The sequence below is a fragment of the Pithys albifrons genome, chromosome 1, assembly GCF_047495875.1.
Source record: "Pithys albifrons albifrons isolate INPA30051 chromosome 1, PitAlb_v1, whole genome shotgun sequence".
NCBI lineage: Eukaryota > Metazoa > Chordata > Aves > Passeriformes > Thamnophilidae > Pithys > Pithys albifrons.
In genome coordinates, this window is record NC_092458.1 from 81,727,206 (window position 1) to 81,871,384 (window position 144,179).

The following is a 144,179-nucleotide window of genomic DNA, read 5'->3' on the forward strand; positions in this document are numbered from 1 at the left end:
AGTTGACCCTGTTTTTCCCAGATTGGGTCCAGAGATGAGGAGGCAGCTGGACCCAGATGTTAACAGAACATTGATGTTGTCTTGGTATGTAGATTCTTAAGGTTGACTCTAAATGCTGTCTGCTGTTTTGTTTGGGAATTGGTCTCCAAAAGACATGATGCCCTCATGTGTACTCTTGACATGATACAACACTGTAAGCAAAAGAAAGATGAGGCCCTAGCATTCCTGTCTCTAAAACCAGAGAGAACACAGTCAATCAATATAATATAAAGACAATATGAAGACAGGCAAAGTGTTTGTTAGAATATGATCTCTGAGCAGTAGTTTTGGAGTGACATTCTTAACTATGGAGAGTCTAGAGGCAGTAGGTTGGCATATATGAATATTTGAGGGTAGTTCTTCAAGACAGAATTACTACTTCTAGCTGGGGCCCTATGACTGTAGTAATGTCTGGAGTTACTTTTACCTCCTGTGAACAGAACTTGTACCATGGTGTTAATATAATTGAACCCCAGAAATCCAAGGTTCAGTCTGTTGCAGTGGTGAGACAGAAGTGGGTCCATGGGAGTGATACAGCTGAGGTTGAAGACTGGGTGATCACACTCTGGCCTTTTGTACTTAATACCAGCTCTGACCTGGTCCCAAAGAATGAATACCAGTCAGTGGTTTGAACACATTGTTCATGTTCCTGGAGCAATCAATTTGGTTTTGCTCTCAACAGAAACAGATCCCATTCATGTTCTTGAAGACTGAGAAGCTAAGCATGGTTTGGTGGGGACAGGCAGGAGTGTTGCTTCAAAAGTGCACTCCTTGTCCCAGTCAAGCATGTCCAAGACACTTTCTGTGCCTCAGGTGCCACTCTATAAAAGGGAGATGAGGCCTTTTCTGCTTTATGGCAATGGAAATGGGATAAGGCATTCCTAAGGAAGAGGGGAAATAAAAGGAATAAAATGAGGGATGAACACAACTATGCAGAATGGGTGTCTTCTCTTCAACTTGACTTACTCTGTTGAGAATCCCTAGTGGGGCCATCCCACAATCACTGGTGAGACTGCACGAAGGTTCTTAATGTGTTATATGCCCTGTCTTGTGTCCCTTACTCAGGTGAATAAGAAGTTGTCCCACCTGTAAGGACCAAATTCACCTGCCTGTATGAAAAAAGTTAGTATTTCTAATTCAAGGACAGCATTTCTTTGCCAATGGACTGCATACTGCATTGGATTTACAGTATTTAACACTACAAACTGAAAATGATGTTATCCTCATCTTAGAATTATGCATCATGAAAATTCTTCTTCTTTGATTAATCTACTATTGGCATTTAGACATCATGATCTCCCTTTAGGAACTTGTGATGTTTTAGGCTATTTCATACTGTTCAATTTACATTTATTTTTTATCAGCAGGAAGAAAACTGACTTTTTTCTACACAAAATTCCAAAGAAACTATCAGTACCTGTCTACACTTATGATAGATGATCTTTCTATTTTCATTATACTTTTATGAGATGAGCTTATTAAAGTGTAAAAATAAAGCCAAGCAAATCCACCCTATCAAACACAATGCACCAATGCATTTTTACTATTGACACAGAAAAGTTTTTTCTCCATCAGGCTACCATGCTTTTCAAATTAAATGTCAAGTATTGTGTCTCCCCCAGAGGTCTGAGCTACAGAGCAAAGTTTAGATTCGTCAACTGCAGAATTATATTTACCTTTACGCTTCTTACATATCAAATTACTGTCCTGTAACATGAATAAATATAGGATTTTGAAGTTACTCCTTTTAGAGTTTTGCTGAAAGAAATTTGACTGCTTTAGTGCAACTATGTGGCAGGCCAAAATGTCATGTATTGTAGGGGGATACTCAGCAAAATATATAGCTGTCCTCAAAGGCAACAGTACTTCTGTTTAGTCCATTTGTTGTTGAGGTGTTGCTTTTCCACTTACAGCACTGTTACAAGGTAAATAGGAGCTGGATTCCTTGTTTTACCAAAGAAGTTGTGGCAAAAGGGCAAGTGATCACAGTAACAACCTGAAGTACCTCATGGACACAGGAGGCTGCTCTGCTCGTGCCCAGAATGAGTGCGCCTGAACCCCTGTGTTTGTCTCATACATTCAAGGTATGGCCTTTGGGGAAAAGCCATGTGTTGCAGAGCAATTTGTGAGTGTCCCACACACTGAGGATCGGGCAACCTTGGTCCAGAGCTAGCCACTGTCTGGGGTAGAGGTGGCCCCACTATGGGCATGGAATCAAGAATTATGAATAGACATCATAATCTAGACCCCACAAGCTTTGTCACCTCTTTTTTTGACAAAACTCTATTGTATCTCTGCTGCTTATTCACAAACTTCTGCTTAATTATCAGAAAATCTTCACTGATTTAGCTTTGATGCGCAGTTCCCTCTTCATTCGTAGACCTGTCCTGTGAAATGTTGACATATAGGTCAGATTTCATCCTAAACTCAGTACTCTTCTATTTTTGTATGGTATGTGGGCAATGTAGTAAAAATTAGTTTTGCTACTTTTCCAAATACCTTCTAGTCCACAGCCTGGTTTGATTAAGGTCTTCAGCAATCCAAAGTAGATGTGATTACAGAACGAGACAGTGTTATTTGTCAAAGGTCATGTAGAACTGGGAGTAAGCTGGTATTTGCCAGCGGCTCAGATTTTCAAATCCTGGTCAGCTGTTTCAGGCTTTCTGAGCCATTTTCATTGGTACAATCTCTTTCAGGGTGAGGATCTCATAGGGCTTAAACTGGCCTTGGTTGATTAACTTCTGATTTATATAAAACGACCTCTAAATTTGCATCTGAGAAAGACTGGTTTAATCCTGTTACCTAATGTTAAATTTTAAAACTTCAGGTCAAGGGGTCATGGCTGTTTGGTAATATTGCCTTGATAAAAATAGTATGACATTATTCCAATAATATTAATATTAATGAGATGTGCAGTCTTATCATGTGCATATCAAGGACATTGTATTTATACATTAAATTTATTATGCCAGTTAATGCAATTAGTGTAGTGTTGCTAATGTAATTAAAAGTTTTATCAGGAATCATATAATCTCCAATAGGACAAGTATAAAGGGTTATTAATGTGGTAATTTATTATTAACAAGTAGAGAACCAGAAGAGCAATAAGCTTTGCCTTGCTGCTGTAGCGCCTTCATATGTCATCACATTTTGGTTTTCATAGCATGACTGTCATTCCTTATATTGACTACTGGCTGCTGCTGGATTCTGTCTAATATCATATAAAAAGGACTTGGCTCTCTTTTGAAGATCCCACTGTCCCTCAGTCAGTTTTGTGGTGCATAATTTTCCTTTCACTTTTTCTCTTTCCTTTTGACAGCTTGCAGCCTGTCTGACTCTTATCTGAACAGGATTCCTGTCTGAGAAAATAATCTTTAAATGCCTGCAGTTCAAGGACACTGTAGAATGTCTCTTTCAACTAAGATACCAAAATAGTGAAATTTAATGAGATAGAACACCAAATTGATTGTCTCAGAAAGAGTACCTGAGAGGGTAGTTAAGATGATGTGTCAATCACTTTGTCTTAACAGCTTGTTCTGCCATCATATGACATTTCTACAGAATGGCACGAACTGCTTGGTGTCAAAGGACTCATATTTGCACCTGTGATTTAACTAGCAGAGAAAAATCATTAAAGGGCATAGACTGCTTTGCTTGGTTGAAAGGATTCAGCTTGTGTGGCTTTAAAGAATTTAAAAACTATTGATACACTAGGTTTAGGACAACTTCTGGTAGTCTTTAGTTTCTTTTTTTTTTTTTTTTTTTTTTCCATCACAAGTCCTAGAATTTTTGAGGACAGTCTGAAGAGGTTTTATTTCTGCTGGGTCATTTGATGCCTGGGAGACATACAATTATTCATAGAATAGTTTTTAGGAGGCAGTAAGTTGAAGTTCACTCATGTTTCATGATCCAGCATGAGCCATGATCCAGGTAAAAATCTAATTATGTGAGGTGTATCTTCAGATTTTTCATCAAACTGGTGAAACAGTTTCTTCCAGAAACAATGACACGGTTGCCCATGGGCTGTCCTGCTGATTACTGGGAGGTGATCTGATAACTGTGGCTACACAGCAGCTTCATGACACAAGAGCACAATAAACCAGCCCAGTGGCACCAGTGAATCTGCACCAGCAACTATGAACCTGGATTTGGAACCTTTGCCTGAATAAGAATTATAGATGAGATTACTGCTGCTTCTGTGGGAAGGGAAACAAAACTAGCTGGTTTTCTGCTCTCCTGATTTTCCCCTGTTCATATCTGTGTTTTGATCCAATGCAGGAAGTGCAATGCATGTATCAGGTCCATAAGGCTATCTTATGTATTCCTGCTATCACAGACAATTTGATCCTTGTGTGTCCCTTCCAACTCAACATGTTCTGTGGTTTTGTAACTTCTGCTTCAAACAAGGATTCTGGCAAGCAATTCTTAGGAAGGAGTTTTAAACCTTGGACCTTTTTTACTCCTTAGCCATTCAGAATCCACATTTGGTGCAAAATCTAATGTAAAAGCAACTTTTGGGTTCTCCTTGTGGAGACAACAATCTGTAAGGGAAGAAAAAGGGATTAGAAGGAGAGGAGTTACTTTACACACTACTGCATTGGGTACTATTATGTGGATTAAGAAGAAACTCCCAACATTTAGGGATAGCATGCAAAGAGATATAACTATGAATACAGAAACACCTGTGGAAGGAGCTTGTCTGGAGCAGTGGAAAGAAGACTAAAATTAGCAAACTGCATAAAAGTGGAATGAGAATAAATATGGTTTTTAGGAGTGGGGAGGTTCTTAAATGACATGTAATTTAGGGCTTGTTGACTTTAACATGAACTTTGTGGTATTTTATGTAACAGGTCATATCTGCTTTCTTGGAGTTGGTAAGCCAGTTGGAACCCAGTCCTATCTTTTTAAAAGCTTTGAATAATAATTTAACAACAATAATGCCTAGGAGAGTCCTAGGGATCAGGACAAAAGTGCTGAATTTTATACAGAGCTGTATACAATCCGTTCTTAGGAGGATATAAATTTTACAATATGCTGGTTATTTAATATCGTGATGTTGCTGAAAATTTGTCAAATATCAGTTTGGGCACTTTCTATGCTAAATAATAATGGCAGAAATGTAAGACTGAGTTACTTTAGAGCTCTCCATTCAGAAAGATCCCAAAGCATCTATACATTGATGTGCCTAATGAGAAACACAGGCTTGTCAGCCCTTCCAGTGAAACAGAGCTGTCAGATTCTCAGATGTAACCAAAGAGAGAGGAAGAGAGAGCAAGAGCTATCCAATGACATTTAAAATTCCTTTCAAGTAGCACACATAGTAAAATGCCAGAAATGGGGTTAGACAAGTTCATAACAAACCTCACAAATGGATTACTCTAAATGAGAATGTAGAGGTCTCAATAATAAAACCCACACACCTGCTTTCTCAAAATTGAACCTTTTAATTGAATTTTCTGCTCATACTGGTTCCTCTTTGAATCTCTTTCCCCATCTCTGAGTTGTAGGTGTGCCCCCAATCTCAATCTGAGCCATCTGTTCCACTTCTAATGTTAACATCATCTATCATATAGAGTACTACACCCAGAAAAAAGAAAAAAAAAGAAAAAAAGAATACAGAAGATGACTTTCTCCTGGGAGCAAACCTTATATTTCACAAAAGGTTCAGCTGTCACTTTAAAAAAACACCTTCTCACACACAAATATGCACCTGCCACATTAGAATATTATTAATAATGAAGTCTTCATGGGTTTGACAATCCAAACAAAATTAACCAAAAAATGTGAAAAGGTCTAAGAAAGGTGAGAGCAAGTCAACATTTCTTTTCAAAATGACAGCACCCAAACTGATGCACAATAGAAAGTAATTACATTTTCAATGAACTATTCTAACTCAGTTTAACTCCTTGCATACATTGCTAGTTACTATTCTTTTCCAATTGCACAGGTATCTTTTTAAGCCCAGCGAAGTTTGCGGAGTTGTGTTGGTTTTTCCTAATCCCAATCTAGAACTACTAATCCCTCTTCTTTCCCTTCTGTGTTGTTACAGTCTTTCACCAGCCAATAGTCTCTATGCAACCTTTGCCATTCTTAGTGCAGTCCAAGATTCACAGGAGATGTGTGGGTTGAAGGGAGGGAACAGTGCTACTGCTCAATTTTGCCTGTAACTGCAGTTTCAAACTGAGCTAGAGAGTTGGTATCCCAGTGAAAACAGAATGGTGATGGACAGAAAGGAATAGACTCGAGGTTCAGGGTTGATCCTAGTAAGTTAAGGAAGTAAGTTGTAACAGGAAAGTCTTAAAATGTGATGAAAACTTGAAAATTGACCTGGGAGATTTAGGCTGGGATGACAAGAAAGAACCTAGAAAGAAATCAAGTAGTATCAGGAAGGAGTTCTGAAAGACGAAGTGAGAAGTCAGGTTTGTTTGAAAGAATCGGGGAACCTGTAATGAAACACAAAGTGTGATCCTGACTGGGGCAATTTAAGTGAAGAGATATTATGTGACCTAGGAAGTGAATTTTGTATATTTGTATTTGCATATATATGCATATGCACAAGTGACCACATTCAGGTTAAAAAGGACATCTTAATTTTGACTGCTGTTAGATTCTGAGTTCCTAACTTTATGAAAAATTAATGCTTTTTATGATATTTCGCATGTAAGAGGAATAAGTAGTATTGAGTTAGTCACAAGGTACACGTCTCTTGTATCCTTTATTCTTCTCTTAATCTGATGGTTTGGTTTTAGTGTTATCCTTTTCATGACTCGCTTCACCTTTTGTGAGTTCTGCTCAGAAACACTAAGAATAATGAGATTAAGGGAAAACACTGGTATTACCAGAGAAATGTCAAAGAATCACATTTGCAGATCCGATCCAGAGAAGTTTTTTTCGTGCAGAGAGATTTCAGCATTAGATAGCTTGCACTGTATAATGAAAGTCTGGGAGTTCTGGTGGATCTGATTCAAAATGCCTCACTTGGTTTTGTCTATCCTGATTAGTCTTTCTGCCTAGTGTAGCTACTCTCAGTTTATGCCCTCAGAACACAGGTGTTTCTGTAATCCTTCAAGTATAATCCAGAACATCATAGTGACTCAGGCATTGAATTTCAATCTACAAACAAGGATTTGGACATCTAAGTTTCGTGGAGACTAAGAACATAGAGGCACATAAAGGTTAAAGCTTTGAATGTAGCCCAGAATAGCTGTTCTGCACTAGTGCTTCTTGTGGACTGTCTGGTTTTGGTTTAAACTAAGCTGAAAAAAACCTACATTCATGTCCAGCTTGTCACTGAAGTCATGACCAGGGTTGCAGAGCTCCCTGCATGTTCAATGCTAAGACATAGACAGCAGATAGTTTAGCCAAGCTCAATCTCCCTCTGAAGTCTCTCTTCTATTGATTAGAGAAGAGCTGGGGTTGAGTGTCAATAGTTAAATAGAAATAATCTTATCTGTAGGCTGGAAAAATGCCATTGGCATTGGGGAATGACACTGGGCAATTTACTAATTTAAGTCCATCTAGGCAACAGGAATGTTAAATGCAGAAAAACATTGCTTTACATTCTTAGCCTGGTTCACTTCACAATGACTTTGTGTTTGAAGACGGTCTAGATGATGTTTGGGCTTAGGTTTTAAAGACACACAAATATTTTGGAAGCCTGAAACCTAAATCTAAGCTGTATCTGGGTTTCAGTATCTTTTCACTGATCCTGCCTCACTGTGTGGAAAACACGGCATGCTGCCTGAAGTAAAATGAGATATATGTGGCATAATTTAAATACATGATTTTAAATGTTTCTTACTGGAACACAGAGATTCATCTGTGAGCTACAAAGTTACATGAACAATCTTTGTGTGGGAAAGTAGTTAGTTATGCAGAGGGTAAAATGTCTCTGGTTATTGCATGTACCCTGTGGCTTCATCTACCATACAAACTCATCTAGGATTGAATAACTATCTATTTGACCAGCAGTTTGAGACAATGGAAGCAGATGTATGTCTGGATTGTGCAGTCATTCTAGCAACTAGTTAAATATTATGTATATAGAAGAAAGGAATATAATTATCAACCAAAGTTGAAAAAAGAGATGGAGGATATTTTCACTACTAATTCCTACTCCACAAAGGTTTAAAGTGTCTGCAAGGCTCTGAAAATCTGGTGTTACAATTAGCTAAATGAAGTTAAAAGTAATTTTATGATCCAACCCAGTAAGACTTTAGTAGAAAATTTTGTGTGTCAAAAGAAAGTCTCTCTGGAGTGTAAAAATAACCTGGTAATAATTGAACAGAATTGCCAGATTGGTAACAATATTTTAAAGAAAGAATTTTTAAAAGCCACTTGTCTCTTCTAGGGATGCTGCTGCAGTCATCTCACTTTATAGCTTTTTATCTTCAGACCCTCCCAAAGGATGGGCTCAGGCATGAGAAATTCATGTCACATGGGTGGCCATGAATCATGTTCTATGGTAAGAATTAAAAAACAAAGCAAAAACCCCCAAAACAAACCAACAATGCCCCCAAACAACGAAGCTAATGAGACATAGGACCACACAAGTCTGATTAATATAGAAAACGGTAGTAAGAAAATGTGGAAGGTTTACTGGGTATCATGATATATTCCTGAAGATCATGTCTAGTAATGTCCTATTCCAAATAGGTTTTTATTATCAGGCATGTTTTTATTGCAATCGTGTCTTAAGATAACATGTTCATGTTCTCACTATGTGTTTGCTTAACCACTGAATATGTTATAGAATGACTTCTACAGGTATTAAACTTCAACTTTGGATGACTGGTTACAGATACTCGGTATATCAGAGATACAGACAGTAGGTAACAATACGTTATAGCCATTTGATCTTTTTTTCTTTTTAGGAAATGTTATTGTTAGAACATACAGAAATGTTTTCCTGCAAATTACTGCTTATAAAAAGAATCAATCTATCGGCTAACACAAAAGATCCACATTTTGTACCAAAATGTATCTTAGAGCAAAACAATGTCTTAATACTAAATAAATAGTATCCCTTTATATAAAGAGAAGATAACTAGTATTTGTGTACACATGATTTCTTTTCTTAAGTGGAATAGGTATGTTGATTGAGGACATGAGTTAACTTCAGAGTAAAAGTGCAATCCCACTGGGCTGGACCAACAGACCATCTAATCTAGGATTCTGTTTCCCACAGGGGCTGGTACCAGATGTTTAGAGAAGAATTTAAGACCTAAGCAGTATACAAAGGGATACCTCCCACCTTCCAGATATATTGTTTATGGACTTCCTGAGCTGGTGACTATTTTCAGACCATCTGCTTGCTGCACCCACTCTCCATGAATTAGTCTAGGGCTTTTAAATACATTAGTGCCTTTCGTCTGTGCCTCCACAGCATCCTGTGGTAATGAGTTTCACAGTTTTATTATGCATGATGTGAAAAAGTACTGTTGATGGAAAAAGGTATTTCCAGAGGGTGATTCATCCTTCCTGACTTAGCAGAGGATTAATTACCCTTTGAAGAATATAATCTTTCTGCATTGACACCAGAGCTTTAGTTGATTTCTTTGCAGTAGACACCTACATTTTGGATAACTACAGATAGGGGAGGCTTATCCCAATTTTAGGGTCAGTTTAATTAAATGCAATAACCTCTTTCAGTTAAACACCCTCAGCATAACATTTTTTTTCTGTAGATTTTAATGATAGGAAATATCATAAAGTTTTCCACAAAAATGAACTTGAATGAAAAATTGCTACTTACCTTTGTAAGCCTGATGGCAAGGCTTTTCCTCTGCCAGTTTAAAGTAATTAACTTTGTGTGTAGATGAAGCCTAAAGGCTCATTATAAGAAGAGGAACATTAGGTTTTATTATTTATATTTTTATTTTATTTTTTTATTGAAGGGCTTTGGCTAGTACATGTGGATGGTTAAATTATATGAACTGTGCTCTGAAACGGATGAACAAATTCTTGTTGTTCTATCAGTCAGTGGTTACTAAACAAATAAATTTATAGAGGGAGAGATCCTCAGTAGATTTTGGGAAATGAGCCATATATATCAACTCTATTAACAAAGGGGATGTTTTCCACATCCTAAAGATAAAGGTTTGTACTTTGGGAGATGACAATGCACACAACACTGATCATGTAGATATAAGGTTTTTAAACAAAGTAAGATTTAATGGTTTCTATTCACCTATTACCTCAAAAGAGTAATTAAATCATGTAAAACTTATTTTTAATAGCCCATGGCATAGACTGAAGAAATTATATTATAATGAATGCTTATTTTAAACTCTTGGGATGAGAAATCTAAATAAAATATGCATTTACACAATATTCTGAAACCTTTATAGCTCTGAAATAGTTCTTATTTGGCAAAAGCACAGACAAATACTTGGCATTAACTAACTAACTTAGCCCCTGTAATTGTAATCAAGGGAAATCACCACTCTGGTACTGAGTTTCTAGCAATAAGCTTCATAAGGCTTGTTAATGAAACTCACCATTTAAATCTTGTTTTTTGGAGAAGAGTTCTTTTCCCAAAGAAGTAATAAAGTTGTAGGAAAAAAACTCAAATCAAATCATACACCCTTTTCACTTAAACTTGACTCACTCCCTTAGCTTTCTGAAGAGGTGTCTTTAGAAACACTGGCATTTTGCAGCTAGACCTGCAGCAGAATGAATAAATGGTTAATTCTTCAGTGCAAGTCCTGTGAGACTTGAATTTCTTGCTCAGTGGCAGATTTCTAGTGTCCTTGTGCAATGGAATGGTGGATGGTACAGTACAGAACAGAGATGCTTAAGTTATCCCTCAAGTGGGATGGCCACTGGAAGCAGTAGGGCTGTCCTAGCAATATGCCACAGCATAGGTTACTGGTGGAACAGACAGGTCCAGTAATAGTTTTGCATGACCTCTGGAGGAGGGTAAAACTGCACCCACAGGTTAGTGTCTGGATGAATGCTTGTGGCAACCTTTTCCATGTGAGAGGAGCAGGACAGTAAGAGTGTGTTTTAAAGTGAATTTTGGCTTTCTGAAGATGTTGTTAGACTGTTCAAGGGTTTGTACCTAAAAGTGTCTGAGAAAGTTTGGATGGAAGACAGGTGTAGAGCTACCAAGCCATACCAAGAAGGAGCCATTTTAAAGAAGAAATTTGATGGAAATTTATCTAGTAGAAACCCCACTTGTTTATACCGTAGGGAGTTTCCAAAATTACACAGCAACTAAAGTGTGTTTAATTTCAGTTTCAGTCATGTGCCCAAGTTTCTCTGAGCTTTATCATGGGACAGTGGTAGTTCCTTGACTCACAATGATGCTTAGAATAAAAAAATGTCATTTTTACAAATACTGTGAAAATGACAGGCATTTTTGTAAAGCCAAATATGTAGAGCTCATTCAGAAATGGCCTCAATATTTGCTTATATACTGTCTAAGTATTGTGATTTCCTTTTTCCTTTTCCAGTTGGCAAAGTTAAATTTTTTTGTAAAGACTGGACTTTCTGTGTGCAAATGCACAAAAATTTGGCATTCACAGTACTGACCTGCCTTACGGGAGTCAAGTAACAGTGTATCAAGAGTCTACAGTGAAGGGCATTCCATGCTCTTGAACAATTCTGCTCATACAACTATGCTTCTGAGGGCAGCAATGTAAATCAGAATGCCATTGTGTAAATAAAGTATTTACCAATTAAAACAATATGTTATTCAGGAAGTTGCTTCTATAAGGTATGATTTCTAGCACATCTGGATAAACTATTCTATAGGAAGATATTTGTTGAATTTCCATCTCTTTTATGCTTTTAGTGAGTACAGTACCTTTCATACATTTGCAGGCATTTCAGTTTGTGGAGGGTGTTTGCCAACTACTTATTCCATGTTGCTTAATTATTTTTAATTGTAATTTAAAATTCTAGCTGTGTATATGGAGAGTGTGACAGATGGGGAATTCATATTTGACAAACAGAGTATGCTTGGATTTGTTGCCTCTCTCATTTTTTCTTTTGAAACGAGAGTCAGCAGCACCCTCAGTTGTATCAGCAGGTAAATAGTCAGATCAAGGAAAGTGATCATCACTCAGCACTCATTAGAGCACACATGGAGTTTTGGGTCCAGTTTTAGGTCTATCTGTTCAAGAAAGATGTTGATGAACTTGCATGATGGTCACCAACATGGTGAGGGACTGCCCTGTGAGGAAGTGGGTCTTGTTCTGCCTAGTGAAGGGATGGCTTTGGAGGAACCTAACAGCAGCCTGGTCATACCTGGAGAAGGCAATGCATTGAGGATGGAAATGAACAGACAGTTGGTGGGATGACAGGGGAAGAAGTGAATGTCAAATCATGTTCTTAGTCTCAGAGGACTGGGAAACAGGAGACAGGCTATGGATCTTTACAGACTGAACCCCGTGTAAACAGTGTTGTAGTTCCTGAGTCAGTGACTGTCATGCTCTGGGGTGAACATTCATAAGGCAAAGCTTCAGAAAGCTTTGGTGAGTGTCCTACAGTGCTAATGTGTGACTGAATGTGCCAAACGCTGCCCAGACAAATTATCTTCTGGAAGAAATTCCACCAAAGCCAATGAAGTTAGAACAGCAGATGGTTTGGTATATAACGTGTGCTTGGTTGCTAGATTGTTTGTGGAAAGAAAATCAAAAGAGCTGAAGCAGCTAAGACTCATTTGCAGTGCTTGGACACGCTCTGTGGTGTATGGTGAAGCTTTGGGAAGCAGTAAGTGCCTTGTGCCAGGCCCAAAAATCAGAGGATCTCATTGACTTCTGAATATATTGCCTGAATTTGAAGTGATGTATGTGCATGCCAGGTGTTTGTGCATGCCACACAGTTTATGTGCCTTGCTCTATCAGTATGCTGCTGATTATCCTCCATCTCCATTAATGTCAATACATTCAGCTATTGACAAGCGGATCTAAGCAGCCCGTGGGGACTGTATGTCTCCCTGACCTGCGGGGTGGGTGTCATGGTTTGAGACTGAAATGACAGCAGACTAAAGGGGCTTGAATACTCAAAACACTTTTAGTCACAGATGGAACACCTGTCCTGTGGAGAAAGCCTGGAGAAAGGAAGGCTACAGGGTGATCTTACTGTAGTCTTCCAATATTTAAAAGGGGCTTAAAAGAAAGATGGGAACAGACATTTTAGCGGGGCCTATTGTGATAGGATAAGGGGTACTGGTTTTATATTAAAAAAGAGTAGATTCAGATCAAATAGAAGGAAGACAATTTTTACAATAAGGGTAGTAAAACACTGAAAAAAGTTGCCCAGAGATGTGGCTATCTCATCCCTGGAAATATTCAAGGCAGGTTGAATGGGGCTCTGAGCAACCTGCTATAGTGGAAAATCCGTGGCAAGGGTGTTGAACTAGATGAGTTTAAAGGACCCTTTCCAACCCAAATTATTCTATTATTCTTTGATATATTTGGTGTTAGTATGTGACATGGCATCCCCATCCCACGGCAGGACACTGTAACCCAGTACCAGACTGTGGGGTAGGCAGGTGCCCTCTCCAGGAGCCTTCAGTCTACCTCTCAGGGGATCTCTGCCCACTTCTGTCAGTTGTGGGAGTGAGAGTGGCCTTTAGGCTGAGCTCTTCAAGAGGACCAAAGGTATTTCTGCTTTCTTTTCTGCATATCCATCTGTCATTTTCCCCCAAGTCTGTCCTCCTTTCTCTGTGCCAAGCTGCTTTGGATAATTTGTCCCAATTAATTAGATCCCAGAGCTGTTTTCAAAGGGCTCTATCATTCAATCCCCATGCTGTTTGCTACCTATTAAGTGACATAATTTAAGCTCCTATAAGGCAGATCAAGCATTTAGCTTACTTTTTGTCTACACCCATAGCACACCAAAGAGCTGCTATTTACATGGAAGCCATCTGAAATGCTAATGAAAATAATTAACTCCAGCCTGCAAACTCTTTCAAATTGCTCAGTGAACCCCACACCAACTCAAGAAATGAAACTGGAAGCTCTTTCTTTAAAATTAATCTTTTCTTAGTACTGATTAAATCTGTGATTTAATCTTTTGTCTGTACCTTCCTTAATTTGAAGTATAATTAAAGGAGGTCTGTAATTGCCAATCCTTTTCTATAACTCCAAACTTTTTAGCTGTTTTGTTCCATAATTCTTTCAGGAGACTATATAACTTTAAACAAGGCTCCCCAACCTCCTTTTTATGCCCCATAACACCAGCTGCCTTCTCATGTCTCTAATGAATTCATCTTCCTCATCTCACTCCACCACCTCATCACTTCCATTGTGTTCCCCTTCTTTGAAAGGTGGTCTTGTGGGTATAACGACATCATTAAATAGCTTTAAAGCTGCTAGTAAGAAAATAGTTATCAAGTGAATCAGAATACCTTCACTGCTGTAGCTGAATGAACAACTTACAGTGTTTGCTAAATTTAACTGTTTCTCCTCTGCTTGATCTCATCTATCAGGTTCATAGGTCAGGATACATTTTTATGTTCTATATAAAGACCTTTAGGACCACCTGAAATATTTGGGGCTGCCCTTACCCACAAAACCCCACACCCCAATCAGGGGTAACAGAAAGTCTCCAGGAATTCACATCTTGGATAAAGACATTTAGGGCCTGGATAATACCTTGGAGCACCTACAGTAGCATAATGAGCCTATTCTCAGGCAACTGAGTTCATCCCCTTGACTAATACAAGACAACGGCTAGAAAGGTGAAGTCTTTCTTTTTATACAATCAAAAGAAATATGCCTTGAGACACGTAAAAGAAAAAAAAATTATTTGAGAAGAACCAATGCTCCAATGCTCTAAAACTAGTGGCCAGACACAATTAATTCCTGTCAATTTTTTTCTGATATTTGTTATTACCACAAGGAAAGCTGCTTATTGTCAAGGAGTGAGAGTGAAAACCCAGGTCATAATTCAGTTATCTATCAGGGATTCAGGAGAAAGACGAGAAAAAAATGAAGCCACATCTAAAGTAAATGAATATCAGTACTGACTAAGTAATTTATTTCTTTACAGATCTGAAGCACACTTGCCTAAAGCCAGGAATTCTCTTGGACTACTTTTTTTCAGTGTGCAGCTTTAGTTTTGGAAAAGAAAGTGAATCTCAAGATGTTTGGTTAAAGGAAAGGTCAGGAGTACTTAAAAATGGAATGCTATTTAAACGCGTTCTGTTTAATTGAAAATTGTTAGTGGTACTGAATAGAGTGCATAAAGCAGGCAGTGATTTGGGAGCTCTATTAGGGAAAAAATCCCTGATGCAACATATCCAGTGAGTCTTGTTTAAGATGAGCCCTAGCACTCAAAGAAGAGACAGAACAAACCTTTTGCACTAATTTGAAAGCCTGATTGACTGCTCTTAAAATGATTGTGACCTGAAAGCCAAGTCCAAGTATGCAGAGGGCACAGTCCCATCCTCTTCTCCCATTACCTAATGGCAGAAGTGCTGCTCTCATCTCTGGGTAGGTGAGGAAATGTCAGTTTAGGAGTCACCATAGGAAAAGAAAAAAATCCTGCACAACTGATCCCTGGGTGAAGACTGGCCTGCTTAGATTAGAGTTTTGTTCAATTTGTAGTCAAGAAGCAGCAGAAGGGTTGCTGACATCCTGAGGTTTGGCTGTGGATGTTACTGCTGGGCATCATCCACCAGTGGCTGTTGAATAATGTTTGACATTTCCATTTTGCAGTTCACAGAACTATGACACCTCATGTCAATGCAAATAAACCTGTCCAGTCTGATGCTGTATTTGAGGCAGTAGATTTAAAATTGATTGTGTGACTTATCAGAATATAAATTGCATATTTATTTACCCCAAACCATAGACTTGCAATTAGTCAATACATATTCATAAAATAAGGGTTAGGTAAATTAACACTTGCCTATTGTAAATTACAACTGAGAATAATTTGTAGTGGCCAAGAAGTCGAAAATGCAGTTCATTTTAAAATGAATTTGATGCATTGCATTATTTAACCATTCCCTGAATAATTTCAAGCCATGAATTTAGATACAACACGAAGTATTGCTGACATACTGAAGAAATTTGCTTAGAAAAATAGCCTTTCTCTTCCATATATTGATGCTCTTTTGCATAAATGTTTTAATTGACCAGTTAAAAAAAAATTATTCAGTTTTGGCCCATCCAATTGGCCTTACATTTTTGTTACAGAGAGATCTATATCCTCCATAAATTTCTGCTTTCTTTGTGCATGCTGCATGGCTTCTTCCCTTATGAGTTAAAGTATAATGTATCATGTATAATCTAAGTTAATGTTGGCTTGCATTTCTGCCACCAGGATAAGTTGTAGTACTTTCCCATCCTGGTGAAATAATAGTTCTGCAATGTATGGAAAGGGTGGCTTCTGGGAGAAAGGAGTTCATACTTTGGCTAAAGACTGCATGGAAGATATTTGTAGCCCTGCTCTGCCTGCTTTAAATCAGTACCTTAACCTAATTATTTTGCCTCTTAGCTGAATACCTTGTACCTGGACTACTGGGCATAAATGTGGCCAGTTTGTGAGCTACAAAATTGGTCAATACCTATTACCAGTGTAGGAGGGTAGAAGCTGTTCCTATTCAGAGAGATCTCTATTCAGCTCATGTCTAAGTTTTCAGTAATTGGTACAACCAAACCATAGAATTGCAAAGTTTCCTGTGGTGAACATTAATGGCTATGTGATACAGTTTTGTCCTTCTGGGAACGTAGAAATGTAGAATTTTAAAGCAGGTTATTGCCAAGCAGGAATTTTCCATTTTCTGGGCATACATGGAGCAAATGGTGCCCAATGTAGAGGGAATTATTTTCTCTTTTCTTCACAGAATGAAATGCTTTAACATAAAGGGGGAAAAAGTAAAATTTTTTTGTGATTATATGTGTCTCAACCACATAATAGTTTTTCTATGGAAAGCCTGAAGAATGTGGAATTACTTTTTGCTCAGAGGGTACAATGTCTATCTTGTCTCTTAGGTCATGTGGAAAGTTTCTGGTGGATAATGAGGATTCCTCTGTCTGTAATAACAAATAAAGGAATGTAAGGGGATTTACCTCTGGTATTCTTGAGTTTTGGTGTCTTCAGCAGTAGTTTCTCCCCTGTTTGAAGGATATTTAAATATTTAAACATTCACTCACTTTAGAAAGAAACCTAAAAGGTGAGTGACTTCCTTTGTGTACCTGAGGACACACACACACACTTTTTTTTTTTGTCATCTTCATGCCTTTTGCCATGGTGTGTAGAAGGTTAGACCTGCTTTCATTTGGACAGTATGGGACTGTTTCCTTTGAGACTGAGATAATAAAGGTACTCAGTAGAGGCAGCTGAACTTACCAAACCAAAGAGGGATGCTTCTGTCATGTGATTCATTGCCTCAGCGGTCACTGCTCTCTGGATGTTTTCTCTCTGTTCCTCCTTTCCTGGATGTCTGCAGAACAGAGCAGATAATGTTTCTGAAGAGTTCATTCTTGCTTTTCCTTAGTAACTATACTGTTAAGTCCAGGTTGGCATCAAGAAGCAGTAGTGTGACAAAAAGACAGGCTGGAAACCTGGAATCACTGTGGGAACTTTGGTGTGGAGGCATCACTCACTTCCATACTGTAGAAACCTCTCCACCAATAACTTTCTTTTGCTCAAAATAAAATACACCACATGCTGGTAGTTGCACTGTTGTATTTAATTTTATTCTTCTAATTGACATCAACTTTTGAAATAAAATTAACTTGAAACAAAATGTCATAAGGTTACATTTATGAATTGGGAAACTACATTTTAAACCAGGAAATCACATTGTTTTTAAAAGCATTACAGAAATAACTTTCATACTGTCTAGAGGTTTTGGAATTGTTTTTTGCCTAGGAAATTGAGTTTTAAAAAATGAATTTACTGTTTTTTGAAAAGTACTGACAGGAGAACTCTGTTTCAGTGAAGTGGGAAGAATGCTGCTCGTGCTCCAGGTAAGCTGTGTTCTGCTTACTGAAAATACTGATATTTTCCTCAGCTTGTAAATCACACCACATAAAATGGGAAGAACATTCCTAATTAGCAGAATAATCTAAGGGCGTGTGCATCTGTAGAGGGCAGTACAAATTGGGGGATTGACATTTTAGTTGTCAAACACAGAATAATTTCTGCTCACCTCCCTCCTTTCTCTCTCATTGTATTTGAAGAGCAAAATGTCTGGTCTTCCTCTTTCCAACTTATAATATAAGACATGGGTTTTTAGCTCCTCTCCCAGAGGGCCAAGATTTCAAAGGCTTTTATGTTTTGCATCTCTCTGGCAGAGGTTCAGCTTAAAACACAAAGAAAGCACAGGTCAGCCACCAATGAGACAGCTATAGCTGTAGCTCCAGAGTGTATTTTTTCTTCAAGATCCATCTATGTTAGTAGTTGAGCTTATGTCAGGAGGGAGCTTTTGAAGAAAACCATCAGTGCATCCTCCTTCCTGTACTTTTATTCACACAGCAGAGTAGTCTTGAAGTGCACAAATTGGGTTTCTTTGGCATGAAAATGACAGCAAGATGTGCTGCAGGATTGCCCCAAATATACTCGAACTATTAATGGATCTTTGGTTCACAGTGGCAAACAGAGCTAGGATGGGATAAATCTCACTGACAATGTGTGTGAGTGATGGTCCTTACCAACAGTTGTTTCTCTCTTGATATCTATCCTTGGGTCACTCACTAATGTAGACACGGTTTTTTTTCCTGTGCAGAAGGCGGGAATGGATTCACTAATAGGTTACTCTGCTATTCACTTTTCCATATGGGCTTAGTGATCTGGCAGTCTCAAATTTATAATTTTACCAGGCAAATAGACAAAGGAACTGTGACCAGATCAGATTGGGGCATAGCTGAGAATGAGTAGCTAATGCTCAACTCATGGATGATGGCATGGAGAGACACACACCTGGTTCCCTGCTGAAAAGGGTCCAACTGCATCTCCCTTTGCAGGAAGCTCAAAGGCTTATCCAGTCTCATACCTGATTTTTGTTTTTACCTGAGAATGGATAAATGCTTAGGGGTTAGGAGGAGAACAAAGCATCTGCAGATGACCCTAAGTTTTATTCACCACTAAAGCTTCATATCTTGTTGGTGGGGTGGGCTGGCTTCTTTGGGGCTTGCTTTGGATCCTGCTCACAGGTGAGTGCAGAATTTCCCTGACTATGCAAAATCTCCACAATAACCCTACTATAGTTTCCCAGAGCTTTATATTGCAATACCTGCTATTTCTGCTTCTGACAGTAGTACTCTGAGATGATGTTGATCTATATAGCCAGCACGGTGGATGTCGTAGGCCGCCCTGTGGAAAGACACATATCTCCACAAGTACCTGCACTGGAGGCTGCTTTTCCTGAAATTCATGGAGCATCAGGCAGGTATGTTCTCCACAGAATCCTTAGGTCCTGAATTTGTTTCTTTCACTCATCCTGCAGATCCAGATTATCCTCTGGAGTATGCAATAGAATGACAGCTTTTCTGGGTTAGTTTACAAGGTGAATGATCACAATATGACAAAACAGAAATAAAAATTCACTCACCGCTGCCCCTAATCATGCTCTTATGGGCATGTTTAGAGATAAATGTTAGCAGAAAACAAACCTGTAGCTCTCTAATAATGTTCGATTGATGACTTCTGAAGTATCTTTGAGCTTAAGAAGAATTTTATGCTTCAAAGAAGCAATTTGGAAGAGTGAAAGAACAAGTATAAGTTTCTTCTCTGACCTATAAAAGAAAGTAACCTACTGGTAATTTCAAAAGAATTACCTAGGAAAACAGCAATGAAAATGTAGGAATTTCCATTTTCTTGAGTAGTTATATTTTTCCATCAATGGTAAAAGAGGTGGATTTTCTGTTAATGCTGAATGAGATGATATGTTCAGCAAAAAGTCATACGAGAAGAAGGGTGATTTCAGGCAATCATAAACACATTGTCACACATCCCGGGGTAAATTGTTGGGAGAATTTATGAGAAATTTATTTAGGAGTCAAAGCCTTTACTTTATGTCACAGCTTGATCCCTTCAACACCAGTTTCAGGTAGCACAGGAGGGGTCCTGCCCTTAAACATTACTGCAAATTGAATGACAGAGGTAATACAAAAGAACATATTTAGCAGTTTGGTTGGTCAGAAAGATGGTGAAATTGTATACTTTACATATTTAACTTTGTTTTATATGCCTTGGAAAAACTTGAAATCATTGTGTTGTTCATTTTATTCAGTAAGAAATATATTTACTTATCATTTTGTGAGACCTGTACTTTTGAAAATTCTTTCTAACCCCTTCAGATTCATAAACTTGTGGTAGGAAAACTCATTTTACTCTTCTGCAAAAAGCCCTTGGTTTAATTTCTGCTCCTTGCTTAACAGTCTCCTGAGTACTTCTTTCACTTGTGACCTGTGAGATAATGAATCACAGAATCTCTGCAGTTGCAAGTGACCTCTGGACATGTCTAGACTAACCACTCTGCTCAAAGCAGGGTCAGCTAGTGCAGGATGGTGACTCCACAATCATTCTGAGTAATTCATTCGAGGATTTGAATACCTTTACAGTGAAATCTGTTGCTTATGTTTGAGTGGAATTTTCTGTATTTCACATGATGCACATTACTTCTCACACTATTACTGGGCACCACTGAGAAAAGTCTGTCAAAGGTCAACGTGTGCACTGCAGGGGCTGTTGAGTGCAGAGAAAGAAAGTCTTTCTAACCGGGGCTATCATGCTCTTCTCTCCTTAGTTCTTCCCCTTCCCACAAGGCAGCCCAGCAAGGGTCTCTCTCACTGCTCTGGTACCACTTCTTTCACTTTTCCCTTGTTTTAGTAGTAACTTGTGGATTTGGTTCCTTCTATTTGGAGGTGCCAAAAGTCAGACAGAAGCCTTGGCAGGACGCTTATGATCAGTGTTCAGTTTATTTTTCTTCAACATACCTAAACTGCTCATTTTCTTATTCCTCCTTCCCAATGTCCATTAAAATAGTGACATATGATGGTAAAAAAATAATGATGTTTCTATTCATACTGTGTGTTTAATGTATGTTATAACATATACTGTTTTTTCTTATAGTTGCTGTAAGCGTAGAAGAAGACTCTGAACCAAAATGTATCTGTAGAATAGGTTTGGAAGGGACCAAAGCTTCAAATGTCTGTTGCTACTCTTGACCTGTGATGCACTTCTGCAGCAAGTCTATAAAGATGTCATATTCCCTCCAGAGGGTGTTTCCCAGGTCCTAAGTCAGGGAATGCAGAGTAGCTCCCAAACACTCTTTATGACAGATTTTTGAAGAGAGGATTGGTTGTATCTCCAGTGCATGTTACTTGATCCAAGTCTGCTCCAAGTCCAAAGTAGCAACTGTGTGGCTGTAAGAAATAGTTATTGGAAATGAATTCATTTTTTTCAGCTCAGAGTCTGAAATGCATTGATGCCTCTTTCACAGCCTCAAAGCTTGTCATTTAGTGAAGTTGTGCCCCAGAGCATGAATTGAGAGGCTGTGCAGACACCTCAGGGAGCAAGGCTTCCTGGGAGAATTGCACTAAGATGTGGATCAACATAAATTGTTTAGTTCTATTCTATACATGTGAATTTGCTAGACTCAGCAGTAATCAGAATTATATCCAGACTTCATCTGGGAAACACCTTGCATGTTACTTTTGAAAGGGTCTAGGAACAGGTCAGGACATGTGAGTTGGATTTGAAAAGTCAGAAAAGCTGGAGCTAAACTGACAGTATAGCACTACCCAATAAATGTTCCAAGTTTTGTCATCACCAGCAGAATTACAGATGAACATGTAATTTGTGTGGTCCGTTAAATTTAAAAAAAATTCTTGGGGATATAGTGACCCCATATCCTCCTCCTTCTCCATCAACTAGTCTGACAGATACAATTATGTATAATTTATATTGAAATCTGATGGGATGGCCAGGTTTCTAAGTGAAAACTTCAAATGTACAGCATATTCAGCTGCAGTTTCCATCCAATTTTCTATTAGAACATGTCTATTCAATCTTGTCTTTGCAGCTACTGAAATATTCCCCAATATTTCACGATCTTTTCAGGTATTAAAATCCTTTTTCTCCAAAGTTTGTGTCTGGAAGAAGTTAATTGTGCCACCCATGAACAATTCCACCTGTCACCTCCACTCTGTTCTCTTGAGAACTTTTATTTCTGTCGTTGTGTTGTTTCCTGCTTGCTTCTCCCCAACAGCTCCCTTTGATTCTAATCCATGTATTTTTGTAGAGTACTACCTGAGAGCTGAATGTGGCTGAAAGTTGCTTGTACACCATGGTGCCCAGACACCTATGCAGGCACCATTATTGATCCTGCAGGGAAATGTCATGTCACTGAAACCCCAGCAGAGATCAATGTGTGAGCAGAACTGCAAAGAGCAGTGAGATGTGCCAGCTACAGCAGCTTAATTTGTGTCTTCACGGTGTTTTGAATGCAGCTGGATGGTTTACTGTGAACAAGATAAATCATATAAACTTTTTGAATTGCCTTTAATTGCTGAGCTTGTCGTAGAAAATTTCTTCACCAGCAAGAACATGATATGTAATAATCTGAATGGCAACTTTTCTGTTTTAACTTACCAGTGCATTACAGGCAGAAGAGTTGCATTTGAGTGCTTTTTAATTTTTTTATACCGTTACAATCTGCTTCTGAAGGCAAGGATCACTGAAGTTCTTGTCAATATATCCCTCGGGGTGAAATAACACTGAATGACTGGTGTGTATTTATTTATGCATATTTTAGGACAATTTGGTTGCAATGGAAAGGAGATATGTAGCCATTTTGTTTATTATTATCTACAGCAATATAACAATATAAAAGTATAAATTTACCACTTAAGAAAATATATAAAGAAAAGAAAGAAAGAGAAATAAAGCATAAGACTAGATAGTGGAGAGGAAAGATATCACCATCTATGGATCCAGCAGCAAGACGTGATTGTTGTAATTTAGATGCCCATTGGTCAAAATGATGGTCACAGGCTTGACCTGTAGAGGGCTGAGAAACCTACAAACTGAAGAATTCAACAGGTTAATATATGTTCAGGTTCAGGGGCGAATGCCCAGGTACCTCTCCTGGGTGGGGAGTTTTAACACTGTTTACAGTTGCATCAGGTTGTGTTTTTTATGTATTTTTGAAACTGTAAGTATAGGAACAAACAAGAAAATGGAAGAAAAAAAAAACCAGCAAAAATATTCTGTAGCTGCTTGCATTCCAGCCCAGTCCCTTCTTTCAAGGGGCATAATCACAATTAAATTGACAATTTTGCAGCATGGACATGAATGTGGGTCACAACACTTGACTGGCTGTACTTGTCCCATTGACACCCTGTGCAGCAGCATATGGGAATCCATTAGACCTGGATACCTGGTCAGTTAATGCTAACTGCTAGGCAGGAGGGGAATGAGTGGTGGATGTTAGCTGTGGTCAGCATCTGTTCTCTCTGCACTATTTAAGTAGAACAGACAGGATTAATAATGAACTAACCTGAATTACATTTTCAGAATAATTATATATTATATAATAAGAGAGGTTATAAAATGAAAAATCAAACAAATAGATATAGTTTAGGCATTCATTGAGAGGGGAAAATAAAATAACTATGATAAAAAAAAAAACTTCTCTTTTTTCCTCCTGAGTTTTATATTCTCAAGCCTGGCCATGTTTGGGCAGTCACATATCTCAGGGGTTCATCTGTGTGCAATTGACTTCTTTTTCTGGCAGTCAAAAAAAAAGAAAGTGAGGTACAATGATACAACTTGTAAGGCACAACCAGACGTGGGGAAAGTAAGTCATGTAATTCTCTTAGCATTTGTGAGCTTGCACTGGGAGTGAATACTGAATAGAGTTCCATATTTTAAAGAGATATTTTCAGAGATTACTAAGCTTTATAATGAGCAGATCAACACATTTTTTACTTTGGAAACTTTCAGTTTTACTTTTCGATCAAAGACTAAAAACTTTTAAGCATGTGCTATTGAGATTATTTTAGTGAAGCTTTCCTAATGATGGAGGAAAAATGGGTATTACTTTTTGTATGTATTGTCCAAACCCAATGTAAAGACATGTATCGTGGTTAGAAAGTTTCTTTTTGGTGACATTCTAGTTTCTACTATCTTTAGATTAACAAAAAAAGTACTTTTCCTCATTAAATGTAACCTACTTGTACAATTCACTCATACTGTGATATATAATATACTTTACTGACGGAGAATGTGCACACAAAACTTCCAGAAAAGAAAGCAATTTTAGTCCAAACTCCTATGTAAAGAGAAAGGACAGACATTCATTTGCTTTATCTAACATAGTTTTCCTTGCATTTATTCTCTTTCCATAATGAGGAAATCAAGAGAACTTCTTTATCTGTAAATTCTTTTCATTTTTTTCAGGGATGTGCCTGTGGTGAGTTGACTGTGAATACCTGTGGGAAAATTTGTGAAAGGATCAAATTCTGCAGTCTTGGAGTTTATGGCACCTGCCTACATAAGCCCTGGAGTCACCTTGACTGACTTTGGTGCAACAGCTCAATTGAGGCAAAATATATTGTTTAGCAACAAAAGAGTCTGTAACAAGCAACATCTAAGCAACTTTTACTTGGAACATTGAATTAGATTATAAAATGATTAGAAATTAGTGGGATATATTTAGAAGTCAGGCAAGGTTGTCAAATCACAACAATGATTTTCAGGAGAAGGTGAAAGAGAGTTTTGGCCTGTGTTTACAGATATTTGTAGGTATATTTAACCTATACTATTCATAGAAAGTTGATCCTACTCTACAGCTAATTAAAGGTGGAATGCTATATAAAGGATACTACTTTTTTGAGGCAAGTATATAAAATAAGCAGTAATACAAACTCCAATGGTTTCTTTCAACCTAAATTATGCTGTGATTTTTAATGTATTTCCTGCTGTACAAAAAGTGTTTTTAAGGAGTCTTAAGTTTGTGTGTCAGTTCCAGCTAGAAAAATGAGTGCTTCATTGTAAGTATTGCTGTAGTATTTTAAAATGGAGTTCCAAACAGTGGATCATTTTCTTCTCTGTGATTACTAAGGTTCTGCCTGAGCCAGCTCCCATGAGGCCTTCACAAGTTCTCTCTTCAGATGTTGATGTTCTTGATGCAAAGTCTGTCTCTGGAAGGTCTTGTCATTCTGAATGTTTTGCTGATGGGTGGTTTATAAGCTTTTTGTGCTAAAGTATCAACCACAATATTAGTTTGCTTCAACAAGTTTTTAAACAGTCTTAACATTTTTTCTTTACTGAAGCAGTTGACTTAATTTAGTTCTTCACCAACAAGAAATATGATAATCAACCTGCTTAGATCAGTCATTATATTTGATAGGAAGTTAGTTTAAACAGAACATAATTTCTCTTCACTTTGAAAGTGGACTTCACTTTTGTTCCCATTTACCAAACCGATATCTGATTTATACCAGACTAACTTTTATTATTTCACTGGAGTTTTTCCTGGCTAATATTGATGTAAATGAGAGCAGGGCTCTCTTCTAAAATCAAGGACTGAACACAACCATCATTAATTGCTGTTTCATCAGGCAACTGATAACATATCCTTCAGCTAAGAATAGCTATGACTCTTTGAACTACTTCTAATGCAATTATGAAAGGAAGAAGAGCTTTAAAAGTGGGTTTAAATACTTTTAAAAGTGGTGAGTTTCTTTGAGTAGTACACATGAACAAGACATGAATTATTAGATTTTGGAAACTCACAATGTTAAGGCTTCTCAACGGTGAATACAGGATTGTAAGAAGTACATGTTGTGTTTTTTTTCTGCTATCCTGTCAGAGAAAAAGATTATACTTACAACAATGTTTTTACGGGTCTGTGTTAAAGAACACCAATCACCTATAAAAATATCACTTCTGTTTGAAGCTTTTTATTTTAACATGAAAGTTGTTTTATAGTGAAAGTTTTAAGTAAGGAGATTGAATGTAAGACAATGTTTTAGCTTTTTAAAAATTTTTAAATGTTCCGACCTGATAATGCACTGGGGTTAGGTCATTCTACTTTATTTTTTGTTGAGTGCACTTCCAGTTCCACTCATGTGGGTCATATGTGGGTCACCCAACCATAAGGGAGAAGAAGAAAAAAGTAGACTAAAAAAGGAAGAAACAACTCTACGGATTTAAAAATTTGTAGAGAAATACATATAAGGTCAAACATGGAACTATTTTGATATCATTTATACAAACTGATTCAACTTCATGCTGGCAGTATAACTTTAAAAATGAACTGTTTTTTCAATCTCATGAAATTAATTTTGATTTGAGCCAGGTATTCTCCTAAAATCAGTAGTTCAGATCTATCACTTACTATAGCTTGAGAATGGTCTTCAGTATGACAGAAGAATCCATATTCAAAATAGTCCTATGATTCACCTTCCTTGAAGAAGGTATTTTATTGTTTAAGAATTTGTTGACCTCTTGCGTTGAAATCAACACAGGTTTCTCTAGGGAGTTTCATAAGCACATCATCAATATGGCATTAAACAGTTCTGTTCTATAAGGCTTGCATTTAGATATTGTCACCAGTGTTAGTCTAGCAACTTTATTAATTGCCTTCACAGTGCCATGTTGATCTGCAGGATGTGTGGATGCTTGAAATCACACAGGAATATGAGCTTCTGCTAGTGTGCAGAAAGCCTCATGTTTTACTTACTTTTGTCTAGTAACACAACCCCACCTTTTCCCAAGTCCTTCAGTTAATTTCCTCTGTCAATGAATGAAATACTTGGATCAATCTGGAATGTTTTGGGGTTGTTCTGGCAATCTGTAGAAAATTCAAAGTATTAAAGTAAATCTGGAATTTGAACTTATTTGATTGTATCTTATTTTTCTTTTGTCACTTAATTGGAAAAATCAGTTATTCACTTCATTCTAGTTTCAGTGACAATCGAAGTACTGGGCTAATTAAACTGGTCAGTGGACACTAAATCAAGTTACTGTGTTTATTGTGGCATTTCTTGTAAGTACAGTGAGATTTGCATCAGCTAATGATGCAAAAAAACCCATTAAATTGAAATAAATTTAAAGGAAATTTAAATGAAGAGTCTAAAAAATAGAATAGGCTATTAAATGTGACAAGGTGTTTTCTATAGCCCAAAGAGAATAGGAGGCTGCAGAGGGTACATTATCCCTTTAGGCAGGAAGGATGAATCAGCATCTGGAAGCACCTGTTTCTGCAGACTATGAAGAGAGGGAAAAATCAGCAGAGAGTGGGTGCCTAACTTTCACTGTCACTTCAGGCAGTGTGAATTCATCTTTAGATCTTAGGAGGCATCTTTTGTCTTAGGAGAATTCATACTGAGTGTTTTGAGCAACACACCAATTATTTAATGATATTGAAACAAACTATTTAAAAGTTTTCACTGTTATTTTTTGCTTTCTGGATTTGAATGTGTGTACTTTAGGTTATCATTCCACTCAGATTGTAATCCTGACCTTTGTATTGCTAAAAGCCATGACAGAATGATGTATTCCATCCAAATAAAGATTTTAAAATGCTCCCTGTTTAAAAATTTAAATATTTTTTCTATTTGAATCTTGTTTCATATTTTAATAATGACTTGAATAATTTAACAGCATTTTGGCTAAATAAAAACCTCTATGACATACTTTTTCCTTTGTCATTTGAGACACTACCATGCAAAATAATGTCTGTGTGGATGAACAGAGGTCTCCCCTGTGACCTGTGGTGTGTATAATTTTAATCATAGCACATTTGCTTATGCAGGCACCTTAATGGCTGAGGACAGAAATTGCTATGAAGGCTTGTCTTAGTAGGACTGATACTCTGTACAATTGTGCTAAGACTGTTCATTTGTCCTTGTTATACTGCTACAGAAATCCTGCACCAGAGTGGGGGAAAGGGAGGATGTAGAGCATTTCCCAACTGGATTGTAGATATGCTCCTATGAAGGGGGCAATGTGTCTGACATTTTTCTCATGCTGAGCTTTAGAAAGGGTTTACAAGATCTGATCAAGCAGGTATAGCTCAAGAAGACTGACAGGCAGTTGTTTTAGACTCTCTGGGTTATTTATTTTGCCAAAACCCCCCATCAGCTCATAGATCTCTACAGAGGACATTTAGGATTGCTTAGACTTGGGTCTGCAATACATTTTTACCAGGAAATGCCAATAAAAGCTATGTTCCCCTCATGAATGTGAAAATAACAAATGATCCACGTGCTGGAAGGCCCTTGTCTGCTGTGAGCTGGTGTGTCTCAGGGGACAGTTGTAGAGCTGTGTGTGTTGGCCAGGTCCTATGCTACCCTAAGACTCGTCTACTTCTACAGAAGTAGAAATATTAATCTCTATTAAATCTCTATATGCTATTAAAGTATCGAATTGAAGCAAGCAAACAGTTATTCTGTTTTTTTTACTTGAGAAAACATCTACTTTCTTATTTTCCATAAAGAGATGAAGCTGAAGCATTAAATATATGATGATATTTAGAAAATATCCGCAAAACTGTTTTTGCGATAATACTTTGTAATTGCATTCCTAGAATATAAGTGATATCAATCACTTTAGAGAGGTGTGGACTCATTTTCTTTCTACTTACCATTACCACTGTTACATTTCTTCAGCCAAGCTGAGCCCATTTCCAGGCTCTGTCCCCTTGAAAGCCAACAGCTGCAAGGCAGTTCTGAGCTTCCTCTCCTGACACTGATAGATGAACAACTGTACTTGGAAAAAAGAAGGGTGCATCTTGCCATCTTTACCCAAGTTTAAATTTATGAGATGATGAAGGGGAACAAGCAGATAACAGGAGAAGATATACACAGTGTATCTACTCTTAAGATCACTCACCTGCATTGGCAAAACAGAGTCAGCTCAGGGAAATGAATGTATTACCCACCAAATAGTAAATTTTGTTTTGTTTGCATTCTGATGGCTAATTGTATGTTAAATGTGCCATGCTGTAAAGTAATTATTTCATCTCATATTCTACTGGTCACTATAGACCTGAATATAGGCTTAATTGCTGACTAGTGTGGCTATCTCTTCAAGGGACCATGTATTCAGAAGAGACACACTCATAGCAGAGCTATGGTGCTTCAGACACTGCTAGGTAGGTTAGGGTTAGGGTTAGGGTTAGGGTTAGGCTTGTGTAGAATTCAAATTCCCAAACTCATACACAACATTAATGTTGCTTGAACGACCTGAGGCCCCTCGTCACTGGACTAGGACTAATGCCTTAGGACTTAGTTGAAAAGGGTGTTGACACAGTCTGTAGCAGTGTGAAGCTGACACTGTACTGAACCATGACTATTGGTTCAAAGGCTGCACAACCATCTCTGTCTGTGTGATGAGGATCTTAGGCATGCTCAGCTGAGGCTAGAGTAAAAGATCCACACATTGAATTCTGGTTTTCAGACTTAACCCTTCCTGTTAAAAAACACCCAAAGAAATCTTTATTTGTAAGAAGGGGGATCTCTGAACAAATAGACAAATCTTTAACTGTCTGATCCTTGTGCTGTGTCTTGGAAGTCATTAGATAGAAATTAATATTTTGATTCTAGTTTGATTTAGATTATGCACATATATCTTAATTAAAGTTGGTCATCTTAATTTGTTTCTGAATCTCTGAGATCAGAATCTCATCTGCTAGGAGTACCCTATCTGGATGCAGTATCTCATTTCCACACACAGTAAACTCAGGCATAAATATTAATCTTCTCCTCATTATTATTCTTGATAAGATTGCTAATATTTCACTTCAGTGCAGATGTGGCATCACTTTGAGCTTCTTCTATTTAGATAATTTTTTAAAAAGCAGAATGAGATTGTTTTTGTGTGCCCTCTGCAAGTGTCTGCTTGCAAGGCTGAGATAGCAAATCTAAGGCGAAGGAGCTGACTCAACAAAGCCAGTTACATTTGTCAGGGCTTATCATTGCAATTTCTGTAGGATGCTTGGCTCAAAAACTTCTATACACACACACATGAAGATGTACATAAATAGAAAAATAGGCACAACAAAGATCAGAAATGCCTATAAATAACTTTCATTATTCACTTTTTGTAGTATATCAAAATTAAAAAGCAAAAGAGAGTCATTGAAATGGTTCCTTTACAACACAGATTCTCTTTTTTTGTCAGGCTTCATCATTGCATATTCAGATTTCCTTCTTTCACCTCTACTATCTGTCATGATTTATGATTGTCTTAATCACATTTAAATGGCTATTTGACATGTCCCTATTTAGGTTATGATTAGAGAGATAGCTTTTCAGCTCTCTAGCAGCTGTCAGTTGTAGTGTGCTAGTTGTGCAACATTTGCAAATGACATGAGGGGCAGTAGAAAGACAACATTAGATTACAGACAGATCATTTATAATATTTCAGTATCTCCTCATATGTGATATTTGTAATGACAACTGTTTTTTAAGGTCATCTGGTTAATAGCTGTTCAGCATTTAAGACAAGGTACAGGAAAAATCATAATTAAACACACAGATACATACATTGTAACATGGATAACAGACTCACCAACAAAGACCAGTCACTGGTCATTGGGCAACTGATGAAGCCACTCAAGTGCACCCTTGGAGAGATTAAACCTAGAATTCTGTATCTGGTAAGAAGAGAAACAAAATTATTCTGATTGTTGCAATCTGTCCAATAGAGGCTGGATAAACAGCACCTGGGGTTTGTGCATAGATTCTAGATGGATTTACAGTCTGGTCTAAGATTTGAGGGGGCCTATAAACCTGAGAAAAGACTGAAAATAGAGCTCCCAAAGGAATTACAACTTAAGCTCCAATGTAAGCATTTAAATCCTATTAAATCAAAACATACTTTCTCTCTGCAGATAATTATCCTTGAAGATGACTGAAGTTTGTATCTCATTTTTCTGGGTTACATTTCAGGTGTGACAGGGTTGGATATCTCAGAATTCCATCACATCCTGAAATATTACTGAGATCTGAAGTATAGGCCATCTCCTGTGTGTGTCTTTCGGAGAGGTCAAACCAAATAATATGTACAGGTATTGCTTTAATGAATCAGGATGCTCACAAAAGTCACTAATACTTTTGTTTCAGAATATTGTGCTGTCACGGAAAGCCAGGAGGGCAGCCCTAGACTACACTGTAATGTCATGAGCTCTGCATAATGGTCTTTGACAGTTACAGATGTCAAAAGCAGGAAAGGACTCCTATAATGGAGAAAGTGAGCTTTGTCACTTCCTTGGTGCTGCTTCTTTTTTCCCTGGAGCAGCTTCCAGCATAGGAATGAGTGGGATTGCCTTTAGAGACGCTGCTTTTCTTTGGTTGTGCATACACCAGTATGGTGGCACCAGCAGAATTGCAAAGATTTCCCTCTGTCATTGGTAATTGGATTCTAAGTAGTAAAAATATATCATGCACAGCATTGCACTTCAAGCAGATAAGCAGCTAAACCATGAAGGATATTTAGTTTTCTGGTCCTGCTAGATGAAGACAGTGACGCACAAATCACAGCAATGTGATCTTGTTCAGCTGCCATGTACTTGCTCTATGAGAGGAAATACTGGGCTGCATTCTCAAGTTTAATTATGCATCCCAAGCTAGCTGGGGAGTGTTCAGCAGAGACAACCCTTGCCTTGCCTTGCCTTGCCTTGCCTTGCCTTGCCCTGCCTTGCTTTGTCTTGCCTTCCTTGCCCTGCCCTCCCCCTCCCACTCCCCCTCTCCCTTCTCCTCTTCCCCTTTCCTTGTCCTTCCCCTTCCTCTTGCCCTTCCATCAGTGGAGTTCTTCATTTAGCAAAATATTTAGCTTTCTAAGTCTTCTGTTAATGCCGGCCACTTGAAAAAGAGCTCTTGGTTTCAAGGGGTCTGTAGACCTCCCACCCATAACACTCAGGACAGTGTGCAGGTTGTACTAGGTAGTGACACTTTTGGTTTTTTTCAGTCAACTATTTCAAAATTTTTATTTACATTCATTTTCTTTCTATTCGTTTTTACTCAATAGCTTAACTTTCAGTAAAGAGAATAAACTGCTTTACTGCCTTCTGATCTGTTTTCATCCCTTTTAATTGTCAACGCTAATAAATGATAGAACTAATCTAGGAAATGTTGGCGGAAACCGAATCCATGTGGGATACCAGAGTCTTAGAGCAGGATCTCTCTCTCCTACCACAAAGAAGTCTTTATGTTTCTATCCAAGCTAGCTACTCTGGGCTTTGATACAGTGAAGGAAATAGGTTTTTTTAAGATTCTTTGTCAGCTTTAGGAAGAAACTCATTCCTATATGCATCTATTCATGTGAAATGGTGTTGTATTAACTATAAAATAGTCTAAGAATGTAGTCTGGGACAGATGTAGTTGCCTGCATTGGAGACATGTTGAAATACATTAAAAGAATTTATATATCTGTTTTCCCCTTTGCTTCAAAACTCTTTTGCATTATCTGATGAAATATACTACCCTTCAAATCTGCTTCTTTGTTTCTGGTTTCCTACTTTTTAGCAAATATCCTGCTTTGAGCAAGTGTTAGTGTTAAAAATTGTCTTTGTTATCCCACAAAGGTTTCATCAGCTTTCCAACTTTTACTTGATTTGATGGTAACAGGCTTACAGTTAGCAGTGACCTACCAGTACATGGTTGCTGCTCAGTTCTGTGGACAAGAGAGACACCAGGCTTCTCATTTGCAGTTGCAAAGAGCAATGATGACACAGAAGTTTGTCTGCAAGGAGCCTGCTGGGTGCCTCCAGGAGCAGCTAACAAATCCAGCATGTTTCAGTCAGAAAAAGATGACAGAGAATTTATTGTGCAGAGAAAGAAAAATCAATTAGATCAATACTAAGTAAAAATATTATTGTTTTATTCCAATGAAAGTAAAGTACTAGTGGCATTACTGTAGTCATCCTGTTTTCCCCCCACAGAATGTTGTCTATGTGAAAGAGGTGCAGAGTGACACAGCTATGAGAAGTGAGGCGGCCATTTAAAGCTCCTTAGGGTAAATCTTTGATACTGAAGTATTCCATTCATAGAGTTAAAATAAAAAAAAAAGAATAAAATAAATATTTCAGAGAGAAAGAATGTAAAAACAAATCAAAATTGAAGAAGATAGAAATATGACAAAAGCAAGTGCTTTGTGAGCCATAGAGGAGATGGGACACAACGCCGTGTCTGAACGAGAGAAGGAATTGAATCACTAAAAGTCCTAAAGGAGCTTTAATGACTGGCTGAAAAAGAAATGGCTTGTTGTTTGTATTGTCCCCTGTGTCCTCCTGTTTCTCTTCTGTAAATAAAAGATTGCTGTTCTTAGCCACCTGAATCACCATTTTTAGGTGAAGAATTGTGACTTACTGAGTAGTCAAAGATCTTTACCTAATGTTCCTGGTTTCTTATCAGGGTTCAAGTCAGCATTAACTTGAGACTCCAGAAACTGAGACTGGCCCCTAGGACTGCCAGTTAAGGCGTGGCAGAAGAATTACGTGAATAAATCCATATATATTGTGTGGCTTTAACCACTGTGCAATTTCCGCTCCACATGGTGGCTGGACTGACTGTACAAGCTATGAATTATTGCTGCAGTGCAGCCTGAAGCAGGTTTTGTGTTTAGAAAGCAGACTACTGGGAGTTTTCCCTGCATTGACCTAGGTCAAGTATCTCAGCTGGAAGTTGTTTCTTTACATGACTTAACCTCATTTGCAAGCTTTAGAGTATTGCTAGCACTAATATTTTCTTCCTAGCAGGGAAGAGAATCTGGCTAACAACCATAACTTTTAGTTATCTGGAATTTTGAATTTAATAAAACTTTTAATGCTATTTGGTTTCACTCTGCATCAACTGATTTTTTTCTTGTGGGACTATTGTTGGTTAACTCAAGCTCTGAGGTCTCCTGGCTGCTTGCTGGTTATGTCTCTTTTTAGTGTATAACCTTTTTAGCCTATAACCAAAGCAGATCTTATCAGGAGTCCAGGCACCTTTTTTGTAAGGTTTTGTTTATAGAAGTGAACTGTAGAGCCAAGGAATGGGCTCGAATACACTCTATCCTCGTCTATATAATTCCTTGTCTTGCAGAGTGCCTGGTGTGGTTTTTGCCTCATGCAATCCAATGCTCTCCTTGGCAATGTCTGGATCTGTTTTCATCAGAGTGGATGAGACTCTGCAGCTTTGGACTGGGAGAGAGGTTCACTGTGTATCAGATGAAAGTGCTGTGCCACTTGCCCCTGAAGCCAGGGAAAGGGCCCTGTAATTATTCATGAAATCATAACCTCTGAGCCTTTCCTTGAATTTGCTGAGAGTTATGAGTTACTTAAAGACTCAGTGAAGTTTTTTAATGACGCTTTGTGTCATTAGTCTATTTGGGCAATAATGAAGTATAGTTATTGCACCTCTTTAAAGTCACTGCTGGTCTCCTGTAGTGACTTTCATACTCCAGGTTACAGGACACAGTACAATGGATAGTATTCATCACTACCAGTGAAATGAACCACACTCTCTGCTGCTGTGCATCAGTTAATAACCTGGATGCAGCAATACTTTGTAATTGGGACAGTGGTGATCCACAGGGAGCACAGGTCATGAAACTCCCTACTGATTTAGTTATGCTCTAGCTTGTGGTTGTCAGTACCCAGGAGTTTTAGGGAATGGATAGGACATGAAAGTCATATCCAGGTGAAATTATAAACAAATGGGGTTAGGGAAGATGCAAATTTTTAAGCATGAGGAGTTCACTTTAAGATGTTCTTGCAAGAAGTGCTACAGAATGTTTAATAAGCAAATGGTCAGATCCTCAGTACTACATCTTGTCCAAGAGCTCGGGCAGCTTTAGAAGCAAAGCATTCCTTCCCACCATGAGCAGGGCACCAAATCACTTCACAGTCAGAAGGAAGAGTGCCATTCACTGAATCACTGACTTCCCAGCACTGAGCCAGGCAAATCTGAGTTGACTTTAAGGACAAAAGTCAGCAGAGATAGCAGTGCTGTGGTAGTTAATGACTGCATATTGCTCCAAACCTTCTGATCAGAAGTCTCTGGTAGCTATATTTGATAATGAGGATAGTATTTATCTTGATGAGTATATATACACAAGTGACTCTGCAAACCATTGTGTATTTACATATTTACTTCAGAAAAATGAGAATGATTTTCTGTGCACTGAGCTAAATGTGTAGGCTGTGGATATTACATTTTGATGTATCAGATGGGCAATTTTTTCTTAGAGGTAATTAGTATGAATAATTTAGAATTTCAGGGAAGATTTTTTGTTTCTTTCCATTTATGTTTGTTAAAGTAATATCAGTCTCATACTGCTTGGCATGGACTCTTCAAAACAGAGCTGGAGGTGCAACTAAAGCTAATAACTCAAATATACCTTGCTGTATAATGAAACAATCATCACATTAGTCTTATTGAAATATATGCAGCATCAACCAAACACTGTTATTTGCTCATCTGGATTTTAGCATCAGGAAGACATTTAGAGGCACTTGTGTTGTGTGTTCTAATGGCCTGCAGCAGCAAGAAGTGCTCTTGTTGATAAAACTTCAGTTGAGGTACCCTATTAGAAGAGACCAGGACCTTAGTAATTACTGTCAGTTGGTGTGCCTTCTCTTAAGAATTTTGCTTGTTTCAGATTTCATAAATCTTAGTCAAGATTGCTGCTTGTGATCTCTTTTTCCCTTGGTCATTCAAAATATGTATCTATTTTCCTTTCTTATTAAAAGGAAAAGAAATGACATATATGATGTATGTCTTAGTTTGAGGGAAGAAACCAAAATGTTTACCAAAAAAAAGCAGAGGAAAGGATTCCTTCACAATAATTACATTACTCTTTATTAAATTTAAGAAAAAGAAACTTTAATTAGAAAATGGATATAAGAAGGATAACTGTTCTTAACTACTATATATATATATAACTGTAAACAGACCAGAGCAAACTACTCCCCCAATACCACAAGTGAAAACAAAAGAGAACAACCCCTAAAACAGTAGGTTCCTCCTGGAACAGTTATATTTATAGACAGAGTCAGTGTCACACCTTGGCTAGCTGCAGGGTGAGTTCTCAGTCTTTTCCCAGTGAGGCAGAGACGAGTGGTGAGCACTCAGATGAATTCTCTCTCTCTCCTTGTCCTTTGTCCCGAATGAAGAAGGAAAGCTGGGAGTGGAGAGACGCAGCGTGTCCCGAAAGGCAGCTGTGACTCCTCTTTCTCGGGTTGCTGCCGCGGTGAGGTGGGCGGCGGTGACACTGCTGGCAACGGTGAGGCTGGAGCGCCGATGGGCCCCAATGCAGAAACCAGGAGAAACAGCAGTGGAAAGAAAAAAACTAGCTTACTCCAAAGGAGCAGCGAGGAGCAGTCGAACAGTTTTCTCTCCGACAGACAACACACACAGCTCCAACCTTCCCCCAGAGCTGTGTGATGTCCTACCCAAAATGATCAAGAAGGAATTGGTAGTAGTTAACTACTTCTTTGTTAACTAATGGCATGAGGAGTTAGTGGCAGGGAGAGAATTTACATCAAAACTACAACAATGTACTGCCACTGCATTGACATCTTCCTGCTATTGGAACACAATATTTTCCTTTGGCAGATCATTTTTATTTGGCTCTTAAAAAAGGAAGGTGTGAGAGTCACATCAACAACACATTCCTTATCTGAACCTCTAGGAACAGTGTCCTGGGAGCAGTCTCTTGGGAATGGTGTTTGGTATGAATACAGGCCACTGTCTTAATGCTTATTCTGTGGCTTCTTCAATGCCCACGCACATAGTCACACATTTGCATTTATACTTCATTCACATTAAGCCCATTATTCCCATTACAAACCTCTGTGAATCCATTTCTGTCTCTTGTGTTGACTGGTTTCAAGTGGGTGTGGGTGGCAGTGGAAAGGGGCCACATCATTACCTCCAAAGGATTTCACTGTGTGGGGCTCCTTGTCAGGTTCAGAACAGAAGGACAACTTAAACCTCAAAACTTTCACTCCTCAGGTAGCAAAAGCACATTATTGTCTCTGCTGCATGGGCATTTTAAAATATATATGTTCTGTTTGGAAATTCAACAGAACACACCAACACTGGCTATGTCAAGCAGTTGAATTTCCTATTTTCCTACCCTGTTTCCTCTTACTACATCTATGGCTATCTAGGTTATAGATAGTAGCTCTTTTAACCTTTTCTAGAAAACCATTCCTTCCAGCCTTTTAATTATTTTAACTGTTTTGTGAATCACCTCAATTTTTGTCAATTTCTTTCTGAAAGATCTTTTATGTATCTGCCCTCAGCTGCTGTTGCACATGATGTCTGTGCTTGCTATGCTTTATCATCAGGTTGTACCAAGCCTCAGTAAATATGTTCCCTCATTGGGACTTTCTACGTTTTCTGCCCCATTCAATATCTGGGATGTGAATTATGAATGCCACCTTGTTAATTTGCCCTCACATTCTTTATCACCCTGCTCTCCTCTCATTTGTTATTTGCCCTTGTGAATTCAAAATTCATTAAATTAACATTGCTTTTACTTCATGATCCAGAACTAGAGACACTTTCACACCTCTGTTCCATCACTGAATGAAAGGCAGAGATCATGCCTTAAAAAATTTGCAGTTCACATCGATGTAAGTGACTGAAGTTGGATAATGTCTATTAGAATATGGATTTTACAGAGGGCAAATAAGGAGCAGTGGGTACCATATGGGAGGGTACTGAGATCCAAACAAAAGCTGTTATCAGGCCACTTTGAAGGACAAGAGGGATGTGATAGAAATTAACTGATACTTGCAAAAGGAAATTCATGGAGGTGCCCTCATATACTTAAAGTTCAATCTTCAAGTAGCACAATTTTATAAAGCTAAGGCACAGATTCTAAAGGGAAACTACTTGGAAAAAGCACCAGAAAAGTAGTAATGTCTATGTCTACGTGGCTGCAATGTTTGGACCTGCTCTCTGGTCTTGTGAGATCCCACCTGTAATACTGCATGCAGTTCAGGTGCCCTCAACATAAGAAGGACATGGAATGGTTGGAGTAAGTCCAGAGGAGGATCACAAAGTTGATAAGGGGACTGGAGCACATCCCTTATGAAGACAGGCTGAGGAAGTTGGGGCTGTTCATCTGGAGAAGAGGTTGCATGGAGACTTCACAGCAGCATTACAGTATCTGAAGGAGTCCTATAAGGAAACTGGAGAGGTGCTCTTTGTCAGGAACTGAAGTGACAGGACAAGGAGTAACAGGTTCAAACTCAAAGGAGGGAAATCAAGTTAGATATACCAGAGAAATTCTTTGCTGTGAAGGTGATGAGTCGCTGGAACAGGTTGCCCAGAGAAGTGGTGGATGCCCTAAACTTGGGAGTGTTCAAGGACAGGTTGGATAGGGCTCTGAGTGACCTGGTCTAGTGAAAGGTGTCTCTGCAGAGGTGGTCTTTAAGGTCCCTTCCAACCCAAACCATTCTATGCTTCAATAACCTGGAACAGTTCTTCAAATAGTGACTTCAATAAAAAGTCTATTTTAGTAAGAATAGAGACTTCTGAAAACATTACCCTTTATGTCTGTGCCACTTGTGTATTTGTGGCAGAGAGCTGAATCCAGAACTTCCTATGGCCTCATACTGTTCTGGTCAATTAATCCCTTGCAGGATGGCAGCAAATCTTGCAACACAGGACTTTACAATGCCACAGCCCCACCCCCTTTTTTTTTTTTTTTAAATAGGGTTTGAGTGCCATTTGAGTAGTGCAGAAACTTTGTGCTACCCTCAGTATGACAGAAGAAATTATGACTTAGATTATTTTTACTAGGAAATGTTATCTTGCAGCAGAGGAGAATGAGTGGAAGAGATAATAGGATTAGAAACCAAAGGGCTACACTAGCTTGATGTTTGTTACATCTCCATTCTAATTTCTTTCCCATCCGAGCAAATACCATCACCTTTATCAGTAATTAAGTTGTTTATCTTGTTAAAGTGTTGAAGTAAAAGTTACACCTTTGAAGAAAAATAGCAATTCCTTTTCTCTCATTTGCAGTAGCACTAACATCAGTAAGTTGCCTGAAATCCCTTGAGAAATAATCTATACAAAACCAGAGAGGAAGAGTGGTTAAAAGACCATAATATCCCTCCTCTTCCTGAGTCCTAAGGAGGGATGGCCCAGGTTCAATTCATAAAGCCATTAAAAAAATAAATGCACACACTACTAAGTCCCATTTTTTAGGTCTTTATTCTTAATTATGACTTAAAATTATGGAGCTTTTTGGCAACACTAATGGAATAGGCACAATAGAACAGATCTAGCTGGTTGGGAGCTATATGAAAAGTGGAATAAATGGATGTAATAAAAATGGAGCAAAAATTGCTGACACAACTATAGTGGTTTTTTAGTTTTCTTTTTAAGTTTAGATTTACACAGTAGTAAAACCTAGAAACAGAATGCTTTTAGAAGACATGCAGAAGATGTACTGATATGGAGTGTCAAAGGTGTGAGAAAACTGTTAAGTGAACGATTCTTGGCAGCAGTTTGAGATAGTCTATTTGTAAGGCTATAATTAGTCGTCTAAATTAATGTATGGCTGCTAATGCAAGTGATGTAAATATGAAAGAATATGAATATGATGTATTCAAAATGTTTCATGGGATACATACACCAGAACAAAGTTTGAATAAATATGTAAATTTGTCATGGACTGTAAAAGGATAGAGTCTTTGATGTTCTCCCCAAGGTGTCCTTTTCAATGTTTGTTTTCTGGCTTGTTCTGTCAGGCTGAGGACATTGTGAATATGAAAGACATACAAACTGACAGCCAGTTTTTGCTCTTAGAACTGTCTGATTGCAGTAAAAAAGTCATATTTGTTTTTTTGATTAGAATTCTCTTTGGTAGTATTTTTAGCATGACAGACTGAAAAAAAAATCTAACAAAGTGGCAGATGTTAATTGTTCATTATCCAATCTCAAGCTCTTCTAATGGCCAGCAGACAAGATGAACTATAGTAGCCTCTGAATCACATTCCTCCCACAAACTCAATACTAAAAAAAAGGAAAAATAAGTTTTTCTCACACACTTCAGCTTTTTCTTTTATTTTTTTCTTATGGTGTTTTACTCAAAACCATGCAGAGACAGAGAACTATTAGGATAAAAATCAAAACCCTCCTGGAGTTAGGCTCATCTGACTCTATCTCCTGTAATGTTGGAATATCTTGTCTTTAACTGGTACCTCACCAGCTAGCTATCATCTGGCCTCCTGCTGACTGCTGAGTTGTTTATAAAAACACATTTTTCTCTGCATATGATACAGATGCTTTGGAGGGGAAAGGAATATATTAAGCATGCAGAAGATAGGCAGCCTTTTCAAGTTTCATGGGTTGGTGGGAAATCAAGGCAAGTTAGTGGCAGGAAAAATAATTCAAAGTTTTTAAAGCTCTTTTGAAGTGTTTTCTTCAAAGACTGCCTTTTGCATTTTACTGTACAATCCTTAAATTAGAGATGCAAATCTAGGCATGATATTGTATCACCCAGGAAATTGCAAGAGTTAAATCTACTGTGAATGAGCAGGCAGGCTGAAGTTCATCTCACCTACCTAGAAATTTATATGTCTGTGCAAGCTATTTAGTTTCTTTTATCTGTGGATGATAAGTAGCTGAAGAGCATGGTTCATCATGTCCTAAGCTGGGTGTCAAGGAGAAGTAGATAGAGTCATCCTTGGAAGTGAGTTTATCTGTCCTTTAAATACAGTTTACTAACTTGAAGTAGATATATACCTTTCAGATGACTGAGGTCAGGTTGTGTGGACTCCATCAGTAGTGACCTGCTAGTGAGCCTCATGCTGTTAAATACCTGAATGTTTCACTGCAGAAGAGAAGAAACTGAATCTAAATCTTCTGACCCATCATTTAAAAGCTATATAGGGAAAAGGAATAGAAAAACATTCTTTATAAGCCTACCTATCTACACCAACATTGTGGAAGATTAAGGGGAGTCCATTTTACATGATATTCTCAGCTTCCTAAATCTTTAAGTTACCTGTAAGTTATTTTGGATCCCCATTTCATAAACAGAATTATTCATTAGACTGAAAATATTATAACATGAAAGTTTTGAAGACAAGATTTATTTCGAATAAGAATTTAGTATGTGAATTTTGAAAGTGTTCAGTGGTCACTGAACAGCAGCTGCTTTCTGTGAGTTCTACATGTGGGTATGTCTTTAATTTTAATTTCTGAATGAGAAAGTGAAAAGAATCAGAATTAATTATATCCCTCTCAGGATTTTCCTTCTGAAGAAGACATAGTGCTCATGTCACAATGGGTATGGACTCAGGCCAAGGCAAGTCCCTCTTCAAAACTATCAGATTAATCCTTTTAAGGCTATTTTTCAAAACATTTAAATAAAGGAATTTAAAATAACCAAAGATACATTTTATATAATTTTATTTTTTGAGACCAAGAAAGATATTTTGAAAAAAAAACTTGTCAGTTATTAAGAGAATAAGGAGTTGATTTGGGGTCATTGCTTCCAAATCTGTAAGAAATGACCCCTTGAAAAAGCAGAAACTGGTAATATAAAGCTCAGTTTTGCTTGTTACCACTTCAGATATTCTGTCAGTTTTTGGACTTCTCTCCTGGTGTGAAGGAAATCTAGAGTAGTCTGTTTGCAGCAGGTTTTCTGGGGTTCATGTAGTGTCGAGGCACAGCAGTATTTGTATTGTGAGTGAAGTAATAACACAATGGTTTTCTGAAATGTGATGTTTTCACAGGCAAACTGGGTACTAATGAGGTCCCCATGGGCATCTGGGTGATTTAAATACTTTAATTCCCATCTATCTCTTTTGTAGCAGTAACTTGTTTACCATTTACTGCTACGATAGCAGTAAGGGCTGCCGTACTAGAGAGTGGGAAGGAAAGGCTCTTGTCTGAGCAGCAAATTTGGAGGGAGTCTGTTCAATTCATTCCAAGATTTCTCCCTGAGCAAGTTTCTTGACTCTCTTCCTCAAGGATTTTCTGCCAAATACAAGAAATAACCACTTTGTCTGTCTAAAATACATAGGGCTACCAGTCAACATGAGGAAAACCAGAAAGATCTGCTTGTCCCTGTTTATTCTTTGTCTACCAGATGAAAAAATACTTGCCCATAAGCAGAAAAATTTGCCATCTATTTTCTGCTCTGTTCCAGATATCATCATGGCCTCTAGCACAGAAAAGTAGCTATGCTACTGGCTAATGCTTGTGTATATATGCTACTGTCACTGCAGCTTAAACAGGCCAGAAGGATAAGTTTATATTTACAGAAGTAAGGAGCTTTTTAACAAGTTTCAGTAAGCTGCACAAGAGCACTGCTTTTTGCCATTCCAGCATCTGGAGCTTTCTGCTAATGCTCAATGTCACATGCAGGGTGAAAAAAGGAGTCTTCAAGGATTGCTCAGAGCCCTCTCTGGTCTGACCTTGAAAGTTTCCAGGGGTGGGGCATCCACCGACTCTATACAACTTGCTCCAGTGCTTTTCGACCTCATTGTAAAGGATTTCTTCCTTTTATCTAATCTGAATCTACCCTCTTTCAATGTAAAACCATTGCCCTTGTCCTTTCATAGAAGACTCTAATAAAGAGTCTGTCCCCACCTTTCTTATTAAGCTCCCTTTAAGTATTGAAAGGCCACTATAAGTTCTCCCTGCAGTTTTGCCTTCTGCTGGATGTGAAATCCCAATTGTCTCAGCCTTGCATCAGAGGAGACGTGTTATATTATGCTGATCATTTCTGTGGGCCTTCTCTGCACCTGCTCCAACAGCTCCATGTGCTTCCTGTGCTGGGGATCCCCGATCTCGTTGCAGTGCTCCAGGTGGGATCTCACAAGGACTTTCCCTCCACATGGTGGCCACACTCTTTTAGGTACAGTTGGCTTTCTGCGTTGCAAGCACACGTTACTGGGTCATTTCCAGCTTTTCATCCATCAGTATGCCCAAGTCCTTCCTGGCAGGGCTGCTCACTATCCCTTCATCCCCAAACCTGTATTGATACTGGGCATTGCCCTGACCTGAGTGCCAAACCTTGTATTTATTGAACATGAATATCACCTGAGAGTGTCAAAATAGAGAAATAATTCATCTCAATGAAGAAAAAAATTACAATTCCAATGATCATTTAAGTTAGTTTAAAACGGAAATGTAGATGATGGTGTCAGACTTCCCTTCTGTTGGAAGAGTGCTAATTTGAAATCTTTGGCTACACTGAAGCGTAAGGAAAAAGAAAGAAATCAGAAAGCAAAATTTTATAAAACAAAATCCTAATAAGCTATTTCTCCTCTTTAGATATTTTGAGGGCTTGATGTAATGTAAAACCTGCATTTCTCATATCTTAAATTGTTATTTTCATCTTTTGCTGAAGACTCTTGAAACACACAGACTTTTCCTCTTTGAAAGGAGACTGGAAAAGGAGTTTTCCCTCATTCATTCTGTGGGTCTCAAAGCAAAACATTTCTTTAATATCCAAGCAGCTTGCCTCACCAGCCAAGGGGACAAGGTGCTGGGGCACATACCATTATAGAGGGGGCAATTTTCTCAAAGAAGCAACTGGGCAGATGTAGTTCAGAGCTCTTTATGTCTGCAAGACTCCCCTGAAAATTATATTCTTACCCTCAGCTAATTTGGTGTGGTCATTCCTGTAACAGTTTTAGTTTACCTTAGAGCAGTTACTGTCAGGAAAATTGTGTGAAGCTGCCATAAACTGATTCAAACTACTCCAGGAGATTGCAGAAGTGAAGGCTTTGGATGGGCTGGGATTTCCTTACTGCATGAAGTCTGACTGCAATTGATTTGCATGCAAAGATTTTTTGCTCAGTCCTATGTTAAGTGGTTTATGAGAAAATAAGCAATTTTGCCTTTTTATGATGAAGCCTGCTCTTTCAAGTGGAGGCAATGCAGTGGCCCTAGATTGTTACAGGATATCATGGGACTGGGTGTGTTCTGGGATTCATACTGTGTGAACCACAATTCCTCTAGCACACGGGCAGCCTTAAAGCTCACTTCTTCAGCCCATTTAGACTACAGAAAACTGTAATGTGCAGGTATTGTTTTCAAAAACAGCATTTTCCTTCCATTTTAAAGATTCTGAGACAGAGACACTTCTTGAGTTAAACATTAGTTTAATGTCTTAATTGTTAAGGCTTTTGAGAGATATCTGCCTTCTCTCAGGTAAAATAAATACCTTCCCCCTCCCTCCCCAATGTAGCTGTCTGAAAGTTAGCTATCCAGCCTAAATTATTTTCCTAATTCCCTCTGAAGTTCCCTGGTAAAGATAATCACCTCCAGATCATTCAGCTGACCTATTTTAAACATGTGTTTATAAAATGATGAATCAGAATTTGGTTTTTCCCAGGGTTCTCCTGTCCTGAACACTCCCTGCGAATCTAATGACTGATATTTGTCTAGAGAGTTTATACAGTACCATCTGCAGTAATAGACTTGATAGATAAAGACACATGAAAGCATACAAAGCTAATAATAAAACAGTAGCAGTGGGAAAATGTATGTAGATATACATAGATCAAAGCAACTCCTTGAAACTTAGCAGATTATAGAAAATACATAACTGAGTTCAGAAGAGAAAATGAAATAGAAAAACAAGAAGAAAACATCTCAAATGATTTTGTTGTGTGATCTGTGTTGAACACCTTGTGTTGTATTCATATGTATGAAAATGATCTTACCTGATAATACTAAAAATGATCAAATCATGAATGCAGGGCTATGGAAAAACAACAACTGGGTTAGATCCTGGGTTTGCTATCAAAGTTTCATTGATTTGTAGAGGCATATCATAAATGACAGCCCATTCTCTAGAGACCTTCCAGTCTAAAATGTAAACCAGAACAGGCAGATAAAAATGCCCCCCACTTTCACTGGGTAAAGAAAAATAAAATATAAAAGGTCTGTGCAAATTCAGAGCTGCAGTTTCATCTATTTCTAGTACCACTGTATGAGCTACTTGTTTGCTTTGAATGTAAGCACCATGATGGCTTTTCAGGTTTTGATGACGACATTCTTTTCCACTAGTTACTTTTGATACAGGGAAAAAGGCTAGAAGATGTGTGACTGACTCCTTTGGAGGTAAGAGAGCTGACTTTCTGTTATACAAGAGATTTGGTAGTTGTGTTAAATGAAATTTTTTTGGACTCTGAATCCCAAGGACCTGAGTTTGAGTCTCAGTGGGGACCGTCCCCTGGCAGTTAAATGCCTCCCTGCCATCCCATCCCGTCACATCTCGGATGCTCAGCAGAGTCAGCTCCGGTTAGTACCGGGTGCTGTGACAGTCCCGAGGACTTCCCTGTCACTGTCCAAGCTCGCTCGGCTGTGGCAGATGGACCTTAGGACCAAAATGGTGGGGCCAGTTCTGCGCATGCTGTGCCTCACCTAAAAAATCACTGCACAGGCTAGAAGGGCACACCCACGGGGGGAGAGCACTTCCCAAATCTTCGTTCACAAAGTCTGGCCATACATACATACATAAATAAAATTATTGGAGGATTGAATAAAAAAAAATTACTTAGAGGAGTCTGAGGAATGGAGGATGTTAAAGATTGCTCAGAAGAAAGAGGCCCAGATAAAGCATCAAAGCAAAAAGAAAGCATGTTACAACAATTAAAGGGACAGTTTTCAAAACGTTCAGAAAATTTAAAGTGGAATAAGCAGAACGCAGAGGACCACATTGTGCATGGTGCAGTTGCAAGATCAGATCATAAACCACCAGAGGGTGGTTGGGCATGGGAACAGGCTCCCCAGGGAAGTGGTCAGAACACCAAGGCTGCCCGAATTCAAGAATTGAATACTGTCAGGCCCATGGTGTGAGTTTTGGGGCTGTTCTTGCACAGTCAGGAGTTGGGCTTCAATGATACTTGTGGGTCCCTTCCAACTCAAGATATTCTATTATATTATGATTCTGCGATATCTGGGGCATAAGAAATCAAATGAGACAGTACATTAGTATGTATCCCTTTGCCAAACAAGAAAATATAAGTTCTAATACAGTTCCCACTAGAGAGAACAGTGTTTTCCTGTTATGTCAAAGGACTTGAGTCAGATCTGTGACACCCACTGCCCTTTTCAGGACCCTGAGTGGAAGGAGTTAGTGACCTCATGGAACATAGAACAGTGTGGGTTGGAAGAGACCTTAAAGACCATCTAGTTCCAACCTTCTTTCCATAAGCTGGGTCAGCTTTCACTAGACCAGGATGCTCAGAGCTCCATCTAACCTGGCCTTAAACACCACCAGGGATGGAGCATTCACAGCTTGTCAGGGTAACCTGTGCCAGTGCCTCAGCACTTTCATGACTTGCTTGTTGAAAGCTATGGAACTCCGGTGTTCAAAGGAATGCAACAGAATCAGGAACACAAATGCTCCACTGTAGGGAATCTGGCAGTGAGCTTTTCTTCTCCCACAGCTGCGTATACAGGAGGTTGTAGTCAGGACTATAAATATGACCAGATGACTTTTTATTTGCTTGGTAACTACTGAGCAACCAACTATACAGCAAAATGCATTCAATAGCAAGATATTTGCAATTAAAGAGTAAATTATGATGACATACGTTATTTCTCAATGTCTAAACCGTGGTTGAAGGTTACATAGCAATTACTTTTGATCTCATTAAGAATAATTAGTAATTATCAAGTACTCTAAGGGAAATGTGATTACTATGAAGCTACCTGGTATTTCCCCAGGGCATCTCTACCTAGTTACAGAGTATATATGCCCCATTACTTATAGGAGCACATAAAATACCACTTTATTTATGCCTTACAAGCAAAAAAGGCCTGTTGAAATGTTTAATGAAATATTTGGCAAAGGCAAAAGCTTTGCTGTGCCTACACTACAGAATGTTTACAAGTTCTTTTAAATCAGCTACTCTTATCTTCAATTTTACATGCCTTGTTTTTTAAGGCAAAGAAATCATAGAATCATAGAATCATAGATGCATTAAAACAAAATTAAGACCATGCCAATCCTCCTCACTTCTTTTCTGATGCATTGCTTATAGGATAAGATTTGGAAGATACCTCCTGCTAATTAGAAAATGCTAAAGGCAAAGGTGGAGCAAGCTCACCCTAGCCAGCTGCAAGTTCCAATGTTCACACACTTAATCAGAGAGCTAAGCTATGGACTTTCAAGGAAAAAAGGAAGTTTATTTTGGGAACACTACACAGCTGTCAGAACTCACAGCTGGGTGGCAAAAAACACACACAGGCCGTAGGTCTTCTTGGCTGTATATATCAAAGGGGCTTAGGCATGTGCTGTGCTGACTCCTGAGCCATTCCCTTTTCCTCTTTCTTTTCCCTTCCTTCCTTGTGAGGAAAGGAATGCTTCTTTGCTTCTTCTCAGATAACCTTAGCCTTCAAACAGCTCTGAGGGAAACCACAGAGTGGTTGTTCTCACACATTCTCTCAACATGTTTCTTTTAGGCATGACAGGTTACTTAAGCAAAGAGTTTCCACACCATTTACCTCCTCGACCATTTCTTGTGCAGGGTCCCCTTAACCCCCACACCAGCTGACCACAGCATTAGTGCAAAAGAATCCAGATCTACCTCCCTGTCTTTGCCAGTAGCCTTCAAAAAGATGAGCAGTTGTTTAAATCTCAAAAGGAATGAAAAGAAAAAGCTGCAAACTGATCTTCCACACTGATGGATTTCCCAAGAGACTCTGCTGCTGTGAAAAAGACATTTAAAATAGAAGTAGAATGCACTTTTTTTAAAAATTTTAAAATGTTTTGATAATGATTAGAAAGGAAATATTTCATATTGGCAGCTGGTTATGTGTGAGAGGGTCCAAATATTTATACTGAAACAAAGAATTATTTGTGAATTTTTATGATCATGGAATAGGCTGGCTTATAAGATTATTTTTGTTCTGGACTGTTGAGAAATGATTCTGTTTTGTGAGTTTAAAAGTCCCAAAGTTTCATCTTATTACATTTTGAAACCCAGTAAATGGAACCACAGAAATCATCAGTAAAGTTGCCACATATTAGATTGACACAGAAGCCTGCTTTGAGGAAAACCCATTTTGTCAGAAACAGTTGAATTAGCCCTATACAGAAGAACCTGCTTTTCCTATGACTTACCATTTATCCATAAACACAGATAAAGCAGAAGAATTATTTTTTCCCTCTTTCTCACATTTTCTGATTAGACTCAAAATGGAAAATAAAGTGTTATTTTCAGTGCTTTTTGGTATTATGGCAGGGCCAAGAAATCTCTGCGAAGCTTGGGAACCACAAGATTCATTAAACCCCACATTTTTTCCAGTTCCAAACCCACTTGTTTAACACCAGTGGTGCTTGCACTGAGAAAAGTATTCTGTCTTCTTCATTGTGGACAAGATTTTGTAACCTTTTCTCTTATTTAATATTAAATTTTTAGTTTGATTCTATATTATTATTTCAGAGGTTGCTATTTAATTGCATTTCCCCTCAGCCTTTAATGTTTTGGTAGTACTGCAAATAATTTTTGATTTCTTCACACTATAATATATTCTTTCAGTACCTTGAGATAAATGTTTTTTTCAATAATTCAGATTTATTTTCCACATTGATGGTACTGGTATCTAAACATGTGGAAATTGCATTTATGACATTATCAGGTCTCATAATTATTTCATGTTCATATTAGAGCACATATACTCTCTGAAAAGTACAGATCTTTTAAGACTGTATGGGTTCACATGTTGAAATTCAGAATATATTTGAAACCTGTAATATAATCCTATGTCTTTTGGAATAGGTATGTGAATGCAGTTGTATAAGTATTACCTGGTTACCAGTCACAGTTATGGACTTCTATACTACATGGATTACATTTCCTTTAGGAGATTTATTTTTGCTCTCATTGCATTTTTTATGGTGATTTATCTAGAAACACATTCAAGTCTATAGTGTTGTTTCACTTGCTGTTTCCTTCCCCCTTGGACCGTAACCCTGCGATAAAATAGACCTACAGTCCTCCAAACATTCAAGGACGATGTATGCTGTTTTCTATGCTTATTATCCTCCTGTCTAGTTCTTCATAAAATGATTCTCTCTAATCAAATTAGATTACCTCCAGCATGTTATCCTTGTCTGCTTTCTGTTAAATCCTTGAAAAAGTACAGGTGGGCTTGTCAGACAAAGATTTACTCTGTTTAAAACCAGACTGAGTGTTTTTGTCCATCTCAAATTCTTGGTACTGTGTGATCTCAGGGTTTCTCTTCTTTTTGAGGTCCAGTGTCTTATCTTTCTTCTTTCCTTCAGGTTTGCTAAATATTGGCTGGTTTATCTCAGTCTTGCTTCAGAGAATTACCTGGTTTCACTCAACCAGAAATTTAACTTACTATTTCCTTTCAACTCCAAAGGAAAAGATAATTTGACCTTAGGACCTTGATTGGATTCTGTGATTGGGTGCCATGTGGATGGTTTTAAGATCCCATTCTCTCACTGAAGGGCTGAAAGCACCTCACCAAAAGTGCTTTGGGTCTTTATTCTGCTTGATGTCCAAATATTTATACTCCTAGAACACAGGCACATCCCTGTGGTCCATAGGCTCCGTTCACAGTGACAGAGTAGATTAGACCCTCCAAAAAGAACCATGACAGATATCCCTTCCCTATGCAGGCTGCAACAGCTTTCCCTTTTGCTGTCATGAGATATATATTTTCCCATTTAAAAGCCATAATTGACTTTCTTGGAGATAGTCTCCTAGAATAACCCATAGAAGTTACTATTGCTGAACAGATTTGGCATTAAAGGGAACTATTCTGCTTTATTATATAAAGTTCCAGTTGTTCAGAGCATGAAAATATGCATTTTGCCTTTAGTGAGGGAGAAATGTGGTTCAAATAAATGGAATTATTGGTTCTTTAAAATCACACAACTATTCAGGAGCTTTGCTGACTCACAGCCTTTGTAAACACAGTGTGGCTCTTAACAGGGAATTCAAATCAGTGCTCAGTTTCATGCCGTATAAATCACACCGACTGCATTTATAAATACAACTTACTGAGCTGCTCCTTAGTAAAATGGCCTTACATATTAATCTTTTGAAGTATTCATGTGTTTGTTTCTCTTCATGGTACAATTATTATTCAGGTTTCTTTGCTCATATTAGTGCATTGCTAAGTGGGAGAGCTTGTGTTTCCTTAAGTACCACATATTTAATAGCTGCAATACTTTTTGAAGACAGAGAAAAATAGCTTTGTATGCTTCATCCCAGAAAGTGGAAAAATACATTATACAGAATAAAAATAATACATTAGACAGAATAAAAAATACATTAGACAGACCATATTCAGATTTCTGAAACATGCACACGGTCTCTCAGTTGGATTGCAGAGATGTTTGGCAGAGAATAAGACCCTACAGGCTTCCACAATTAAGTCTTACCCAGTAGATGGCATCCATACACTGACACTTGGGCCTCTGCTCAAAGTACAGTGCAGTAAAGAGTTTTACAATGTTTTATTTATGAAAGAAAATTAACTTTGAATCTTTGTGTTTTGCCTTAGGCAATATAAGCAGTAAACATGATTTTCACACCAATAGGCAACAAATAGTTTTCTTAACAAATTAGATGAACCCTGATGTCTAGTTTCAGATTGCTTTAGAGCGATGTGTGTATAATATATTTCTCTTTCATTCAAAATCTTTTGTTTTACATGGGATAAAGTGAAAATGACTGGAGATATGCTGTGAAGCATGAATTATCTTTGAACAACAGGCACTTTGTTTTCTAAGACCTTTTTTAATAAATAAATAAGCCATTCAATTTTGTGGCTGCCTGGTGCTTCATAGAGGTATTTTGCTTTCCTATGTCAGTCTCCTTGATATTATCACAATATATTTCACAGAAGTTGCTTAATTACAGTTTGCAAGAAATACCCTTATGAGGCACTGCCAATCTGTAGTGATATATCTATAGTCATTTTGTAATTGGGAAATCAGGCATTGAAATGAAAGTGTCTTAGTGTTTCAATGCCAGGTTAAGGAATGGAGCCCAGGGTAAGTGATTTCTGCTTCCCTGGTGTGTCCATTACAGATATGCCTCACAACTGTCCACACCAGCCCTTACACATCTGGCAGCACTGCAGCACACCAAGCATAGTTGCACTGGTTTAGACAGAGCTAAAGTTCCCGGTGATCTCTTGTATGTGGGAACGCAGAGAGAAACATGTTGGTGCGGATGCTTCACAGATCCTTTGGGACTGGATCACTTTTATACTGTGTTACATGACTCAGGATGGTTGGATTCCAATTCTGCATTTCTGAATTCACTGGAGAGTCATAGGGGTTGTATTTATCCAGGATGTGAATTGAACTGTACAGAAATGTTCAAAAACTTGTGACCATTTAATTTCATTTTCAATTGCTCCCCAAATCCCTTTTTGTTAAATATGAATTTTTTCCCATGCAAATGTTTTAAAACCTAGTGTTTGCTTAGAAAAGATGCTGCTCAGGCCTTGAATCTATCCCCAGGGTATTTTTTAAAAACTTCATTCCTTTGTATCATCCTGCTTAATATGTATAATCCAAATCCCGCTGTCTTGACAGTGAATTCCACTCCATAAAAGTTCTGATGACAACAAACTCATGATGGGTTAAACTGCTGACTGAGGCACTGACCTTTTTCGTCTAGTAATAGAGAAATCCTTCATTAGGCTTGCCACCTGAACTTTAGACAGCTGAAATTAGGGGAAATTAAACTGTCCTTAAGAGGTTCATCTTCATGTATTATTAAACAACAGATTCTCCTAGACTGGGCTTTTTATCACACTCAATCTTTTATTTTCTTCTGGAGGAAAACTTTTTGGGCTGCTCTACAATTATACCAGATTTTCTTTCAGAGGAGTCAGTTGGCTTAAGGTCTCTGACTACTATGCTGGGAATGTGGACATTATCTCCAGAGACATCAGGGAATTGATGTCTTGTCTAAGTTGTTTTCTTTCCCTGGATGTAATTATTTAACACTGATTCCTCCTTTAGTCTAATGAAATTGGAAAGCTTGATACTGGGTATAAATGGCAGTTAGGCAAGGTACATAATGACCGTATATTTCTTTTAATAGTTGAGAATATAAGGAGATTTTTTCATCTTAAATTTAACTCTTCTATTCCTTATGCTCTCTGCACTGCCTTCAGGGCATAACACCTAACACAAAATATTTTTCAAGCATCAAGATTAGACAGCTTCTTTCCCTGGTAAGATTTAAAGGAACTTTCTAGTAATGCTGTTCGGTGACTATTTGGGAAAAGTTGAATGTATTACACAAAAGATGACTATTGAATTTGCAACAAATTCAGCATTCTTATGAAATGCTGTGCTTTAGACCTTGACTTAATGAAATTCTTTAACAATGCATATCAGTCAGCACCAGTGCTGCCTCTATTACGTTCAAACAGATATATTTCAATAAATTCACTACTTTTTCAAGTGAAATTTCCCTATCATTAAGTGGTGCCTGAAGCTGAATTTTCTTTTTAAAGTTTGAACAAAAACTGTGAAATCATTTGTGCCTTACATCCCCCAAATGAGATTTCCCCCTACAGAAAAATTATTGAGGCATTGTTTTGCTCTTTATAAGTAAAAAATGGATGAAGCTTGAGATCTGAAGCTTACTTTAACTACTAAGCTAATCCCTGATAAGAAGTGGTTTGGTGACTAAGTACTGACTTGAAAAAAAAGGCAACCATGGCATATTTAAAATAATGGCAGATTTAGAATATGCTTTTGTCTTAGGTTTGAGCTGGCAAAATGCCAACTGCTCAATACCAAGTCAGAGCCTCTGTCCTCTCACCGAGAAAAGAGAGATGTAGAAATTTCAGTTTTGACCACTGTTGGCATCACTATTGGTGGTGACTGCATCTTGACCAATAAATCTTCTGGTCTTTCTTGATCAATGTTCCAAATTATTGCTGTAAATGAGTCAGATTAGCCAGGGATCAGGCACAGAGCCCTGACTGAGCAAAGGATTATAAACTTCATCTTGGTTCATGAATCTCTTTCAAACATTAGAGACCTGTGCTGGTTTAAAGGTGAACCAGCAGGGGAAATGAACTCACCACGAGAGAGATTATAAGTCAGACCTAAAATTTAATAATAATATTACAATAACAACACTGACACACAAGGGAAATTGCTTTCAACTCACAAAACCCCAGCAGTATAACCCAGTGTCCTGGGGCACAAACCCAAGGGGGTTTGTTTGCCCTTGTGCTGAGACCCCTGTGGTTCCCCCAAGTCCAGAGCAAAAGGAAAAGAAAAACCTGTTGGTGCAGGCGAGGGCTGTGGTCTGGGCGAGAGCGGGGATCTCCTCCTGTCGAGGTCCTGCTGCTCCTCTGGATCCGACAAGAGGTTCCTGAGGTCTTACCCACCACTTATGTACCCTCAGGGAGCACCCAGTCCCTCCCCCTGGGCGGGGACTCACACAATGGGTGATTAACTCTGGGAGCCAGGGGGTGTTGAGCTGTTGATGGCCCATTAGCAGCTCCGCCCCCCTCAGGCTGGGTGTGAAGGTGATAATGGCTCCCTGGGCAGCTGCTGCTAATGGCCCATTGTCCTTGGGGAATGAATAGAGGGGGTAGAATACAGAGCTTTGATCACCCCCACACAGGGTTAGCTGGTCCCTCCTGCTGAACTAGGACAAGACCCTGAACAGTTCATATTTAGAACTGAGCATTCAGTGCTCCTTGAGGAGGTAAATTTTATGCTCTGAAGGCTGAGTGTGGACTTTTGGGGCTAAAGTCTTGAATGTAAAATATCTCTGAATTAGAGACAGGTTTGTCAGATATCCAGAAACTGAGCTCACAGTTTACCACCTAATATATTGAAACAAACTGGATTGAATGATTCACTGCTAAACATATAGAGAAGACACCTACTCAAGGGCAAGTTAAGGCTTCTTTACTTAAGCGTTATTTATTTGGAATATAATTACTTCTGGAAACCCTGACATGTCCTGAGTAAGACGCTGTCAAGTTTCGCATTCCAAAACTAGATTCTGCAAAAGGAAAGGCTAAAAGATTGGCAGAAAAGTAGAAGAATAATAGATACATCTTGAACTTGTTAACTTTGGAACGGAACATAATTTTTCATTTCACTACCTCACTGTGTCAGAAGCAAATGAAAAAACCTGTGTTAGGGAAGAAAAACAGAAGCATGACACTGAGTATGAATGCTCTTTTGCCTGACTCTGAGCAGACCTTGACAACTCCATATTTCCAGTGTTCTTTGTCAGGTTTCCACAGCTGAGTTGCAAGTGTAAGAGGGAATAATCTTCCTAAGAGCCTGGGGAAGGAAGAGTCAGTGAAAACATGAGCAAACATGGTCTTGAAAACTTGTCATTTGGAGTGTTGGTCCACATTTGAGGATGCAGTATCAAATTTAAAGTGACATTGACAGTCCTTTTCAAACAATGGTATATGACCATTGCCATATAAATCTTACTGCCTTGGGAGGGTTTGCACAACTTTGCAGCAATCCATGCAAGTTACTGAGAGGCAAAGCATGTATTGGACTTTCCCCCAAGTTAAGCACAGAAAGTTTTACTGTGTTTTCCTTTTGGTAAAGATATTTCATGGCTCAGTTTTATGTGGTCAAAAGTAGAAGGTAAGAAGAAAGAATAACAAGGGCAAATTAAAACACACTTGGTAGACAAACAGGGGTTCATTCATTTTCAGTTTAGATGTTATTTCCTCTGGCCCACCTCTCAAGTGTGTCCAGGTTCTCTGGAAGGCATATCTTACCTTCAGTGTGTCAACTGCACTACACAGAGTGGTGTTGTCAGTGAATTTGCTGAGGGTGAACTTGATCCTCCTGTCTGTGTTGCCAACACAGATAATAAACAGTGCCGGTCCCAATACTGTTGAGTACTTCAGCCTTCTCCATATCCCAGATAATTAAGTCTCCTGTTTCTTTCCAGTGATGGCCTACATTTTCCCTAGTCTTCATTTTATCGCTGATGTACCTATATATACATAGAAGCTTTTTGTGATGTCTTTGACACCTCTGGTCAGATTTAATTCTATCCAGGCTTTATTTTCCTGACCAGATACCTGGTTGCTTGGACAATTACTCTGGATTTCTCCCAGGCTACCTGTCCTTGATTCCTCTCTCTGTAGGTTCTCTATGCTGAGTTCTTCAAAAAGAATGGAGTTCCATGCTGTGTTCTTAAATTAGCAGCTCACTCATCACTCAATCTATCAACAGCATGCCTGGGGAGGTCTTCAGACCACAGGCAAAAATATTCCAGGGGTGTTTGAGTTTCATGCTGTGACATAAACCCAAGAATGTTGAGTTCCAGGGTTATCCCTGGTCTGATGTCAATCAATTCTGTGCCTTCAGCAGCTAAACATCTTGGAAGAAAAGGACACACAGCACTATAGAAATTATACTGGTAGTTAAGTCTGTTCCGTGCAGTCAGTTTCTGGAAGTTTAATGTTATTTCTTAGCTGCCAGGATAAAAAGGTGTATTGAATTTCACAGAAATCAAAGATCCTAGGAGGCGTAATTAACCTATGGAATCATAATGCTTGCCCTTGGACTTCTCTTGAGGTTCTCTGATGACTCCACCTATACCATGACCCTTTTAATTACTGCATTTTATCAACAGATCCATAAGAGAACATAAAGGTTAAATATACAGACCAAAATGAAGAAGCTTTCAAACAAGTGCTAACTTGAAATGCAAGGTACAGTGACAAAACCCCTAGTACTTTAAGTCAAATCTATGCTTAATTTCTTCCCTAAATTGCAGTAGAAACATACATATGTAGTAACTAAAGACTGGAAAAATGGGATCGCATGATAAGAATGCAAAAGTATTTAATTATTATTTTGCATTTCTGTAGTACTTTACTTCTTCATAGCATCACACAACACTGACAAAATGCTCCTGCAGGGAAGATGACACCAGTGACACTGTTAGACAGACATCATAACTGTGACCTTCCAGGAATGCTGTGTAAGTCACTGTATTTTCATCTTGTGTTTTCCTAAGCAAGAGACTTTATATAGGAAAAGAATCCAGGGACAAATCTGCCTTACTTTACACACAACTCCAAAAATTCAGCAATGAAAATCCAAGATGTTACTTATCTGTTCTTTAGTTATGTGGCAGACAATGCAGTTTATAAATTTTCTGTTTTGTTAAATGCTAAAGGCCTTTGAAAGAAAATCCTACAAACTTTCTTTTAGCTGTAAGAATTACAGCAATTTATCATATGAGAGATTGTCCTCTGGCTCCTTTTCTTCTCTCCTTACCTTGCAGAGGGTCTAGCAGCAATGTATTGAAGGAGTTCTGAGGGTCTGCAGACACTCTAGACATGTTTAGACATGTCTGGTATAATGCAGAGGAGCCAACATGTCTGAGATCTTTCTTGCAGGCAGGAAAACAGTATCCAAATTGGGCAAAGTCTCATTTTGGTCACGAGCTTGGACCCAAACTTCAGCTGAAAATCTAAGCAAAGCCAGGATGTTAAGGCCAGAAGAAACTAATGCAGTCTTCTAATGGGCTCTCTGAAGCATACAAATCCCAGAATGTTAATATTTTTTTTCATTTGCAAAACTCTGCAATTCCATTAGCTCAAAGACTTTAGAAAGACATTTATTCTTGAATTAAAGGCAGACATTTGTGATTTACATACCCCTTAGTAAGGATCCAAAGGCTATTGAATCTTATTGACAAAATCAGTTTTGCATCTTACTTCCTAATTGAATATTTCTCATCTCAGTTGGCAGTTCATGCGCCATTGTTCTACAAATGCAGAAAGTACTGAGAAAATAGAATGCACCCATAAGGCACAGCCTCTGATCTGCAACTGGCATGACTTGTCTGAAATGTTCAAGACAATTTTCAAAGTAGAACTCATCACAGTATTCCTGTTAGGTTCAGCAAAAGTCTTATGCAGATAATGACCTTGCTGCTTGGCATTTGTACATATAACAGGGCTTCAGTTGTCTTTGCCATAGAAATAATAGAAATCATAAGATGGTTTGGGTCGGAAGTAATCTTAAAGATCATCTTGTTTCAACCCCTCTGTGATAAGCATGGATGCCACCCACTGGATCAAGTTTCTCAGGGCCCCATCCAACCTGGCCTTGACTGCCTCTAGGAATGACACCAGGTAAGCAGGACTTCTTTCAAGATTGGTAGTAGAACTCAATTCTGGTAAAAAAAATTTCTTAGTCTTGTTTATTATACCTCTGAGAAGTTAAATGAGTTTATTTACCCTTTCATTCACTCATGATAAAGAAAGAAGATCCAGGCTTTTGTAATAGAAAAGACTAGTAATCAATTCTTGACCCCAACCTCAGAAGTCAGGTTGCTGAAAAAGTGGCATGGTATCAAGAAGGATGTTGTACACAAGTTTGAAAAAAATTCTCTCTTAAAAAACCCACTGTGAGCAACTTTTCCATTTTCGCTGGGAGGACAGAAAGAAGTCACTAGGTACAATCATAAGTAGTTCACAACAGTTTCTGCCACCATCAAAGCAAATATAGTAGGTCATTAGACTCTCAGAGTAGAAAGATCCTGTTTTGGTGACAGCTGCTCTGTTGTGTAATGTGCTAAGGAAGACGCCATTAAGTGTAATTAAACAGAAAACCTAAAACATAAGGACAGAGACCTTTTTTCTTCTCAAGATGAAAACCCTCTGTGTACATACAAAATTATCACCCGTCACAGCCGTCCTCTCTTTTTTCTCTCAGGAAAACAGACAGATGTCTAACTGGCAGGGAGTATGAAGAGTGTTACAGTCTCTATTTGCTTCACGCTACCTCTTTCTAATCCCATTCATGCACTTTTCCATCAATTTCTGCTTTGTGTGTGTATCCTTGTTTCCCAGGCTGCTACTTCTCCTTCTCATGCTTCCTATGAATTTGTTTCTACCTTCTCCTCAAAAATGATTCTGCTATGCCTGTCTGGCTGGCTGCTTTTTTCTGCATCATTTTCCTTTATCTTCTATATATTCTCTCCATTACCTGTTTTTAATACCTGGCTTTTGGACACTTGTTCCCTAATGTTGGATCCAGTTCCTTGGTTAGCTTCTCTGATCACCAAAGAGGCAGGATTCCTTAGATGTCTACTGCTGAGCAGAGCAGGGGCCAGGCAATGTCTTTCAGGCATTTTGACACTTTTCCCTGTTCCCTAAACTCCCTGTTATTCCTTGAGGCTCTAGTGCTACTGATCTCCTTCTGGTACCACTCTGGCTGGCAGCATTTTCTCGTACCTGACATTCCTGGTCCCACTGACTGCTTTGCCTCCAGATCTGCCCTAAGATGCACTTCAAGAGAGTCCTCTTCTTCCTCCCTACCCTAAAAAGAGTCCTCTTGTCTGGCTTTTCTGTCCTCCAATGTGCATTTGCAGACCTGCAGGTACTGTTTGGTAAAAATTGAGCCTAGAAGCATTTGGCCATACAAGGAGAGCCTGATGTGTTGCAGTCAGTGATGTAACCCAGCTTTTGAAACTGAGCACAAGCCAGTCTTGCCCCTTGGCAGCAAAAGAGGTCAATAGCATCCTGGGCTCGATCAGGAACATGGACAGGAGCAGAGCCTACAAATCCAGAGAAGTGATTATCCCCCCATTTGGCACTTGCTAGACCACATGAAGACACTGCATTTATATTTGTGTCTCTCAGTACAAGTTGTTGATAAACAGAAGCAAATTCAGGACAGGGTCACCAGGATGGTCAGGGACTGGTGCATTTACCCAGCAAGGAAAGGCTAGAAAATAGGGTTTGAGATCAATTGAAACCACAGTAAAATCTGTCTCCAATGAATAGCTTATTTCAAAACAACCAGCCAAGCAATGAAAGCCCTCTGTGACACAGTTTTAAGCTGGAAAAAAGGTAGTCTTAGACTTACAAATTGTTGCATTAGGACAAGGTATTTTTTATCTCCTGCATTTCTACTGAAGACCTGTTCACTTGAGATTCTACAGATGAAGCTTCAATTCTATTCTTCCACCAGAGTGAAAGCCATACTTCTGGAAAATGTTGTAGTCAACACATATGATGCAGTGTGATTTGTTTGAAGAAATATTTTAACTGGTTTGCAACATAAAACATTACATGAAATTGGATGTTTTCCCACCTTATAATGAGCTTAATTACCAGTTTAGATATTCAGAGCTCTGTTGACACCTTGCACCTCGTGGCTAGTTCCCACATAGCTGAGTAAGGAGTAAAGACTATCTACAAGTCTCTCAATCTGTTGTTGCCTACTCTCCACCACCTTCATCTACGCTCTTGTGACAAACACAGCTTCTTTGGCTAGGTAACCAGTTAAACAAAACAAAACATTCTTCCAAAACATAAAAACACCCAAAAATTTGGTAATTCTGGTATTTTGCTCATACCAGAAATGTTAGCATTTTTTTCTTTTCCCCCTCAGAAAATGCATTTTTTTTCAGGTTTCCTTTTTGGTAAAGGTTGACTCACATCTTCTTCCATGGGTTAAGACAAATTGAAGCTTTTTTCATGGTCCTAATCCAAACATTTTATTTGAGATTGTTTCCAAATATTTTTATTTTGGAATTTCCTAAGGCAAGAATCTGCTTTGAATTTTAGAACAAAGACAGGAATATTCTGTCAATTGGGAATCTTGAGAAAAAATTAAAAGTAGAACGTGAGATAGATGAGATCAGAGCCCTTCTGTAAGCTGTCTTTCTTTCAGGGAACTGATATTTTTCAATAAATGTGCTTTGTTAAACCCAGCAAAAGCAGATCAGCTAAACCTTCAGTAGATTTTTTTTTTCTGGTAGATTCACCCAACAATTTAAAGGATCTTCAGAAGTCATCTAGTCCAATGCCTACACAGAACAGGACCAGTTAGTGAAGGTTAATCAGAGCCTTGTCCAATTGACTTTTGAGTATCTTCAAGGACAGAGATTGTAAAACCTCTCTGAGAACCTGTTGCACTATTTGGCCAAATTCTTGATGAATAACAAATAATCATGGTATATAAAGAAAACTTTTCATGTTTCAGGTGATGTCCATTGCATGTTGAAATTTCATTGTGCATTTCTGAGAAGAGTTTGTCTTAGTCTACTCCCTCTCTGAAGACAGACTTGTGCATGCTAATGTTTGATGCTCATCTACTGTGCATATTGTGGTTTTTTTTCATAAGTACACAATAGACAGTTGAGTATGCTTTTAGTTAATTTTTTTGTTCCTTTTCTTTTTTTTCAAGGCAACAGCCTGTAGTTTTTGTAATTATCTTAGTTCTATTCACTTTTACATGTGAATTCAGGTTAAAACCTCTTTTCACTGCCTTTCTTAAATTTTGAAGCAATGACTTGAAGCTCCCTAACACAGTTCATTTTTATCTCTGACCTGCACAGAGAGCAGCTCTGAACTTAGTTCTTTTTACTTCAGAGGTGTCCTCATCAATTCTGACTTGCAATACTTTGAAATCAAACGATGGGGGATAAAACACTCCTATTGGTATCAGTCATTATTCCATTAAAAATTCTTTACAGCTTAAGGGTACCTTGCTTAGAAACAGAAGGTGTCATTCACTTTACATGCCATTTGATTTAAACCTCTTTGTGTCACATTCATCCATTCTCCTCTTCACTGAAGTCTTAATACTTCCCTGCATGCATCCAAAGAGATCGTTCTTTTCTTTTTGGACAAAGGAAATCAGACTTGTGCCACTATCAGTTTAAATAGTCAGCCTCCATAACGGAACAATTACTTAAAGCATAACTTGCATATTAGTATGTAAATAAAAGTTTATTTTTAGCAAAGTATTTTTTTGTCATCTGCAGGAATAATATTGTCTTCATGTCTGTGAGGTCAGTGGATTCCCACAGGGCTACTATTTTGCTAGCTATAGCTAATGAAGACCTAAAATTCCCCCTAGTTGGAATTGTGGATGGACTATATTTTACTCATCCTACATCATCAATTTAACAGTATTTTAAGTGTTTAGCATCAAGTCTTTGCTGCTTCCCTCTATAGTCAGTGAAAGTGGGTGCTTCAGCCAAAGTCAATGTTTATGCTAGGATGGGATCAATCACGTTAAACACTTTTACACTGGCTACAGGCAGAGTCAAAATGGACTAATTTAGGTCAGGTTGCTGAGAAAAGTTATGAGAGATTATACCTCCCCCGCCATGTTATCCCTGTCAATATGTTAACAGCATCTGTCTGGCTTTCCCCATCACTTTGATCCAGTTTTGAGCCCATGGGTGCCATCAGAACTTAAAAATAATAGTAAGCCATGAAAACCCAGTTAAAAAACCCTTTGGAAAAATATCTGAAGTTTTGAAGTATATGTTCCCCTCCTTTCTCTGTTTGGGAAGCTGAAGTCTGTCAGCCCTGCATGCCCTCTCACTTCCCCAACAAACCTTATGCAAGGAAATAAAGCCCCTGCTTCAAAGCAGATGTGATTTGCTTTTACCATGCACAAATCACTCAGGTATTTTCCATAGAGAGCTGCAAAACTTGTCCCTGTGTGTAGACATATTGTTGAATGGCAGTTAAGCATGCATTTGAACCTCAGGCCCCAGCCTGCAGTGCTGGTGGTTGCTCCCTGGTATCAAACGTCTTCTCTTACCAGGTTACCTTATCTAAAAATCAACTCAACAGACTTTTTTTTTTTTTTGATAGCTTGGATAGAAACACAGAGATAATATGTGCTTCCAAGGAAAGATTGTCATGCAGGGGGACTTAATCAACTTGCATGTTTTTACAGCTTAAACAATTAAAAGCAACTCTGCAACTAAGAACTAAAAGGATGAATATGCCTGGCTCTTTGTCTCCCAGAAACTGCTAGAGGCAAGTTTCCAACTGTGACTAAACTAATATCCAAGCAAAGGGGATGCAAAGATTTGAGGAGTCTTGGTCTCACACCAGATGGACCATGATGCTGGCACTGATGGCATCGGAGTGCCAGAAGGTTCACTCAGTAGTTGGGATCAGCAAAATCTATCCTGTGCTTTTCTCCCACAGTCCATGCCCAACTGAGTGCTTGTGTCACTAAGAAGTAAGCAAGCTTCCAAAGCACAGTATTACTTAAAATCTTCATGGAGACCTGGCATTTTTTCCCATCATTTCATTATGGGTCAACTAAACCACAGCAGAAGTTCTTCTGGTATTAATGTACTGAATGAGACCTCTCATGGTTTCAGTTATCTACTTGGGCTTGCTTGAGATGTTGAGCAATTCACCCGAGCCATCTTTTTTGATATCTGTCATTTTCCTTGGGGTCTGTTTTTACTGCATATTTGATACAGCCTTTAATTATACAGGACTGGGAGTCTAAGCCCAGATATCCTGTCCTGAGGATGGTGAGCATGACTGAGTAGCTAAAATTGTTGCAAATTGTTCACCTGAAAACTCAAGCAGATATTAGTATAAGATTTGCAAATAATCAGGTTCCTTTACCAAAGTGGAGACAACTTGAGTTAATATTTGTTTCTTATACAACTTTATTTTTGTAGCTTGTACATTTTTTCTCTTTATTTCCGCACAGGGCACACACATAAAACATTTACCTTAAACAAAACAAAACAAAAAATCTGTGGTTGCTTTATTAACAACAAATTCACTTCCATAGAACCTACTTAAAACTCTGCCCATAATACTGATTCACAATCTATGGACATCTCAACCATGCCTTAAGTGGGTAAAAACCAGTGAAACAGCAATATTTTCTAGATATATTGCAAATATGTAGGTAGTGGTAGTAATTCAATCTTTCTTGCTAATAATAGAGTTCCAAAACTACTGCCTCTGTGGGAGCCATTACTATTCAAATAACATTGTACAGTGTTATTCATTTTGAATAATATTAATTTTGAGTTGCAGTTGTACCAGAAATTATTTCAAACTCAGTTCTGTTTGTGCAGCAAACCTGCTGCTTTTGTTAGGTATGTGCATAAAAGCATCTGTACATCTATATAAGAAATGAAGAAATTTTCAAAGGAATAGTGTATTAGCCTCACCAGCTGAGAGTCAGCTCTCACATGAACATAGGCTGGAGCCAAAGAACACAGAGTGCTCTCAAAGAAATAATTAAATGACCTTTCTGTCCAGACAGTGTCTCTGTATTGACCTGAAATTTTAGCAAAAGAGCTCCAAAATAATTCCTGAAGTTAGTGACAAAAAGTGTCTCATATTTCCCTTCATGAGGGAAAGGAAGGACTAGACACTTCCAGCCAGCATCCCTTTAAATGAAAACACTTAAAAAAATCCTATAAAATATAACAAAATATTTTTTTGCCTCTAATAGTTTTTGCAAACTTGTGAAAACCATAAATTCTCAATCGTCATGAGCTGAAGCCCCAGTTCTTCTGCAGTCACTACGAGTTCTCCTGGCATCAGGGTGAAAACTCAAGTAATTTCTGACATGTGTGTGCTAGAACACACGTGTGTGCATAGCAGTTCTAGTTGATCTTTAAAGCACTAAAGTGGTACGGGGGAGAAGGAGAGGATGAAGTGAGCCAAGGGTGGTGGAAAATGGTCTGTATAAAGACTAATTTTGTGTTATCTGGGAGCTGCCTGGATGTCAGATATGAAGAAATGCGCTTACCAGAGTAGCTGTGAAGTTTCAGAAAGCACATAAGCGGTGGTTTTCATTGCAGAAAGCTTTATTTTTTTTAAGGCAATTCACCTTTGATACCCTGTTTGTTATACTGTAATAAACTTGCTTGAATATTCTTCAGAAATCATATCCTCAATAAAATGGAATTTCAGTAAGTAGCAGATGTTTCTGGATAGAGTGTAAAAAGCAAGGTTTGGATAAATATTGCTTCGTGCACAATGACAACCATGCTGCATCCTCAGAAACAGTTAGCATTCAGGCAATGATTTTCCAAGTGTTAAGGATGCCAAGACAGGCTTGTAGTGTTATTTTTTAAAGTTATTATCACAATTTGAGAATCTTAGGAAGAACTGCTTTTATTTTGGTACAAATTCCCATTGGAGAAATTCATACCATGTATTTTACCCCAGTAAAATGCCTGACCTTTTACTTAGAGAATTTTATGGCTGTAGGAATAAGACACAACTTTAACTAGAGTTGGCATGAACACTGCCTCATGCTAGCACTCAGTATATCCTCAGGCAACACAGTGTGAAATCAGAACTCATGAACCCAAGTCTGCTTACTTTTGTATTGTCCAGGGACTAATTTCGATTTTCTTCTTAGTATTTTCCTTTTGGCTAACAATCCACAGCAAACTGCAGGAAGTAATTCAAAGCAACAGCAGGATGGTCATCTTCAGGTGCATTTTAATGGCTCACACAGAAGTTCTGCTGTCAATATATTTTTACCTTTGGACTTTTATGTTAAAATAGTTTCCTTGCAGAGATATAAAAGTGATGCTCACTAATAAGCAGACCACCAGATGTCTTCTTTCACTAGGTCTATGCTTCACATATATCCGCAGCATGGTTCACCTATTTCCTTAGCCAAATTGCCAGACTCAGCTGATTATTGAAACAGCTCTTTTTGGGGAACAATGTGGAGTGAAACACCAGAGAACCAGTCTGCAACTCAGAGCCCCCAAGAAACCATAGCAGCAGATGCACTTGCTACTGTGTCCTGTCCCCCCTTCAGCTGAGATACAGGACCCAAAGGGCAGAGGCTGGGATGTTTAAATGGAAGAAATTTAAGAGGTCAGCATTAAAAAACACACATGAGAAGTGACATATGTTTTTTTTCATGTAGCAAAAAAGTCAAACATTGCCAAACTGAAATCTGCTACGTACCCTCCCAATTTCTTTCCCCACTCCAGCCTTCTCCCTGGTGGGGTGGTTGTGAGGTTCAGAAAATTCCTTGACCCTATATGAGTACTGCTCAACAATAACAAAACATCCCTCAATTATCAACACTGTTTTCAGCACAAATCCAAAACTCACAGTAGCTACCATGAAGAAAACTAACTATATCCCAGTCAACACTAGCACTCTGTCAGATTTTCCCAGTGACTTCTGGTCTCCTGGCTCCCAACCTTGTGCTTATTTTTTGCCATGTTATAATCTGTTTTGCTACTCTGTATACAGAGATTATGGCAATGCAAAAGGAGCTTGAACCCCTTTTACAGGCTTTTCTATTGGAAACTGAGGCTACACCTGCTCTTACATGTAATAATTTGCATGATTTTGTACATCCCCAAATAAAAAAACTTGTGACATTTCAGTCTGTATCACCAGGTGAACTTTGAATAGCTTTGGCATATCAAGTCCTGCAGTAAGAATGAGGAATGGCTGAATATTATGAAGGGAGATAAAACAGAAGTGAAAAGATACCTTCTAAAAGACTGCCTGTTCCTTTTGGAGGATCTTAACTAACATATTCAACAGCTCTGGTGTTGAACACATGAAGATGATAGAGAGGTCACTAGGATTTCTATTTTCAAAATGCCCTTCAAAAGACCAGAGAGAAAAAGTTTTCTCCTATTGTATTCAAATAGCTTGGGATATCAGTCTTGCCAAGCACTTCCTATCAAACCAACCAATAATGCATCACATCATTATCATTCATTAGGGCCAGTGAGTAAAAAAAAAAGTGAATAAATGCATTCCATCTGCAAATTTAAAAGACTGTGAAGCCAGAGGTCCTACTGATACCTCAGTGCTTGAAGATAAATGTTTTGCTTTAAAATGTCTGATTATTGAGCTAAGTTACTTCTCTCTGAAAGCAGTGCAAGGAATATCTGTAGAAAAGATCAAGAGTGCTGTACTCCCATTGTTAAAGTGGAGAATGAAAGTGTCACAGGTGATTTTTCCACCTCTGGCTCTCAGTGGAGGTTGGATGGATCTCCAGGAGACTGCTGAACCAGTGTAAGGAAAACAGTCATGCAGTAAAAAAGTCTCTGAGTCCATTTGCCATGCCTGTAACCAAGACTCAGAAAGGCTTCTCAGGAAACCATTTTGTCCATTTCTTTGATTCAGTGAAGACTGAACATGTTATGTCACTCTAGATAAAAGTTCTCTGTTTTGAATGACTTTCAATAGCAAGAACACCACTAGCTCCATGACGATTTGCTCTTCCGTGTAGAATTTCCCATTAGAATGAGCTTACGAATGCCTGATATAACTGTGGCTTTCTCTAATTCAGAACTCTACTTGTTGGGTGTAAGAATTTATTTGAAGAGACTTTAGAGTGGTGGCATTGAGAGAAGACTTATATCCTTTAACAAGAGCTTGTAATGATCTCATCTTTGCTCTCACCTCTAGATCTGCATTTCCCTTTCTGTGATTTCCATTTGCTCCCACGGTACTTTCAGCTTCTTACTGAACCCATCATTTTGTCTCCAGTATTAGCTGCCATTGTCTCATATTTCCTCAGACATTCCCTCTAAGACCTCTACATCTTATTGAAAGTAGTTGTGTCTAACGCCTTATCTCCTCACCTGATCCTCTCTGACCCTTCATTTCTAGAAGTCTTTTAACCCACTTACCTATTCACTTATTGTGGCACTTTTACTTGCAGAAACTCTTCTTATGGAGATGAAAGGGGTTTTGCTAGAGTGTCCAAACTTAGTGAATAGGTTTTGGTGGGACTGATCCAGACAGAGTTCATATGTATATTTTGTACAGATAATTAATTTACTAGAGATGAATAAAAAAGAAAGCATAATACCATGTAATTGTGACTGTATGCTGCAAACAACCAACTAATATTCAGATACAGAATCAACCACAGAAGGTTTGAAGACAGTTTTTTCTTCCCTTGTATTTTGGTATAGCTAAGGTCCTATACATAAACTGAGACAACTTGTTCAGCTATTGCATGTGACTTAAAATAAACTGACCTGAGAAAACAGCATCTGTTCCTTGTCACACATCTTAGGCAGCTCTTTGAAATGAACATGACATAGACCCTTTATGCTCTTGTGATCCCAGGTAGTGAAGACTCTGTACAGTGGTGTTCCCTGAGGCAGTCTTGGACAACTCTCGGCTGCTTCTATGTCACTTTAGTCAGTTTGTAAGTAGAATTAGGCCACAAACTTGGATACCAGTCATTGCTGAGGAGAAAAAAATGGGTTAAATTGGGAAGTTTAATCCTTCAAAACAATAATTCACTCTAGACTAGTCTTCTAACCTCTCTCCATCAGTGGTTATTCATTGCATACGCCGTATTATTTACACCTCTCACTTAGACTGAAAATCAAATCATACTCACAAATTGTGTTGTAGCATATTACAGTAAGTGGCACTTGGCATGGGATCAAGAGTTCACAATCAATTTCATTTAACTTGGAGTTTACACTAAACATGCCATAAGTCCACATATAAAGTGCTGGGAAGGTATCAGCGGATTGTAAATAGCGCACTGATATGGTGGAGAGGTTTCCGCTTCCAGGAGCCAGGCTAGGAAAACGACAAGCAGGGCTCCTTAGGATCAGGCCCCTTAGAAGCGAGGGTCGGCTCCTCCCGCCCCCGGCCCGGCGACCGCCTCGAATGGAACAAGCCCCCACTTGCCAGGAGTCCACAAGGAAAAGCCAAGTTTATTGCCGCGTGCTGGCTTTTGAGGAGAGCATGGGAATTCCCCGGATGTAGGCGGGGAAGAGGGGCGGAGACGGGGCGGAGTAACACAGTTCATTGGGTACATGCAAACGAAGGGAAGGAGGGAGGAGAGGAGCGGCAAAAGGACCAATGGGAGAATGAGATGGGCGGGGAAAGTCTACCGTTGGGCTTCAGGCACTTCGAGGCAGGGACAGCCCCCGCCCGGGCTCCAGTGGCGCCCCGTGGGCAGCCCCACTGGCAACCGCCCCCATGGCCGGGTCGGGCTAGGACAGGGGGGATGCGACCCGGAGGGTTTTGTGGGAAGAGGGAACTTGGATAAGGAACTACTAAGGGAAAAATAACCAGGGTAGACGTATTGGGGTGTATAACATTCAAACTGGGGAAACATCAATATAGGGTGTGAACATTCGAGTCCTTATAAATCTCTCGCAGAGCTTCCATATTCGGGGAGCCGGGTTCCTGGACTTCGGCGTCCTCGTCTATCCATCTCTTGTAGTATTTTTGCCACTGTATAAACCCTGGGTCTCCTCCGACAGGAAGGTGATTTCTGTTATTGCTACTATTACTACACTGCTACACTAACACTTTTTATGTGAAACCATGATCTGGACTCCATGAGCCTAAACATTGTCTATGAAAAGGGACTCTCACAAATTCCTGAAGTTGAAAAAACATATGAAAAGAAGGGAGACTGGAGAATGGATATTTGTGACCTGACTAGTATCAGAGTGGCAAGAGATAAATACTGCCTTCTATTTTTGTAATCTGGGAAATTATGGCAGTGATGTCATCCTTTGCAGGGACATTGTGCTCTATTCCTGCTGCCTGTTGTGGAAACCTTATCTGAGCTTTGTAACATTCAAGAAACATGCATTTGGCCCTATTGAATGCTTTGGAGAATCTGAAGAATGAAGATGGGCTTTTTCCATGCCTAGGGACAGAGTGATGGGCTTGGCCTTACAGAAGAGAGGCCAGATTTAGTTGCCTAATGTCAACATCTGGTGTCATTTTGCTGCCCTGGGGAATCCTGCTTTGTCTCCAGCAGCTAATCCAGAAGAAAAGAGGTCATAAGTTGTCTCTGTCAACCCTGTGTAGATGTCTCAGGTACCCTAGGGCAACTAAAAGAACACTGGACACCACCTTATTAAAACTGAATGTAACCCTTATTAACCGTTGATGGCAACATGGACACCTCGTACGCATGAAAATATTTGTCTAAATCCAAACCCTATAGTTCAGATGAGGTTCAGGCCCCTCTCTGCTGGCTACACAGGGAATATACATGCATTTCTTAGGTTGTGTGTGTCATCCTGGTGTGATAGACACCCATAAGTTTGTTGGACATTGTGCACAAATTAATTTTCTGTGGTGGTGAGTGCACAGCTTGTTTTGTCTTAGAAGTGGTTTTCTTCCAAACCATCAATGTTAAATAATGATTGGGAGGAAGAAAATAGTAGAAGCTGATCTAAATATTAAATATATCTTTAATAGCTGACTTTCACAAGTCCTTTATCCCAGATTGTTTCCTCAATTAGCACCTGCAAGTAGCTGATTAAATGAGACAGATGTGCCAGATTCATCAACACTGACAATTTTTGTTTTCAGATCGTATGTACCTACCAAAAAGAGATTGTTGCCATTTGTTATTTAAACGTTCCTAACTGCACCTCCTAGGAGCAAAAATAACTTTGTTTTTCGTGTCCAATAGTTTTTCTTGCCCTTGATAGCATGATCGACAAATTAACAGTGATCTCATAATTTATTCCTGCAATGTTCATTTTATTTATAATCCAAAAGCAATTAAATTCTCTTTTATGCCAGATTGTCCTGGTGACAGATGTGTGGTTACCACTCAGACATTTGATGGCTGACATAAATCATCCTGTGATCAAAGTGTCTGCTGACTTGAGAGTCTGAATTTGCAGCAGATGCCTCCACATACAGAGTGACAAGAAAATTCTTCATGGGAGTCTCATTTCAGTTAACCACCTTGCTTCACTCTGACTTTGCAATCTGACAGCCCAGTTATTTTATGACAGCCAGGAGTCTTCAAATGTATATTTACAAAGCTACCAAATGTGTCACTTTTTTACTTATACCAAGTAATACCTTTGATAGAAAAGAAGTACATTAAAATTTATAGGGGCACAGTGCTAAAGGAGCAGGAATAGATAGTGAGTTTAACAATTTGACAAATTTATCCCCAAAACTTGGAAGAATGGCAGGACTTCTTTTTTATAATTTTGCTAAAAGCATTATCCACATGAAATAACTCCCTTTTCTCCCTGTCCCCTCACCATTGTCTCTATAAATTAGATTGAAGTGGGAGCCAGGAGTCTTCAATTGCAATTAAAACAGAGCCAAGTCCTGGGCCAGAGATATACAACTTGATCGCATATTCTTTTAAACTGTGAGTAAACCTCTGGTGCAATTTTAGCCATTCCAACTTGTTCAGAAAGTTCAAGAGTTAGTGCAGCCCAAAGAACATTCCCCGAAGTTGTTTTTGCTATGGTTAGCCTTTTCTGAAGGGAAGGGATTTTTAATTATTTCATTTAACACCAGATGGTGCCAGCCAGTCTCACTGTTGGCCAGAGAATGAGCTCAGGCACTGTCATTTTATTACTATAAAAATAATATAGGGTTATATAAAGTAATTGTCTAAATGAGGTAGGGTTAGCAGATGAGCTTCTGTGAATTGTCCAAATCAAGGTTTTGGCTCTGGCCATTTACTGCAGTGTGAGACAATGACCACTTGCCAGGGACCATTCTTAGTCAACAATATGGACAAGACCGGAATCCCTCCAGAGATTTCATGAGTTCAGGACTACCTCAGCAGCTGTCATGCTCCCAAATAACCATACGTGCCTTCATGATGTGTCTCAGGACACACGTAACATCCATACCTTTTTAGTATCTACTGCGGTGGGCTGTGGCACAGGCTTATTTGGTTTTGGATACTTTGGACAGAAAAATAATAACCATGTCATAGAGACACTACAGGGAGTCCAGAGGAGATCCAGGGCCAAGTGCTGTGAAATATAGATGGATATTCATTGATGCCATTGGCTTCAGACTCAAGCAGTGAGCCCAGCCCCTTTTTTTGTTTAGTAGTTTGTGGAAAGCTGCAGAGAGAAGATACCTGCTGCAGTACACCCCCATACAGGCTGAATTGGCAATGGACTAACAGGCAGGGGAAAGGCAGAATTGGCACAATATTTCCTATTAGTGATGTTAAAAGATGACTGGGACAGAGAAAGGAATCTCCCAAACCTGTTTTTTAAACACATAACAAATACATAATAGTTAATAGATTATTTAACTTTTGGTCAGCCCGTATGGAATGTACCTTCTGGGTTAGACCATATGGTGGAAGAAAGTGTGATAGATGAAGGATCACCAGGCTGACACATTGCCTAGTATCAAAGAGGTAATCAGCTGGATCTAAATTGTAGCTGGAGAGATGCTGTATGTGAGTAAGAGGCAACACAACCCATAGTAGGAGCCTGAAATCCAACTTCAGTATTGGTCTGAATGGAGGTTTGGTGTTTGGAGGATCTGACCAGTTTTTGCTCTGGGAGTTGTATCTTCTAGTTGTGGCTTAGTCTATATGCTCCCTACAGGGCATAAATGAAATTGCTTCAGCTTACACTGCCATGTGGCCTCTTTAGATGTCTCATGTTGATGCAGGGAAATAAGTGCTGTGTTCTCCTTCCTTCTCTCTTAGGTAAGTGAACAATGAGTCTTTCTTTGGTTCTCTCTCCTCTTTACTTACAAAGTGCGATTAATGGAGGGAATGACAATTTCTTCTTAGTTTGACTCCATAGTGAAAAACCAGCTTGGATGAAATGTGAGTGATTTAAGGGCTCCCAAAAATACCTGCATGGGGCACGTGCTTGCTGCAGGACCCTGCCTCACAGGCTGGCCTAGTTCATGTGGTATTCATAGCCATTCAGTGGACTCCACAGGAAGAATAAAATCTGGGCATGCTAATATGCCTATGAGGAAGTTAATGATATCAGAGTTTTATTTTGTGCTATTTCTGGAAGGGTATTAGATCACAGCTGGGCTTCTGAATTCTCAGCTGAATCAAGATCAAGAACTTATTAAAACTGAGGAATGTTAATGTCATATTTCTGCAATATATATATATATAAAGCATGTCAGCATTCATTACAAGATTTATCCTTTCAATTTCTGGTTCCATTGTGATTATGTCATGCTGTAGAAAAGGAACATCACTCTTTTTATTTCTTTTTATGAATAATTAATTCATAATGGTAAAGAAGGATTTACACAAAGAAGAATAGTGTAGCTATACAGAAAGAATCGTTCTGACCAGTGGACTGGGTTTAAATATTTTTTTCTTGTACCTGTGGGAATAGACCTTAGAAAAAATAAACCTTTTAACCAGAGATTTCAACATAGCCATTAGCTAGAGCATTGACTCTGAAGGGCTTTTTGTTTATTTTTTAAGATTCTTTCTACATTCTTCATAAAGAAAAGATCACCAGAAAAAGAACATTTTTCCCTTTTAAAAAAATGGTTAACATGTGATAGAGGAAGCACTAAAGAAAGTACTATGTATGTAAAATAATTTCACACTATAAAAATAGAATAATTTCTGGGGTTAGGGGCAGGGTGTAATGTTTTAAAGCTCTACACTTCATTGTCCTAATATATGAATGCTTGTCACTGTGGTGCTAGCTCCATTAACACTTCCCACTTACTATAACCTTGATGTAAGTGTGTTCAAATTATGAAAATGGTTTCCCTTTAAATTGAAAAGAAGCAGCATTGAAATAAACCTTTCCCCCCCATTGATTGTAGTAATATTATGTAGTACTTGAAGGATAGAATACACATGTTTGAAGGCTGAAGCCTGTTTCTTTAGGTAGTTGCTTTTATGTTGCTACCATCTATAGATGCTTTCAAGTAGAACACAGATACATCCAAACAAAAACTTGTTAAAACTCTGGGAAGAACACACTTATTTTCCTGAAAAACTTACTTGCTAGGGCTTTTTCATGAGCCCTTGCCCTTACTTCTGTGAGAGCAGAACTAATATAACAGCAAACACTTTTGCCACTTCCTCTCTGCAATGATGTGCAATAATTGAATGTATGAAGAAAAAAAACTCTAAAAAGATTTGGATTAGATATGAAGAAGAAATTATTTAGTGTGAGGGCTGTGAGACACTGACACAGGTTGCCAGAGAAGCTGAGGATGCCCCATTCCTGGATGTGTTCCAGACCAGGCTAGATGGGGGCTTTGAGCAACATGGTCTAGTGAAAGATGTTCTTGCCCATGACAGAAGGCTTGGAATTGGATGATCTTTGAGGTCCTATTGTCTTGGGTTGAGCTGGCAAAATGCCAAGTGTCCAAGACAGAGTGAAAAGGGTTCCTCCTCCCCCCAACCAGCCAAAGGGAAAAGAAGAGGGAGAGGGAAAAAAACCCTCAAAGCAGGTTTATGCTGAAACTACATGTATTTATACAGAAAAGAGAAGATTAAGAGAAAACTACAATATAACACGCACTTACAGAAGTTATGTGTAACAAAAAATAACTTCCCACTCCCCAGTTAACACAAAGCCCATTACTCTAGATTCATAAGCACTATAAAAGACTCCTAGCAAGAAACAGAAAGAGTAACAACAAAAAATGTTCTACTTCCCTGAATGCAAATAAAATGCAAGCAGCAGCAGCCGGAGCAGGGCCTAGCACAATAGAGGAGCTGCAAGACATTCTCCTCCTAGTGCAGCCATGATGGAACTGAACTAACACCTCCCACTGCTGCCCCATATCTTAAGTTTGCATCATCTGGCATGAAATACTTCCTTGGTTACCCAGTCAGGTGATAGCTGTCTCCCAATCCACATAGATTCTCTGTGCCTGCTAATTTGAGGCCTAGCTAAAACCACTACATCAATCCAAACCAATCTATGATTCTATCAAAACACAACACTACATAACCTAAAGCCATAAGGGAAAGGTGTGAAGATGGACACTTTGTGCCCAGATATGATGCTGGGACATTACTCAGTGTTGGGGAAGAGGGTGACATGCTCTGGACACAGCATTTGTATAACTGACTTCTACTCATGCCCAGAGGCAATGCTATTTCACAGACATTTAGACACTATCTACTCACTGAGCAGCAACCAAGGAGGGAAAACAGGAGAGAAAATTTAGAATTCTCTTCTCTACAGCAATAAAACAGGGAGAAATATCCATTGAAGGCTGACATATAAAATGATGCCACCTCTAGCTTGGGAGTCTCACACTTTTTTGTAATAATACAAGGACTGGCCCAGTTCTTGTGCTTAATCTTCAACAATGCTGATGACCAGAAGTGGTGGCCTTTTTCTTGCTCTCAAAGGAGTGGTCTGTGGGCCTCTCTGCTGTGTCTTTTTTCCCCTACTAACTCTTCTGAACCAGTTACTGGCAGTTCCCCTGCCCTGCCAGTTATCATCCAGCCTCAGCAGTGCCTCAGCTCAGAAAGTCCTGCTTCAGCACCTCAGTTCTTCTCTCCTTTCTGTGACTCCAACGCAAGATGTGGGGGGTCAGCACATCCTTTGATCTATCCAGCTGTTTCTTGCAGAAGAGACAGTAGGGTGGGGAATGTGCAGGGCTGCCCTATGGAAAGGAGTAGGTATATATCTAATAGCAGCTGGTGCTCTGCAGGAACCTTAGTAATTTGTTTTTCACAATGTCATGGTTTCTTTGGGGAATCACAGAATGTGACCTGATTAGAAATCGTGCCATCTTGTACTTTGGTGAAGTTGAGGGCTTTGATTTTAGAAGTGGCACACTGCTACAGCAATGGACAAGGTGATTTTGTACCTTCTTATGTAGAGATAAAATGGATAAAATGATTTCCATCTGAATTTTATTTTCAACAAATCATGTTATAGTCTATGGAGAAAATTTTGTTTTAAAAAAAACATGAGCATCTCATGTTTTTGTTCCTCTGCCCAGTTCAAGGCCTCTGAACCTAATCTTCTGTCTACACTGTGATCATCAGTGTCTCATGAGGCACAGCTTCCTCCTTTATGTAAAGAAAATATAGTGAATTGTAGGATCTCTCAAGAGAATATGTTTGTTTTGATTGTTTTAGTCAAAGGCAACATTTTTGTTTCTACTATTTTTTTCACCGTCCCTATGCAGCATAGAATCATAGGAAATTTGGGTTGCAAGGGACCTTTACATGTCATCTGGCTCCCACCATAGGAAGGGACACCTTCCACTAGATCAGGTTGCTCAGAGCCCCATCCAACCTCACCTTGAAAACTTACACAAATGGAGCAGCTGCAGCAATCTGGGCAACCTGTTCCAGTGCCTCAGCACCCTCATGGTGAAGATTTTCTTTCTAATGTCTACTCTAACCCTGCCCTATTACAGTTTAAAGCTCTTCCCTCTTGCTCTATTACTACAAGCCCCTGTCAAAAGTCCCTCACCAGCTACCTGGTAAACCCTCTTTATGTACTGTAAGGTCTCCCTGAAGCCTTCTGAGGTGTGAGCAGAGCAGGTCCTCAGCCTTCCCCTGATCCCTGACTTAAAGAGACTATTTTTCTCTTGAGTGGTTTTTTAGAGACTGGAATGCATATCAAGTTAGTTTTCATTTGTGACAGCATTTGGCACATTAGTAAATAGGGTTTTGCAAATTTGCTTAACTCTCTTTTTGTCTTGCTGAGGCAAAACCAGCATCAGAAGAAACTGTTTTGTTGGTATTGGTTCATTCAGTGCTGCTGGATATAATGTGGGTGACTCTATCTGAAGTTCAGGGGCCAAATTCAAGCAAAGTGTTATTCCATAAGGTGAAAATTAATTCATATAAAGCTGTTGGAGTGAATGGTTCACAGACAGATAAAGATAGCTTCTGTATTGCTATAGCAGTCCATTAATGTATTATTTAATTTATCTTTGTCCTCAACTGATTAATCTAGAGATAGGGCAGTGAAAATTAACTTTCCGTTATACTGCATTTGAACTCATTTACAGCTTTCAGCTTTGTTTAGTGACCTCCAGATCAAGGACTTCATAAACTTTTGAAAGGAACAAATAAGTAGTCACAGCTGAACATTTGAAATGCCTGTGTCAAAAGTAACATGGAGTAGTGCCTAGAATAGGGGACTACAAATCACTTGCCACTCATTTCCCATGAACCAGAGTATCAATATCCCATCCCTTCATATCTTCATTAATATACAGTGCTAATGATAGCTGAATACTTGGAAATAATGAATAAATACAGTTTGCCTGAAATTCTGTCATCCTTCAGTGTTTTAGAAATTGGTGTTAGTCTTGTAGCATCAAAATGTTTAGTGTTCAGCTTTGATTCAGATGAGTACTTGGAAGATGGTAGGTGTATTAAAAAACTGTAAGGTGTTAGTATTTGCAAAATTACAATTCTATATTTTATTAAGTACTTCAGAATATGTCCTTGCTGCCCTTGTATTGCCTACAAAGTGGAGAGATTTACCTATAGGGAAAATGATCTCCACTGAAGCTAGTTCAACCTCTCAGAGAGGGATGGAAACTTTCAGGTAGGATATTCAAACACTTCAGTAACGGACCTGGTATGCATGGAAATCCATGGAGAGGTCTTTTTTGGACTGATCACAGTCTGAATTGGGCCCTCACTTCTGACAGGGCAGAAAAGAGAGGAATTCAGTACAATCTGTGGAAAAGCATCTGGGTAACATACCCATTAGCAATTTTTTTTCCCTCATTTAACTTGCCATAAACAGATAAAGCATTAATTTTTTATCTCATTATTATGCATATACAAACTTAAAAAGTAAAATTTGTCTTATTTGAGACTAGCCAGACCTGCAGAATTCAGGCATTGATTCCAGACTTTTTCTGAATGAAAAAATAAAAATGTGTCTTGAGTAAGAGAATGTGGGATACCTCATTTATCCCAGAAGATAGCACTTGACAAATGTTGCTTCCTGCTGGCTGGAGGGTCGGGCCCAGAGAGTGCTGGTGAACGGAGCTGCATCCAGCTGGCGACCAGTCACTAGCAGTGTTCCCCAGGGGTCTGTGTTGGGTCCAGTCCTGTTTAACATCTTTAATGATGATTTAGATGAGGGAATTGAGTCCATCATCAGCAAATTTGCTGATGACACCAAGTTGGGAGGGAGTGTCGACCTGCTGGAAGGCAGGAGGGCTCTGCAGAGGGATCTGGATAGACTTGAGAGATGGGCTGATTTCAATGGGATGAAGTTCAACAAGGCCAAGTGCTGACTCCTGCACTTTGGCCACAACAACCCCATGCAGCGCTACAGGCTGGGCACAGAGTGGCTGCAAAGCAGCCAGTTGGAAAGGGACGTGGGGGTACTAATTGACAGGAAGCTCAACATGAGCCAACAGTGTGCCCAGGTGGCCAAGAAGGCCAATGGTATCCTGGTCTGTATCAAAAGTAGCGTGGCCAGCAGGCCCAGGACAGTGATCCTTCCCCTGTACTCTGCATTGGTAAGGCCACACCTTGAGTGTTGTGTTCAGTTCTGGGCCCCTCAGTTCAGAAGGATATTGAGGTGCTGGAGCGGGTCCAGAGAAGAGCAACAGGGCTGGTGAAGGGACTGGAGCACAAGTCCTATGGGGAGAGGCTGAGGGAGCTGGGGTTGTTTAGCCTGGAGAAGAGGAGGCTCAGAGGTGACCTCATCACTGTCTAGAACTACCTGAAGGGAAGTTCTAGCCAGGTGGGGGTTGGTCTCTTCTCCCAGGCACTCAGCAATAGGACAAGGGGGCACAGGCTCAAGCACTTTAGTGTGGGCTGCTTTTGCAAGACAAGGCTCAGGATGGACACTCAGAAATCAAAGCAGAGGGACTGTAAATGAGGTCTGAAATGATGACTCCCTTCCACTGTTTTGGCACAGAGGAGAACCCATCTAAGTTCTTGCATATTTAAGTGTTGCATGGGCATTTTTTGCATACTTTTAGTCAACTCTGAAGAAGCCTCTGATGCCTGCACACTATTTGGTGAACAATTGCTAAGTCAAGCAGAAGATCAGATGCTTAGGCACAGGCTTCTGAATATGGTCAATTTATGTAAGACTTTTAAAATTGTATGCATTTTCACTTACATAGTATGTATTTGCCTATATATATAATATGCTATATCCCATATGTGTATCAGTATCTAATTCTGCATATTTCACTGATACCATACATCTTACATGTAACACTTTCATGTGAGAAACAAGAAGAAACAAAAATGTGAGGAATGTTGTCTACTGTTCTGTCTAACTCTGCACTGAGGCACATTTAGAGTGTTCTCCCAGGCAGCTACAATATTTCAGTTGCAAATGGAATGTAAAGATATACAAGTTGGTCAGACCAAAGCTGCCTCCTGACTCAGTATTCTGTCACAGAATTGGCTACTGGGACATGACTGGGGCAAGTCACATGACTAGCAGAACATTGTGTTTGTTCCCTGCTTCTACCCTTTAGTAGCTTAAGTACTACAGGTTTGATTGCCATCAGCTGAGGGGCACCAGGTTACTTTCTACAAAGTAATCAGCACTTTCAAACCAAATCTGATTATTTAGTATCATAGAATGCTTTGGCTTGTAAGGGATCTTTAAAGGCCATCTAGTCCAATCTCTCTGCCATGGGCGGGGACATCATCAACTAGATCAGGTTGTACACAACCCCATCCAGCCTGACCATCATATTCTTCAGCATGTCTCAAGATGTTCCCCAAATATCAAAGAGAGATCCCAAAAAACCTCTGATCTCAGTGTTTGGCATTTTCATGACAATGTAAATGGTGTCTGGGAATGACAGGGTTCTAATTCTGGCTTTCAGGGTGCTGTGATTCTGTATGTCTTTTGAGTGTGGGAATAGGAGTCTGCAGTTAATACATCAGGAATTGACTCTCAAAATCAGCATAGAACACTTAGAAGTCAAAATAAGCAATCTGACAAACAAACAGTGTGCTAGGTCAGGCATTTTGGTGATGAATGCTGAATAAACAGGAACCTGAAAACTGACTTTCAGGGAGGCAAGCAAAGAGGGAGGGTAACAGAGTTTAGCAGCATTCAGATTTAAATGTTCACCTGGTGTAAGTGTTAAGACCTTTCACGCAGGAAAAAAAGCATCTATCATATGGCAATTGTTCTTTACTCTGAGATACCACTTTTAATAAGAATCATAGATGTTTTTCAAATAGTTCTGGACAAGGAAACTCACACAATACCAAAATTAACAAATACCATGGACACTGAAAGGTTTTTTTTTAAGAAAGGTATATTAAAATTCTGCAAGTTTGCTAGAGACATAATTCATAGTACCACCAAGGGGAAATAATAGTATTAACTTATACATTTTATATAAATCCCTAAGTTTGGAGCAAATCCCACTCTTCTTTTATCAAGTTTAATTTAAATTGTAAGATGAAATAAAAATTTCATGATTTGTATGAAAGTAGAAAAGGACTTTAGTGAATGATCTTAAATTATCTCCTATTTGAATGAGTTCATTTTACTGAGAGAGTTCTATCAAACCTTTAATTAGATTTAAATTGTACATCTTAAAACTTGGCAATTTGACAGTGACCTCCTCAAAACACACTGATCCAAGTCAATGAAACAGAGAATGAACTGTCAAAAATAAAAAGCTTTTTCATTTTAGTCAGGGATTTTAGGTTTAGTGTGAAAGGTTAGGGCAAGCAACGACTATTAAAAAGATGATGTTTCCATTTTTCCCCTCTCAAACAAGTTTCTAATGATAGAGGTTCAATTAGTTAATCTTGCACAGCACTTCAATAAATGTAGTGTTCTTCTGCACTTGATCCGATTCTCAACAAATTTGACACTGGACTTTGCATTCACTTCTGTGAGAGATGAGCTGCACTGCTAGACTCAAACTTCCTGAACTGCTAAAGAAGAGATTTTGATAACCTCAAAGCTGTGAAGCAGAGTTTCAAACACACTGATGTCTCAATTTCTCATTTTTTTCAAAATGAACCCTCAGTTCTTCAGAAACAGGACTTTTTCATATAAAGTCTCCCATCCTTGTGAAAATAACCTTTCTTATTTCTTGATGTATATCTATTATGGTATTTGTATGCACCTGCATTGAAACATCTCTAACCAAAAGTTCTGAAGCAGTCTTCATTTGCACATCTTTTTCCAGTGTGATTTAAATGCTGTGCCTCCTGCTGAATTTATTTGCAGTTGTTTTATAGTTTCTTTTAAAATGTGATGAAAACATGTTTAAAAAGTTATCCTTTTTCTTGATTTCCGCAGAACCCCATTAAGGTGATTCCTTGATGTAAGCCCCTTTTTGAGGTGTGAAAAACAAGATGATTTTTAACTGAATGAAATGTTTTTTTTCCACACTACTGTACAAATAAGTTACGGTTGAGGTGAACATCTAAATAATCTGATCCATACACTTCCTCGTATTAGTCACCTTAGAATTCATCAAGGACATCATGTAAGTTTGTTTAAAAAGGTGTTTGGGATTTTTCCTATAAAACTTTGTAGAAATTACTTATATTTCTATTAATATTTTTGAGATAAATTCCATTTTTCCTTTTTTCCCTTCAAATTCCTGCCAAAGGTTTGCAAGCCATGCTTTCCATCTTATCCAAGTCATCTTGTTTGCTCTATTTCAGGTAATCAGCACTTAAAATTCCAAGGTGCATTGTGCTTCCCCCTCCACCCCCACCCCCCAATATATTACAACAATTTTCTAAAAAGGCATACGTAGATCATGGTGACATTAATTTTGTGCTCGATCTGCACTTCATGTTTCCATACTATTTTTATGATCATAAAATAAAAATGTCTTAAATCAGAAAAAACAAAATGCATTTTAACACTAGAGCGTAATAGAGAAAAGGTTAAACTTAGTTATTCTGGTTCAAAAATTTGGGGAGAAAAAAATCGATATCATGAGAACATCACTGATGAACAGGATCCAGACCAAGATACTGATCAAAAATGCACTCAATTAAGATAAGAGGATTACTTTTTCGTATTCCCCATCTCAGTGCTCTGGTCTGTGGAAAATACTGTTCCAGACTCCTTAATTTATCATTAACTTGACTCTTGAGAATCACTGCTACTTCTAAATCAAATCTATTTCATTTGAGGACATATGGCATTACCACCAAATAACTCAAAACATGTATCAAATAATTATTGTGTGGCACTTTAATGTGGATTTGATTTGCAGGTTTTAAAGGGTTAGGGAGTTGACTACTCATTCCATTTACTAGTGAAGCTTTTTGTCTTCCCCTTCTTAAAGGACAAATTTGGCGATTCTTTCTTTTTAAACTTGAAGAGAGATCAAGGGCCTTAACTGGGCTGAGGGCTTTCTGCTGGGCTTGTGCCATACCTCAGAGACAGAACAAAAAGATGGAGAAATTTGGTCCAATGCTGAAGTGTTAAATGAGACAGCTCAAGTGAAAACATTTCTCTTACACTTTAACTTTCTTCCCAGAAGACTTTCTAAAATGAAACTCCATTTTAAACTTTCTATGTTTATCAAAGGAAAAAAATGATGGAAAGATGATTTTTTTTCTGCATTATTTTTCAATCTTGGAAAAGAAATAGGTGGTATTATAAAATCATACTATGTGTTATAGACATTTCAATGTGTTTGGGTGCTTGTGAAATATAAAATTGTTATTTTTACCTAGATTCATCTGCAGGTACTGCAGTTCTGAATGAAATAAATAAAAGACACGAATTTAAAACCTGAAAGACATTATGAATTAAATAATATATATTTAAAACAAGCAAAATTTAAAATTACAAAATTTTTTGTAAAATGTTTTCTTCTTTTAAGATAAAAAATGAGCAGGCAGTGTGTGAAATAAGTTAACAGGTTTAAGGAAACATAGGGAAGTGCATTACTGTACAGTGCTTTATTAAATACTGCAACTCGTTGCAACAAACATTGTAGCAGCCAAAAATAATTAGTAATATAAAGAGGAGTTAGGCAAACTGGAAGAAAGATGAATTCTGGTGCTAATACAATAACCTAGGTACCTTCTTTTCTCAAACCTGAGGTGTGAATGGAGTGGCATAAATATGAGAGTCTTAGTTTTTCCTTTTCCTTTTTTCCTTTTTTCCTTTTCCTTTTTTCCTTTTTTCCTTTTTTCCTTTTCCTTTTTTCCTTTTTTCCTTTTTCCTTTTTCCTTTTTCCTTTTTCCTTTTTCCTTTTCCTTTTCTCCTTTCCCTCTCTGCTTTTCCTTTTTTCTTTCCCTTTTTATTTCCCTTTGCCCTTCCCTTTCCCCCTCTCTTTCACATTCCCTTTCCCTTTCCCCACCCTCTCTTTCACATTCCTCTTTCCCATCTTCAACTTCTATGAGTTTCAGCTGACTGAACTGTATGTCCTTGCCTTGAGTGTATTTTCTACTAGAAGCTGAAATTTTCAGGAATTCTGTCACCTGAAAGAGCTTCCTTGAGCAGCCATCATAGCTACCTTCATCCTGGCATGGGTAATGGAACAAGGCAGAACAAAATAATATTTTCAAGAGCCATTTTTAACTCCAAATGCTAAAGATTCGTACAAAGTTGGAAAAAGACCTATGTATATAAGGAAGTTTAATGGTCCAATTTTTTTCCCCATCAAGAATCTCATCCAGAATATCTGATAGTGGAGGTGACTACAATTTATATTTTCTATTATTTTAAGAAATTACATAGGATAGCTGCTAGCATTTTTGTCTCATTGCTTGCTTATTAATCTGGAGCGACACGGTTACAAATCCTTGAAAGCACAGTGGGGAATTACTAACATTTAATTTGGAATTTCAGGTCCTGCCTGATGACTTGGAAGGAATGACTAGTTTTAGTCTTTTAGCCATTTTTTACTAAATATTTATTCTAGTTTAAAATTCCTATTGCAAAGTTCAGATCTGTAAGACTGTTTTGGGTGCTTAGATATTGTTCTTTATTTCCATCTAAAATTGTTCTGAGACCAACCATTTTTGCTAACCAGTGCACAATGGAGGAGACTGACAGTATTTCAGTTTTCAGGCTGATTAATTGGAGAGACTGAATTGTACAGCGAGTGAAGGATCTTGGAATTCTGGAGCTCTTATTTCTCTTTCCGTCTCCTCAACCTGCCTACATACAGAGCTGGTAGAGACCACAGGGCCATTGGTAGGTGCCTGAATGGAAACAGTGTTTTTCCTCTCTCCTTCAGTGATGTTATTTTTCCTTCTTTTTCTTATATTCAGATGCAGCCTCAGAGAAACTGGGCTAATTATGAGTTGCCAATAACTTTTCACAGCACATGATCAGAACAGAACATTTTTAAGGCACAGGTTGAAGTAAAAGGGCAACTGGGACAAATCCACATACAGAAAATATTAAAGAAATTATCTTTTTGTACACATGGCATTCACTATAGGTGTGTGTCACAGGCACAATTCTGATGTCATCTGGACTGGTTTACCAACACCAAGTTAATAATGTGTTATCTTGAGAGCAGTAACCTGCTGAGATAAGTAAACCTAATATTTGAAGTCCTGAGTTTCCCATTAAAATATTTTTATTGCACTGTAGAAATGTGGATTTGCTTACTGTGCAGATTTCCATGAAATTATTGCCGTGCTCAGTTGGAATAGTGCACAAATTGACTGAAGGAATTGGGTGAAACAAAAAATTACATTAACATGTTGTCTCTCAAAATGCAGCAAAAATGTTTCCATATTGCATTTGGAGGTTATTTTCTCTTTGGGGATCAAAGTAACATGGAATGGTTTTAAGTTCTTTTGTTTTCAAATGTCCTTCAACTTGTTAATTTCCAGGCCCCTGCCACTGTTCGCTGTGATTCATTGCAGAAGTGAATAACGAATGTCACCAAAATAGTGAGATCGCCTGAGCTATTTCAGAAATTAATGGACTGACTGTGATATACTGGAGCCTCTTTCATGCATCTATAATTGGAGTGCCAATTTATTTCCAATCATTTCAAGCACTGTAATTATAGTGCATCATTGTTGCCTGCTTAACATTCATATGGGATGCTGGCACAATAATGCTGGCAGGAGGCCACATATTTTACAACTGAAATGAATGGTAAAAATGAGAGGTAATATACAAATCAACAGAACTTTAAATTTTGTTTAGAGGTTTTGTTCCAGCAAACATGCAATGTGGTCATGCTAGAATGATAGGAAACAAACTCACTTTCATATAATCTCAATAAAATATTTTCCAAATGGACTGTGAATCAGGTAGCTAGAAAAAATGATAAATCTAATGTTTTACATAAAAATTCCGTAGTTGGTAATATCCAAACAATTATTCACATTTCAGCTAAAGAAAGAAATAAAATCATTTGCCAGGAAAAAGAAAATACAGGAAGATTTTTTCCTTTGTTTGTAGCACTAAAATAAGGAATCACAAGGGCTAGAACAGATCTCTTGAAGTCTGTGGTCTTGAAGACCTCAAAGCAGTGTCAGCTATAGTAGATTTCTTGGGGCTATGTTTTTTCAGGTCCATGGCCTTGAAGATCTCAAAGCAGGATTAGAGAGATCAGGTTTCTCAAGCCTGTGTCTATCTCCACACATGGACACTCCATAAGAACCTATTCCAGAGTCTGACAGCCTGTAGAGTAAAGCTTATTTTATTTATTTTATTTGTGTTGGAACAGGATTTTCTGTATTTCAATTTGCGTTTATTGTCTTTTTACAATTTATTGGATGCAACAGGCAACTGAGAGGAGTCTGGCTCCACCTTTACACCCTCATAATGAATAGTGGAAAGATTCACGAGTGGATATATCCAAACAATTAAGCTGATCCACTCCAAAGCTTCTACTCATGTCATCCATACTACATATAATTCCCAGAGTTTCCTAGGTTCAATGTAGAGTGAACCTAATAGTTGCCAGTTGGAGAAATCCTCCTGTAGGAAAGAACCGAATTCACTTTGTGACCTGCAAGCAACAGACACTGCAGATGCAAGACAGAGGCTGAGTTTTGTTCCTGCTCACACAGAACAAGGTAAATACAGGTGCAGCCAAAAGTGGTTAAGCAGCTGGTTACTGGCAGTGTATTGCCTGCTCATATGCTTTTTCAGTCTTGGTGGGCTTTTTCTGTGTCATTAGGCAGTTCCCTATAAATCTTGTCTGATCTTTAGTTTGGTGATTTTTTTTCTTTGGGATTTAGGAATAAAGGATAAAACATTTATGAAAAAAATATCATGGCAAAAGTCCTCTTGGCTCAAGACTGCGGCATGAAATTATTGAGACAGAAAGTGAAGGAGTAAGGATACTGATTAGAATTCAGTTGCTGTGTCAGGGCAGTGAAGGAATTCCCTATCTGAGATCATTGTAAAGTCTGAGAAAAACACAACCACCATCCAGAAAGGTCACCAAAAGAAGCCAATTAGAATTCTGGAAGGAATAAATCTTTAATAATGCCCTTCTTGGAAAGGTCAAATAGAACTCTGCATTGGTCTCTTACTCCCCAGAAGGTAGCAGCAGCATTTTACTTGGTGTAAATTGTTATAACTCTGTGCCAGCTAAGGACAAACCATTTTGCCAAACACAGGCAAGCCTTGACTACATCAAAATAAAAATAATTGTTTTCTAAAGTAACTGGATTTTCTTCCACATATGCCACATGTACTATTATGTAATAATAGAGAAGTCCTGCAGTATAAAATTGCTGTGTCAGAAAGAATCAAATTTAATTTATGGGATACCTTTTGTGTGCCCTGAAGTGCTGGATGATATAAGGTGTAAAATGTTCAAGTTTTCCAAATGAAACTCTTTCTCACCATGCTCGTGACATAGGGAACAACTTTAAAAACCACAGGACAATTTTAATGAATCCCTTAAAATATTTTGAACATGCAGTGAGAGCATTCTGTTGTGCCCAAAGCCAGGATATTGTCTTTCAGCCCTGCAGGGAAGCAACTGGAGGAGATGAGGAAAACAGAGACATGGGTGATTCCCTCAGGGACAGAGAGCAATCACTCTAGAAGGCTTTGGGTTACTAATGACAAGGAAAATACCAGTGTAAAGCATAAAGCTGGAGTATACTAGAAAGAGATAGTGATGAGGAGTGAGAAGCAATGTGAGATAAATAAGAGAGATGATTTGGAAATCATTATAAAGATATCATAAAAAAAATCTATGTTTAAATAGATATCGAGACAGAAGTTCGTAAAATGCAGATGAAACAAAGAAAACATGACTATTTTCAAGAAATAAAACCCCATTTAAACAGGGCACTTAACTAACCAGACCAAACACATATGTTCCTACACAAATTCCAGAAATCTAAAAAACCCAAGATGAATTGGATAGTATTTTATTAAAAGCAAATATTCATCTCCTTGATTCATATGGTAGCTAGAGAGACACTGAATTTGCAAGATGCAAATAATATAGGAATGACAAAGCAAGTTGTACTGATGAAAGAACATCACTATTTATTAAAGAAAACCAGGTTTTGAGGAGAATATTATCAAACTGGAAGTTGGAGGGTGCAATTATGAAGGGTGTAAACAATAATTTTGCTGTGATCAGAGGTGGACATTTCCACTTAGCACACTCAACATCTCACCCCCAGCCTGCCTCTGTACAAGTGGAATGGAAGATATGGATTTGGGAATAGATTAAGACTTATTCTTAAAGACAAATAAAGAAGGAAAACATTAGCACAGAAATTGCTGATGACTCCTGGTCAAAGACTTGAAAGTTTTCAAGGCTAGAACAAACCTGTTTATTTGAATAGCCGCTACTCTGCTGGGGTCTTTACAGACATCAGTGGTAGCCATGAGGGCATGAAGGAGGGTTCAGGGTCATGGTGCAAGTAGCTGGCAGAGGGAGCAGAGCAGCCAGAAAGGTGTAGTCCTACTTGCCAGGAATCATATATAAGAAAATAAGCGATATACTTAAAAAGTCTCATTGCATGGGCAACTGATGTATCTCAGGGTGCAGGCTGGTACTATATTGTTAGCTAGTGATCCCAGGTTACATATATCAGCCCCTATACATACACACAGTGAATTAGTATCTAAGAATGTGGTAATCAGCCCTAATATAAATTAAATGACTGTGCTGAGGCTGAGAAAAGAATATTCACTTATGAAGCATATAATTACTGAACTTTCATGGTCAGTTAGTAAATGGTGGTGTGGCAGCAAAGGGAAGAAGCATTTTATCAAAAGCTATCTGAACAAATGATGCAACAGATAAAATCCTTGCACAGTAGCAATTTTGTCTCCTATGCTGCCTAGACATTCATAAATAACACCACATTTCCTTTCCCACCTCCAACCTTGAGTCTGAGTAAGAATCATGGTTAGCTAACATACAGATCTCTACTATTTCTTAATGCCTTTGCATTTTCATATTTCCTTCCCCCACCCCCACTCCCCAAAATCAGAAAACCTAGAAAACCCCATTATCAACACTGAAATGTTAGATTTTTATGTGATAAAAGGGCTCCTAAAGGTTGAGACTTCGAAGAAAAAAATCCAAATACGCTAGGAGCTGATACGCTAAAATATGTTCATTAAAATTGAATAGACAGAAAAGTCCTATGAAGGCAATATACTCCAAGCAACACTGGAGCAGTCTTGCAATACCTGATCTCAGGAATAGCACCTTCTAAATCTCACACCTACACACCATATCACTTAGTCTATTTCCTGCCTAACTGTGTATTCACACAGGCTTTTTCCTCCTTAAACAGACATTCTTTGACAGTGAAAAGGAATCAGACAAGGATACCCTTAATTAATTAAAGTGCAGTCCCAAGGCCCTGCCTATGTAAACAACAGTCTTCTGGTCATAAGATCTGAATATTTTTATATCTAAAATGTACTGCAACAAGATAATTTACATTTCTCTCAAATACCTGGACTGTCTGGCTACCTATTAAATGTGCTAAGGATTGTTTTCTGGTGATAAGGACTACTGCCATGAAGATAATGATAAAACTTCTGAGCCCCTATTACAAGATGCCTGCATCCAAACTGCCTATTGAGAGTGATCCCTGGTGCGTGCTAACTCCTGAACACTTCCCAGAAATTGCTCAGGTAAGCAGTGACCAGACAGGGACCAAAAAGCATGGCCAGAGATTGCTATAGCAACTTGCTTGTGGAATTGATTGAGTCCCAGTCCCTGAGGATACTCTCTGGTGCTGTTTATCAGTCTAAATGTAGCATAAATGTAATTTATCAATATAAAGTGTTTTGGACAAGTACTCTGGGCTTCATTGTTGATTCTTTTCTTGTGAAGTCATGGTCTACTAGAAAGCATGGCACTGGACCAACTATTGTTGAAAACAACTTAAGATACTAGAAGATAATTCATCTTTGTAAGAAATTTTAAAAATTAACACTTTTTGATTCAAAATTTGATATTTAGTTTCTTTGCTTAAATGAAATGAATACAACAACGCTTTGAATTCTGCTCACTTATGCAGAGCCCATTAGAAATAAAGCAGAACAACAGTATTGGCCTCCCACATCATATAAAATAAAATAAAATTTTAAAATATGATTATAACATTTGCATAAGATATTTACCATGCAGTGCATTCTGAACTAAATGATGGGACATCCAAAGAATATGAGCCAAGAAATCTGAGCTTTATATAATTCCTTATGACCCTCAATTAAAGATTGCTTGAAGTTCATTGTGTTACTATTTGAAACTGGAAAAGATGCTTTCTGTTCCTCAGGAGTGATGCACTATATATTTATACATTAATATATAGAAAAATTACCACTATTTCAGAGCACCTCAGTGCTTTCAGAGTGGATACACTCAGTATTTTAATAATTGGACTAAAAACATGGATTGCATCTTTTTATTTTTAACTCTAAATAATTAAAATTGAGGTCTAAAATGGTGTATTGATACATTACTCCCAAAGGAGTTAGACACTTAGCTAGTAGTTTTTCCTACTGAGCATGAAGAGCTAAAATAATAGTTAGAGATGTAAATCTGTTTCTGAATATCTGAAAACCATCAGCTGACAATCAAACTGACAAACTCAAGATGATGTGCATAGTAGCAATAGGGTGAAACAGTTCGAAAGGAGCACTGTTATCTAGGTGGTGGCAAATATTTTTTTCACTACCATATATCCTATGACACAACATAAATATCTTGCCTTGAAACCTCATTTTTAATGGAAGCTTTCATTATAGTGTTCAGCATAAGTAGCAAGTTATGGTCTTGTTCTCAAGATAGATACATTTTAAATATAATTACTTGTTAGTGTAAAGAGAAAGATGCTTCACTTGCTGAGCATCCCCATTATTCAGGTACAAAATCAGTGGTTTGAGTGCTACAGGGTCTCAGTTTCCATAGTATTGTGCAAATTCCAAGTTTCAGTGGCTTTTTCTCTAGAAAGTTGATTTGTCCCACATGGTTTTCAGACCAGCAGCACCTGAGGAGTATACAAAAGCAGAAAAAGTAATTTAATTGATTGTGACTTATTTAATCTGCTTTAATGTTAACATGGTCATTTATGTTCCTTCCAAGCTGGTTACATTTTCCTTAACATAAGTCAGAGATGTATCAGTCATTACTTCTGCAGTGCTATTGTTACTGCTGCTTCAGGGGAAATAAAAAGATTTTGATGCTTCTCAGAGTATTTTTTGAATATTTGTAATTTCCAGGTTAGTCTATACTGATTTGTGTGGGAATGGAATTGGGCCAACATTTGAGGTCACAGTTTCAGAAATATTTAGGTACTGAAGGAGGCAAATAAACTCACGGTAAAATGAGTATATGGGTCAAAATATATTAGGGTCCAGACTCACAAACAGATGAAGTAATTTGACGGCTGAGTGTGACAATCCCAAAACAGAATGCTTATCAGGGAGTGCCTACAATGGGTGATAGGAATGGCTGAAGAGAGGAGAAATCTGAAATATAACCTGTGGGCTAGGTTTTTACCTTCTTTTCTACACAGTCATTAAGATACTTGTGAGATCTGAGAAGTAAGTTGGGGCCCTTATGTTATGTGTACCTTTTGCTACTTCTATTTCTATTACTTATCGAGGTCAAGGTATAACTTTGGTATTGATAAGGCCATCTGTTGCAAAAGGCAGTATCTATTTTTGGGTATGGCACAAAAACTGTCCCAGCCAAGGACATTTAATTTTTACAGTTGGAAAAGAACTCCAAGGTCACCATGTCCAACCATTACCTGAGCACCAGCATGTTCACAACTAAACCATGTCCCCAGGTGCCACATACACATGGGTTTTTTAATGCTTCTAGGGGAATGGTACCCCTGATCTCATCTGCACCTTCTTTTAATCCAGACTCTGTCTTTTTAGCTCTTATCAATCTCAAATACAACATGGTGGATTATTCTGACCATTGATCTCCACTGGAGCAGGCTGTTAACTGGCTCTAGTGGAACTTAGATTTGGCATGGCTGTGGCATAACTCCACAGGAACCAACATGTGGGTTCTTGTCTGTGCCAAGTTTGGGCTTAGGGTCCCTTGTACAGAGTTAGGCACACAGCCCCTACTGACTGAGGGTCCATTTCTTATTTGCTATTTTCTTTGATAGTTGCTAGATTTATTTGTTAATTATTATTTAAATTGTGAAAATTGTCTGGAAATAGTTTGTTTTGCTTTTTATAGCTCATTTAAGTTAAGCTTCTGGAAGTAGTACACAAGAACAGTGATAAACAGACTTTAACTGCAGTTTCCTTAGATGGTTCCTTTAATGGGCTCATAAATACAGTTGCTGGTTGTTTATTCTTTCATTACTGGGATCTATGGTTTAACAGAAAACATCCTGTGAATCTGCAAATATCTGTATTTCCCTTTGTAATGCTATAGAAAACTTGGGTTCAGATTAACTCCAGGCCAATATTCCTCAATTTGGAGTTCATAATGCCACATGATATCTTGAGCTTGGAAGTGAAAATGGAGATGACATAATGTCCTCTCCTTGCCTTACTATGGAGAAACCAATCTGAAAGAGGAAAGGAGAACAAATCATGTGGAGGTTTCTTGGACTCCCTAAGACCCAGAAAATGGGTGAGATCTGATCCTCTGTAATAACTATATATATGTACACATATCATATGTATCATTTTCCATTTTCCTCATTTTTCTCTGTTACATGATTTTAAAAGACAATAAATAACTTTCCATTAATTTTCATGAATCCAGGTATTTATAATTAATATTAATGAGCACATTCCTGCAATATGACATTTTCTTGTAAGTGGGATGACACCTGCTGTGTGCGATTAAATGCCATGTTAAAGAGAGGTGTTGCCCATTTTGCTTTGAAAGAAAGATGAATTTGTCCATTTCTGTGTGAATGAGAAGGGAACTTATTCCGAGACAGACATTAATACGTTAAGCCTTGGGGCCACCCTATACAGCAAAAGTTTTACACACATTTAAGCTGAGTTCAAAAATTGCTGTCCTTGAGGGTGAATAGCAAAGATAATAAAATTTGAAGAAAAGTGAATAAAAGTTTTTCTGACTACTTCTTAAATTGAAGCTTTTGGTGTGTGAGCACTTCCTGTCATGGTTATGTATATGTGCCCAGCAGCACAAGGTCTGCTGCCCTTCTGTGCCTGGAAATTCTCTAGCTATGAAAATAAAAGTACATCACATTTTAGGAAAATCACTGACTTTTTCATTTTTAGCTTCTACTGTTTCCTTTCTCCTTTGTGGCCTCCAGACTTCATTTCTGTAAAGAAGGTCCTTGCATAGCACATTGAAGCTTTGATATGAACTACTGCCTTGCTTTCCAAGAGCCAGGTGTATGGGAATGAAAGCAAAGCTATAGGTTCTCATGTTGCATCATAGATAAAATAATAAAATAATTAAGGTTGGAAAAGACCTCTAAGTTCATTGAGTTCTACTGCCAAGTCAGCACGATGGTGTTCCTTACTAAACCATATCCCCAGCTGTCACATTCACATGCCTTTTGGACACTTTCAGGGGTTGTGACTCCACCACTTCCCTGGGTAGCCTGGCCCATTGCCTGACCATCCTTTCAGTGAAGAAAATTATCCTGATATCTGATCTAAACATTCCCTGGTGCAACTTGAAGCCATTTAAGCTGAAGAAGAGAGATTTGAATTGGACGTTAGGAAGAAATTCTTTACTATGGGGGTGGTAAGGCACTGGAACAGGTTGCCCAGAGAGGCTGTGGACTCCCCATCCCTGTAGGTGTTCAAGACCAGGCTATGTGGGATTCTGAGCAACTTGGTCTAGTGGATGGTATCCCTGCCCAGGGTAGGGGGATGGAAGTAGGTGATTCTTAAGGACTCTTTGAACTCAAACCACTCCATGATTCTATTATATGATGCATCATTATTCATTACTAATCATTATTTAGTACATCAAAAAGTCTCCACCTTTAGGATGGTGGAGATATCCTCCTACAACTCTCAGAAATAGTGAAATGTCCTCCTATATTTCCTCATGTTCTCTATGCAAATTCGCATTCATAGTAAGTGCAATGCAAGAGATCTCATATTCCTGAATCCCAGGAATGTGTTGGAAAACAAAGTTAAATTTCTCAAGGTACGATTATTTTAGAGTTAAAACCCTCACTATAGGTAGACCTTTTCTTCCTTTCCTTTTGCAAAATTGTTCACTTCTACAGCTATTTTATAAAAGTGTTTTGATAAGTCTACTTACATATCTGTCCATATCCATGTGTGTTTTTTTGCAATTTACTGGTAATACATACTCCTCAGTGTATGCAGCATACAATGAAGACTGCCTTAGAAATAAAAAATCTTGTAATTTTGTGAGGATTGTTTTTAAGGTGCTGTGAAATACTGCATATTCTGTGGCACTGGTAGAATATGATATATTACAAAGACAAATGTCATTGACTTGGGAGAATTGGGGTTGTTCAGTCTGGAGAAAAGGCTTTGGGGAGACCTTTATTGTGGCCCTTCAGTACTTAAAGAGAGTTTATAAGAGATGGGGATAAACTTTTTAGCAGGGCCTGTAACAACAGAAAAAGGGGTAATGGTTTACAATAAAAGAGGGTAAATTCAGATTAGATGTAAAGAAGACATTTTTTACCAAGAGTATGGTGAAACACTGGCACAAGTTGGTTTCTTGGGTTGAGCTGCCAAAATGCCAACTGACCAACAGAGTCAAAGCCCCCTCCCCCCGCCAAGAAAAGAGAGAAAGGAAAAAAACCTAGAAACTCAAACTAGGTTTATACTTCAGCTAATTATATATTTACAGAAGAGAGAAAATTAAAAGTACAATATAACAGACACTTACACAAGTTAGATATAACAACAATCTTCTAATTCTCACCTAAACCAGATTTCATTACTCCAGATCTAATAAAGCATCCCAAAAGACACCCAGGAAGGCAAAAGAGAGAAAATAACAATAAAATGTTTCTACATCCCTGAATTCAAACAATGTATGAATAGCAGAGGCAGCAGCAAGGCCCAGGACAGCAGGACAGCAGGAGCACATCCTGCTCTACTGCAGCCATCATGCCAACTAACAAACTTCTCCCACTCTACTGTATTTATATCTCAGGTTTGCGTCGTCTGGTATGAAATATTTCTTTGGTTACTTAAGTCAGGTGATACCTGTCTCTCCTAATCTATGTGGATTCTCTGAGTCTGATAATTTGAGGCCTAGCTAAAAGTAAAGTCAAAACTACTACAGTTGCCCAGGAAGGTGGTAGAAACACCATTCCTGAAAACATTCAAGACCAGGTTGGATGGAGCTGTGAGAAACCTGATCTAGTAGATGTTCCTGCTTATTGCAGGCAAGTTGGTCTAGATGGCCATTAAACGTTCCCTCCAACTCAAACTACCCATGATTCTATGATTCTGTGACATCTGAAAAGATTTAACTGAAGGTTTCTAACGATTTAAAGTCTGGGCTGCAGACATTGAAAATAAATATTGTTCTTGACTGGCGTGATTCAGTAGCAGATACAATCTTTCCATCAACACATACTTCCTTACCTCAGACATAAATTCCCTGGCTCTGTCCTATTAATTACTTTACTGCCTGATTTTAGAATTTGGTTAACAAGTTTGACTTAAAAAGCTCATTCTTTCACAGCACAGGATATCACAAAATCAGTTAATGATGAAAATATTGTTCTCAGGTTATTTAATAACAAGCCTGCCTCAATCCAGACAAGGGACTCAATCTCTTTCTGATGGCTTTTCTTTTTCTTACCAGGAAAGAGTGGGAGATGGAGAAGAGAAAAACAATGGCAAACAGCTGGGTTCTGTGTACAAAACAGAATGATAAAACCTCAGGTCTTACTTTCTGAAAGCTCTGACAGCTGGTAGGACCAACTGCTTTGCTGTCAGAGCCACATGGGGTAAAGAGCAGCCAAAAGTATTATTTGAAGCTATTTAAAGTATTTTAACTCCCAGATTATCTCTGTAAGGCATCAACAGCATATTTTGGAAACCATCTTACTCACTTGGGTTATTTCTTTTCTAAAGGGGAAAACAGTGATTTGTGTTCAGAAGGCTTTTCCCACTTTTATTTTAATCAGTTGTTTTTACAGCAAATCACAAAACTGAACATTAAGCACTTTAGAAGTGCTCTGCCTAATGAATATGCTGAGTTTGGAGGACAAGAGATATTCGTAAATTACTTTGACCTGCTGAATTACATAGACAAGTCATTCAGTTCTGTTCTGCTCCACTTGTATCTGTTGGCACTGTAAAGTCTTTGTGCAAAGGGATAGACTCCTGCTGTGTCTTCAAAAAGCCTGAGACCCAACAGGCCCATAATTGTGACCAGGGCCTCTAGGAGCTGTGTTCATTTAAATAATAATAATTTCAAACCAGTAATTTTTCAGTTTCTGTGGAATAGAACAAGTGTGGAGGAGGAAAAAAGGGGGGTTTTGCACTGGCTTCGCACACATCTGAGGAACAGAGCTCTGTGCTCTGGGAGACCACCTGAGACATTTACTGCTACTGAATTGCCCCAGCATAAAGGAAGTGTTGAAGAAAGACTAAGTTAACTCTTTACCCTGGTTGCTTCAGAGTTCTGCCAGAATTCTGGCAGTTTGTTATACATAAGGACAATCTTTGCACACCCCATGGAAGGGGCTATATGTGGAGTTTCTCATCTGAAAATGGTGTATCTTCCAATCATCCCATAGGAGAGATTCCATTGCTGACCAGTCATACAGTTGCTTTCAGCATTTGGATATTGGCATTCCCTCATTTTGGAGAAAGCCTGGGCATGTCTAAGAGTGTCCAAGGAAAAACTTTTTTCACCTATGAAAAAAATCACATAACAAGCATAATTTTCAAAATACTCTTTTATTATGGCTGAAGGGTAATAAGCAATCAATCGATCCTTTGTTGACTGACACCCAATGATTTCATGGCACATTCATCCCTCTGTATTCTAAGAATCCTGTCTGTGTGGCTTGAGCAATCTATTGATTAGCTCACATCACCCCATATTTGCCATGAAAGGCCGGACTTTCTTTTTAAAATTACCTGGTATATTCAACACTATGGTAGTGATGCTGCCTTTTCCTGGGAGTGAGAGCATCAGCAAAGCTCAGATGCATGAGCTTTGTGAAATAACAAAATCCTTGCACAGTGCTGGGATAAAATCAGGTTAACAGATGTCATCATTACTGACAATCAAGAAAATTGAGCCAGCATTCAAACATCTGTGTGAGGGTGGCATTACCTGACACAGAGAAAGCAAATTACCCGTCCATCAGTGGGGAATCAATCTAAAGTCTATCTCTTTGGATATGATTTGCATAAGCTTCAACTTAGAAAGGGCAAAGGAAAAAGGTTGTTTTATTAGCGAAAGGCTGGGTGGTATTAATCTGAGAAGTGCAGAGAATTCTTAAACACAGAGCATTAATATGGCAGAAAGAATCAGAATTAGCTACAAGGTTATTTAGTGAAGAGAAAGATTTGTCCTACAGTTGCAATTAAGGTTACAGAAGTTTCTTTCTAACAAATGAAGAGCTATGTCTTTACCAGGGTGTTCATTATAAAAAGGATCTTTTATAAAATTATAGTAAGAACTGATCATTCAAACCTCAGTCTCTCCCTTGGTGGTTTCTGTGCAGTCTTTCTGCACAACAATTAAAAAGGCAGACATCCAAACACCTTTGCTTGTAGGAGAAATATTAAACTTATATCACCTAAGGGTTTCCCTAAGGTTGTTTGCTTCTCCAAAGTAAAACAAATTTTAAGTACCATCATTCTCTGCTGTGCCCTGTGCCGTGCAAGTGTTCTTCAAGTAGTTTATGTGAGCTGCCCCAGCAACTGAAGTGGATGAACCATTTTTGCAGAAATCTTATGAAAACTGTTGAGCTGATAAAGGTGTTTTGGATAACTCCATGAACCTGAAAGATGATGAGAACATTATCTTCTTCAGTTTTAACTCCTGTGTACCCAAGTCTATATTTCACCAATTTATCCCCACAAAGCAGCCTGTGCATGAACTTTAACTGCAGGACACTGTTGTTTGCCTGCAGAAAGCCTGGAGGAAGGCATCTAGGATTTGCTGGAAAATACTTTATGATGGAGAAACCAGCACTATGAAAAATGTGTGTACCATCATTAAAATGGCTATACCTGATTTAATCTTCCTGCAGGATAAGAATGCCCTATAGTCACTAATACCTAGATCAGGTTCTTCCAATATGAATGAGGCATTCTTGTCTAGAATACACAGCTTTTCTGTCTTCTTTTTCTGTAAACAGTATAATTTTCTATTACATGTTACAAGAGGCAGAGTACAGAACTACTGCAATGTTTTCTTTTACAATTTATCATAGTAGCATAAGTTCTCTCTCATCCTGATTACTTCCATCTTTATATATACCAGGAAACAGCTTTCCCATTTTCATTATAGACTTCTACACATTCATGGAAACCTACTCGCAAGTATTCCACCTATTAATGGTCTCCAATTCATTGTTTTCCAAGTTTAAAGAGACATTCATTTGTAGGTATGGTTCACATAACACAAATCTATCAGCGTCCTTTCAGAAACACCTATATTCCATGGTGATGCTTTCTCATTGACATCTCTCTTGTCCATCAACCATCCTGTTTTTAAGCCAGTTAATATATGCACTAGTGATATTATGAAGGTAATTTTCCATCTGAAGTCAAAAACCTTAATAAATCTAAGTATATTATCAACTGCACAAACTTGATGAAGTCAAATAAGAAAATTAAATTTGCTTCATGAGCTCTTCTTATAAAACTGTATTGACTGGTGTTAATTATAGTTTGACCTTTAATTTTCTTTCATTGAATCCCATATCAGCTTTAGGATTTCTCTGCTGGAGAACAAAGTGAGATTAACTGGTCTTTAGGTAGTTACCTAGATTATCCCCTTTTCCTCTTTGAATATCACTGAAAAGTAAGTCTTATTCTATACTAATGTATATTACATATATTTTAAGCAACCATCAGAATTCTGGTGATCTTGGAAATTTCTTTCAGAACTCCTGTCTGTAAATTACTTCAGATTGAAGTTATTTGAAAACTTCAAATATTTAACCAGTTGATTTCCCAAACTGCCTGGAGGCTGCTGTGTTCTGCACCCATCATGACACCCAGCTCCCTTAGTGTATAGGAGTGGCTTTTCCCACCTCCACCTGGCAGGCTGCTCTCAGGTGACCTTTCTCTTCAGCTGACTGCCTAGAAACATCAGTGGGAAGCCAGCCAGTGAGTGAGCCAGGCAGTTGCCTTGCAGCTGGGACTAGTGTAAGCTCCTGGGATGGTATCCTAAGGAATCAGCTACCTGAAAAGGTAAAGTACTATTTTGCAGGAGAGAAAACTTGCAACACAAAATTAAATGCTGATCAGCCCTAATTTCTCACCAGATTGTTGTGGTTTTGTTTTGTGTGGTTTTTTTTTTTTTAATCAGGTAATGGTACATTTCTTTCATAGATAGACAATTAAAAAAAAGAAAAAAAAGAAGAAACTTTTATTTCGCACAAAGAGCATAAAATGATAAAACATAATAAGCACAAAAACTTAATCAAGAAGGGAAAGTGTCTGCAATTGTGATCCACAGCAGAAGCTGTAAGATGTCAAATCTAGAGGTCCAGAACCTTGTCATTGACTTGGAGTATCATTTCACACATTTGTTGAAATTTTATCTACTTAATAGGCAATCTGTCAGCAGCAAAAATAAAAAGAAAAAAAAAGTTGACATTCAAGTAATGTCTCTTCTTTCTCCAAATCCATTAGAAAGAAATGGAAGGAAATACTGGATTTCTGTAGGTAGCGATTTTGAATACAACTGAAAGAACAAACATGACAAACCTGAGTCTGCTAAAAAGCACAGTTATACCAGTAACCAGTGACTGGAAATTCCTTTTGAAGAACTTCAATAAATCCTGAGTATTTTTGGTCTGATTATATGCATTGCTTAAAGTTTCTGGAAAATATTAAAAACTGAAACTCCAGTGTTTTTTTCTGAATATATATTCACATGTTTTGTCAAGGAGTGAAATATCATTAAATGTATTTTGGAGAATATGAAATGGAAAGAAATAAAATGTTATGAAGCATGAACAGCACAACAGTAATCTCTGTGCTGCTAAACTGGGAGTTATGACTGCAAAACATTTAGGTGATTTATCCAGGACAATAGATGAGGAGTGTCGTAGCAGGGGACAGAGCTCTGAGGCTCACCTGAGGAAAGCTGTTGTGTTTTACTTTGTTCTGTTTGATGGAGAAAAAACCCCTCAGACTCCAGAAAGTCAGTTCAACATTTTTGTTTACTGACTGAATATTGAAATGAAAGATTTCCCTGCCATGAAGCCATCTTTTATTGCCAGACCCGTCCAAAAGACAAGAATAAAACAAAGAGCAAAGGAAATGGCACAGATGAGAGCTGGTAGGGGAAGACAAATATCCAAAAAGTAATAACAATAGTGATTCCAAAACGAATGGAGAAGGCAGGACCAGCTGAGCATAAATGAGGGAATAAAGAAAGTAGGATAATGGAAAAGAGAGAATTATTGAAAGACAAATAATGGGATGTGTTGAAAATTCTGCTCAAGTGCTGCTTGAACTCACCCCATTGTTTTGAAAAACAACTGCGTAATAGTTCTGGGCCAGATGTTGACAAACTAGATACAACACCTACCAGTGTGGGTGCATCTACAGAGATAAATGGAACGAATTCAACTTCAGCATACAGTAATTGGTATGCTTGTACTTTGGGAAAAGGTAATAATTTTGCATTTGTCTCATGTTCTCCATAATTCTTAGATCTGCAATCAAATTTCTGCATGGCTCTGGGTGATTGACATGAGCTATTTCTTTATGTTGAGGATGAACAGACACTTGAGAATTTTCTTAAGCATTCTAAGGATTGTGGTTGATTTTCTTTTCCTCTGTGGTTTTTCTTACTGTGTCTGCAGACCATGCTGAGAGGATTCATTTGGAGAACACACAGCTCAGGTTTCCCATGAGTGCATAATGTTGTGTTGTTTTGGCCATTAGTGGCATCCTCCAGTACATAGCTCAAGTGATGCCCTCTCTGTCACAGGTTTGCTTCTTCCCAATTTATTTGTTGAACTGGTGCTTCTAACTTCCTTGTCCCTTTGTAGCTAGGCTCTAAATCCCAGTGAATTGGATCACATTCACTCTTGCTGAACCCATGCTGAATGTGACAAATTTTTGTGTGTCCTTTTCTGTTACTGTGAAAGTTAGCTCAGCAGCTACATGTATTTTATTAGTCAGCTGCACGGTATGTGCCCAGTCTGCAGAACAGGCCTTTGGTTGATTTGCAGAGTCAAGAGCTGTGTAGAATATTCTGCAGATACAGTCTCTCCACTCTCCCGATGTTGCTAGATAATAAACCTCTAGTGTTTGGAGTTTTTTTCTTCTGAGTTTTTTGTGTTTGTGTGTGCAAGTGTGATACACTCCTCATCTTAAGGTTATGGGTTCTGAATATCTTTGATTTTAATGTTTGGTTTATTAATGTTAATATTTAGCAGTGAGGCTGGGCTGAGTAGGAAGGAAGAGAAAACCCTAGCTATAAGAATGACCCTGTTTTGGAGAATTTGTATATATGTCAGTAAGTCAAATTGTGCATTGAGCATATTCCCAAAAAGTGTATTCTCAGTTTTCAGTGATATACCTCTTATCTCTAGTGAGGCAGAGAATAAACAATAGGTCTGAACATCAAATAATTTGAGTGCTTAAAGGATGTGCCTTGCCACCCAATCAGTTTTGTGTATTTTGTGTAAATATAACTCAGGCCTCTCAAATTTCTGCTGTCTCACAGTGAAACAGCTCCTGTAGTGCTTGAAGGGTAGGTGATTATGCAATCAGAGAATCACAGAGTAACTGCAGTCTGAAGTGGTCTCTGGAGGTTTCAAGCACTGCTCAAAGCAAGGCCAGGTAAGAGCAGTCTGCTCAGGGCTCTCTCAAGCTACATTTTGTACTTTTATAGGGATGGAGACTTCATTTTCCCCTCTTTCAGCCATTTACATAAATGTGACCATGCTCATGATGAGTTGTTTTTTTTTGGGATACTTTTGTCCCTACTAGCTAATCAGTACTTTGGGTGTTTTAGCTTATGTTCACTGCCTTTTGAGCTATTGCTATGCTCCTCTAGGAAACAAGAGAAGCTCCATCAGTGCTACACCCTCTCATTAGGCAGCTGTAATACTGAGCAAAAAGATAGCAGAAAGATTCTCCATGAATTTTCTCCAGGCTGAATAAACCCACCCCCTGCAGTTTATCCTCTGTTTCATGTGTTCAAGTTTCCTAACTGTCTTCATGATCCTATGCTGGACTTGCTGAATCTGTATGTTGATATCAATTGGCTTCAGTGTTCCTGGGCACCTCCAATTAATTGGGACAGGCATGGGAAGCTAATACAAACCTAATATCACCTAAATACCTCAGGCAACTGTGTGGTTCTAGAAAAACATGCAGGGTGTAATTGCAGAAGTATGTGAAAAAAAGAATCCAGAGAAATAAAAAATACTTGACTGGTGAGAGTGAGAAACTATGTTATACTCAAAACTACAGAAATTGTCTCTCCCTCTGCTGAAGCAAGTCCCAGGAAGCAGCATGGACAAGAGATCTCACATTACATGAAGGGTAGAAATGAATTTGTAGCCATCAAATTGTGGTGGTTTGAATCATTTTCTGAAGGCAGCAACATTAATCAGTTTTATCTGTTTTAATCAGTTTTAATTAGTTATTTTTCAACACAATGTTTTTACTTAAATAATTCTGGCACATGGTTCTTTTCTGCCTTTTGATCTGGGCAAGGCAACTTATATGGAATGGACAATGCAAAAGAAACATTCCCTCCTTTCTTCCAGAATCTCTCTTCAAAGGAAGCCTATTGATCTGCTTTAGTACTCCCAATTATACTTCATATTTTCTGTTTTTGTTTACTTGTATGTATTACTTGTTTTCTCCCTGCTGTGGTTTAGTTGAAAAAAGCTTAAAAATTATGTTATAGCTAAAACTCCCTAAAGAAATACAAATGTTAAGGCAAACACACATCTGCTTTAGAATAAAACTGAATCCTCCAGTTGATGTTCAACTTGTCAAAGTAATTACCATACTAACAATAAAGTCAGGTAATAAACCAATTTTTAAGGCAACCAGATAAGACAAATTGACTTTTGAAAACTTGGACCTAATCCTTCCTTCTAGAATATTAAAATTTACATGGCACAGATTTATGAGAGTTTAAATCAAACTTATGATGAAAACAGGTAATTAAAGCAAAAATTTATTTCAGTCTAAGTGAGTTTTAAACCCTCTTATTTTATTACAAAGTCTTCCAGGTAAAAGACCAACTGAGTCTGGAGTTTTGCCTATTGGATAGTCACTGTTTAAACAGAAGGGATCCTTCTGCTACCCATTGATAGCCGTAGACATTTGCCATTAATAAGAAATGAATTACTATGGCACTCAGCTTCTCTGTGCCTAAATGCTGTATATGTACACTGTTAAAGACAATTTCCATCTCAAGAAGCCAATTATCAAAATAACCAAAACCGATAAAGTCTCATTTTACATTGAAGCATCTACAGCTTACAGAGCAGAGACTGGGGTGTACAGAGACACTGGTGGCTTTCCCACAAAGTATATCCAGATCATGCTGCACATCTCACTCTAGTGCCTCTAGAAGTTCAGTTTTACTACAACAGCCAGTCCATTAATAGCAAATTTGACAGTAATTTGTTGGTGTGTTTTGTCCCTCCATACCTCCTGCTGTGCTGGAGAATGGCCGGGTTACTCTTTCAGTGGACATGGAAACAAGCATAGTAGTGTTATTTTTCAAAGTCTTGTGATATTATAATGCTTAAGTGGGAAAAATGCATGTTTTCATAGCATCTAGTTTCTCATCCCAGGGTCAGCACTGAGATCAGTCTTAATATTGTTCTCAATATTGTTTTAAGGTTCACCGTGAATATCATTAAATCAAATTACAGTAAGAATCAAACAGTTCTATTTGCACGCAGCAAATGTTAGTTGTTGTCAGGGTGAGATCAAGGAAACAAGGGGTCACAGCTCCTCAGGCTGTGCTTTGAGGTCGTAAGTCAAAGTCCCCTGACATAGGTTGCTTCATCTGAGCTACATTTATTGCAATGTCATAGTGATGTTCCAGAGGCCTTTGGGGCACTGATACCAAGTTTATTCTGCTAATGATCAGCTTGTGGAGTTCTGCTACATTTGCTTCATCACAAATAACAGTGAAGAGATGTCAATTCTGAAACAAAAAGGGAATGCTTTGTCACATGCTCACTGCTCTGTTCTCAGTTTTATCACTGTAAACCAGGAGAAACTTAAATAGCACCAAGTAAGTATAAATAAACTGGGTAGCATGATCTCTACAGTTTTTGTCCTGCTTGCAAGCTGTTTCTTAGCTCAGCACATCCACTTTAGGAAGCAGAAGTCTTGAGGGTCTTGAGATATCTGATGGTGAGGTGGGTGTAACATTTTCTGCTTGACACATGATTGATCTATCAAACATGACAAAAAACTAAAGATTAGCAAATTAGGTTTTCGTCTTCAATACATTTCTTTCTCTTTTTTTTTTGATCAGACAATCCAAGTCTGTTCCTGGGCTCTTTGATTGTTTGTAAAATTAGAGGCATGAGTGTGGATGGAACATTGGTGAGAAGATCCATGGTTCCTTAATAGTGAAAATTCCCTTGGTGCCTATAAAAGTAGGGAGAATAACTACATTCTAAAAATGTTGGGGGATTGTTTAATTTTGCTATACAGAAATAATATGATAGATCTGGCCCAAGTTTATTAAGGGGTCCTGGTCCTCTCAGAGCTTCATGGTCTAAATGCTAAAACCACCAAGGGAATTCAGTGTTACAGAATATGTTCCCTGTGTTTGCATCTGAGTGAGTGCATTTGAGTTTGCATTTAACCCAGCGAGCTTGGATTAAATGCGTAGCATCTCTACAGGATGCTAAAGAATAGAGAAGCCTTTAAGTAATGAAGCTTAAGCACATAAAAGAGTAGTCTACCAACCCTGTTGTAACTGAGCAAATGGTCTCTTAAGCTATCCTGCAGCAACGTCCCAGTTTTTGAAAGCTAAAATATATTGTACTTCGCTAAGAAGAAAATACCTAAATGTAGTCTGTTTTGATATCTGTTTGCTAGACAGTGTGTACAAAATACTTACTGAGAATAAAACTGATGTTTAGATGAACGCTTTTGCACAAGGATGGAGTGTGACTTAATTCAGTTAGTATTTAGTGATTTAGAAAACTCCTGAAAACATTGAGAAAATCTTTCGCCTATGTAGACTGCAGCCAAAAACTGGGATGCAAATTCTCTCAGGCAAAGGATCTGTCTCATCCTGGGTGAATGAACTGACTTCTGATTAAGAAAAAAAAAAATTGGCCTCACTCCTGATTTAAAAAAAACAATTCTGCGTATATGTGTCCAGCACCCGGTCTGGCAGCTGTGCAGTGAGCAGGCATGTGAAAACAGTCGATGCAGATAAAGGCCTAATCAGGTATTTACACAGTATTTTCGCATGAGATAACTTTGGTGTGCTCAGCATCAAGAGTGTTTTAGGAGTGAACATTTTCAGGGACTGCCCAGAGAAAAACTGACATATATTGACTTTTTTGAAACTTCAATGGTTGGTTGATGGTCAAACTGTGCATTTGGGGATCTTCCTTCTAGATATCTCTTGTGAATGAGTTAGGGTAACTGAATGGCCACATGTCATCATGCAGTTAACTCAAGCACATTTAAACCAAGTTGCTCTTGAGAGTCACTGTTTATGCTATTCACCATGGACTTCCAAGGGCTGCCACTGAAAATGCCAACACTGCACAACAGTAGAGGTCAGTGGTCAAAACTAAATAGTGCAACTGGGCTCACATCAAAGCTGCCAAACAGAACTGTCTCAGAGAGCACTAAACAGAGTGATTCAAAACAGAGATAATTAATGAAGCAGTGCAGAGAATTAGGGTCCAATACTTCTTCCCCTGTTTTATTAATGGGTGGGAATGTACCCACAGGGAAGTACACCTTGAAATATTTGTGGTCCTGTAGACGAGCAGTAACAGAAATATATACTTTAATAAACTTTCTTGGCTTTGAAAACAGGGTGGCTTCATACAAACAGCCTTTCAGAAATAGTCTTCTAAGGGTCTTAACAGGTGAACTATGGAAGCAAGTGTTTGTGAGACTGAGAGACTGGGACAAACTGATTTCAGCAATGCTTGAGAGTTTTATAATAATGATCACTGTATTTCAGTGCCTAGATTGTTTCCTGGACAGTCCTTTATAGTCACAGTTTTACTGATTAATTTGGAGTTTTATGCAATTGCACTGTGTCCCTAGTTCTGCACCCTGACTGAGACTATCGAGATTTCCATCCAAAGGTACAACAGAAGAAACAACTTCTCTGCCACTGTGCCTGTCCAGGGGAGTGGGTTGGGGAGTTCTGTGGGGCATCTCCTTGCAAAGTGCAGAATCAGTGTAAGAAGAACCTGGACAGGACGACCTTGCCATCTAAGATTCTTCAGCTTTGCAATGCACTAGGGACTAAACCTGAAAAAAAATTCTTAAAACCTGAATTTAAATGGCATGTCTATATGTGTTGCACAGAAAGAATGTGATGAAATAGGGAAAATAGACAGAAACTCCATTTTTTTCCCCAAATGAGTACCTCAACCCTGAATCATATCCTTTAGAAAACATTAATTCTTCCTGTATTTCCCTTCACAGTGCAGGTTTGTTAGAGCTATAGCAGAGAAATTCCACTACATACAATTTGGGGGGCCAGAGCTGCCCTCCAAAGCCATCTGGAAACTGCTTAAATTAAGAAAGGTTAATCCATTTATAGAAATGTGAAATGGAAACATAATTTTAATGTACTCTGTGGAATGAACTAAGTGAGCTTAGATCTTGAGCTTTGCTGTTACCTAGATGAAACAAGTTCAGCAAACCTCTAATCCCATTTCCATATATATTGCTGGTCTTATCAGTATTTTGTCTAAAATGTTAAAGTAATCTTAATTATCTGAACAACAATCAAAAATAAAAGTCAGCACTGTGCTCTGTCTCATTAAAATTCAAGGATGGGAAAAAAGGTTTGGAAAAACCTCATGTGTATGCCATAAATTATACTTTGAAGATTCAAATAAATTACTTTCCCAGTCAAATTATTTCCTCATGTGCAAAACAGGAACATTGGAAATCTTTCCTTGTAATGGGTACATTTTGAATTAATTTCTGAAAAACAGTAATTAATGGAAATTAATAAAGTTAGGGCTTTTTTCCTCTAAAATTTTATCTAGGAATTAATGCATGTGATTAACATATGCAAAAACCATTCCTTGCTTCCACCAATTGATTTTGAACATTTCCTTCACCTGTGCATATACATCAGTTTCTCTGTGATGAAAACAGGTATTGCATTACATTGTGAACGTGCAAGGTTATTAAGTATACTGAAGCAAGCTTTTTATTGTTCCTCATGGTGACATTATAAAACTTCTTCTAACACATTTTTACATTCCTAAGAATTTTGATTTTTGTTTGTCTCAGTTTTTCAAGCACTGAAGTTAGATATATGTCTGGTGATATACCTGCTCTCAATTTACATATTGCTTTTCTCTCTATATGAATAGTATATGTTCATATTTATGCATTGCATGGCAAACCATGTCCCTTGCCCTAGACTACAGACATGCAAAAGATGAGAGATGGTCTTTGTATTTAAGCTTTTCAACCATAAATAGACAAAGGAAGAGAGAAAGGAAGTATCTGTATTTTTTCTCTCTAAACAGAGACTTCCACCTGCAGCAGAGACAAAAATCAAGCCCAGACCATGAATCCAGTCCTTCACCCCAGGACTATATTTCTACTCTCTTGCTGTGTGTGTCTCATTTCCATATTTCATTACATTAATGATTGTTTCGCACAGTTGCATGCTGATTATCCTGCCAGTTAAACAGAATACCCAGGTTTATATCATCTGCAAAGAAATTAAACTGCCTACACGCTTGACAATAGATTGTTGTATTTACATTACTGTTCTGATATCCAGCTGCACCTGGATCAAATAAAATCCTATTTAAATTGAATGACAATATTTTCTTAAGACCTATGAGACTATTACTAGGAACTTTAGATGAGTCAATCCAGTTTCTTCTTTAATTCGGTGATAGCAAACTGCTTTCCAGAGGTTTCCTGTCATTTTTCACTCATTTAGATGGGAAATCCTGTAGGAAGAATAAGTTAGAGATGAACATTAATTAGGGTGAAGCAGCAGGTCTATGTAAATTATGAAGAAGGTGCTTTTTTTTCTGAGTTACAGATTGATTCCTTTTGTAATCAAATTCCATTTTCAATACAGCTTCTTTTTAAAATGAGATAGGCAGAGAGGAGATAAGTGTCTACTGAAGCACAGAACCTACTGTTTCAGATTCTTTTTAGGTGGTTTTCTAGAATGACATGACTCAGATTAAAAAAAAACGAAAAATAACTGAAGAAAATAGGTCAGAGGTTCTCAGTACCAATTAATTTTGGATTCAAAAGAGAATAGAGATGGTTAAACCTCATGGCAAAATGAAACAGTTCAGAAATGTGAACAAAATACTGTCTTAGAAAGATAAGAGGAATAATAGTATTTTTCATTTGTCTTTGAACTTCTTTATGTCATCGTTCTAAGGTGGGCCCTTACAGACCTCAGGTAAGTAAAACTGTCAAGCCCTCATGGAATTGTCAGGCTATTTCAATTATTACCTGTTTAAGAATGCAAATAGTTTTATTTTTCATTAGTCAAAGAATCATCACCGCCCATCTTTCTGCAACTATTCATATCCATTTCCCTTACTGAGGGCTGTATGTGCGCCTATCGTGTGGTATTGTTTCCCACTGCTGAAAGGCAGCCACCTCCCAGACATGTTGGTCTTTACTGGTGCTTGAAAATGAAGGAACATGGCTCCAGAAATCTAGATCAGAAAATTTTCAGGATGCTCTTTTGCCTCAGAAGTTTGTTTGCAAGTGGGATTTTCCATCTGCCTCTCATATATATATATAGGAACATACTACTAGCACCTGAACAGGAGAACAGGAGATAGGGGACTGATGTGATACATCCTATCCTCTCACTGAACCCAAGGGCTTATTCTCTGTGTCATGATCAAATGCAAGTGTGCTTTCCTAGTCATTTGTTTATAGAGAAGGGCACTCTATAGAGAAAAAGTCTAACTCTTCTGCTTAACTCAGAGTTAAATAGCTACTGTGAAGCCTGAGTTCCAGAGAAGGGTCATTGGTTCAAACTTGTCTCTATAGGGAACTACACCTGTAGTGTAGATGGAGAGAAGTAGTCTTGGTGCTGATGTTACATTCATCTTACAGACAGCACCATTTAGTCAATGGTTCTGGGTAAAGGATAGCAGGAATATCTCATTTTTCTCTTGAACTTAGTTGCAGTAGGGGATGTTAAATTTTTCTTCTACTGTGCTTGCTCTAAATAGGATCTTAGGTCTGTCTAACTGTGTCACCTGAATGGAGATGAATATTGCTAATATACTCTAGCAGAAATTCCCAGAGGTGAAAGCTTATATGGCACAGGATACAGGAACTCAGATTTTCCTTCTAACATTAAGTACATCCATTTTTCTCTATATCTTTTGCTATATACCAATCAGAATGGCACAGGTATAAAAACTACATTTATGGACTCTTCCCAGATTCTTTGGAGCATTCCTCATTAACACTTACTCCTCCCCCTCATCCTTCTCCTGCCAGTCTTTTCCAGTAATGAAGAGTGTCAAGCGGTCAAGGCAAAAGCAGTTTGTCCTCTAACAGCCAAACTTTACTGGATACATCTATAGTACAAAAATTATATACATATATATATACATATAGATATATATATATTTACACACAAACACACACACACACATACACACACATACGTATGTAATGTAAAAGTGATCATTGCTATGTTGGTCCCAATAAAAGGACTTCACCCATATATATCATCAAATTGAAGATTTGCTTAAGTTGGAAAGAACGCTTTGCAATCATGTAGCTTAATATGTCTGCTCAAGCATGGTCAGCAAGTTTTCCAGGACAACTTGTTATGGAAGCAGAAGTTGTGGGAACCTGGAAATTAGGTACTTCAGAGATTCATACAGATTCAACTTCTTAGAGCCCAAAGTGTTCACAAATTCTTTGCTTTTGCCATGTTTAGTGTTGTTTTCATCTGCTTCAGTGGTTAATGTTTTCCCTTGTCGTGTTTCCAAGGTCACTTTTCTTGGATTGTGTAAGGAAAGTGAGGCTGTCATTGGATTACACTGAAAGGGGAGGCAGAAGTAAGTCTGACCTGGATGTGTCTTTTCTCCTCTGAGGTGTAAGAGAATAGGAGGGAGTGCACAGAGCTGTTGTTGCCAGCCCAGCCTTATGATTCACTTGAAATATGACTGAGGTTCAGCAGCCTGGCAACATTAATGGCTTGTAAAGGGAAATGGTTGGGGACAGGAATTACAAAAAGGGGAGGGGCAAAAAAGGGAACATACAGGAGAGATTCCACTTATAAAATACGTATCTCTATTTAAGCCAACCTCTCAAGGCTTCCATTACAAGCTGTGGATTAAAATAAGAACATTTTTAAATCTTCATCCACAGAGTTTGCATTTCTCCTCTTTTATCCTCAGTGAGGCCCTAAGAGGTTATACACTCTACTTCTACAGTGATATTTCTTCTGCTGCTCTTTCATCTGGAAATCTGGAATATTTACCAGTACTGAATTTGAAATTAAACCAGAAAAGGAAGAAATGGCTATGGAAATAAGAATTGGATAGAATGATCTATTTACTGTGCTGTTCGGTTGATGAATTTCCTTCTCTTTGTTTAATTATCCAACTTCTAAAAAAATGAGAAGGATCTAAAGATCAAAAGTAACCCGACCTGAGCCAGATTCTTGATGAGTCAAGCTGGGGTAAATTAATTTTTTTTTTGTTCCATGCTGGTACATAAGTAGATAAAAACAAATTTTCAAATATGTGTTCCACAAAAATATGGACTTATGTAACTTACATAAATTGGGTAATTTTTGTTCTCTTTTTTATCAGCTTCACTGTCATTATTGTAGGCTGTAGCCACATCTAAGGTAGTAAATTAAATAATGCCAGGATATATTCATTTGCCCTGGAACTCAGTAATCCCTACCATTGCATTTTGAGCATTGTTTCTGGCGTGGTTTTGACTGGAGGCACCTAATGTTCTTGCAAATGCCTCCCAAGCCAAGCTGGGAAGCTATGAGTGATGATTCCCAACAGGTACTGTGAATATGGGCATGCTGCACTGAAGACAGAGTATTTAAAAGGATGGATAAAAGCTGTACTGTGCCAGTTGGCTTCAATGTCAGGCAACAATTCTGTGATATTGTGTTCAATAATACAGACACCGCTTGTGAGTGCTACCAGCTAACAGAGAACTACCATTAGCTTGCATGGTAAAAACCGAGACTTTTGGTGCTGAAATGCATAATGCCACATCACACATATGAAGCATTATTACAGTGACATAGGGTTAATATTTATCTATCTAGCCAGGTGGAAACATGCATGAAAGATTTGTCACAGATAATTTCTTAAACTCTGAATGTGTATCATAGAATCCTCATAGAATCATAGAATCGCTTGGATTGGAAGAGACATTAAAGATCATCTAATTCCACCCTCGCTGCCATGGCCAGGGACATCTTGCATTAGACAAAGTTGCACAGAGCTCCATTCAACCTGGCCTTGAACACTTCCAGGGATGCGGCAGCCAGAAGTTCTTTGGGCAACCTGTTCCTATTCCTCACAACCCCCACCAGTAAAGAGTTTATTCCTGAATATAATCTACTGTACATTATCTATCTATATGGTGTGTACGTGAGAACTAGACTTGACACACAAGGGGCTTCTTAGACTAAGTAGAGTCTAAAACACCTTTATTCATTCTTGCACATGTAAGATCTAACATATAGTAGCATGCGAGCTGCAGCAATGATCTGCATGTGTGTAATGGATTTCTGAATGCCCACCAGTTGGCTTTCACTTGTCAAATTTTCTAGTCTATAAGACTAGGATGTAGAGAATGTACTAGTGCATTCTCTGAAATTACACAGTAATTCTTAATCCTACATTTCTACCTAAAAAACTCACAAAATTGCCCAGGTGAGATGATAGTGACTTATCAGTGACAGCATCAAATATTTGCTGGCTGAAGAGGTGAATGGGCACTTTCCTGTAGGTTAACAAGTACCTAATTACATGCAGATTTGCCAGTGTGGACTGGAATTAATTCAAAAGCAAACTTTGGGATTGACACTGGTCTTTAATGTAGTCTAAAAAAGCAATGTTATTAGCTTGGTAATTTATTCAGACTGAGAGAAACAGAAGACAATGAACTTCATCTCACATACTTTAATGTCTCATCCCATTTCAGAACAGCATCAGACTTCAGAAGTGAAAGTGACACGGGGATGTCTGAAATACAGTATAAACCAGTTAAGTGTTTTTCCACCAGTGAAGTCTCTCATCATCTATTAGAAAAATTCATCAGTATTTAAGGACTCCCTCTCTGCCCTTTGCCTTCCAAGACTGAGAGGCCAAATTAATTTACAAAAATGCTGAAGTCCTAAAATTTAATGATATCATTACTATTCAATTGCACTATGCTGTTGGACAGAGAATCATATAATGAATACAGTTCTTTTATGCCATCCTGATCCAGCTTCGTGCTTTAAATATGTGACTAGTTCTTCCCCCTTCAGAGGGAGCAAATACAGCCTTCATTCTAAATGAACACTTAAATCTGCATCAGTAATTTGCATTGACATCAACAGTTTGTAAGATAAAATCAGTCACATTCTTAACTGCTTACCTGGGACTTAAAATTAAAACATGTGCTTAAATGCTTTGATGAGGTGAAATTGTCTGGGTTCTGAGGGCACTACAAGTCCTTGACATCCTAGCCCAGGTCCTCCCCTGGACACCTCCATGGTCAAGGGCTCTATTTCAGACCAGCCCAGGACTATCTCTTCCTACCCTTGTGGTGCTGCAAGATGCTGGTTTGGAGCCTTATCACAGTCATGTCCTGCATGGCTCAGAACCATGGGCTGGTGTCTGGACCTGTCCTCATCCCAGATCACCTCCATGGCCCTGCTGAGGAAAGGAGAGATGAAAATTTTTGGTATAACTTCTTTCTCAGTGACTCTAAAAATTATAAGTGTATAAATCATTCACATTGGAGCTGCATATCTCACCTATATTTTTAATATTATGTTCTTGAAGTAGGGTTTTTTTAGACATTATACCAAGTGATTTACATCTCTTTGTAATTAGATGTAGCAATGAGAATAATATTTCACATTATACTGGAATGTTCTGTTACGCTTTGTCATGTAATCTTAAAAAACTTAATAGATATGTTGATTGGTATCTTAATTCAATTGTTACTTGACTTGTGGGCTAATTTTTGACTCGCTTGAATAAATGGCTGAGTTGTCTGGGACATAATTGTCTTCTTCTAGGGCTTTCTGTGAATATATTTTTAATTTTTAAGTGGTTCAGTTTCTGCCCTGGCTTTTCAGAATTTTTTTTCCTTTTTCCAATAGCAGGAATGCCAATAATGATAACTGGGTAATACTGCTGAATAAACCATATGTTCAACATGTATATTGTAATTTTCAGAGTTCTTCCTTCACCTTCACTCTCATAAATCCCTATTTTAAAAGGGCATTATTATCCATATTTTCCACCACTGAAGTGAAATGCTATATTTTCTCACTGTTTCTAGCTGTCTCCAGGCAGATGCTTGTGAATCTCAATAGCACCTGTCATTTGCCTGCTGCTGTCCTGTATACTGAAGGCATGGCTGAACTCCTGAAGACTATCACCATCAATCTTTGGTGCTTTGGCTATGTTTATTCTAGTGAATAAAATGTGTGTGAGGCTCTCTGTGAGACTCACCAGCATAGAATGATCAATATCTATGTGAATAAATTATCTTGGCCTCCAAGTGGAGGCAATCTGTCCATAGGGTAAAGAATGGTCTCTGGTTCATTCTATCACCTGATGCCAGACAGATGCCCTGGATGATGCTAGCAGCCCTTTTCCAAAACCTATGCCATGGACTATTCTATTCACAAGCATTTTCATATTTAGCAGTGTAGTCTCAATTTTTGTGTCTGCAAGTCTTAGTGCGCATCAAACCATACACTGAGACATCACACTGTTCTTCAGCAGTGATGTGATCACATGTGAAGCATTTTTCAGATAACAGAGGTCAACCTGTATAACAACATACTAAGTGCTGGTATTCTTTTTTGATCTTTACTTTTGCCAAGAAGCTGGTGATCATCAACTCTGAAAGTCATCTCTAACAAAGATCCTGTAGATGTGGGACAGAGGTTTAATATCAACAGGTTTGCCAGTTTTGGCACAGACAGCAAAAAAAATATTCTGCATTTCTCTATGCATGGGTGGCCACCATTCAGAAAGTCTTGGTAAAAACAGTTTCCTGTATGCTCTGACACTTGCACATTTCAGTGATAAGTCTGTGCCAAAGTACTGGGATTTTGAGGAATTGTTTCCCCTTATGTTCTGTGAATAGGGAAAGGACTGAAGGGGCTGTAGCAACTTACTGTTCCCAGATTTCAGTTGACTAGTTATGGAAGCATTATATTATAAAAAGAAGAATGAGTCTGTAGACTTTTTGAGAAGAATTATTGGGGGGGGGATCAAGGATGCCAGGGCATACCATGAAAATGTGGCCTTTGGGATAAGGTGCTGTCAGATTTAGGATACCTCAGGAGATGAGCTATAGGACTGGACACAGGGAAACCTTGGACCAAGGGCTAAGTACTTCTGCTAAGTACTTTTGCACTTGGTGTTTCTCAGCTGATGTTACAGCATGCCTCAGAAGATCATCTGAAGGATGGACAATGTGGATAAACTGGGAATTTAGTTTCAAAGACACAGCCAAATATAGCCACCAAGGCACTGGAAATACAATGGAGTGTGTAATGATGACAAGTCTGTCTCTGAGGGAAGAATCATACCCTTGTGTTATTGACAAAGGGAGAAAATAAATGGAGCGTATTTGTTTTCTGCATTTTAAAGTAGAAAGTATTATTTATATAAGTTTATGTTCAGTTGATGGGGTAATTTTTTTTTTGCTTTTCTTTATTTCTATCTGATTTGGCTCTCTGTAAATGTAAACACTTTTGTCACAGAGATCTGGAATGGTATCTCACTGCAATACATACAAAGATAATAAGACTCCTTGTGCTGGAAGGGATAAATCATAGAAGGTTTGGTTTGCAAGCCTGCAGATCCCACTGTATTTGTGTATTTTATAATGACTCACCTTCATCAAAGGCATCTGACCAAGAGGCCGCTCTAATTATTTTGTTCAGCAGTGTACCAAACCTTGTTGGGATAGAGTTCACTTTCTTCATAGCAGATTGGATGGTTCTGCGTTTTAGATTTGTGACCAAAACAATACTGATAACATGATGATATTCTAGCTATTGTTGAACACTCTTTTCAGAGAGTCAAGGACTTCTGTTTCTCATTCTGTCCTTCCCACTCTCCCTCAGTGAATACAATGGGGGTTGTGCAATAGATTAATGAACTAGTCAGATGATCCAAATTAACCAAAGAGACAGTCCATGTCACATAATGCCGTGCTCAGCAATAAAAAGGGAAAAGAGGAAGATTTAGAAAAGTTAGGTGTTTTGAGTTTTTTTGCTTGGGAACTGGCTGGGCATTGGTCTACCACTAAGAGGTGGCAAGTGATTGCCTTTGCATCACTTGTTTTTTTCTTTGTTTCTTCTTTGATGTAACCTTTGCTTATTAACTATGCTTTTACTTCCACCCTGAAGTTTTCCTGCTTTTATTCTTCCATTTCTTTATCCTCAACCCACTGGGCATAAGGGAGGGGATTGAGCAATTGGCTGTGTATTGCTTAGCTGGGCACACAACAAGCAACTAAACAATACATTTGATTGCAGAAACGCAATTGCAAAACAGAGCACACGTTACTCTCATATAATCTTGTGCTTTGCTGTCAGCTCAACAAGATAAAGTTTCTTCTTGAGGTACAGGAACTACCCATTCTTCTCTGGGAGCAGGGAGATATGTCTGCATTGGCCACTCTGAACAAGCTAGTTTAGGAACTCAAGCCATGTAACGATGGTAGGATGGAATTTTTCAGAAGTAGTAATTAGCCCAGAGAAAGCAGAGTTTCAGTGCTCTGCTTCTAGCATCCTGATACTGTGTGGTTATTTGTATAAACATCATTCTCTTTGCATCCTGTCTGATCTTCAGGCATCTTGGTTTTTTGGTATCTTTATTCTCTCTGTGTTCAGAGCCTGATTTACACAACATTCATAATTTCTTTGTGTAAAGTCCTGGTTATGACCTCTTTTCCCTTTTTTTATTTTTTATCATGTTAGTTTCCAGGCAGGAAAAGTCTGAATGATGGCAATGCTGCTAACTAGAAGCTGCTTAGTCTTCAGAACATGTAAGCAGTGCTCTGCATGACAAGGCTTGTTGTGGGTTGAGAAAAGTGAATCATTCTGCTCTCATCTCATCTGACACACCATGATAGAGGTACACTGCTGAAATTCCTGTCTTATAGATGCCTAAGTTACAGATACTTGCATACATGTATTGGAAAAAACTGAAACTTTCACACTAAGTTAAAACAAAGGGCAAGGTCCACTTCCCACTTCTCCTTAGCGGAAGTCCCAAAATAGGAATGTACCATCTCTTTATCCTTATCCTCAGAACTCAGTTGTGGGGTTTTTGACACATGGAAATAACTTCACCCAACCTCAGGCTTCTAAATGTCAGAAAACTAATCTAACTAATCTAACTTTAGATGCCTTAAATATAGGTGAGATGAAGGTCAATTTAAAGAAGATTTGCTGTTCAGTTTCAGTGCTTTGTTGCAGCATGAACACCATGAAACATTCCAGCTGTGGATGCACTTTACCTACAGCTATATACAGCAGTATTGAAGTCTCAGTCATTCTCATGTGGAGTCAGTGTTAGTTATGTACAGATTTTATTTTACAGAGAATCAGTCGAGGTGGATATGCCTTAATTCCTTGAATCATTGAATTTGTCTTTTTATGGTTCAGCTGTCAAATTGTAAATTCTTTATTTCGACACTTTAATAAAAGCAGCCCAATTTATTGATCACATCTGCAAATGTTGTTTGAAATGCATTGTTTCTGTGATAGAATAACAGGTTTGTTAATTAAAATTATTAAGTAATCTCCCTCCTGGAATTTGTGATTTTCACTACTTGGGATGTGCTCATCTCGTGTTTCTACAAGCACTTGCAAATGCACAAAAATACACAAAAATGCACACACACACAGACACACACACACACACACTTGCTTCTTCCTTTTTTTTATTTTCACTTAAAGAAAAATTATGCCCTGACTGAGGCTGCACATTTGATTGCTTTGATTATTAAAGCAGGCTCAGCCTTGTAGTTAAACACTGTGATGTCATTCATTACTTTGCTAGGTAGTTCCAATTGAGCCTTAAAGATTTTTATTTTTGAGTAGCCCCTGTGCTTTGATTCTGTGCCTTTGTCATGTAAAGATTTTGTGCAATTCCGAAAGCAACTTTACCCTGTAAAAAGTTTACAAGGGTGCTTGCCAAAGAAAGATCATTTTCAGATAAACAGCATGTAAATCCACCAGTGGGAGGTGCAAGAGAGTAAAGATGTGATAGCTCCTTAGCACCGCAAGGTGACCAGAAGTCTTCACAGTTTATGAACATTTCTAGAATAAAATTCACACAGTCTTCCAGAACACACATAAAATAATCAGATTTATTGCCTGTAGAGATGCCTGTTTCACTGAGTGAAAAGTGTAAATGACTGTTCAGACCTAGATATCTACTGTGAATGGCACTTACCATGACCTCCAAAGCACTTCTTCATAGATTAGTCCTGTTGGAGAAGCTGAATGCTTCATGTTAATGAACTTAAGAGAAAAATAAAGTTTTTTCAAATGATTGTAATGCAACTAAACAGGAACTCCTAGAAATGTAATATTTAGATGAAAAACTGTGATAAGGAAGAGATTTTGATCTGTGATACAACTTCATATGATGTGAAAGTCCAGGTCCATAGTCAAAAGTTCTGTAAAAATTGGAGAAGATGCTAAGAACCTAAAAATGAATGAATGAATGAATGAATGAATGAATGAAAGAATGAAAGAATGAATGAATGAATGAATGAATAAATAAATAAATAAATAAATTCAAGTATTGAAAAAGAAAGACAGGTTGTGAGATAGGTTAATTGTTTCTGTCTGTTGAAATGACCGAAGAGTATGTTTTTGATATTTAGGAAGAAACTACTGACTGGCTTAATAAGAACCTAGATGGGAATTTGAAATCAGGTGGACTTAAATGAGAAACTAGGAGGGAGGAGTGGTGTCCTCATGGAAATAAAGCTCCCCTCATATCTTTGGAGTAAGTCTTTATATGCTGCCAAAAGCTAAAATACTAGAAAAAAATTGCTGTACTCCATGGAAGGTTAAATCTATAACATACAGGAGAACAGACTAGCTATTCTGATAATTGCTGGAATCTTGACCTCTGCAAACTGCTGAACTCAAATAGTGGTACTATGATTTTTTTCATAGATATAGGACTGCTTTATAGATGAGGTTAAGTTAAAAAGCACCAATATTTTCTGCCTGAACAACTGAAAATGTTCAGTGCTTGACTGTTCAAGAATTTTAGTAGATTTTTTTCAAGGGGAAGATTCCACTGGCTACAGATGCAATCATGAAACTTTTAAGGCTTGTGTTGGATTTATATAAAAGTTATATTGTTAAGGCTTTCCTAGTATTACCTAAACATACTTGGCAGAAGCTAAGATGGAATGAAGTCTGGCCAGAACAAATTTTTACTGTTTGCTGATAACAACATCTTTCCTTTTCCTATAATTCTACCCATAATGCATTTATGTTGCTTAATTGCTTGATGTCAATCCACTCTTTGCTCTGAAAAGATCCTATATAGTAACATGGTAAGTGAAAATTTGGTAAGGCACTCTCTCATGTGCTAAGAGACAAAGTATTGCACAAACCCTAGCAAAGATTTTCCAAATTAGCTGGCATAAGGCACTTTATGACCTTTGTGTATTTGAAACACTATTGTCCCTTTAGGGATAATAACTGTTCCAGTAGGGACAATTATGCTTTATAGTCAAAACATACTGCATGTTCTTTGGTCTAGGGCATACTTTGTAGCATGTACATATGCACAAGTCCCTTGTCATGGACATTGACTTTATACCCAAAGCATAGGATGCCTCTCAGCCCTTTGTGATGCTGGTGTCTAAATGATTGTCTTATGCTGAACACCTGCTGTAAGAAAATGGACTGAAAGCATCTTACTTGGTTAATTTAAAGCATTTACTTGGTTAATTGTAATGCAGATGCTTCCTCCTCTGTGTAGAGGGAAATAATCAAATCTTTTGCACTGGACTTTGTATCATTTCTAATCAGCTATTCAGCTCAGACACTGCTATGCATCAAATTATGGGAACAATGGGCACATGGAAAAGCCAAGAAAAATATGGAATTTTAAATTCTAGAATACAGAGTATGACAAAGCTGTGAACAAAAGAAAGCAGCAAGAAAAGGATGACTGTAAGCTGAGAGTTGCAATATATCAGTGAGCCAACAAATTTTGTTGGTATTTAGGGCTGATGCAGAACAGATGATATGAAGAAAAAGCTCAAGGTGATAAATAAAGTCAGATTATTCTTGGGCAGAGTCACATAGATTATACAGGGGTGAGACAAAATAGATCAAGAAGTGTTGATAAAAAAAATCTGCAAGGTTAGAGGAATTTTAATAAAGGAAAATTTTAATTACAATCATATTTATTAGTACTGCAACTCTGAAATACCCTTACCCCACACAAACTCTGACAATGTGCTCTTTAGGGAATGAATCTGCTTATGCATCTTTTCTAACAGGCTGCTGAGCATGTTCATCTTCATTCATGGCTTGGCTTTGCAAACAAAGATTTGGGAAGAGCTCTCCCCTTTGAGCCTACACAGTGGGTTTTTTAGGTGAGGCACAGCATGCGCAGAACTGGCCCCACCCTTTAACTCCTGACGTTCATCTGCCACGGCCGAGTGAGCTTGGACGGTGACAGTGAAGCCCTCAGGCCTAGAACCTACAGCCCCTGGTATTCCCAGGAGGCCTCCCATCCAAGTACTAACTGGGGCTGACCCTGCTGAGCTTCCAAGATCTGATGGGATTGGGCATCGGGGTGGCATTTAACTGCCTGCAGAGCATGTGCCCAGTTACCTCTTTGATCTCACAAAAAATGAGTCAACTAGACAACTTGCCTTGAGAAGACTGGTTATTTGTGGAGTTTAAGGAATTCAGGAAAGCAAGGATTCTTTTTTCTGGAGCTCATAATAATTTTAATGTAGTTAAATGTCCTTTACAATGTAGCAAATTCATGGCAATGCTCAACCACCCAATCTTACTGATTGAATCTGGTGGGACAACAGGTGGTTACTTCATAATCACAAAGTAGAATCTTCATAATGAAGATCACTTCATACTCAGAAGCATCATACCCTCGGATGATTTATTTCCTCCCAAATTTCTTACACTGCAAGAAGATTTCTAGCTGTTGTTAACGCATTTCAAGGAACAATGGGAAGAATGCAAAGTTCTCACTTACTGAAAAGAAACAACTGTGTTGATTTTGTAGATCTTGGTATATGGGTAAAAGCAGCTCTGATAAAATAATATTTATTAATGTTTACTTAAAAAAATAAGAATGCATCAGAACCCAAATTATGTAATAGTTACCACAGCCCTCTTGCAGCAAAGCAGAAACCATCCTGCAAAGACTGAATGCACTTTTCAAGTTGATGCCATCCTTAGTTTTTGATGATATCGTGGGGAGCGTAAAATGGACTCATGCTGCATAAATTCACAAGATTGCACTTCAAAATCTGTAATCATAAGCAACAGCTTGGAAGCAAATATTTTATACATTTTAAAAAAATTAGGCTTTTTTAATAGAAAACATCCCTTAGAAGTTAATCTGGCACGTAGTATGGACCAAAGGCATTTTCTATATATCTATCTGAAACTGGCTATGTATACTTTTAACAGTGCACTCTTGAGGAAGCTGCTAGCACCATAACTGCAGCCTTGAGTCTGGATGGGACCTGAAATGTTTGAAAGTCTGTCATTGATTTTTTAGGTCTTAACAGGAATGTTAAGGTTTAGCACAAAATTTATATTAATTTTTTTTTCAATCTCTCATTTCTTCTTGAAATAACGTAGTGAATTTGATCTGTAAGATTTTGCCTTACCCAACAGTGGGCATTTACAATATAGACACTTTTAGCCCTAAATTTAGCATGTTGTTTTCTAAATATTGCATGTTCTGCTCTTTTCTCTATAACTGATTGCAGTGTGAGAGTGTCTAATTTGTTACTATCAGTAAGATCAATCTTTGGGTCTAAATAAAATCAAACATGAGAAAGGCTGACATCAGTGTAGAAAAGAAAAATAGAAAGGTAGACCATTTCAATAGACATGTCCCCAGCTCAAGATCATACTTTGGTGAATTAAGTGAAACTAATTAATAAACTTTTGAATAATGTCTAAATTGTACAATATGCTGAGAAGCAATTGGAAGTGATTCAGCACAGTATAAGTGCTGAAGAACATTGATGCAATTATCTTGACAAAATTCTGTGACTGTTAAATGTAATTGGGGTTAGGGGCCATTCCCTAACTCTGAAGAAGTTCTCAGAATTTGTTTTTCCTTTTTGAAATCTCAGCACAAGCTTTAGGTCCAGTGATTTGTAAATGGTTCTTTGGTTTATTATCACAAGATCAACTTCTTTTTAAGCCCTTCACCTTCAACTGTTTTCTTTGCTTTTCAATCCTCTCCATCAGAAATGGAAGGCCTATGAATTTATTTTTTTACTGGCTACATAATTCCATGTCAAAAACTTGTCTGTCTCCCAAGTTGTTAAATTTTGTGCCGCAGCAAACTAAGCTTACTCAACAGTAGCTGATGGTCTGTATGATGTAGTGTGATCACATTCAGACCAAAAGGAGTAAGACTTTTAAATGATTACCAAAATAATTTACAGGAGGGACACTATTTTTTCCCTACTATTAAATTGATTTTTCTCCAGAAAAAAGAAACAAATCAGAAAGGCTTAAATCTAGTTACATTATATGCAGATTTACACATTTTTAAAATGCATTTATTTTAAATATAAAGAAAATTGAAGGAGTGAAAAATATTTTTTAATGGACTTGTTTACATTCAGAAAGATTATTACTGCTGAGTGATAATCATAGGAAGTTACAATTGAATTAAACGTAAAGTGTTAAACAGATTGTCATACTCCATAATCCAAAGACTATAGATAATATCTAGTGATATCTACTTCTAGCTTCACCCCTTGGTCAGGTCAGATTGCTTACTACTTAGACTGTAGCTTCAGCAGATAGAGCCAAGTCTCTTGAACAGCATCAAGGAATCTCCACAATTAACACAACATGTAAGTGGTCCTGTGAACACCTTTATCAAACATCAATTATTAAATCTAAGAGCTTCACATCATTTAGCCCTGAAAATGCAGTGGTTAATATTGTGCAAGAGAGATATTTTGAGCAGGGAAAGGAACACACAACCTATGGCACGTTTTTTCATCCAGCCTTAAGAAAGAAAAAGCATACACAAAGATGATCAGATTTGCCATTTCAGAGGAAAGGGATATAGAAAGACAGGACACCTCATCATTCAGTGAAAATAGAAGTGTCATCTGCATATAAATGCATAAGGTTTTGCACAGCCCTCAGTCAGGTTTATCATAATGAGAAAAGTACAGTAAGGAATATAACACTGACCCTGGTGCTGCAGATATTGAAATGGTTTGGGGAAAATGAATCTTAAAGATTTGCAGGATGAGTGCATCTGTGGGGATGGAAAAGAATGGATACCAGACTGGGAAAAAAAAGTGAGCATCAGGTTAGGACACCATATTGAGAAGCTGTGAGAATGAAAACTTAAATTCTTCTCTGTGTTGTTAACCCCTTTTTACTATGTGGTGGAGGATATTTAATTTTCCTCTAGGAGGAGAAGTTTGGAAACAACACCACAGGTTGCTGAGTGGAAAAGTCAGCCAAAGGTTTGCTGCTGATGTTTCACCATGAGCAGTGACCAATCTTCTCACTGAATTTGGCTAGCAAAACAGAACATGTGGTTCTGGTGGCTGTGCCTTGTGTTGCCACTCTTTAAGAAAGGTCAAACAGCTCCACAAAGAAACAGCATTTAGGGACTTGTGAGATTCCATATCAATGGCTGTTTTGGTGAGAAGAACAAGGAATAATTTTAGTTTTCACTCATCAGCAGAAAAATGCTGGAAATCTTTTCACATTTTCCGATCTGATTTAACTGTGCTTTTCTGAGGGAGGTTGGACTGGGACTATGCAGGACTTGAATTCATTTCCCAATAATTCTTGTACGAACTCGGACAAGCTATTTACTCCCTGTACACTGATTTTCTTGTTGTCAAGGGGAGATACAAGTCCTTAATTTTACAGGAGTTCTTTACTTAGCTAATGTACTTTTTGGTAAGTAAGCAGTCTCAGGAGTGCTGTTTATAGCTTTGATATCATTGGGTCATCTACATATACATGCTGATGAGCAAGAGCAGTCTTAGAAATAGGTTAAGCTAAAAGACTTACAAGTTGGGTCATGGAACAGACTCTCTCAAAACCAACAGAAATAGGGATTCATGAACTGTACTTAATACTCCTCACTGCATTTAATGGAAAAGACATTTTTTCCTTGGCAAAACTTGCTTTAACCAAATGAGAAAGTTTTTGGGTAGGGAAGAACTCCATTCTGTCTGTGTGCTAACTCAGGTTTGGACTCATTAAGGTAGGCAAGCAAGGTATTGCTGGAATGGATGGCAAAAAGATTTAAAAGCCAAGTTAGATTTGAATTTTTGAGAAATGGTGGAGAACAGGGTGATCATGGCAAAAGCAGACTAGAGTGGTTTACTGACAATCCTGGAGGACAGCAGAATACTGCTTTGAAAGGAAAAGAAGCACTATAAATCCCTGATCATTGTCCTGTTTTGGCTTAAAAAAAATACAATTAAATGAAAAAAAAATCACAACCTTTGCTATTGATGGCTTGATTTATCCAGTGGCTTAAAACTTTCAGACTGCAGATGGTTTGTCTTTTCAAACCTTTCTGGTCTGTTATATAGATTGTTGCCTTTCATTGCTAAAGAGTTTTTATGTCTTTTCACTTCTAGAACTGAAGTTTAAAAGAAAATACTGAATATCATTGAGAAGAGAGAGAGATCTTACATTGAAGCTTGACAGCTTACGGGAATCTCTGACATTTCCTACCAGGTTGTTCGATTGCACTGGATTTATGTTCTTTGCCTCTCTTTCATCCATCTCTGCAGATGGCATACAAGAATAGAAATGATGTTTTGGATGCAATTTTCTGCAAAGTTTTTCCAACTTCTCTAGCATTTCCTTCTTTTCCTGTGAGAGGACTAATCCTTTTTTTTCAAGCATATATGAGGGAAAAAATCAAAATAATTTTGCATCCAAGAGTAAGCATATCAATTCCTTTGCAGTTACATTTGCATTGCATTTCTGGCAATGCTCATGAATGACTGGGATCAGCTATGACTCATTATTCATTCCTTGAAGGACTTGGCATAACAGCAAGAGGAAAACCCAACTCCATTCAATTTCATATTCTTTCTTCTGACAGGCAGATACACCATAAACAATTTTGCTTGAGGAATCATCTGGTGAATTGGAAAAGGAAAGTGAGTCCCAGATTCATGCAAAGAAATTGACTATCATCAAAAGGGCTACCAAGGACAACATATATCCAGCTCATTCAAATAGAAATGAGACAGACAGTAACCACTCTGGACAGTAATTGTAATAGAGCCACTTCAGGTGAGTCACAAAACAGGACTGTGACAGAAGAGGGGGATGAAGGGAATGATTACACAGATCAGATCACAGAAATGACACGTGACAATAATTGAAGGTGGGTATTGGAGCCAGTTACAGAGACGTTGGCAATCTTTTTCATATTGATATTCTCTAGTCCTATATATCTTGCTTCTCTTTCTAGGGGCCTCTTTTGTGCAGACTTTTAGTAAAGCAGTAGAATAACTCCCAGACTTATTAAACACTGCAATAAGCCCTGTTTCTTTGTTTTTCTAAGCCTGTCACACACTGTCATCAACAATGAGAACCTTCTTCCTCCTCTCCCTTGATATGCCCTAAAGGCTCCATAAACATCTGTGGGCTGTGTCTTCATAGCCGTGTTTTAAGTATATTCTGACAATGTTATTGATAAATGCCTTTATGACACCATGACTAGCTAAATTAATATTAGCAAATGTGCCAATTAATTTAAAAATACAGAGAATAACTCCCCTTCCTTTACAAGAGATACCAACTCAGATGGAGACAGGCAGAGTCATTAATCAGCTGTTTCGCCTCAATTCAAGACATCTTCAGTGATAAACGCTTAGTTGATTAAAAGGGACAGTCATTCATATTAACTATGGAAGATAAGACCATCAATGCTCAGTTGAACACTCAGAACTTTAGGAAGCAGCTCTGTAAACAGAATCTTTAGTGAAGTTTCTGTCACAGACAGCTCTGTAAAGTGGAGTTGGCTGGGCTTTCTCTTACCAGTTATCAAAATTCTCCTTTAATCCAAGCCCCACTGGTTCTAAAGGAGGAGGTGAGCCTTGCTAGTCCTTCAGTAGAGAGCAGAGAAGCCTGCAGATCCTCCCATCAGAAACACATACACAGGACAGTATTCAAGCAGCGGATTGTGTGCCTTTTACATTTTTGCTCCTTCAGAGCAAGATGAGAGAACCACAGCTGGCAAACTGCATTAAAAGAGCACAAAGCCACTCATTTCAAAGTCAGAATTATGTATCCAAATACAATCTCAATTAAGTGCTGCAAGCATGTATTTTGAAATTAATTTTTGCATCACAGAATCCCTTATAGTTTCCACATGGACCCATAACTCACTTCCAGAAAAATGAGACTCAGGAAGTCACCTGGCATGCAACACAGCCCTAACAGTTAAAGTTCAGCAAGGTCAAAATCACCTGGAAGCAGGATCTTATTATGGCAAGTATGAGTTACCTGTAGTAAAAAAAAAAGCCCACCTACAGGTATTAAAAATAGATGGAATGTTGTCTCCCTCCAGAACATTGCCACTGATGTTTTTCAATTACACTGATGTGAGTTTTAATCAGATTGAAATATGTCTCCATAATTAGCTATAGGGACATTTGACTGATGTAGCAACATCAGTAGAGAAGGAGGAAAAAACACAGCCATAATATCTATAATGCTATGATAATGAAGAATTAGAAACAGCAATGTGTTCTCTGCATTCTAATTGGTCTTTGTAGTGCACAGAGAGGTTTCATCGGGGATGTGGTTTTTGCTTTGATTCTTATGCAAGGCCAATTTACTGCAACAGAATATTTTATGTTGGCTTTTGTGGGCTTCTTGGGCAAAGAGAAATAAGAGCATAGGAATCAAGGGTAGAATTGCAGTGTCTTCAAAGTAGAAGCAAATCTGAGACCCCTTCCCTATGTCTGTGATTTAAATTCATTCCACTTTCTAGAGAAACTACACAGTTCTGAGGCATGATGTGTATAGAAGGTCCTGCATGTGTTGTGCTGTGCTGGTATTTCTCTGTTAGCATTATATTCATCTGTTTCTCTGGGACATTTTGTAAAATGAAACCAGTTCTTCACCCCAAACATTATGGAGGCAAGGGTTTGTAGGCTCTTCAGTTAGCTGCAGCTTAATTTAACCTGAAAGGGATGGCTATGGGCCCTCTAAACAGCTGTTGAAGAAAGAAAGGAACTCATACACTAAGCTCTCAGATCTGTCATTGGCAGAGGTTATGGTAACCCAATGGATAAGTCAGGTGGTGAGATAAGAGGGAAAGAATTGCTCACTGGAGAAAGTGGTCTTATTGTAGTTTATTGCCAGGCCCAGTCCCAGCACTGGCCCTCTGAAACATAATTTCTGGGGGTAGTAGACAAAGTCATGGGTTTAATTCCCGTTGGGGTGGCGGGTGCACAGACAGACTAGGAATGAAGGGTATGTTCAAATTGCTGCAATGAGATTTGCCTGAATCCACTGGAAGGAAAAAACTTGACTTTCTATGAGCAGATTAAAGAGATGAATCAGATCCAGATAGCTTTCCTCAAAAACGTTTTTCAAGAGGTGTATCAACTGCAATGTGTTGTGTTTACAGTTGTCCACCTATACCTATTAATTCACACTACCTAGATTCTGACTCTGCAAACACAAATTTTGAATTTTTTTTTCTTATTACAGGTGAAAATTTTTGGTCAATAACAGTGTGTATTAATTGCCAGAATGAGATATTGATCACTTTTTTCCTGTAGGAGCTGTTGAACATTTTTCTGTTAATGAATTAAACTTAATGTTGCAATTAAACTTCTTTGAGTTGGAATCAACACTGCTTTAAAAAATACTTCCTTATCTTTATTGTGAAAAATTCTGGGTATCCAAACTTCTCTGGCTCTATATTTAGTCTACAGTCAGGTCAATTAATTAGCTGACAAATATCTATCCAGATAAAATACTGCCAGCTATTTGTATACTTTGGGCCTTTTCAACCAACTCACTCTATTATCCCAATTTGTAAAGCTGGCCAGCTAAGTGTGTCATCTGTATTACAGTGACACATCCTATAATCAGGAGAAAGCAAAACAAATCTCCCATAACACAGCAGTTCAGTCATCCCGCTACAAGAAGCAAAATTAATGTACCATTTTCCCTTACTTATTTGTGGTGGACACTTGTTTATTTGAAGTTTAATTTCTCCATTACATGTGTTAGGATACATCAAGTAGTAAGAATAGATGTATTGAATTGATTGCATTTTTTAATTAAATGTTGGATTTGGGGAACCTATAAGATGCGTTTTTAATTTTGTGATGTGGGAGAAGGGAATAACCAATAATCATTGGAACAGCTAAGTGCCTTCAATCTCAATAGGCTGTGCATGAGGATAAAGAGAGAGTAGACTTGGAATAATAACCCCAGAGAAGAATGTTCACTGCAATCAGGGATGACACAGGCCATTAGACTTTACTTTTCCAAAGCCCTTTCTATATTGTGTAATTAACAATGAGATCAGCTCTAAAGTCTTAACATTTATGCTTGGCTTCTCTTTGGCAAATATTCCCACAAGGAAGCTGCTCCTACCTTACAGCAACTACATCTTACCTGCCTTCTTTAGACTCCTTATAGATATCTGTATGTGGGAACACAGATTCAAGTGCAGAAGTTTGTTATGGTGGGCAGTGCCAGAATCTTTTCATCCTCAGCTATTTCAACATTTCTCACTTCTGTGAAAAGGCACTAGAGATCTGTCTGTATTAAAGGATTTCTCTTTACCTCCTTATTCTGAAATGAGCAGTTTACAAAACTGAGATTATAGATGAGTTCAGGTCTTGGCTGGATTATATGATCAAACTTGTGACTCCTGTAGACACCATAGAAGAGAATAGACTGTAAGTAGAAATCTTAGGTTCATACTGCAGTTGTAGAAGTCTCAATGCAGAACTTGCCATGAACTATCATGGTCTTGAGATTTCTTCCTCAATAGAAATATTAATTTTCTGCCCTCTGTGGCAGAAGAATCACTGTGCTGAAGGAATTCTTATTAGAGATTTTTCTGGGACCAATATGAATATAAAAGCCTTTGTGGTTAGCAAGACTTTTGGAATGCTGTAGTATTATTCAGGAGAGACATTTTTGGTTTATATTTTCCCCTTCTCTCATTTTAAGAGCTGCAAAGTATTTTTGGAAAATTTATAAAATAGCATGTTAGTTAATGGTTAGTTTTTGATAGTTAATGGTCAGTTTTTGATAGTTAATCATCATTAATGAAGTCTTACATAATGTTCCCTTTCAGTCTGAGAAGAACATTTGTTTACTTACTATATTTCAAAATGAGTTCAAAACAGCTGTCAGTGGTCTTTGTGTTTGTTCTTGACTGTCCTGGGAAAGCATTTTAATTAATAGATGGTTGTGGGTAAAATTTTGAGGTCCTCCTAGCTCTGTTTGGATAATAGAAATGGGCCAATCTCAATTACACATGTGAAGTTGGAACACTTTAATTAGAAAATAAAGAAGGAAATAACAAAATAAGAGAATTAAAAACACTTGGTCACTGTTGAATATCAGCCATGACATCTGATAGACCAAGTAACTGTTAATATAGTGCTATCTGCCTTGTAATATCATGTTAATAATTAATTCTATTGGAATTTCAATAGAAATTTCTGAATTACATGTTACTTGAAAAAGTGATTATCTATTAGAGCAGAAGAGAACATAATGGAATCATGCGTTGTCATTGGTGACTTAATAGATGTGTGTGAATTTTCAAAAATGTTATTAATAAATCCTTTGTATGTTTTATTAATGACATTAAAATAGCCTGGATATTTTATTAATAATATTATTAATAAATAGTACTACTTCAGACTTCCAAACTTATAAGATACATTATAAAGGGAATGTATATTATTTGTGGGCAAAATATAATGAGCTTTTTTAATGGGGGATTTATGAGATGCATGCACGTGGTCTCAACTCATTACCAATGAGTATTCTTGAAGACAATTTTAATAAAGGATGTGTGAATACAGGATAGTAATATATATGGTTAATTTGAATTCTGGTTTCGGTTGTGTTTACTGAGTATTTTTCCTTGAACTGGTTACAAAGATTATTGTAAATGTGTTCTTGTTTATCCATTTGGTGAATAGCTGTTGTTGCTGTGTATAGTCATGTTTGTATATGAATTTGGACATTGAATATCTTACACTTGTCATCCTTTGCTGAATATTATAACCAAATGGTGTGGAGCAGAAAAAATACTAGAAAAAAATCCCTGTGTGATTTGAAGGACCAGCTGTACAGCACAAGACTCTTGGATTTACGGGAATTTGACTTGTGATCAGATCTTGTGCTGGAGAACTGTCAATTTTACCCAGAGTAAATGAAGTATAGAGCCAGGGAGCTGTTTGTGAAGAGCAGTTTGAACTAATGAAATAAGACATAAAAATATGTTCAGGAATCATTGTCCAACAACAAAGAAGGGCTAATTAATCAGATTAATTGACTGATTTTATCAGCCCTATTGAGTAGAATCTATTACAAAGGAATGATAAAGTATTTGCACCCATCCAGACAATCAATCTATTGATTATGCACTGAACCATTTGGAAAATTTGGAGTATTTGCCAGTATTTAAAGAATTTAAAAATCTCTAACTTTTCTAAATCCCTGGCATTCCTTTCAGAGTTTCATTCAGCATTTGCCAAAAAAAAAAATTAATATCGAGTGTTGCTAGTTTTCTATCTCCATGGATGTTTTTCTTGAAAGACTCTTACTTTCAGTAGTGGTTGAAAGAACACACTTTTCCTCGGCTGTACAATCAGATCCTTAACAGAAATTAAGGTTCTACTTATTATTGAAATCATGAGATCCTAGGTAGGTTTCCAAGTTGTAACAACTGAGATAGACCTTGACGAGTTAACCCTTTGCAGATAACACAAGAAACAGTTGATGTGAAAAACCTGTAACAAAACTGGTAGCCAAAGAAAATCTAATTATTGATGTTCTTAGTGTTAAGGACGGGGACTACTATCATCGTCTGGTTACTTGTGTTCTTTCAGAGATGCACAATAGCAACAGATGAAGATTAGTAACATTTTTATTGTGGATTTTCAGCTGCTTCATTTCTCTGGGATGATGCAGACAACCCATAAGTGGTCTCTAGACCACTGAATGACATTAGAAATCTGTAAAGAGATGTTGAAGATAGTTTTATTTGAGTATTTCCAAGGCAGCATTTATTGAAATAACTTTTAATTTGACCCTATTACTAGTCTGCTGGCCTATGGGAACCATGGTAATGTCAATAACTCAGGATCTATAGGTAAAGAATAGATTGTGGAATGATTGATAAATCCGGTTTAATATTAACCTTGTGTTACTTTATCAAGAAGTTTTTGCTCCTGTCCTTTCGCAAAAAACTATTAAATGGGATACAGATGTTGAAATACCCTTTAAGATTATACTTAGGTTTTAATCCATCTTTGTCCCTGTTCTCTGTGTCTAAAATGTGTAGAAAAACAGACTCACTGTTAAAGTCACTTACGTCAGTTGCGAAAAGCACCACCTCTCTCTGTGAACTGTAGGATGTCTACAGAAATATGGGCTTGTGGCTTGTAGGGATGTTGCTGAAGAATGCGAATAATAATAAGGTGTTCTCAATGACAGAAGAGAAAAATACAGAAAATAATTCCAGAGATAAAGATAGTGCTTTCCTCAGAAAGTGAGGAAAAGTATTGTTATGCTAATATACAGGTGTAACATCACAAATCCAAAGCTATAAGAAAAGAGTTTTTAAATATGCACAATTTGAGAAAAGACACAAAACCCACTGATTGTAGCAAGTAGCATTCTAAAGAACTTCAGCTGTAGGACTCATAGGAACAGAAATACTATGTAATAGTGATTTTAATGTGGCTTAAGGTAGGTATTTCAAAATATTGTTGCTAAAGTTATTATTCATGTTGTACTAGGCAATCTGTCCAGATTAGAAAAGCTTTTCAGAGGCTGCTGAAAAGTACACACTTAAATTGTTTCTCCATCACATGACCAGAAAGGTGTCTTTCTGCTTAGGTAGCTATGAGCAGCTGTGAGCACCTTCTGCTATGTTGTGGAACTATATTCACGTACATGAGTGACAAGATTCATCAGCTTTGGCATGCTACTGAAGTTGTATTGACCCCATGACCTCAAGACAGGCATCTCCTACGTGATGGGCAGATGGATAGTCTCATGAGAAGTTGTTCTAGGATTCCTCATAGTTCAATTCCCTTATGTATGCATTTCCCTTGTACAAGGAAAGGTAATAAGCATGAAATTATAGGGGATGCCTGCATAATGATTGCAAGTCAGATGCTTTCTGGCCATCTGATAAAAGAAGAATGATAAGCTGCAGAAATTGGAAAAATTACAGAGTTTGAGAAAGGGGAAAGCAAGAAATAGGCTGCTAGAACAATTCATATCACTTGTAACCCATTCTAGTGATTCCTGAGTTTCTTCTCCCTACAAAACAAAATCTACAAACCAAACTCCACAAAAAACTGTGATGCCAGCCTGTGGTTTAGATTTATTGCTCTGAAAATCAGGTTGAGCTCATGAACTACTGAATTTGTGTTTATGGGTGTGCTACACCCATATATTTCTAATTGAAGTGCAGGGGAAATAATTCCTAACTAGTATAGTCAGGTTTTCAATTTATAGGTTTAAAATGATACAAAGATACTCATTCAGGTATGCCAATTATAGCCTAAAAATCTAGCATATGGGCTTTCTATACAGTTATACAGTACATAAACTTTTCAGATTCTTTAATTCTCTAGCTTGTCAGTCACTGCAAAATCACAATCGCTGCTTCACTTTGTCAGTCTACCTCCACAATACTGCATTATAAATTTTTCTCAGGAATTGCATTAACCTTTGTGAGTTCTAGTGCTTTGTTGACTTAAAGAAATAAGGCCAAGTGCATTTGTACTGACAGCAGGAGACTGCAAATGATGGCAAGAAGTTGTTTAAACCTCCAAGCCTACAAAAGCTGTTAAAATTCTTTTTCTTTCTCTTTTCTTTCCAGCAGTTCAGTTACCTCATGGATTTGAATTGTCTAATTTTCCAGCCAGGGAGACAGCTTCTTCTCACATTTCAGCTCAAATTTTTTTCTTTTTCCTACATTTATTCTTCTGTGCTTTTGAATTTTCATGTGGGTTTTCTTTCCATACATAGCGTGACTGCAGTTTTTTTATCTCAGGCATAGGAACCCACAATTCTACATTCCATAAAAAAGATTTAATACTCTAAGGCATTTTTATTTGACTCTAAAACAGTGCTGTAGCAACTGTACTCACAGTAGGGATCCTGAAAGAACTAGTGACAGCTGCATTTTCTCTTGCAAAATATCCAAAATCCAGTACCTGGACACAAGTTTGATAAATCCCTATTATGACAATCCTGATGTGATAACCTAGATAAAATTTGTTTCCCCGTTGAGTACTTTGACTTGACATCTCTTTTTTTAAAAATTTTTTTGTTCCAAGCCATGTTCAAAAATCCATACCAAAATTATCAGGCTAAAGAGCAATGGTCAAATTTCTCTCATGTTCATATACCAATCCAAGAAACAAATTTAAGCTAGTTGACAGTTTAATCAGAAGACACTTCCTATTGGAAGACTTTGAAATGAGAAGACAAATTTCTAAGGAGATATTCTATAGCATCATTGAAGGCAGGTGTCTTTTAAGGATAGAATGAATATCTGAAGGCAGCAATGTTAAATGCTAAAAGGGTGACTGCATGCAGAACATTATACATGAGGTTGTTCTTTGAAATAGATTTGCAAAAGGTCTGGCAAACATATTGAAACATAAGAAAAAAAATCTTATTCTGGTTTTTGAATACTAGAAGAGGCTGCCCAGAGAGGTTGTAGAGTTTCTGTCCTTGGACATAAACAAAACTTGACTGGACATGACTGTGGGCAACCAGCTTTAGCCGACTTTGCTGGAGCAGAGAGTTTGAACTAGGTGATCTCCAGAGTGTCCCCTGTAAGCAAATATTCTGTGCTTCTACATTAACAGCACTCACTGACTGGTGCAACTGAATGCTCAGCTACCTACTTTTGGGGACATATGAAAGGCCAAATGAAGGAATCCTATAGTCCAAGTTAAGCCTGTAGATAATTAATTGACCCAAAGTAATGTAGGCTTGGTACTGGTTTGACTTTCGCTAGTTTTCCGATACTAGAAAGATCAGGGAGAAAGTCTCAAGATTAGGAAATCAGCCTTCTTTGAATAAATGTATGTTTTTAAGCATATCTGTTATTGTAGTGAGGAAAGCTAGCTACCAGTAAACTACCACACAGCTTTCCACTGACTGGTGTGCCAGTGTTTCATGCTGCCACTCATTTTCTAAGACCTCTCACTCCATTTGTCTTGCCATAAAAATAGAAGTTGACCTGGTTAACTTACAGTGTTTATTTGCATGCTAAGTCTGATTTGGCAGGTTGTGAAGAGAATTCTAAGGTCATTACTGTCAGCTCCTACTAGAATGGATGATTATAGAACTGGAACTCTAGCTGACTGTATGGGTTATTCATGCTACAACTCATTTGGAAGAAACATGAACTGCTTAAATGTGAGAGCAGATGATGCATGTGGAACATACCATGCTTATGTGGCCTGTACAATATGAAAAGGGGGACCCTTTTACTATGAGCACAATTAACAGAGATCATATAATTTGTTATCAAGTTGGCTTAGTGGTGTGTAGGACTTTTTTGAAAAACAGCACATTTAGAAAATGTAGCCCTGAACCCAAGTATTATGGTGATGCCCCCATTAGTAAAAGATCACAGGGTCTGCACTGAGTTTGCAAGGCCATGGCACTGAAGCCTGTCAGGCTTGGTCTCCTGAACATGTCCTGACCTGACTACAACTTTGTTTTAGCTTGGTTTAGCTACACGGAATACAGGCAGACACTGTAAACAGAGATTGTGAACAGATCAGACATCGTCAGTTAAAGAAATTCAGACCAGGAGAAGGACAAAACTGGATTTAGGGATAACAAATAGAACAATGAACAAATATGTAACAGTTGTAAAATAGCAGTTATGTATTAAATTTGCATGTAGAATAGCCATGGAAACAAATAAAGAAACAGCAAGGTGTAAAAATGTGCTAGCAAATAAAAAAATCACCCCAAACAGAGCCCGAGCAGGAAGTCATCACTACTAACATCATACTCTTCCATGAAGGACTTGGAATGTTCTACACCCATCTCCCCTTCCCTGGCCAAATGGAAGCCATGAACTCCAGGGCCTAGATGACAATGAAAAGGTGAACATAATACCAGAAAAAGGGGTAGAAGATAGGGACTGTGCATATAAAAATCATCTTAGCTAGTTGTTTATTATTAGTAGTATTAGTATTAGTATTAAGACCTTTTCTGTGTGGTGATGTTCTTTAATGTCTTCTTTTTGTTAAAATATGTAAGTATAGACTAATAATAACTCTTTAATTAGCTGGTTAAGATTTCAATTATAGTAACAATAAATTCTTGGGTTTACATATAGATTTTTTTCTTTCCTATTAATAGAATTTTGGACTTACCAGCAAATCATACTTTTTTTTTCCTAATAACTTAAATCACTTTATAATCCTCCACTCCCAATGTACAACAAACCCAGTTACAAAACTGCACTGCAACTGGTTTTCACTGTGTCCTCTGTCAGCCTTACAGACAACAAAGAGAAATAGCATTTTCTGAATACAAACTACCTGATCAATTTTATCTGTCTACAATGATAGGAAAGATAAAAGTCTTTCACTGAACTCACCTTCAGAAACTCCTGAAGTATTCACAGACAATTGAAGTCTTCTGTCTCGTTGGTTGTTGGCTCCAGCTTTTCCCAGCTAGTCTTTCAGTGATGGCTGGACACATTAATGCAGCTCCATTTGACACTTTTTGAAGAAATTACATTATCTAAAGCAGCAAAAGAAGGCTATGCTCTCAAACAGGCACTACAAAGAGGTAACAGGAGAAGAGAAAACATGGAAGTCTTTCACTGTATTTTCTGTTCATTCATTCATTCATTGATCACGAAGATTCCTGCAGCAGACATATCTTTCACAACAGCTGCAAATACTATGTTTATATCTATCCTATGCTTTGTAACTCTGTATTTCTTCCTCATGCCAGCAGGGTTGCCTAGGTAAATATTTCACTCAAGTTATGACTCATTTTTCTGGTTCAGTGTGTAGGATATTGACCTCCAGGATTGCTTACAACGCCAGTCATCCTAAACTTAACAGACTCTTAACCAGCCTTGTTGGTTATATAGTCCTTATGTGTGTGGCAAGAGAATATTGTCAAGTGAGGTTAAAAGTGTCAGCATTCTGTGGCATTTGTTTTCAGTTTAGGCATATGTTATAGCATGGGAAATGATTTGGCACAATTTCCACTCCTGGCACTGAATCTCACTCTCCTACTTTAAAGGAAAAAGAAGGGGGAAAATAATCCTCAAACACAAACCATGTATGATTATCAATGGGAGAGGTTATCAGCCAGGAATATTTATTTTTAGACCTACATCTGTGCTGTATGATACTCATATACAGATATTTGAAGAGAATAATAATAAAAATATCTCCATGTGGCTGATTGCTCTTGGCTCACCCTGAGAACTGAGAGTACTCAGGCTCTTTACGTAGTCCTAGCAGTACAAGACACCCCAGGAATGGAGAGTTTTTAAATTTACAGTCTTCTCCTATGGCAAATAAGCTCAGAAATTGTATAGGGAGCTGAAAATAGATAGGCATGAAAAGATATTATTGTCACTGACTAAATCAACCCACAATAACTGCACAACAGCAAGAGCCTTGTTTGAGATGTGAAGTCTCAAGTGAGAGCAAATAAGAAGAGAAATATATGATCATCATCAGTCCCAGATTTCAGACTTTATATTTTCCAATGGATTTGAATTTTACAGACCTCAGGAGCCATTAACATCTTGTCACAACAAAATTCATGCAGGCTATTATCGAAGGAGACTTCACATGGAGTTCTTGAGCCAGGAGCCAAAAGATCTTTCTTTTATCACAAGTAGGATTATCATATGAAATGAAACAGTGTAATTCTAAGAGAACTTGCAATGCTGCAAATACAAGTGCTACATTTCTAGTCTCAACAAGGATGAACTTTCAAGGGTATAGTAGTACTCCTTGTGAGAGAAAATCAACAGTCAGATATTCAGTGTCCATCCCAATAGTTGCAGAGCTCTACTGAAAGTAAGTATTCTCATGAATATTCGAAAAAAAACATTCTCAAAAGCTTTTGGTTTGTAGTTATTGGTGATGATACCTTGTTTTATGAGATGAAGAAGAAAAACTCACAATCAGATTTTTTACATCCTGAGTCAGATTCTCAGAAATTCCTGTTAAAGGTGCCTTTGCAAACTTCTTTTATTAAGACTTTTTCCTTGTTAGAGTCACAAGAAAATAGCCCTTTAAAAGAATTGCAAAAGATCACTAGTCCATCCATATAGCTAATGTGGCTAGCTATTCCTGAGTCATTCTGAAGACTGCTTGTGTAATTTTTTCTTAGAATGGGTTGATGGCTGGGGTTCCGAAAGCTGCCAGGAAATCTCCAGTGCTCCTCTGTCCTCACTGACCTACTGAAGTGTCTAAACTTATTTTTTTCTGGTTGCAGTGTCAGCCCTTAATTTATATTCTATGTAACACGGACATAAGATCCATATGCAGGACTTTCAGGCTTTGAGAACATTTATGATGTTATCTGTTGGTCTTCTCTAGTCTAGGCAAAAAAAAAAAATCACAATTCCTCCAATATTTCCATATAGATAATGACTTCCAGACCACTAATAACTCTGTACTTTTCCCTCATCAGTCTCTAATTCACACATACTTCTCCTAACATTCAATATTCAGAACTGAATACCAGGTTTTATTAGAGATTTTATCAGCAGTGAATGTAGTGGAAGTGTTAACTCATGTATGTTATATAGCACACATTATGGTGTAGATATTCATTACACCACCCACGTGTATACAACCAGTGGTGATCCCCCTGAATCCCACATATTTTCCTGGGTTACTGATTATCTAAGCTATCTTTTCTTCAATCTGTTTTTATTTTGTTAAAATTTCAACTGGCCTTTTTTTTTTCTTCTCAAAAAAATTTGTCCCTTTGGAGTTTTAATCCTGCCTTCTGTTGTGTTCACAGCCTCGTATGATCTGTATATTTAATGAACACAGTCTGTATTCCTTTCAGCAGATATGTAAGAATATTAGGCTAAAGATAAACTGCTTGGGGACTCCACCTTGTGCATCATTTCACTTTAAAGGCAAACCCTCAACAGCTACTCTTTGAATATGATTTTCCAGCCACCTTTATACTGAATTTACAGAACTTTCCTAAGTTTTCTTCTGTGAACAGTATATGAAATATCATGAAAGTCAGGCTAAAATGAAGATATAGATTTTTCTGTTGCTTTTTCCCTGTCTGTAAAGGGAAATTTCCCGTCTGTAAAAGAAAAAAATGTCCCCCTGCTCTCATCCAAGCTTATTATTAAATAGTTTATTTATGATGGCACTTTCTTGGGACTTAAAGTTTGCTCTGTTCTGCCTTTTCTCCAACTTTAAAGGTTATCACCTCATTTTTATTTTTTTTCTGTCTTCCAGAAATTTGTTTATTTTCTATGAGATCTCAGAGTGGTTCTCTGAATGCTAAAGAGAGGATATAATTGGGTTGAGCTCATTTGAGAGCACCTATGTTTCCAAGAATTGTTAAATTATTTGCCCATTCTGCTTTTGTTAAATTAAGATCACATTCTACTTTTTAACAAATGATTGGTGCAAGAAAGGCATCAGATCCTTCTTTGCAGAGATAGATCCATTGTACTGTAGGTGTTGAATCAACTGTTTCTTTGTTTATTCCTCTACTGAAAATGTACTCCCAGAGAGTTTTTACTTGTTTATTTTGCATGTATTTATGTATTTTTTCTTTCTGAATTTATTCCTAAAATTCTGCGGCCATTCTGTTTTTATTTACACATGAATTGCAACTTTGTTTTCGCTTTCTGTTTGCTGTAGGGAAAGTGTCCCAGTGCAGGGAAATGGACCTCATACTGCATAGAATCATTAAAGTCAGAAATTACCTTTGATATCATCATGTCCAGCTGACAACCCAGCACAACCACTATGTTCAGCATTAAACCATGTCTCCAGTGCCATATCCATATGTTTTTTTGTACACCTCCAGAGATGGTGACCACCATTTCCTTGGGCAGCTTGTTCCAGTGCTGCATAACCTTTTCCATGAAGAAATTTTTCCTAATATTCAATCTAAAGCTCCCCTGGTGCAGCTTAAGGTAATTTCCTCTCATCCCACCATTCGTTATCTGGGAGAAGAGATTGACTCCCACCTCGCTACAGCCTCCTGTCAGGTAGTTGTAGAGAGGAATAAGGTCCCCCCTGAACCTCCTTTTCTTGAGGATAAACACTCCCAGCTCCCTCAGTTACTCCTCATAAGACTTGTGCTCCAGAACCTTCACCATCTCAGTTGCTCTCCTCTGAATATGTTCCAGCACTTCAATATTATTTCTAAAACACAGGCATTTATATTAATATTTTCTCACTTATCCTGTTTCTCAAGCTGGTTACAATGCTTGTTAATAATTAACTGGAAATTCTAGAAACTTCAAAACAATAAGGTTCCTGTCATTCTAAAGTGAACTGAATCTTCTGGATTCACCTTGAAATCAAAACTGTTCAGGCTGACAAATCTATTAGATACTGTCACCTATAATTTAGTGGTTTTTTGCAAATGTTGGCTGTGGAGTGGAATTCAGTAGGGTGAGAGTGGACTCTATGGCAGACCATTCCATGTGTGAGGCATTGCTTCAGTCAGTTGTGCCAGCCAATATGTTAAATTCATAATACTAATCAAATTTTTTTACTGTCTAACCCTTTTCTCCCCTTGGTTTCTTTTTAATCAGTAGTCCAGAGCCTTGAGGGCTTACAGAAAGAACCATTGATGACCACAGTGCTCTCTGTACATCTGGGACAATTCATTGTTAACAGTGACATTTTCAAGTTTGTGTTGAGATCTGCTTATGACGAAAACACTGTGCTGATGCACCAGGGACTTCAGAGGTAGAAAAGGAAAAGGGCATGAAAAAAATTAGAATGTGGCTTTTATGGAAGAAGATGAAAGGTTTGTTTTGTTCTTGCTCTTTTTGCCTACATCAAAAATGCTGTTTATTGTGCAGAAGAAGATATGATAGAGCCTTTAAGAACTGATTTCTTCACATTTGCTCAGCTTTCAGAATAATATTGACAGTGGAATGTGGACAAGTACAGAACATTGGGGGCTTGTATCCTCATGAAAGGTGAAGCAGAAGTGTGACTCCCACACAGGACAGAATATTATGCATAGGGCTACATAACATAAAATTTCAGATTTGTTTTCTTCTTTTGGAACTGAACTCTGGGAGAACCACAAAACAAGGACTTACCATGCTTTTATTGTGCCCTCTGCAGTTCTCTTTAGATATATAAAGGTGACTGTTTATTTAGAGTTGTTTATTTTCCAATAGTATTTTCTTTATCCAAATAATGTAGTCTTAATCATCATAGCTGCATGGAATTCTTGGAAGCAAAGAGTCTGAGGATGAAACCATAACATGAGCTTCAGTTGTGAAAGCTGAAGCAGTGAATTGAGATTAGCGTTGTTTCTTTCTGGCAGATGTTGCAGAATGGAAGAGCAACTGTCCAGATTATAACATTTGTTAAGAGTTTTCCAAGGTTTTTTCCCTAGTGAGGACACATTTTGAGAATCAAAACCTAAGAACTTTCTTATTCCAATTCTACTGTCTATCCATTCCTATCCATTCTATCCATACCCCATATGGAGTACTGTATCCAGGTCTGGAGTCAGCACAAGAAAGATATGGACCTGTTAGAGACCAGAGAGATGCTCAGAGGGGTGGAGCACCTCTCCTATGAAAACAGGCTAAGAGAGCTGGAGTTGTTCAGCCTGGGGAAGAGAAAGTTCAGGAGAGAAGTCACTGAGGCCTTTCAATAGTTAAAGTACTTTTTAAAAGATGGAGAGTGACTTTTTACACGGGTACATAGTGATAGGACAAGGAAGGATGGTTTTAAAGATAGGACATTTCGAATAGATGTTAGGAAGAAATTTTTACTTACATGGTAGTCAGGTGCTTGCACAGGTTGCCCAAAGAAGCTGTGGCTGCCCTGATCCCTGGAAGTGTTCAAGGCCAGGTTGGATGGATTCCTGAGCAACCTGGTCTAGTGGGTGGTATCCCTGCCAATGACAGGGGTGTTTGAACTAAATTATTTTTCAGGTCCCTTCATAAATGATGGTGAATTTATCATGAGTACAGCACAATATGCTAGCAAAAAGATTAAGTCATTTGTACTGTAAACCTACATCTTAAAGGAGAAAAAAAAAAGGCAAATCCCAGGAGCTAAAGCTCCAAAGACAAACTACTGAACTAGATGTGAGGAGTTGATCTTGGCTGGCTGTCAGACCCCTACCTAACAGCTCTGTCATTTACCCATTCTCAAGAAGACCGGGGGGACAAAAGTAGGATGGGAAAATTTATGGTTCAAGATAAGGACAGAGAGATCATAGGCTAAACAGACTCAACCTGGGAAAGAAGAGTAATATGGTGAGAAACAAAGACAAACCTAAAGTTACCTTGCAGACACTTCTCCTTTCTTTCCAGGCTCAAATTGATTCCTTTGATCCCAAATTTTTTATTTAATCTTTCTATTCCCTGAAAGGCACAAAGGGATGGGAAATGATGATAGGGATGGCAGTTATAAATCTGTTCATAACACTTTGTCTTGGCCACTCTTTCTTCTTACACTGTGCCCCTCCAGCATAGGTTCCTTCCCATGAGAAACAGTTCTTCATGAACTGTTTCAATCTAGTCTGTTCACATAGGCTGCAGTCCTTCAGGAACAGAGTGTTTCAGTGTGGTTACCTAAAGTGTCACAGGTTTTGCCAGAAAGCCTGCTCCAGCAGGGGCTTCTCTCCATGGCCACAGCCCCTGCCAGGAGCCTCCTTCTGCATGGGCTCTCCACAGACTGCATCTTCAAGGCACACCGACCTGCTGTGGCGTGGGGCTCCCCATGGGCTACAGGGTTGGTATCTGCTGCAACATGGTGCTCTGTTGGCTGTAGAAAGACAATGTACTTCACTATGGTCTTCCCCCCTCATTGCAGGAGAATCTCTCCTCCAGCACCTGGAGCACCTCCTGCCTCTCCTTCCGTGGACTGGGTGTCTGCAGAGTTGTTTTTCTCCCATTTTTAACTCACTTCTTTCTTTCACAACTGCTGTGCACCATTTTTCAACCTTTCTTCAATATAATATAACAGGGGCACCACCAGTGCAGGGTTGCTGATGGGCTCAGCTTTGGCCAGTGTTAGGTCTGTCTTGGAGGTGACTGGAACCAGCTTTGTATGACATGGAGGCAACTCCTCATCTCTTTTCACAGATGCTACTCCTGCAGTTCCTCCACAGCCAAAATCTGGTCATGTAAACCCATTACAAGCAGAACATTAGAACATTTTCACAAAATTTATGTCTGTAAGGGGCCATTTATACCATCATTTGTCACAAACCATTACGTTTTTCCAGCTTCCCTAGTACAAGGCTACAGTTAAACTAAACATTTTTGTTTGGGCATATAAAAATCACATTTACAGAACAGAGGACTTTAGCTGACAGTAGTGCCAGGAGACCTTCAGGACACAAGAACAATTAGGTTAAAAATGCCCCATTTCAGCAGACAAAATGTACCTCGTGAGGCAGAAAACACCAAAAAAGTCTACCAAGCCCTCAACTACACTGAGGTAATGGAGAACTGTTTCTGACTCAGGTGAACAATATGAATAGGTGAACAGGTACCATGACACAGATGACTGAGTTAACTCCTGCTCGAGTGCCCCAGAGAGATTGTCATGCATAGAGCTGTGGTGAAACTAGTGCTTCAGAAGTTCTGGAGTGAGGAACTGCCAACTCCAAAAGAGCACAACACTGAAGAGCAACTATTTCTTTGCTTGCTTTCTGCCCTAGTTGCTACATAACCGATTTTGGCTATGTTTAACAACTATGTTGGGCTAGATGAACCTCTTTACTGATGTTGTATGGTTGTCTTGTATGTGCTTCTGACAGATACACCTAGCTATACCCTTTTACCTCCAAGAATGAAATTAGGTGCATTTGTTCTTACATCTGCATGAAGTGCTTACTCCTGAGATTGCACTGGGCTCACAAACATTAAGAAGACAACGGGGACAGTACAGACAACAAATATGTGGACTGTGAGCTATAGATAACAGGCAAGAACAGTTACTCAACACATGCAGATCTCCATCGCAGGCATGGGCTGAGAAATGGCTCCCGTAATATGGCTCCAGTGTTGTCTTTCAGAAAGTTGTGTAATTCCATCCCTGAAATCTGAGGGCACTGGAGCTGAGAGATTCTGAAGTTTCGAGGAGCAGAGTAATTTCCCTTTTATTTCTTTAGCCCTCAAACAAATCCTTCCTATGTTTCCCCACCTTCAGTGGTAGCAAGTTGCATCCTATTTCAATGTTGAATTTGTCTGAGTTCAACTTCCAGCTCTTGGCATGGTAATAAAGTATGAGAATAGTATTACAGTCTTGGTATAGTTATACAATAAAATTTTATGAAACTATCATCATGCCTTATAAAGTAGCAGGAAAGGACACAACCTTTATTTTTTTCTTCTTTGCAGATCATCTACTACAATGACAAGAACAATTTTGGAAACAGTTATTGCAGGGAGCAACAATGATACTGAGGCCTAAGTTGCTCTGCATAAGCCAAGTTTTACAGTAGTTTAATTTCAGTAAAATCAACCACAGTAACAGGAAAGTGAATTGTGTGAAGAGGATCCTAAAATCCATCTTGATGACCTGAACAAAATCCAAACTCCTTATCAGGCTTGACTGAGTTCAATAATATTATCTTTATAATTGCATGTTAACTCAGCTGCTACATGATGTCAGTGATCAGAATCCCTGCATACGTTGCTGTTACTGACTGCTTTTTTCATAGGGCTGGTGCTCCTCATAGATATCACCAGATAAATGAATGTCTTGGGGAATTGTGCTCTGGAAATATTTTATTTTTATGTTGTTTTTCTGCTTCAGGAATCTGCTGCTTTTTCAAGTTTTGGCTGCTGAGTTTTGTAACTTTTGTATTCTGACAAAATTCTAATTAAAATTAGGTTTCCTAGGGCAAAATTACTCCAATAGTAGTTTCTTTTTGTTTCATAGCATAAGATTACCCATAACATTACTACGGTTTATTTAAAATTTGCCTTGGTAAGAAGATATGAAAATAGAGAGTTATATGTCAAGCACTGGTCATGAACATCAAATCTTTTAATAAAACTGTTTTGAAGCTAATGAAAATAAAGAGTGAGATGAGAAGCAATTTTTATTGACTTAGAAAACAATTAGACTTACCTGATAGGTTTTGCATATTATTGTGCAAATTGCTCATTTGATTAACTCTGAAGAAATTTAGCTGCCTCTAAAATTGAAGTTACAGTATCACAAGGTATTTCAGGAAGCCAACAAAACCCAGAACTGAGGTAGATTGGCTAAGCATGCGTGTCTCCATGGACTTCAGCAGGTTGTGCATACTCAGCACCTCAGTGAATCTGATCAGAACTGAGTACTGCTTAGAATTGAAATGGAGGAATTGCAAGTCACCAAAGATCATCATAGGATATGATACAGGAGAAGGCAGTCTGTAAGCTTATAAAAAAAGCAAAACATGCCTTTCCCAATTCACTGTTTGCTGTCTGAATGCAAATGACATTCTTTTACATTAGTTGCATGTCTACAGAAGACAAGATACAGACTTTCAACAATATGCCAATGCTTTGAGTTACCCTGAAACTGACAGAGACACAGTCTTACAATCTGTTCATTTTCTTTCTTGCAGAAATGATTAACATTAGCAGGAAGCAGGAGGGTGTCCAAAAATCCAACATGGCATCTAACTCATAAATCAAATTATAACTTAGCTCCTGTGCTTCTCCATCATTTTAGTTCTTGGTTATGTGTATTCTGATTTTGCACTGAGAAATTTCAACCTAAACTCCTGTTAAGGTTACAGTACTGCAGCCACAAATATCGTGTTGTAAATTGTACTACAACCAAATTTTCAAGTAGCTATGTCCTGCTTTTCTGTATGTAGAATTAACCTGAACAGAATCTGAAGAACTCTTTTTTACCTATGGCCTGGATTTTTATGTGCAGTTGTTTTGATAGAAGTACAGTTTAGTGGCGCTAATGAGATCTGTGAGGCCCATAAGATGCTCAGACAGATCAGCAGCACATTCTGTCCACCACATCCTGAATGCATGTCTGTGCATGCAGCAACCATAGGTGAAATTCATTAGAATTGGGCTAGAATCAACAAAGTTGTTTCCACCTCAACCCAGTCCAGTGTTTTCCTCTGCAGTCAATAGAGAAAAGTGGGAATTACTGGCACACAGTCTGTATGGCTGCAAATAAGGGGGGAATTTCATTGTGCAAATTTAGGTGGTTAAGTAGGTGTCTTGCTCAGCCTGCAACTGTCTCTACAGAGCAGTGCAAGTGCCTTGTAAGTCTTCTGTTAATTGTCATATTGGTGTCTTGAAAATCTCAGGACCCCACAAATGCCTATAAAATGCTTGTGTTTAGACAACGAAATCCTGTCCGGGGAAGGTATAGGCAGGGAGTTTGAGTGAGTGAAAGAGTGCCCAAGACCAGTTGTGAAAGGACCACTCAGAGATGAAAAAATGAAAAGGAAGATTTCTGAAAGCAGTCCAGCTGGATTATGTTCTAATTGAACTAATTGGCAAAGTTTTTATTTTGCTACCTATCACATTTCATTCAGTACCTGAATAGTGACTGCAGTCCTCAGTCTGCCTGTTTTCCTCACTTCCACCACTGACCTGCTCTGTACATGAACAAACAGCAATGTAGTTTGTTCCACGGTGATTTTCAAATTTATAGGAGTATCTCAGAAACATTTAACAAAAATACTTATTTGTGAAAATGTATTTGATTTATGCAGCAAGGTTGTGGTAGTGGGAAGACTACAGGAGTGGTTACTGAGAAGCTTCTAGAACCTACCCCTGCATCCAACAGAGCCAATGACAGCTGTCTTCAAGATGGCTCTGCCACTAGCCAAGGAGTAGCCAAGCCCATCAGTGATTGTGGTAGCACCTCTGAGATAATATGTTTAAGAAGGGACAAAAAAAAATGAACAAAAATTTTGCATAGAAAGGCATGACAGACATCTCTGCAGACAACAAGATCAGTGAAGAAGGATGGGGAGGAGGTGCTTCAGGGACCTGAGCAGAGAGTCTTCTGCAGCTCCTGGTGAGTGCTGTGGTGAGGCAGCTTGTCCCCTGCAGCCCATGGAGGTCCGTGCTGGAGCAGTTTGTGAAGA